Genomic DNA, 122864 nt, shown 5'->3' on the forward strand with positions numbered 1-122864 from the left:
GATGTCGTTCTCATCTGCATTCAGAAGCACAGAGACACAGTTTTATCATATTGATAGGTCAGAAGAATGTAACATGATTGTGTTTGTGGACCAGCACCCTATACAGTATATTGATAGCTGATATCCCAGCATGGTCGCTTATCCATGAAATCAAACACTGAGTTTCAGGGATGTTTCAGCTGCTCGGGCTGAGTCGGATGGTTGGAACAGAGACGTCGTGTAATCTAACCGTAACATATACATCTTCTTGTGTGCAAAGACAGCTATGATAACTAAGAGCATTTTATAGACTGTAGTGTGGACTGTTTTACATTACATAAAGGACATAAAGTACACAATCTTCTGATCTATATTGTTTGTGTTCTTTACTCTGGCACCCAGTATGTTGCAGAATTTCAGGGTACGTCGTGGCCTTTCTCTCTGCTATATGTTTGTACCATACGTGCCGGTAAGTTCTTGAACATCTACGTCAGGGGTCTCCGACAGGTAGCTCGCGGCCTGGATTTTAGTAGCTCGCCAAGAGGTTCACAGACTCTGTAAAGAAAATCCGAAGACAATAAATGCACCTTGAAAGCCTCTTCCCAATTCAATTCAATCAAATACACAGATGTCCCGCCCCCTCCTAAACAAAATAACAGGATAGGCCGATCAGCTGTCAATAAAAAATGGTGATGCTGCTGGCAACTTTGTCAACGTCTGAACCTAACCAATCACAGCAATGTTGCAGCTACCTCCATCAACCTGTCGGGTCAGTTGTGCTGTATGCTAGTTGAGCTAGTGAGGATTTCGGTGCTGTTAGATTGTTTAGACAGATTTATGATGGACAGTGAAGGTGGCCACGCAAGTGTGTGCGCCTCATCTGTGTTACCAACGTTTCAGTCGACAAAAGAATTAACAACATGGGGCGCCACCAGCAGTTACAACGATGGAAGGCAAAGAGCTCTTGATCATTTTCACTTTTTAGTAGCTCTCAGATGAAAAAAGGTTGGAGACCCCTGATCTACGTCTTTTGTGTGTTCCTAAGGGTCGTCTGAAAACTAACCCAGCTAGAAATGTTTTGTTCTCAGAACATTCTGAGAATGTTAAGTGCGATGTTCTGGTAATGTTGTGAGCAGGAAGTTTTTATTTGATTCCTAGAATGTTCCTTTTAATAGCAGGACAACGTTCTCTGAAAACACACAAAAAGTTGCAGTGAGAATGTTGAAATCACATTTCAGGAACGTTTTATAAATCACGTTCTTGATAGTTCAGGCCGCACTAACATCCTGAAAAGATCGTCAGGATGTTGCAGTAAGCATGTTCTACCTTTGTTTTTATGTAACATTGAGCAAATGTTTTATAAAAGGCGTTCTGACATCCCAGGCCTCAATAACATCCTGAAAATATCTTCACAATGTTGTAGCTAAAACGTTTTGTCTTAGTTTAAGTTTTAATGTTACAAGAACTTTATTTGAAATGAAAAACATCCTTAAAATGTTCTTTAAATATTAGATTTAATCGTTTTCTTTCAAACGTAGTTGTAGGTGATGTTAGCCAATGTTATGGGAACGTTCCCCACTAGCTGGGAAAGGTGACTAAAGAGCGTTTGCAGTCAGGACCTCGTGGATTTGGAACGATCTGCCCGAGGAAATCTGTTGGGCTGAGTCAGGAATATGATGCAAGTTCCTTCTTATATCAGACCATTATCAGAGAGCCTTTCCTCATTTTATGACTTTTAAGTGTCCTTTATTTCTTTAAAGATTATTATGTTTATAGCATGGCCAGGGATCGCTGTAAAGTGGATGTGCAGATTTCCTTTATTGTAACACGTCAAGAACTCGTCCTTTGTTCGAACACAACATGTTCATTGGGAGTATCTGTGAATGTGCTGAGTGAGCAGAACCGCCGATAACCCCCACAAGGGTAATTAAAGGGAAATTGATTTCAGTTTTGTAAGCGGCTGTGAAACTAGCAAAGCACTAAAAGGCTAACAACGAGGCTAATAAATATTAAACATGGAGGTATTGAGACGTGTGCTTAGTTGTTATTGTGGAGTAAGAAAGCACAAAGTGTTCAAGACGAGGCAGCAAAAAGAATTCAGAGATGTTGTTTGATATACAACTTTTTGTCAAGCTTTTATAACTTTCAGAAGAAGTGAAGCTGAAGGACGTTAATCAGCAGATTTCTTTTCAATTATTATTCATTGTGAAGTCATTGTAAAAAGGAATGGGATGGTTCTTTCGGTCTGCAGGGGTCAGTACCTAAAAGTGCTCCAAGGAAGGAAAAACAGTGAACCTGAAGCAGGCCCGTGTGGTCTGATCCAACAGAAGAGCTATTGTAGCTCAAATGTGCTGAAAAAGTTGATGCTGGTTCTGATAGAAAGGTGTCAGAACACACAGAGCATCTCAGTTTGTTGTGTGTGAGGCTGCGTAGCTGCGGACCGGTCAGGGTGCCCATGCTGAGCCCGGCCCACCACTGAAAGCGCCTACAATGTGCAGGTGAGCATCAGAACTGGACCACGGAGCGATGGAAGAACGTGGCCTGATGAATCATCTTTTACATCATGTGGATGGCCAGGTGCGTGTGCGTCGCTTACCTGAGGACCATGTGGATGTTACTTTGACACGTACCACCTACCTAAACATTGTTGCAGACCAAGTACACCCCTTCATGGAAACAGTATTCCCTAATGGCAGTGGCCTCTTCCAGCAGGATAATGCGCCCTGCCACACTGCAAACATGTTCAGGAATGGTTTGAGGAACACGACGAGTTCAAGGTGTTGACTTAGCCTCCAAATTCACCAGATCTCAATCCAATTGAGCATCAGTGGGATGTGCTGGACAAACAAGTCTAATCCATGGAGGTCCACCTCGCAACTTAAAGGATCTGCAGCTAACTTCTTGGTGCCACATACCTCAGCACACCTTCAGAGGTCTTGTGGAGTCCGTGCCTCGTCAGGGCTGTTTTGGCGGCAAAAGGGGGACCTACACAAGATTAGGCAGGTGGTCATAATGCTATGGCTGATTGGTGTTACTTTCATACTCGTCAGACCATTCAGTGACACTAGAGAAACCACTACCATCAAGATAGAGATGTTTCATTGTAGCATAAAGGTGGTCATTCAGAACAACTTTTTATTTAGTTGCAGAGAGCCTTCTTTTCTGAGGATCCACGATCCCCTCACTGCAGGGGTCAAGCATTTAGGCCTGTAATGTTGTCATGGTGTAAATGGTAAATGTTCACACTCTAATTTAGTGCCATACAAGGTCATTAATCAGCCAATCACTCGAGGATACTTCGGCCTGTAAACCGGAGGAGCTGGGGACTGCCGACCTTCGGATTGGAGGACGACCAACTCTACCTCTGAGCCACAGCCGCCCCTGTTCATGCCACATGTGGAGAATATGTTGAAGGATGACCCATGTGATCAAATTACTTCTTTCCACATCTCTGTAGACCTGTGAATATGTTTTTTTTTGCACCACTGTACTCTCAAAAGTGCACTCACCTGTGTAATGAGAGGTGTATGACTGCAGCCTTCTATGATACACGTCTCTATGTAAGTGCTGACGTACTGTTCTTGCTGATTACATCCTGCATCAACATTCTCACCTGTTCAGTCTTACATATATCACTAATGTAAGAGCATTACAGTCATAAATGTGACCTTTGAACCACTATTTAAAACCTTTTTACTGCTGTCTTTCTCAAAGATCTAAACGCAGATGTTTAGTTGCTAAAGAGGAAATAATAACGCTAAGTTACGAGCTGTAAAAGAAACTACAACAATAAGCTTCAGGAGATTGAAATGCTCCATAATGCTGAGGGGAACTGAAGAGTCAGGTGATCACTCTCTCTGGGTTCGTCACTAGAGGTGTCTCCAGTCACAGTATACGCAACCTCAGAACCCATTGGCTGACGATATAGTCTCTGGGAGTGACGGCCAACTTTTCAGGGCTTATTGTGTAGCCAGCGGTTAGAGAGTCTTTTATTCCTGAGCAGGGACAATGCACAAAGAAGATTATCCTTATATAAAACAAGGAAAGATGTACTGCACCGGGTTTTAGCAAATTGCTCTTTTCCGTCTGTAGTCCTTGGGCAGGTAAGTGAAATAATTAAAAAGTACTTAAGTACTTAATAAGACTTAAAAGAGTAAAAATACATCCCTCACCCCCAAACTCACACGAGACTACACACAACACAAGACATCACATGGTCATTAAACAGAGGGTTGATTTGCTGAGGGATGTCTTGCATTTTGGAATTCTGCACCCCCCCAGTGGTTGACCTTCCAGCCAAGACTTCCTTTTCCGTACGCTGCATTGTTTACAGTTTGACTTACACATTTAGAAGTGAGTTGAGAGACAACAACTTAGAACGGATTGTAAGCTGATCGGGGACAGTGCCTTCTCTGCAGCTGCTCTTGAATAGCCTCCCCTCACATGTTAGAACAGCAGAATCTTTTGACAGCTTTAAAAAATGCCTCAAGACTCACTTTTTTTTGCCTTCCCTTGCAGTTGATAAGATAAGATAAGATAGACCTTATTGATCTCCAATTATATTAGGGGAAGTGCACTTGCTACAACAGCTCAAAGTAAAGGACAGGGTAAAACAAGTGATGGCAAGTGAAAAAGACAATAAAATGCAATAATAATACTAATAAGAAATATATACACTATGTACCTCTTTCACTTATTGTGGATGGTTATGGTATCATGGTGAGATGGTTGATAAGTAAAGTGACATACATTACTGCAGAATAAATAACAATTGCACATGAGAAATAATTGCACAGACTTAATTGCACAGTATGGATGAGGTTATAAAAATGTAGAAGTATATGTACCAAAGTCTGATATTACACTAGAATAATATGTTACAGTAGATATGCATAGACAAACAGTGCGAAGTAGCTGCATGTAGTGACTGGTGGACGAGTTACAGAGTACTGGGATCAGACAGTGATGCTGATGTTATAAAGATGAATGACCTGCGGTAGCGCTCCTTGCAGGGTGGGTGTCTCAGTCTGCTGCTAAAGGAGCTGCTTAAGGCCCCCACAGTCTCATGCAGGGGGTGAGAGGGGTTGTCCATGATAGATGGCTAACATCCTTCTCTCACCCACCTCCTCTATGGAGTCCAGAGGACAGTCCAGGTCAGAACCGTCCCTCCTGACCTGAATACAAACATTTGTATTTTACCTTGTTTACCAAAAGCTTCAAGCTGTGTGTGTCTGAATGTGTCTGTGTGGTGTATTTGTTTGCGTGTCTGTAAGCATGCGTACGTAAGTGTGCACTCACATGTATTTGTCCATGTATTTCAAATATTCATGTCATGTAATAATGATGTAAATGCTCTTTTCATTTGTTTTTCATTTCTGTTGGAAAGTGCGTCTTTATGCTTGCTATAGATCACTTTGGTACAAACCCTGTTGTGCTATAAATAAATGTGACCTTGACCTTGCACTTCCATGTAGATATCTGTATCTGTAAGCTAAATGGTCTGTTACGATTGAGGACAATATTACGCAGACTGCAAACAGAAACTAGAACGCTTCTGACACCAAAAATCTTGTCCCTTGCCTCCAGATTCTGCACATAAATATAGATTACATTATACATAGTTATTGCAGCCATGGGAGGCAACTTCCCAGTACATCCCATGGTAATTTAAAGAGAAGTAGGGGTTATTAAGTCATCCAAATGTTGCACTGGAGCCAGACGTTGGTGTCAACTCTCCTGAAGGTAATGAAGCGGACCTGGCAAGTCCCTTTATATACACATATCCTAAGGATACACATTCCATGATGTATACTTGATTAGAGTTCATTTTACATGTATTGCTTTTACATTGTGGCATTCATTGTGGCACACACACCGTCTCTGTGTTCCCGTATGGAAACCTCCTGGCTGTCCTTCAGTTCTGACATGATCACAGATATTGCTGACGGTGAGTTTCACTTATAGATACCGAAGCAATGAACTAAATCAGAGTGCAACACTGAGGACAGGACAGAGGAGGAGGGACCTGAGCAGATAGGGTGACAAAACCCTTCAGTGCTGACGTAGACGTTTATTTAAGTGCTGAAGACACACGCTACTAAGCAATTCCCTGACAGCTGACGGCTGCAAAATACCATCAATGTCGTAAAGTGATCAGCTGCAAGTGAGACCAGTACCTCGTCACAGACACCACTGTAGAGAAAGTAAATAGAGAATAGAAGATTAATATTATTGATCGGCACATTCTTATCTGGGAATGGATAACATATAAAACACATATAGTGTTGATGAAAGGGGAGAGCACTACACCACAAAACAATTGCTCTTACAACGATTCAACACAAATGTGGAAAATAACGTCTGCAGGGATCATTAAAAACACCCGATACACCTCTTGGGACAAATTGTGAATTCAGCTCCTTGTAAGGATTTTTATTGACTTTAACTATAGTTTAACCAGGCACATTAATTAACCAATCATTACACCGATCAAACATACAGCAGGAATCTGCTCCTTGGATTAGTAGGTAAAAGCCTTTTGACACAAAGTACAGCAGCGACATGAGAACAAAAATCAGGGATCAGTAGCAGATACAACAGCATGGCAGGAGTGGAGACAAAGACATTAACAATCACAGAATGCAGTGTCATAACTTTTCAGAGGTGCAAACCCGGCCAGAATACCGTTCCTGTATCTGTCTGCTTAATATGTAGCTGGGACTAGCAGCTGGTTTGTTTAGCTTAACATAAAGACTGCAAACAGTAAATAAGCCAGGCTTTCTCTGCAGGTAACAAAAACCATACATGTGCACATCCATCCATCCATTAACTATACTGCTTATCCTGTTAGGGGTCTCAGGGGGGCTGCAGCCAATCCCAGCTGTCATTGAGCGAGAGGCGGGGTACATCCTCAACAGGTTGACAGTCAATCACAGGGCTGTGACACATCCAGACAGACAACCACTAATGCACACACTGTGAACATTCACACCTACGGGCAATTTAGAGTCATCAATGAACCTAACGAGGATGTCTTCGGACTGTGGGAGGAAGCCGGAGCACCTGGAGGGAGCTTGTGCATGCACGGGGAGAACATGCAAACTCCACAGCAAGGCCCATGCTGGTTGGACAGAGCCTATTTATGCCTGCCATACACTGGAAGACTTTAAAAAGTCTCTCTCATCATGGCACTCCTGAAGACGACATCCACCAGATTTTGCCAAGACTGGGTATCTTGCAGGTATTACTCTGTACAAGACTACGACTAGATACACAGCTGCCCTTTGTGTGCACTGGTTATCTTGTGTGGTTGAGGCTGCAGGGTTAGCATAATGCTCCTTCAAACTTCTCCCCGGTTCACTGGAGCCAACTTTCACTGCGCTTACACAATGGTGTGACAGCAAACTAGCGGCAACTATCGACTCACATTCAGCTAAGACACGGTGACAGCGCTACTTGTGCGTGCCGCGGCGATTCTACTTCCTGTTTGGTGCTGGAGAGAGCGTATGTGCTGGTTGTTGACAATGTTCACTTGCATTGAACTTTTTATTTGCATGAGCCAAGACTAAAGATCGCCGATAATATTAACATGTTTGATTTAAAAGGATTTAAAGACAAGAAAAAGACTAACTTAAGACAGCTCCTACTTGGTGTTATGACCACCTCATACCAGACTCTGGAGACGACAAGAGTGCGCCACAGCTCTAGGAAAGCTCTCATGATTAAACACCTTGATTAAAAAATATTCTGCAACTGTGAAATCTCTTGAAAAAATATTTTTGTGTAAGGCTGCTTTAGCTGTTTCTCTTGTGTCCAGTGTTTGTTAAGCTTTATTAAACTTAAGCTAAGATAACCAGCTCCCGATGTCAGCTACATATTAAGCATTGACAAACATTTACATAAAGTGAAACTATTCCCTTAATGCTAACATATTAGTCACCACACATGAAAAAGGGACTTGCTCTACCTTTGAATACTAAGCGCCCATTTATTTTAGCAATGTTTGTTACAGTAGATCTTGCAGCTTACCCTTGTTCCCCACTCATGTTTCATGGTCAACGCTTCTTTTACAACTTCCCATGAGTTGTGGGTGTTGGAGGAGTTCGTAGGCTGAAAAGTCTTTAGAACACTCCTGTACTAGCTGGAGGAGATTCAGTTATTGCCTTGTCTTAGATCTATGTGTCTATGCCTCTGATAGAACTTGGCGAATTTATTGAAGATGTTAGTAATGGGCAGAGCAACGATCAGCAGCCCACAGATGATGCACAGAGTTCCTATCAGCTTCCCGGCGAGTGTGACGGGAAATGTGTCCCCGTAGCCCACTGTAGTCATGCTGATGGTGGCCCACCACCAGCCCATCGGGATAGTCTGCAGCTCCGACTCTTTAGATTCTCTCTCCACAAAGTAAATGAGAACAGAAAACATGGAAATGCCCACAGACAAGAAAAGCACAAGCTGTCCTATTTCGTGGGAGCTGTGTCGCAGAGTTGCACCGAGAGAGCGAAGTCCAGCAGAGTGGCGAGCCAGTTTCAGGATGCGAAACACTCGCATCAACCTCAAGATCTGCACCACTTTACCCACATTCTCCAGGTCTGTGTTCTCACCTTCGTCCATTATATCACAAGCTAGAGTGACGTAGAAGGGCAGGATTGACATTAAGTCAATGATATTCAGAGCGCTGCACAAGAACTTCCTGGCTGATGGTGCAACAACCAAACGAAGAATAAACTCTGCAGAGAAGTACAGGACACAGAGAGTCTCAAAGAAGGTCAGAACTGGGTTTTCAACCTTCTTCTCATTCAGATCGTCGTGATTGGAGTCCGGCATGCTGTGGACGCACATGGCAACAATAGACACAAGGACAACACAAAGGGATGCTATAGCCAACACTTTTGCTGAAGTGGAGTAACCTGGATTCTCAAGTCGAATCCAAATATTCCTGCGAACGTCTGCACACCAGGAGCCTTCAAACATTTCTATGTCGTCCTCTGAGGCCGACAGCTCCTCGATAGATAACTCTGAGCTTTGGAGCTGCAGTTCATCACTCCTTTGATCCCAGCACTTATCCTCTGCAAGCTCCATCAGTTCATAGAATTTGTTGGTGCAGCAGAAGTCCAGGTGACGCTCCTTGATCCCCCAATACTCAATCTCCTGAGAAAATGAGACTATGCACAGCCCGTCCACCAGGTGCATTTTGCCTGTGAGGTAAAAGTTGAGAACGTAGCAGAAAAAACGTGGATTGCGGTCAAAGTAGTACTCCATTTCAGAGGGACTGAAGTCATCGCAGAGCTCCAGGATGGCCTCTTTGGAGCTGCAGCACAGAAGGCGACCCAGACGTGTCTGCGGGAATCGTTTCAGGACATCATGCTCCATCCGTTGTCTGAAACCACCAACATTGACGTTGATGCAGCAATCATCGGGCCTGTGCTGATGAAGGATCTGTCCATACATGATGGAGCAGCTGATAGGTGCTGTTCAGATGTCTGTGATATAAATCTCAGAGGCTTTGTTGCCTGCACACAAAGACATGGGAATTAGAACACCTCACATTTTCTTGTATGTCATCTGATCACATTGAAGTGTGTTACATCAAGGCCGTCAAGCATCGAGTTGCATCTGGGTTTCTGTGACATCCTGTAGTGGAATAGTTAAATAAGTCTGCAGTTTTTATTTACAGTCTAGAGATAACATGTTTCCAGTGGGCATTGAATATAGAAAGAATTGTATTTGCGTCATAAGGTACATGTGCTACATATGACAGTGCTCTGCAGTAAGGGAGAACAGGATGAGTCGTGGCTGTGGGTAAAGAAAACTCCTGTATCGATGTAACCATGAACTATTGCATCTTAATTAAAATAGAGACGTTTTGGACATTATAACTTGAGTTTAAAGTATGCTACAAAACAAGACTGGGTGAGGATATGGGGTAAAAAGGTGTCAGTGTTGTTGGTGCAAGTTGAGTCATGGCTCAATTGGCTGCATATGTGCAGAGTAACCAGTGTATCTATGCATAATTTTCTAATTTTCTGGAGATAACAAGGTAGCAAGGCAGAACAAAAGAAAGACCCATCGCGGCTCAGCTCCATTCTGTCTGTGGCAAAAGACAGAAGGACACTGAAGAGGTATATAAACAAAACAAGTAAAGGAGAAGTTCACAGAACTGCCAAATCTCATTACATTTTTGATGGCAACATGGGGTCTTTAAAAATGCAGAGAACCTGCATACGAGTTATAAAAGTAAGACATTTTTATTTCACTTATTTAAGAGAGCAGGTTATTTCTTTTAGCATAAGCTAATTTATGTTAAACAATCACAATTGCTCTTGCAAGATTATTATTAGTTTTCACCTAGGTTCTAATTTGTTTGAGCTCCTCTGCCATCTCCACCATCGAACATGTTGGAGCTACATCTTCAGCAAGCACTCCTGCATTCAGTAGACTGAACGTTGGAGAATTCTGAATCTTATAGTCATCTTATAGAGTAATGTTTGTTCTGTATCAGATACTAAGTCTTTCCACATATGATCTACAACATCAGCACAATGCTTGTTTCTATTTCTGTGGGACCACAAATACCTCAGGTATAAAGTAATCACTTGAGAGAAAAATACTTTTATTTTGAAGAATAAGAAACAGATGTTAAAGGTGGCTAATGTTACCCTATCCTGCTCTGCGCATTTGCATGTAAGAACCTTTTCAGTTAAATATGTAAAATTGTAACCTAAGCTATAAGACAATAACACCTGACTCATCAAATGAATAAAAGCTTTGTTTAGCGATAGCTCAGACAATAAACCTACTGCTGATTAAATTATGAGTGCACCACTGTTGTTTTAAAATAGACCTCTATGATACGAGCGTGTCAAACAATTTGCATGCACAGTGTGTCCGCAAACAGTCATCTACACCTGCTGTCGCTCTAAAACGAGCAGCACTGTCTTACTTGTATTGTGTTACGCACGGTGATATAGCGTTTCAAATTGCTGTGAAATGGCAAGCCAAGGTCAGATTTGACACGTTTTCCTGCAGCAACACAAAGTGTTTCAGACTCTTAAAAAGAATCGATTTGGAGATGTAAGAAGTTGGAGACTAAAGTTGGATAAAGCAGACTTTGTGTGACAATTACAAGGACATTAGGAGCTGCATCAATTCTTGCGAAAATGGTGCAGAAGATCTAACTTTGCGAAATAATGTCAACGGTTGCAACAAGAAGATAACACTTCCTGTTAAAGCATGCGTAAACTTGCAAACATGAGGAAACGGTCAAAGCAGCGTACCTGTGCATGGCGCAGAGGTCCTGTAGCTGGCTCACTTTCTCAGTGTGAAGTCTGGCTGTACATTGCAGTGTTGTGAGCGCAGCGCGGGGCGGAACGCAGCTCCTAACAGGACAATGGATCACCTGCTGGCCCATCATCCCCCACTAACAGGCTGTTATATAGAACTAATTTAAACTTTGGTGTGTAATGTGTTGTCAGTGTGCGGGGTGCGCGCTGCTCATTTAAGGTGTTCCTAATTTATCTCTGTTAATATTTAATGTTTCTCGAGGCTGAGTGCTCACATTATTCTTTTAGGGCAGCTTCCTGTTTCTCATTAGTTTTCATCGTGTTGTGGGTGTGTTCTGTGACATGTGCTGGGCTGATTAATCTCAGATAATAAACTTTTATGTGAAGAATCAGCAAAACTATAAGACTAAAGCCGTGGCATAAAGCATTTACCTACTAAATAAGGAATTAGTTTTAAAGAAAGATAAGATGAGCCTGGAGTAACTTAAAGTGAAGCAACCTCTGCAAATGCATCATTAGCAAACACTGTTTGATATTATGCACTTGTTATTTTAATGCAGAATTTGACGCCTTGCAGCAGAGGGAAGAGAAAAAGTGTGCAGGACAGTTGAAGATTTAGTATCACAACATTGCCACCACGGTCAAACTGGTACGTTTACAAATGCAGCATTGCTGTTTTGCACGCCTTGTTGAGACAGCAACAAATCAAGAGGATTATCCTGTACAGGCAGACAAGGCTGAGTTAAAAGGCACATTAATGTTCATAAACCCAGAAGTTGTTCGGGTAATTGATATTTTTCTTAATTTTTTATTTATTTTCAGCATATATTGGCACTTTTTTTTATGTGCCAACATCCAGTATAATTTGCATAATTCATTTGAAAGCCTTAAAAGAGAATAAGGACAAAATATACACAGTCTGCAAAGAGCACAATGTGAGTTAATTACTCAGATGGATTGAAGATCCTCAGTGTGATGGAGTGATACTGAAATTCCTGCTGATGAAACAGTAACTCCTTATTCAATTGTCATTTAAAAGTCGTCATTGCCTGGCCAACTTTAGGAATCATTATTCATTGTAAGTAATTATTAAGACAAATCGGGCTGTGGTAGTTAATATGCTGAAGCCAAACATAGTGAGACAAATTGGAAAATAGCTTTTATACTATGACTACATAATGATTAGGCTGCTGTAGTCAAAATACTAATACTATTTACTGACAGTAGGTGGCAGGAGAAGACTGTATCTGAGCAACTTCAGCAGAGACCACATTAGGATTAGGTTATATATTCAATGCTAATTTCCCGCAATCATGTGTATTGTGTGAATTTTTTACCATACAAACAATGTTGATGGCCAACTTCTTAAAAAACAATATCCATCCATAAATGATCTGTACTGCTTATCCTGTTCAGGGGTGCAGGAGGGTGGCTGGAGCCTATCCCAGCTGTCATTGGGCGAGAGGCAGGGTTACACCCTGGGCTGATCACCAGTCAATCACAGGGCAATATATTTCAGGCAAACATTTGCTGGTACTCGGGGGAAGTTTTCTTTATAAGGCCATGCTGCATGAACTGCTTTTTATTCATGTTCCCCACTGACTCGTGAAACTTTCAGAAGCTGCGACCTTCAGTCACGCACACACATTATGGATGACGACCTTCAAACCTGTTCCATCTTTGGTAAAAGTCTATTTAAAGTTGATGATCCTTTAACTTGGTGTGAGTTGCCTTAAAGTTGTTTGTCTTTTTTTGAAACTTTTTTAATGCTGCAGCCTTTTCTTGTAAATCCCACTAAAATAAAGGTTTAAAAAAATGTCCTGACTCAGCAACTTAAACACAGCAACATTTGCACCCTGGCAAAATCCCACAACAATAGAAGCAGTCTTGCTGAAATCTGATTGGGGGTTCAGTTGTTAGGACCATCGCCTCACAGCTAGAAGGTTCCTGTTTTGAATCCTGGTTCAGATGTAGAAGGCCTTTCTGTGTTTCTGAGTTTGCATGTTCTCCCAGTGTATGCGTCGGTCCTCTCTGGGTACTCCAGCTTCCTCGCACAGTCCAAAGACATGCTCATTAGGTTCATTGGTGACTCTAAATTGCCCGCGGTGTGGGTCTGAGCGTGAAAGGTGGTCTGCTTCCATGTGTCAGCCCTGTGATTGACTGGTGATCAGTCCAGGGTGGACCCTGCCTCTCGCGCAATGACAGCTGGGATTGGCTCCAGCCCCCGCCACCCTGAACAGGATATTCTAATTAAACAGTACTAATGGTGATTAATAGTTTTCAAATGAGGCAGTCAAAATAAAAGCACTCCGCAACCCACTGAAATCATCTTCGCGACCCACTTTTGTGTCCCGACCCACCAGTTGAGAACCATAGTTCTACATCATGTTCAGTGGTTGAGAATGCAGCATGATCCAATGAAAAATCCAATCAAAATACATTAAAATTGTTGTATAAATGTCACTATTTATTTAATGTTTACTTCCATATGAAAATAGGTAACAAAGCATTACATCAATTCGAGTACTTTACAACATTTAAAATAGAAGAAATGCATTTACACAAACTATTAAAGTTATAAATTGGAGCTAACTGAAAATATATTTTGTTTGTTTTGCAAGCTGCCAACACATTTTACTGTTTCAATGTAGGTGTTTGTCCTGCAAGAGTATTTGTTACAAGAACTTTAAACGTTAAACTTAAACCAAGTGCAGATATTTCCACAAATAAGCAATTTCAGTTCATGTGTTTTTGAAGACTTTTGAAGGAGAAACATTCATATGAAAGCAGATGTACATTACAATGCTAACAATTGTGGTCTCCTCTCCAAATAACATGTTATCTTATTCGTTTGAGCGTCATGCTACCTGAGTGTGACACAGCGGGCAGCAGTTGTATTTGCTGATCTCCTGCTCTATAGCGCAGTGTTTACACACACTGCACATCCAGAACTGGTACTCCTGGATCGGCACACCTGTCACGATGCATGTGGGGAGTTTTCCTTCCGACCTAAAAGGGGGGAAAAACGTATTAAGTTTGAAACGTGATGAAAACATACTTCTCGTGTCCCTGGTCCCTATCTCTACAACTCTATATTCATTGTTCATTAGCCAAAATACTGCTATTAATAACATATCCGTAATATTTTTTAAAACAATTACTGTTGATCCTGCCAACTAACATGTCGATAACATGTTTATGTGTCTTATCTGTGAATCTGAGCTAAGCTAACCACACTGTCCAACACTTTTAAATACCATAATAATGTGAAACTGGTTCCCTCACCCCTCTGATGACCTGTCCTGCTCCAGCGTGCGGGTGTCCTTTGGGCTGTGCTTGGTGAAGATCTCCAGAGCCAGATCCTCATAAAGCTGCCGCTGTTCAGGGTCCAGACTCTCTAAGGACTCCAGTTTGATGAAGGCCTGTGAGCATGTGCCGAAGGCTCGGTTGGTGGCGGAGCAAATGGCGAGCAGAGAGTAGATCTCCACAGCCGGGATGATGTCCTCATACTCACGCAGGTGAAGGGCTTAAAAAAGGACACAAGCAGAGAAAAGTTAGATTTTCACTCAGGTTGTATATATTATAGGAAAATACAGAGCCATATTCCCAAGTCAAAGAAAAAACAATTAATTTCAACTTCCAAACAGTAAAATGTAGTGTAAACCATGACCTGTGTCACATGCAAGATGAGCACAGTTTTGCATAGTTGATGTTTTGCATGGGTTTGAAGAAATACACTCATTATAAACACATCCACGATCAATCAAAACACTATTATGTAGTGTACACTACAATGTAGATTATAACCAGTTACCAAGCTCAGTTCCATGTCAAGCTTTCTAAAGATCAACACAAGCGATCAGGAACATGAAAGGTGGTGATTTTAGATTACATTTTATTACCTATTTGCTGTTTTTGAGCCACTTTGAGCAACGTCAAAAGATCTCCAAAGATACTTGGCAACAAAGAAATTCTTAAATTATTATTAAAAAATTAGACACCATAAATAGACAATATCAACACAAGAAGTCATTTTCATATAATATGATGTTGCGCTTTAAAAGCTCAGTCTGTTAAATCATAGCTTTGTGGGACAGTAAGGAGACTTTGTTCAGATGACCAGAAACTGGGGGATGTCTTGTTTCTTTGCCCCTGCTCCCAATCCAAGTTATTTAATATTTAGTATCTGCACATACCAGGGACCAACCAGATGCTTTCTTGGCTATCCCAGCTGCATGGGCAATCCAATATATGTTGCTTGACATTTAAAAAGCTTTGCAATGCATTAAGACAAAATGTCTGCATCCAAGCTTTTCCATGATGTGATGTTCTCAGGAAAATTTTCCTCATTTCAAAAGTATCCTCCCATATTTGTTGCCTATCTGAAGCCTGAGTTACCTAAATGAATTACATTGTGTCACGTATATATTTTTATTTACGGTGCATCTTTTGCACAGATTACATTAATAGTTACTTTTATTAGTTATTTGCTGTTGGGATTGTGGTTATTGTCTGCTCTGCACTCCTGTCTGTCTCTCCTTGTGGTGAAAAATCAGACCATACCCACCAAAAACATTAGGAAGAAAATGTAGCTTTATAAAGTGAAGCGATGTTCTCTGCATGTACAGTTTTGTCTTAGAATCTAAAATTAAACAGGAGTCGGTGTGATGAAGCTTTTACTAAGATGACTTAACTTATTTCTCAGGTTTGTCCCGATGGTCTCGCTACTGTATAGATTGAAACGATACTGCATACAATTCTACTTACTTACACAAATTATACTAATGTATCTATTACAATTTGATAATGCTATAATATCAAAATAATGTCCACTTAATGTCTGGAAATACAACCTGTATAATACTAGGAATTTATGATGTTTTGTTAATCATATGAAGGATATAATAATAGAAAAGTCTAAACAGTCTAAAAAGAGAGAGTGCGCTATTAAAGCTAAATATATAGTGCATGAACACAACTACAAATTTGAGTAGTGTAAGTGTGTGAAACACTTTAATAATTAATTATCACATTATATTCTGAAGCTTCCTGCGTGATTTAGTACCTGTGCGTATGGCCTTCTCCATGTAGCCTTCATACAGTTGCCTCTGAGCGAGCAGAAAGAAATGATATGCCTCGGCTCCACGCCAGGCGTTGTCCACGATACGGTTGTCTGAAGAGGATGCGTCTTCCTCGAGGAGACCAGCGAGTGCAAATGTTGCCTTATTTAAAAAAAAAAGAAGGACAAATACAGGATGCAGTGAAGTGTATGATGCCTATCAATATATTTATAAACACAATCGTGACTTTGTCTAGCTCTAGAATAGACCATAAATTAAAAACTTTTATTTAAGAATACTAGAAAGATATAATCCTGGTATTTATAAAGTACACTGTGATCCATTACCTCAGATTTCTTCCCTTTTGCTTTGCTCTGCTGTGACGTCTTCACTTGATCGTGGTAATCTTCAACGAGACGGGCTGCCAGCACATAGAGCTTCTTCACCCGCAGAGGTCGGGTCCTTTTCTCCGCCTCTGCATCTGCTATCTGTAACAGCAGACACAAGTTTAATGTTATGAGCCCAGCAATTAAATAACCACATATTAGATGTTATATATAACAAAAACAATTGCCTGCAATGAGATCCTACTTGTGATTCACCTTTATTTACATGATTAACCCTGTTAAAAATCCTGCCATAAGAGACCGTTGGAAGTAAAAAATATACCAGTTAATTTTCAGTTTAGCTGAAACTCTAGTTTTATTATTTTGGAACAGACCTCTTCATCTGAACGAAGAAGCCATAAAAACACAACAGTTAAACACTTTTTCATGCAGCTACTCAAAAGTAATGGTAAATGGAATTTACTTATATAGCACTTTTCTAGTCTTGCGACCACTAAAAGCTGCTTTTACACTACATGTAGACATTCACACACTGATGGCAAAGGCCTAAGTGCCAATCTCCAATCAGATCTATGCATTCACTCCTGTATTTTACCTGGTCTGTTTTACCCTTGTTGGTGTTTTTACTCTTGTTTGTGTTTTTTTGTACAGCGACCTTGAGTATCCTGAAAGGCGCTTATAAATAAAATGTTTTATTATTATTATTATTATTATTGTTCATACCCCAGGAGCAATTTGGGGTTCAGTGTCTTGCCCAAGGACACTCCCACATGTGACTGTAGCAGTCAGGGATTGAACCCCAAACCTTCCGATTAAAAGATGACCGACTCTACCACTGAGCCACAGCCGCCCCAAAGTAATGAGCATGAAAACATTAACATACCTTAAACATGAGTTTGGCTGCATCAAGAAAGTGATGTGCTTTGCGATACAGTTCCACTGCCTCTAAAGTTTTATTCTTCTCAAGAAGATGTGAAGCATATTTGGAAAGAAGAGATTTAATCTCCTTCATGTTGTGTGTCCTGGCGAGTTCAACCGCTTTGTTCCACTGGAAGAAAATGACAATATTTATTCAAAAACAAGAACACATTACTTTTCCAAGAAGGTTTTAAAATGAAATTTGTCAAATAAATCAAAAAAATATATAGGACATATCAGTGCTATGGGCAAAGTTTACTTAATTCAAATTGTCAGATGAAATCTCTATTTATGGGTAACTACATTTTTGACTGTGTGTTTTGGAATTGCTTCAGTATATAGCTTAAGTTGACATTCGCAAACAGGCTTTTTCTACAAGGTAAAATTTATGTTTTTATCAATGGAGTCTGGTGGCTTTGAAGGGGGTGGTGCAGCCGCTGTAATCTATCTCTGTAGGCATTGTTTCCGCAATGTTTTCATACGCTACAAATAACAACTCGAACCTGTCTCTGAAGAAAACTTGTGTTTTTATTGGATGTACTTTGATCAGGCACATTTTCCCAAAGGAATTATGTTGCAACCATTACAGCCTGTTTTACGGATGCCAGCTGAAGCAATCTACTGGAGCATTAGTAATTTTTTTGTTCCCATTAGACAAACAAAAGAATAACAGCACAAGTTTAAATGAATAGAATTCAGCCTGAACTGAAATCACTTTCAAACTGTCCTTTAAAGCACAGTTGGATAACGTGAGAATACTCTGTAATTTTCAAACATTCTGGGGACGAGCAACAAGAAGGATAAGAGGAAACAGTTAGCGAAAGCCTGTTCTTTTCATTGTTGAAAGCACAGCATTAACACAGCGGGAGAAACTGCAGAGAAGGGAGGAGGTTTTGACTGTAAACAGCTACTTCTTTTGGATGAACACAGGCTCACAGCACAATGTAAGTGAACTTCCTTTAAAGTTCCCACCTGTGGCGACACAGTTTTCACTCAGTACAACAGCTGCAGCTTACATAAGATAAATAAAGAGCCTAAACCTGAGCAAAATAAAAGGGAGCAACCATTTTTTCTTCAGCCCAAAGGTAACATTTACATTGGTCTGAGAGAAACATTCACACTCTATGGCTAAAAATCACTCAGGAAGAGGATGGGAGTGGGAGGACAGCAGGTGCCACAGTGACTGCTGCGGTCCATAGCTGTCAGAATGTGTCTTTAATCCAAAGGCGCCACAGGTTCTCTGTCTGTCTCTCACCTGGTTCAGATGGACACAGGTGTCAACTGCAGCTTTGGGCTGGTTGCACTTCAGGTAGGCGTTCACAGCCTGCTCACACATGCCGACAGTGGCAAACATCTGTCCAATCTCCTGCAGCACAGAGGTGGAAAATGTCAACGCAGAGTCATTAATGTCTGAAACTGAAACATTAAGCCTAAAGAGGGAGATTCTTTTCATCAAAGCTGATGATGAGGCTCACCGGTAGAAGTTTATGATTCTCTGGCAGCACAGTGGTCAGCTTTTCAAGGCCGTAGTAGTCCTCTAACATGTAGTAACACTCTGCCAGCCTCTCCTGGTTACGACCCTGGTGGTAGTACTGCACTGCATTCACCCTTCAAACAGAAAAGATTTATATTCAAAGTTATAATCTCGAAGATTTCAGTTTCGTTCTCTTTGGCAGCACCTATTGCAGTAAATGGTCTTTTTTTTTTTCTTTGGATTTCACTTATTTTTGAAGTTGTATCTGTAGTCATCGACCTTTCCTTTGTTTGTTCAGCCATAGTAGATTACTGTTTACTCGCAACACTTGCAGAGACCAGAAAAGCAGTAGCTCAGTCCGTAGGGACTTGGCTTGGGAACCAGAGGGTGGCCGGTTAAAGTCTCGGTACGGACCAATGTGGAAATTGGGACTGGTAGCTGTCGAGGTGTCCTTGAGCAAGGCACCGAATCCATGCGCATGTGTGTATTGCGTGTGTAGCATGTTTGTAATAATAACAGAGTGAAAACATTGAATTTCCCCTCAGGGATTAATAAAGTACACCTTCTGCCCTCTCTGGCAGACCAACCACTGCTGGGTGATGGAAAACGCATCACTAACTGGGTGCTACTTGTGATTTTTTCTGTGAGAGTTGCACCGGACGCCCAGTCCATAATACTGCAAATGCAAAGTCAGTGGGCCATAGACTCAATCACCATTGTGTTACCTCATTTGGCGATATATAGTGACTTAACAGACATTTATTTAAATGAAAATCTCAAGATCACTTTAAAACCTTGGAAGGAAGTGTTTCCTTTGACCTTAAAAGATAGATCACATTTTTCTAGTAATTAGCTCTTTGCTACTCAAATTATGCAGCATTTTCAAAGCCCAGGATGTGTAGATTAATACACTTAACGACAGTAGAAAGACAATGCAAAGTAAACATGTCCATACCATTTCTGTCTGTCAGCAAAGTAGTCTCCAATTGCATTGTACGCCTGTTCCAGCAGAGCATCATCACAGTCCCCAGAGCCACTTTTGAGCAGCTGCAGCACCCTGAACCAGTCTCCCAGCTTGATCCTGAGGCTGATAGCAAGGTCCCTACAAAAAAAAAACACCCACTGATGGCATAAGGTAATGAGGACATGAAAAATTTAACAAAAGTAATCAAGAACTGAAGGAATTACTTAAAGACCTGATTTCACCATCAAATATGGCTACCTGCGATCCATATCCAGATACATCCGCTCTGCTTCCTCAAAGCTGCTGAAATAAGCTGCCACCTCCGCCTGCTTCATGGGCTCGCTCTGCAGGTTTCCCAGTCGCTTGACAAACTCGATGCCCTGGTAGTCTTTGCAGCGGACAAACGCCTGCTCAGCCGTCTTCAGATCTAGTTTCTGGAGGGCTGCCTCAGCCAGCAGACGCCTGATGGGTTCATAACGGGGAAAGAGGTCAGTTAGCTACTATCAACAGTAAGGCTAAATTAAATAAATCTTTATATCCACTCTAATATGATAATTTTTATTTAACCAGGATTGGAGCAATTAAGCTGTATAAAATTGCTCATAAATCCATGATTGAGGCTGCTATGTAACTGTGAATCAATGTGTGAGTGGTCTTTACAAAATAAATGTCTGTTAGCAATCCATAGTTGTCTAACTCAAGGATTCTTCAACTTTATATCTGTATGAGATGAGTGGAAATATAATCCTGCCTTCAGAGTACAACTGACTCCTAGAATAGAAAGGGCTATTTTCTGTGTTGCCAGATTTTGAGGGACGCTGCAAGAATTGACACACCAGCCAGAGAACACACACGAGCAACGGTGATCACACTGCTGCTTCAAAAGATCATAAATCTGTGGTACTTGCTAACATCCTCCCACACCAGCAGTGCTCACTTAAAAAAGATTACCACAGTTCAGTCCTCCTGTGTGTCACACCCATTCTTGTTTTATTACTGAGAATCATTATGTAGCAATGTATGTAGCATTTTTCTTTTTTAGGTTACTCTTAACTAGTTAACTACAAAACAAACCACCTGCTTCTGGCTTCATATTCTAGGTGCTGTGCATTCATACCTTGGTGCTCTTCACTATACAGAAAACAATGATTTCTTGAACAGGCTTAAAGTTTTCGTCATTATATATCAATTACTTTTGTGGTGCTTGCAGGCTGCACGGTGGTGCAGCTGCACGGTGGTGCAGTGGTTAGCCTCACAGCTAGAAGGTTCCTAGTTCGAACCCCGTTTGCATGTTCTCCCCGTGCATGCGTGAGTTTCCCCCAGCTACTCTGGCTTCCTCCCACAGTCCAAAGACTCGTTAGATTCATTGCCGACTCTAAAGCGCCCATAGGTGTAAATGTGAGCGTGAAAGGTTGTCTGCCTCTATGTGTCAGCCCTGTGATTGACTGGTGATCAGTCCAGGGTGTATACGGCCTCTGGTCCAATGAGGGGCTCCAGCCACCCGCGACCCTGAACAGGATAATCGGTATAGAAAATGGATGGATGGAATTTGTGCTTGCACAACAAAGCCATCTAAAGGGGAGGAGCTCATGAACACTTGAGCTCTGCATGAACAGAACAATTTTGCTAAATTTCAGCCTTTAAACCAACCCTACAACTATCCAAATTGCATCCTAAACTTCAAAGCTGCACAAAAACTTTTTTTCCTTCTCCTTATTATCGAAACAACAACTAACGTTTGCACAGATGACGACCAAAAACAAGCCTATGCAGGGAGCAAAAACCTCGGACACCCCTGTGGGGGAACCACCTAAGGATGCATCAGCTCTGACTGTTGATCGTATAATGGATCAGTTGGTCATGATAAAAAAAGTAAGGTAAAGATCACAATTTTGTTCTAACCAGAGTCTTGGGTGTGGATTGTCTTCGATGAACTGTGAGGCATCTTCAATCCCCACTTTTTCAATCAAAGCACGACTGTCTCTCAGGGAGCGGATTTCAAAGTTGATGAGGTTGTCTTTATTCGGCCTCTCTGGATCCTAAAGCAAGAGAAAGATAATGGAATAATTAATTAAATCACTGTATAAAAACTACACCTCATAGCACGTTCAAGGTTTAACAAAGTTCAACTTATTGTAAAGTCTCTCTTGATGCCTGTTAATAGTGGGATGAAATACAATCATTTTGTAATCAACTGGTCCAATATTAGCAAACAAATATTTTAACTAATATAAAAACAACTCCTTTAGAATCTTTAAAGGTATAATAAGTAGTATTTTCCTAGAAAAATTAAATGTAGACTTTTACAAATGTAGACTTTTACAAATATAATATAATATAAATCATCACTTATGGGCCTCTGTACATGTGTGTTGGTGAGTGTGTGTGAGACCCTTCACTCTGCATCTATTCTGTTGTTTTGCTTTGTACGGGATGTTTTCAGGAGGAGCGCTGTTGTGGTTCACTGAGCCAATCACAGCGTACAGGTGAGTGTGGGAGTAGTTTAAATTAGCAGCTGGGCCCCATTCAGACCGGCGAACATGGCGAAAGAGCGATGTAGAGTTGGCCTTCTTTCTGTTGGACAGGTCAGTGCCTCAAGCCGGGTAGGACAAGCTAACCGGCAAGTAGCATGCTACCGCAAAGGTAACAGGCAGCTAGCATGCTAGCACGAAGGTAACCGGTGGTTAGCATGCTAGCGCAAAGGTAACTGGCGTGTTAGCATGCTAGTGCAAAGCTAACCGGCGCTTAGCATGCTAGTGCAACGGTAACCATGGGTTAGCATTCTAGCGCAAAGGTAACCATAATGCTGTCGGTGTTAGCTCGGTGGGGAGGGCGTGTTATCGCACAAGAGAGTGAGAGTGAGCTTCTGGTGACGAAGAGCCCAGGAGGAGGGTGTGTTGTTGACAAAATGCAAGGACAAATCCTACTTATTATACCTTTACAAAGAATTAATACCATGATAAAATATGCTTCTTGATATTAGCATAAGTGGTTACGTTACAACATGAGCATGAGCAAGGACTACTTTTGACCAAATGTTTACCTTCATGATTTCATCAAGCAGAACAGATTTGATTTCCAGGTCTTCAAAGTTGCAAATGTATCCGGAGGTTTGAATTGGTTCCTGTTTTAGAAAGATGCAACACATTATTGGCACAAAAGGGCAAAGAAGCTGACCATCACACAAACACCTGAGCACTCACTTCTGGGTCCAGGTTCCTGAAAACATACATCCTTGTCTTCTCCATCATGGCGAACAGATCAGGATTGTCATTCGCCCACTTCATGTCCCAAACATCCTTGCGCTCAAACTTGGATGGATCTCCTGCAGACGCCTGACTACCCGTGCTGTCATCTGTGGAGGCACGAACCTCAAGGTCCAACAAAGTCAGTACGCCTGCGATGTCGATTATGGCCAGACGACTGCGGGACATAAAAATTACATGTTGTGCGACAGCTCTGCAAACTTGAGCTTCGATTCAATCTGAACCATGTTTGAGTTGTTTACAAAAGATATCTATATAGCAACAAGTTTAATCTGCATTAGACCATGTAATGCTTACCTGGAGTTGCAGTTCAAGGACAGGTAGTAGGCTCTGTTGTTCAAAGTGTATTTATTGATGAGAACCACATTTGGGAGGCTGTATCTATGGATGGTTCCGGACTCTCTGCCCTTAAGCACACATACACCCAAACAAGCATTGTTTTACTTAAATTTCATTTTTTTAACAGCGACAAATTACATAATTAAAACACTGATGAACATACCACAATCAGGGTCTTATCTGTTGCTGTAATACAACAAATGGGATCTCGAGTCGCCTGAAAAAGATCAGAAACATGCAAACCATTAGAATTTATATAATATATCTGTAGTAAATAATGACCTTATTGTTACTGAATGTATTTCCTTTGTTCACTAGTTTTCCTAAATTAAACAGACAATCTCTTAGAATTCCGTTTTGTTCTCTTGAGCTCCCCCTAATGGCGATATACAGTAATTGGAGGACACTTCCCACTTTAACGAGATGTCTACAGCTGGCTCCCTTTGTTACGGTTGTCACTCTTGATTTTCCTCGCTGACGGTCACTTTCCTTTTTAGACTGTTTGCTTCATCTGAGCGTCAAATTTGTTTCTTTTTCTTTGGATTTTCACGTATTTTTGAAGTTGTATCTGTAGTCATCCATCTTTTCTTTGTTTGTTCAGCCATAGTAGATTACCATTTACATGTTTACAGAAACCGGAAAAGCAGCTGCTTAGCACCACTGCTGATCTTGTCACTAACTTGGCGCCGCTTGTGATTTTTTCTGCGAATCTCGACACCCAGTCCGTAATTCTACTATATACTGCAAATGCAAAGACTTTCATCATTCAGCGATACACTTAACAGACATTTATTTAAATGAAAATCTTCGAGATTATTACCTTAAACTATAACTAGAAGGAGTTTATGCACATACATTTGACACTAAATTTTAAACCACAAGTAAAGCAATCAAAGTCATCAGCAAACCTACAACGTGACGTCAAGAAAGACGAAAGCTTTCCACTGCAAAAAGAATGCTCTAATTTTTATGGTTCTTATAATAATAACAATCTAAAAGTTGGGTTTTTAAATTAACCTGCTTTAAAAATCAAATAAGACAAAATGGTTCTCAAATCCAGAAAAAGAAGAGATTCAATTCTAAAGAAATTCTAAAAAAGGTTCTGAGGTTTCTTTGGAGAGTTAATTTTGTGCGACAACCTCACTCTTACAAAACCAGTGTAACTTGAGAGGTATAAAATGTCTCTTACTGTCAAGGCTTTTGCAAAGTCTGGACCACTGTCATTGGCTCCAGATGGATTGCTGTCGATGTGATAGACCCTAGACAGGAAGCGAGAATAAATGAGAGACAGCCAGTGAGACAAACAGTTGCCCTTTCCCCTGAGGTGAACTGTTGTCCAGGTGCGAGGGTAGTCCTGGCAGGACATTCGGCCATGCCCAGCCTGTCTGGAACCTCAATGGCATTTGATTCAGATGAATGAATCCTTTTCATGGCTGTGGCAGCCCCAACACTACTACAGTGAAACAGTGTGCCAGTAAACCCAAGGTTTCATCTACTGACTCACTGAATGCAGCCTTGCGTGTATCTTGCCTCCATGTAACTTTCCATGAGCTGCTTCATGTGTACTGTAAGTTCTGACGTGGGTGTTCTACTTTGTCCCTTTCCACTACTGAGCTTTGTTTAATTCACTCCTTATGACATACTTTTGAGATGCAGCTTCAGCTGTAAAATAACTCACCTCTCTCTTCCCTCCTTCTTCGTCCTGGTCACTTGGTTGATCTCCAGGGCAGTTAATTTCTTTGCCACTCTGTACTGCCACAGGTAGAAAGCCTCTTTGGATGCAGCGATCACATGTGTCTTGGTCATGGTGACAAACAGTGGGTCTGAACAAGTAGACAAGCATCAAACTTAATAACAAAATGAAGATAAGTGTTGTGTTTAAAGTATTGTTTGTCATTTGGTACCACCCTAACACTAACCCTTCCATTAAATTTAATCTGCAGAAGACTGTGTAACAACATGAGGAAGTTGTAAGTGTTTTTGTCTGTTCTTGTTGATTTCAAACCATACAGTGTCGGCACATGCACCACAGACTATAACAATTGGAAGAAGACAACAGGTATGAAAACCGAAGCCAATGTGGAAGTTCCTTAAACCTACATTCTTTATTTTGGCCAGCAGGGAGGGTGCAAAAAGAGCTCCTATGAAAGCAGATGAGAAAATTACATTATTCTTACTGGATTTATACCATAGAAAACCTTTCCCTAACATGTTTACATCTCAATTAAAAGTCTCAAGTCTTCTTCAACACAGAATGGTGTTCATTTGTAAATTAATAATATGGAGTGTATGTTTGGCTTCCTTGTGACTGACGAGTCGCTACCACTGAAAATTTTGCTGTTCATTAAGCTGTAAGTAACCTACACACAACCTGTTTTCTTTCAATAGCCAGGTTAGCATTCCAACTGATATCGCAGTAACAGTGACTTCAAGATTAATCTTGGTAACCAAGCTATCACTAAAATTTGCTGATAACTTCGTGTGAGCTAACCCTTTGCTCTCCAGCTCCACCCTCGCCTCCAAATATGGTCACTTCTGTCTACTAAAAACCAAGGTGGAGTTGGTCTTTATGCTGTACTTAGGGATTTAAAACGGTAGGTCACAGACAAATAGGTGACATCACAATGGCTACATCCAACTTATAGACAGTGAGAAACGTACAATAGTAGTTAAGTTTTATTTTGGTAGATAAAGTGTCACAACAGCATCTATTTTGCAATCTACAAGGGCTGCGACTACAGAAAAGATAAGTCTCAAAGTTAGCCAATGGTAGTTGTGATTCGTGGCCATAAATAGGGGAGGCAGTGACGCCAAAAAGTGTGCAGTCTGCCGGAAACAGTAGAAGAAGACAACTTTGCAACCAACTTGTAGACTTATTTCTTAATTGTGCATAAATTGTGTATTTATGTTTGATGTAGAAGTCAAATGTGAATGAATTAATAGGAATGGTATACCCAGATGTTGAGGAAATGTACATCTTCATTGGTCTTTCAAATTGCTTGCCTGCTCATCGAACATATCAATAACTTCAATTGGAAACTGAAATCAAAGTTGGCCAAAATGAAGAGATCACATCGTTTAACATGTATTCCTTGGTTGTGGGCATGTATTTATATAGCAGTCAGTACACTTGACTGACACGCAGCAGCGGGGAAAAATAGACTGGACGCATAAATCGAACAGAGCAGCAGAAAATTACTTGTGTATTACGCCCCCGTCTCCCGTGCAGCATACGCGTCTGGTGGAGATTGCAGCATTGAATAACACTGGAGCAGCTCTGTCCCAGCACACGCCTGTCAAAAATATGCTTCAAATACAATGCCTGTGTAGATTCCCTGTTAGAGTTAACTTGTGCCAAACTACAGTAAAACTTCCCTGAAAACAGAATGTTCTCAAACAGATAAACTAGTCTGGAGAAAAGCCACCATGAGACCACTGGACACTCACTTCACCTCTCTCTTATTATTTACCTAGCAGAGGTAGCTGAAACACATTCAGACCACCAAGGCTTTCAAACCTGCAGACTTTGAACTGTCCTGACCTGAGCTTTGCTTCCCGGCAAACATTTGACCATGTGAAGCAGAGACAGAACTCTGAATATCTGTGAGATATGAAGACACCCAGTGCTCACTGTCTGTTTGCTAATGGGTGCTGTGGGTTCATGAATGATGTAACTGTGGGCGCAGGTGGCAGAACGCCAGCCACCATTTCTCTATGCAGGGTGTGATGTCCCATGTAAGCTTGAAGTAATACACCAACCTTCTGGCAACTTAGAACTTTGATCCACCCACAGCTGTGCAACAAGAACAATATTGCCAAGTTCACCCTAACCCTGTATGCACGCTTGCAGGCAAGCGCGGCTTGTTTAAAAGATGACAAAATATACGAAAATTTACTCATAGGGTGTGTTGACAAGAAAACGCTAATAAGTTGGAATCACAAGAATATTTCTTTCTTTAAACTGTATGAACTCACCAATGTCGATGTATTTTGAGTCCAGTGGAGTCCCGATGGAGTTGCACAGAATCAAGACGTACTGAAAAACACACAATAGAGCAAAATTATTCTACAGGTCTATTTTCGTTTCTTTATTAAAACCAATACTCCTCATTATTCGTGGCTCCCCTTACCCTTGCATGACTCGCAGACTCTAACTCAGCATCCTCCTGTGTGGCAGTCAATGAGACAAATGTTCAAAGATGTGAAAAGAAATGTTAGTGATCCTAAACATTACAGCTCATTATGTATCTTATACTTTATTAACACTGTAAAGCAAAGAATAATGTTAAATAGCATATCAAGTCAACTTCAATCTTTGGTAGATAATTAATTTTTTTCCCTCTGCCATGTTAGGACATATAATCCAGATGTGTTTGTACCTGTGGCTGGGTGTCATCCGCCTTGCTGGCTAGGATGCAGAAATCCCCAGACGTAGTGATGGACATCAAGCTCTTGACATATTTGACAAACTTCTCGTTGTTTTTGGTGTCCCAGAATACCACACAGTACTCCTGCCGCTCTGGCTTAGTGTAGGCATACACTACAGTGCTGCAACAGTAGCCCCACTGTAAAAAGAGAGAAAAAAGAGCTGGTTAGAGTCATATTTTGTATGACAAAAGTATGATAAAATCACAGACATGTTCCTTCAAGTAACCCTTTGTCAGAAGTTGAAGTGAAGTTGAAGAGAAGTAGATATTTCCCCAAGTAGTTGGGTTATTGTAAGTACATGTGCACTGCTTTATAAACATTTGGAACATTTGAAATCTTCAATTTCACAGCAAACAGTGAGGAGGAGGATGACGTATGCATATTAACAACGTGACTGACTGCCATAACGGTTACTATATGAAACAAGGTTTTAATTTTAATCTGTTTAATTCATCCTGCCATGATGAATACTCTTAGTTTGCATCTGACAGGCATCTTAAGTATAGGCTTTCTCGTTGGACAATTGTCTTTAGAATATACCTGTAAATATATATTTTTTTACCATAAACCTTCATCAAAGCAAGTAACAAGTGTTGGAAATCACCTTGTAGTCTGGTCTTATGTTGGCAAAGTAGATGTAAGAGTCTACAGCCAGGCCAATACGCAGCCCTCCTCCTTCCCAGCCAACTCCTGTCATCTGCTTCCCAGGTACTTTCAGAGTTCTCAGATGCTGTTTAAACACCAAAAGTGCAAAATTATCAATCAATTCATTTTCACCCAGCCAACAATGTTGCATGGCTCAACAGCAAAATCTCCACCCTCACCTCTCCAAATGGTGTGTAGAACTGCACAACATTAAATTCTTTGTCCAGATTTGAAGCTCGGAGAGAACCGGCCACCGCCAGAACACTGCCACAATGATTCCACTGGATACTGACCACATTCATCAGAGTGTCAATACACACTGGGTCTGTAGAAAAGGGCAGCCATTGGTAAACATTTAATTGAAGTGTAACCTGGAGAATATACTGCAGTCTTTGTAGTTTAAACGCTTACTTTCATCATTCTCGTAGCGCATGATCTGGCATCTTCCATTGTCAAAACAGATGGCGAGACACGGACAGTCTGGTTCAACGTAGCCCCCACTTCCTGCGTACCAGTGGATGCCCGCGATACTGACAGCTCCAGTCGCATTGGTGAGACAGCTGATGGACATTTTCATCTGAAACATAAGAATGGTTATAATGCATATGATGTGCTTGAAATAAAGGGAGAAGCACTAATCACTAAGCAGCTCTCTCTCACTTTATAAATATTGCAAAGGTCTGGCCCTTCTTACCTCAACAAGATACCCAAAAGCTTGCTCATGCATTTATGTCAAGTAGACATAACTTCTTTTATGATCTTTTCACTGGTCTTACAAAACAATTAATTCATAAACTACAATTAATTCTGAACTCCGCTACCAAACTTAGAGCTAGAACAAGACATTATTTCAGCCCCCTTTTTAGAAGACATACTTTTATTAATCCCCAAGGGGAAATTCAATGTTTTCACTCTGTTATACACAAATGCACAAACAGGTCATGGACATGCATTGCACAAGCTCCTGTGAGTAACTTTTGGTTTGTGTTGAGTTTGGCACCCCCTGTGGACAAAGCCGTACCTCTTATCTCTTTGCTCATTTTGTCCTGTACATGCTTACGTGGTGTATTTTAACAAAAATCTCAACCTGGTTTCTTTAACAGTCATATGTATCACTCACACTTTAAATTTCTGCCCTGGAAAATGTAAACAAAGGCAGCGTGCAGTTAATTGCTACTTCTGACACCTACCCCCCACCAGCGCTTTCAGGCATTAAAAATAACTATATAAAAATATTCAATCTTGTCGATGATGGTCTGGTTTGCTTTTATAGGTCATACAGAGCAATCAGAATTAATTTCAGTCTGTTTCAAAACCTGCGAAAAACTCCTCACAGGAGCTTTAATGTAGAGATGTCAGAGTGAGTGCACATGGACATGCACCCCGAGCAGTTGGGGATTCTGTGCCTTGCCCAAGGGCACCTCGACAGTACCCAGGAAAGAAACTGGTACCTCTGCAGTTATAAACCCCAATTCCATACTTGATCCATACTGGTCACCCTCCGGTTCCCAAGCCAAGTCCCTACAGACTGAGCTGCTGTCTACTGTAGATTACCTGTACTGGCTCCCACTGTCTCCTAGGTTTGATTTTAAAGTTCTGCCACTTGTTTCTTGTAAGTCTCTTGAAAGCCTCTTAATTATTTGGGACCACCCTACATTATTTTATATTACCTGACGGCCTGTTAGATCCTCTGCAGTGGGTTTTTGTAATTCCAAGTGTCACAGAAATAAGAAAATTGGGGGCTCAGCCTTGAAATATGCACCAAAACTTACCATGAGACTCCCTACCCAAAGCAGAGATTAACTGGCTGTCAGTCCTCCTTTTTTTATTTGTATCTTTTATATATTCTATTTTTCATGGCATATACCTCTTCTTGTCAAATGGGGCCTGTATGATTTATTCTCCAGCTTCTTCACTTTTTTGTAAAGGAAATTTAGCTTCTTCTGTTGTATAAAAATAAAAAGTATTATTGTTATTATATTGTCTTTTTATTGTTGAGGAGCCCCTTAAAAGCAGGATTGGTTGTCTCTTATTCCTAAATCCCTAACAAACTTTCAGCATATGAAGACACGACTCTCTTACTCTCTGTCTCTTACAGGACAGTCATCTTTTAGAGTAAATCAAAGTATTGTTTTTTATATTTCATGTGCATGAACAATGGTATGTACAGCTTGAAGCAAGCAATGCGGTTGGTAGTGCTGTGCATTGCATTTTCTACTTTCTACTACTCTGTCTTTTTTCGATTTCACTAGAAGTGAATAGAGAAAAGTCAAGAGCTTACTTTCCCAAATCCACTGTTATTTTTGGATCAGTTACAAGATAATCTCCAAGAAAAGCTTTACAGAGATGTTTTTCCCACAATCTGCCCTCTGACAATCTTCAATAAAAACTTCTTCCAAAACCTGCTGCTTTCATGTGCACTGAAAGCCTGCATCTGGAACTATCTACCGTGCATTAAACCTACATTTTGTATTTGCACAACAAGCATCCTATGGGTCAGAAAGCCACGTGGTTCTGTATGTGCACTCACTATGAAGTTTCCTTGATTGTCATAGATTTGGACCTCCCCGTTGGCCATGCCGAAGAGGAGGATCTTGCTGTCTGGCGACCACGCCACATGAGCGAGTTGATTTCCCTTTAGCTCCTTTCCCCAAATCCGGTTTCCTGCAAAAACAGGATATTGTATATAACAGTTGTATATATAAAATAAAATATTTTGAATAATCGCCATGCATTTAATCTGTAAAAATGGCACTATAAATCTTCTTTTACCGTCAACAGATCCAACAATGACCGCTCCATCCTCATACACTATGCAGATCTTCTGACCGTCAGCATTCCAACTCATGCTCCTCACCACAGACTTGTTCCGGTTGTTGATCATCTCCTCGTACCATGCACCTTCAGAGGCGGCATAGAATAACAACTGTAAAATGCTGAATATACTACAAGGCAACTTCTATTTTAGGTTTGACAGCAGTTATCACCTTTGTAGAGCATCCATACAATGATGAGTCCGTTCTGGTCACTAGTTGTCAGCTTTTCATACTGTTCATTCCATGTGACCACTTGTACTGCTCCTGCATGTGTGTCGCAAAATGAAGTGTGAGATATTTTCCTGTGTTTTTATTTTAGTAAGCTGGCTGTTACTAGCAGAGTATAATGATAAAAGGTTTTAAAACTTACCACTGTGTCCCTCTAGAGTCTGGTTCATCGACAGATTACTGGGTGCAGCAAGGCCTTTAAGTTTGGCATCGTCTGATGACAAACCAGTAAAAGAGTAAGAGATCATTTTCATAACTCCAACAATGAGAGTAAATACATTCTTGCTGTTGAGGCAATTGATAAAAAAAAAGACTAGTGTGGAAGTAGTGTGTAGGTTAATAACAGCACACACTTTTTTTTTTATCATTTTCCGTCTTCCATCTTTGTTTAACAACTTAATGTAATGTAACACAATGTAAGAGGCGTCAATTTAAAAATCCTAAAGCCTGGACACATGGACATTACATAACCGCTTTAACTCTGACAGACTGACTTCAACAAAAAGCTGGAAAGTATGGAACATTATAACAGTATTAAATACATGTTGGATAAACAAGGAACAAGGACATACAGTTTCACTGTAATTTAAGTGTTCATATTATGCCATCAATTCTTTATAGTCTTACAAACTTTACTCTTACAACCCAAGAAGTGTTACAGATTTAGGCTATTGCAGAAAATGAAATTACATGCCAAATAAACTGTAAATGTGGTCTGTGCAAGTCACAAAAATTGTGTCAACTGCCACCATGGCAGAAGGGTTATTCTCATATTGATAAAGAGTATTTCAATAAAGAAATTCTTCAATTACAAGAAAGAAGGAGCTTTAGGTTATTCCATATTTCTTCTGTCAGGTGCCAGTGAGTCAGTGTTTACAGTTCAAAAGTGTTTTACATAGATTTGAAAAATGGCAGACGTAAAACAAAGAGTGCCGAATAGAAACATTTTGTGACCTTCCACATTTGAGGTAAAAATTGTGTTTCATGCCCTTGTCTTGTGACATGATTGACATTTTCGGAAGGATATGGGTTATGTTTGATATAATGTATATATAGTATACTTCTATTAGGTACCAGTAGCTCAGTGTTTACAGTTCAAGAGTACTACATAGATTTTAGAGGTGGCTGAAAACATAGCGTGAGAATCTGGTAAAAACATTAAAAACGTAAATTCTGGCCCTGGTTTAGTGACAAGATCGATGATATTTTAGAAGGGATATGGGTTGTTTTTTAAGTAACATGGGGTTAAATCAAGTTTCAATATACATGCAAAAAGCTTGTCACTTGTGTCGTCACCATCTAAAGCTCCTTGAGATAGGGGTAGCTAGAAATAGTGGGGAAACAGGGTGTTTCCACGGACAGTGCAGGCTGTTCGCTCAATCCCCTGAACTCACCTGTCTGAGTTTCAAGCTTGAGAACCCTGAGAAGGCCATCGTCTCCTCCACAGGCAATGAAGCCTTGATCTTTGTTCCAGGAGACACATTTTAGATGGATATTGTTTGGGATAGCAATCTATAAAACACGGGAAATCAACTGTTAACGATCCCTTTTTGTCTTAACCGACATATTGATATATGGTTAAATAGGTGGCAGAGCACCAGAGGGTGTCAGACACTCACCTTCTTGCTTAGGTAGATAAACATGGTGATAACGGTACAGACCTTTCTATTTCAAACGAACAGCTTACGGCGTAGTCATACTAGTTTACATAACAGGAAACTAACATAACGTGAGTTTACTTTTTTTGTTGCTAGGTTAGCTAACGTTTATACATCCATGGCCTCGTAATGGTGAATGTTAGCTTCTACCGTTAGCTTAGCTAGTTACCTATCTAACGCGACACGGATACCGAGTGACAAGGACGGTTAACTTTTAGTGTAACCACATACAATAACATTCCGACTGTGATTATGTTTAATAATGTGAACAAACTTATCAGAAAAGCTGTTCAAATGTGACGCCTATGGTAGACTACAGAACTCATAAACTGTAGCTTCCCTTGGTCTCCAATGGTAACCGTAAAGCGGAAGTGGTGGGTTTGGGGGTTTCTGGTAATTGTAGTCCTTTTCCCCGCTGTTGGTTTGATTAAATTTGAGTTGTACCAATGTGAAAGTTTTCAAAGGAAACTATTTATCCAACTGTCTAGGGTTGTCTTTTACTTACTTAAGCCTTTCCCTCTACTCCCAAAACAATTCTATTTGATAAAAAATGTAGTCCCATTACAGTATTTTGTACTAGGCTAAAAAAAAAAAAAAAACAGCATACACTGCATAAGATGTATTTTGATAAAATGTTGCATTTAATTATATTGGAAAACAATATACAAAAGTAAGTACAGTTACATTGATTAGTTCTGAGATGGGAACATTTCATCAATTTTAAAGGCGGCTTGTAAACCACTTTTAAAAAGGCACCTAAGTATAAAAATACACAATACAAGATACACGATACAAGATATGTAAAGGATCAATTGTTACAGAATAATTATGATATGTTATACTATATGCAACTATGAAAATATATAGACAGACAACTTTTTTTCCTAAATACGTATTTCAGTTGGTTTTACGTGGTTCTGTGGCTAGAAAAAGTAGATTATACATGAACAATTCTTTTAGCTGGTCACAAAAACTGAGTGGATCTTAACTCACAATCTCATGGTTTCATAATTGCAATGAAAAATCCTTAAATGGCCTCAACTGAGCTAAACTGTTTTCCCTCTCCCCCCAAAACAATTGTACCAGTCTGTTACAATACAAACAATAATTGCTCTGCGATAAAGTTATTGAAATATTTCAGATATCAAAGAAAAGGATTACAGTAATTCATTGTGATGTAACACCGCTGTGGGCCAAGTTGATCAGGCTTGTTGTTTTTGGTCTTTTGTCAGTGTAATAGAGCTGAAATAAGAAGGGTAACAACAATGGTCCTGTTGTTGTGAGAGATTAGTATTTGTGCTACAATCATGGATGAAGGCTTTTTGTTCTACCAAGCAGAAACACTGACCAGGAAATGCTCTCAGAGCGGTGGATACACACCAAGAATGAGGTACAACACATTCTCCCCAAAACACATTCATTATGAAAATTAACTTTTAACATGTTTTTTAAAAAAGTGTTTACCTCTATTCTGTGACTTCCCTAATTATCTTACACTTTAGGTCTTAACTTAATTGATTTACACATTAAGATGTAATTTAGCCTTTATTACAAATATACAGATATATGTAAACATTTACACCAGTTATAGCTGACTTTACTATAAAAAGTCATCTAATTACTGGCAATATTGTCATTTTAAATGCAAAATGCAAATTTATAATACAAACCAGTATAATATCAGTATACTGCATAAGAAAGCAACAGCCTGCCATACAGACCAAATCTTAGAAATGTAACACTTTCAGATGGTTTACAGAAGACTTCAGCTGATCAAAATGTCCTCAACTTGTCTTCTGACATCTTCATCGCTGTTCTTAATACTGCTGTTGGCCCTCGATGAATTTCACTCTATCTGAAAGTTCATCAAGTGAACAGACAGTCAAGGAAATAAAGTTGTGAAAATATGTAGTTGTTATGCACTGCACAGTCATGAAAATACACAACTACAAATTAACAGACTCACACTTTGTATTCAGATTCAACTTACTGTCTTAAAGAGTACAAATAAGGCAAACAGTATAACAGATGCCAAATCTCATGCAAAAACTATTTTAAAGGTTTAAAATAGTAAAATAATTATCACAATTTCAAACTAAGGATTCCTCTCAGCCTTCCAAAGAAAAAGGATATGTTTTCTGCTCAGCTCCTGAAGGGCTGACTGTACTTTTTTCTGGAACACAATCTGAGCTTCACACATGCAGGCATCTTCAGTTATTTCACTCCTCATTTCCTCTGGAAGAATAAAAATGGAGAGAAAATCAAAGCATTTGAGTGATATTTCACTATATTTAGTATACCGGTAGAAAAAAGTAACACAGCCAATCTTCTGTTTCTCTTTTTGGATTGATGGCCAAGACATTTTGAGACCCCCAGGACTTGATGTCGGTGTTCAGTATGAGAACCTTTTGGAGTTGATAAAATCAGATAAAAGGTGTTTTGAATGAGTACATGGGGAAAATGGTTACTGATTGAACAATATAGTGAAATGATTTACTTCTCATTTTCTTTTGCGATTGTGTTTAGACATTGGGTTAAAAATGTTTCAAACACTTAAACCTAGTTGATCACAACCTAGGGGTGCTTAGTTACGGAGGTCAATTATAGATAGCTTATTATCTGAACAATATACTCACTTATGCAGTAAATATCAACTACCTGAAAGAGATACAATCATAACAGATAACAGGCATATCAAATACAACAATTTTTTGCTCATAGGACCAAAGTTCTAGTCTGGCTGACACCAAAACTGCCATTGCTTAGCAGTCTTTCATTCTTCAAACCAGAAGTGAGCACATGTTTAAGTCCTTTATAGTTTGCCGTAAATAGTTGGATCAGTAGAGGTATTGCTTATCATTGGACATAGTAGCTGTGGTTGCAATCCATTGCAGACTTTTCCACAACTAAGGAATGCAAAACGAAAGATGTAAATGGTATAACTATAAAAAATCATGTTTAAGCATTGTAACCCTAACTTTATAAACATAGGCCCCTATCTGTGCCATGGGCTTAACCAAACTTCCACCTGGAGCAGGGACAGGACTGCAGACCTGTGCTCATAGGGTTGGGTTGACAATTCTTGAACTTCATTCTATTTTGTAAAAGCTACACCTTCAAGGTGAATTGTAGTTAGCAATTGAGATTTTTCTCTACTAGCTGGCTTTCTTGTTATATAACGACTCGTACACTCAGTGCAAACACGTAAGGCTGTAGCAAAATTTTAGGCAATATGGTTTATTAATTTGACCGCCTTTAGAATAACCTGAATTCCTTGTGCCTGGTATTGCCATTTGAGCCAGAATATCAACTAAGCATATATTGTGTCCAAATGTGTCTCTTTCGCATGGATGATTTACCACCATTGCCATAACATTCTGCACAGTCCATTTTACCACTAGTGGCAAGTTGGATGTCAAAGTAGATGTAGAAGAAAGGGTGCTACCACGAGACCATGAGAGGTTCAAACGGTTAACCGGATCCTTAATTGGCAGACCAAACCGGTACGATTCAGCAAAGGAAAATGGCCAGACCTATACACCCTTTAAGAGGGCAAAACCTGGGCAAATGATATAGGTAACCTTTTTTGGATTGTGAATAATTAGAGGGTCGAAACAGCTATCATTTTTAAAATAGCCATCTCACCTTAAATCATCTTGAATACTTTGGAATGGTTTGAGAATGTTTCTTGTCAAGTCATGCGCTCGGTCCAACCCATCTTTGATAAGTATTTTTAGGAGCCACTGAAAGGCTGTTGGAACCTAGTGCTCATATTTCCTTTGAGAACTCATAAAAATCATGCCCATGTATGCCACATTTTTGGGTAGATTAGTGCCAGTCTGAGCTCAACAATTGTTGTTCAAGACAGCTCACATGGCCATGATTGTTGAGGATTGGATGACAAATTCCTTTGTTTAGAACTCTCAAACTATTGACATCTCTTGAAAGGTTTCAATAAAAACGACACTTTTTTAATGAAAGAAATCCAGATCCTTACGTGAGCATGTTTTCTGGTCAGCATTCAACACATATCCCATTCGACACTTGCAGTTGTAGGAATCGCCATTGTTGATACAAACATGCTGGCAGTCATGTCCCTGGGCACACGCATCTGAACCTGGAAAGAGACACTCACACATATAATTGACTTGCTGTAACTAATTCAAGTTCAAGAAGCCTGTGGTTATCATTACCTTGATGTTCATGGAATGCCACGTTCCAATTTATGACTCTATGTACATGTTCAGGACAATAAAAGTGCCTTGGTGCCTTGTTGCAGGTCTGTTTTCATTGGAATGTCTTAAGTAAGCATGTTCTCAGATCTGTGTTCAACAAGTATCCCACACGACACTTGCAGAGTCAACCATAAAGTCCTACAACACAGTCTGGAAAACTACATTAATCTATCAGGAATGGGTTTTATGGTTCATCACAAACAATACAATGAGATGAGTAGTTTCTCTTCATGAACAAACCTGCCAGTTCCAACAAACATTACCTAGGGGTCCCTCAGGGTTCTATTCTAGGTCCAATCATATTTACATTCTATGTGATATCACTTGGTGTTTATTTAAAGGAAGAAATTTCTTACGTGAGCATGTTTTCCGATCCATGTTCAACGCGTATCCCACTCGACACTTGCAGATGTAAGAGTTCCCATTGTTGACACAAATGTGCTGGCAGTCATGTCCCTGGGCACATGCATCCGAACCTGAACCTGAAAGGAAGGCTCACATTTTAATAACCGAGTCTTTTGGTCGCAGTTCCCTTTATGAGAAGCACATGTCCAAGCCTTTTTACCAAACATTCCCTGTCTTTATATCTCCTGCTCATTCATGCTAACCTTAAAATACAAAACAAGTCTTATGGTGCCTCGCCATCTCTTACTGGCCAGTTGGAGCTTTTGGTGCTTTGAGGAACCTTCCTTTGATACTCCAAATGAGGTGCTTTGTGGAATATCTTGCTGGATCACACCATGGACACCAAATATGCATATTGAAACAAATCAAGTGCTTACGTGAGCATGATTTCTGGTCTGCATTCAATGCATATCCCTCAAGACACTTGCAGATATAAGACCCATCACTGTTGACACAAATGTGCTGGCAGTCATGTCCCTGGACACATGCATCCGATTCTGAAAAGAAACACTTCCACATCTGACTTAACATCACACCTTCAGTCAACAAGCCCATGACTCTGCCCATGATTGAGAATACCCTAGTGGCCACATTTCCTTTTGTCAGTTCGTGTAACATGGGGTTATGACCTCCATATCTCTGTGCACTGGATTTTCTATTTCATTTTTACAGGTTCACAGGAGAAAATAAGAAAATTAGATTCTTTTGAATTTACTGTACCAAAGAAGAGACATCACATCTTTTAGAAAGGTCCTGGTTCTTACGTGAGCATGTTTTCTGGTCTGTATTCAACATATATCCCTCTCGACATATGCAGACAAACGAGTCATCAGTGCTGACACAAATATGTTGGCAGCCATGCCCCTGGGCACATGTATCTGAACCTGAAAATAAAAACACTTCGACATTGATTGGCTCAATTTACACCAATCAGAGAGCCTTTTGTGAAGTGATAATTATAATGGGTTCTGAAGCCCACCTGAGACACTAAAAAAATGTCCACTTTCTTACGTGAGCATGTTTTCTTGTCTGGGTTCAAAATATATCCCACTCGACACCTGCAGATGTATGAGTCATCACTGTTTATACACATGTGCTGGCAATCATGTCCAAGGGCACATGGATCAGAACCTGAAAACAGACATTGTCCAAATGTGTTATGACATCTCTTGCAAAGCTAGAAGTTTAGGAAGAGAGAACGGGTAAATACATTGGTTCAACACCTTTGGGGCTTTTCAGTCAGGTTTAACAGCCCACCACAGCACAGAGAGTGCTCTGGATAAAGTGAACAACTGTCGAATAAGATTTCAGCCCTCGTTGTCTGAGTTTTTAGTGCAGCCTTTGATTCGTCAACCATGAAAACCTACAATCTAAACGTGGACACTGTGTTGGTGTTTTATGAATTTGTTTTAGAAGTCATTACAAAACAATTCAGTGATATAGGTTGGCCGGAAAATCAACAATCCTATCCAGCCCCCATCCTTATAGAAAACAAACATTACCTTGGAGTCCCTCATGGTTCTATTCTAGGTCCTAATCCAATTTTGACCAAAATCGGGTTTCATAGCTATGCTGATGACACCCAACTACACATTTCTGTATCCTTGGAGGATTTTAGCCTAATTTAAAGGGTAGTGCAAAGTTAATGTGACATAAATGTATGGTTGTAACACAACTTACAACTGAATCAAGACAGAGATCATTATATTTGGGGGAAAAAGCGACAAAAGCAACTAGACTTGCTTAAAGTCAACCAAGTCCAGTTGCTTTTGAATTAACCCTTCGAATTATCATGACCTGGATGACTGAGGACCTTCACAGACAACATGCATATCAAATGTATAGAGTTAAAAGTTCTTACTTGTGCATGTTTTTTGGTCTTCATTCAACACATATCCCTCATGACACATGCAGACGTGAGAGTTGCCATTTTTGACACAAATTTGCTGGCAGTCATGTCCCTGGGTACATACATCCAAACCTGGAAAAAGGACTTCCACAGCTAACATCCACTGAACTTAAACAATCAATTAATGAATTATCAGGGCTTTTGTGGACCTTGTGACTGGTCAACAGTGAAAAAAAACAACTCTATGGGTATTATCCCGAATATGCACAGCATTAAAATATGCAATAAGGTCCAGATTTCTACATGAGCTTTGTTTCTTGTATGTAATCAACTCATTCCACTTTACCTTTTCATTTACAGGTGTATGAAAGAGCTGCTAAGGTCAAACTATCTTCTATGTGCATGAGCCAGAGTATCCCAAATTGCTCATTTGAAATAAACTCATTATAACTTTGCATCACAGTACATCAGCTTTTTCTGTAGAAATTTCTATGCATATTTTGTACAGCAGAACTGGACCCTACAACATTTCACAACACACTTTGCACCCTAAACTTGCTTTCATAGCATTTTATCCAGTACCTCCAATATTGGAATATGATGGGACACTTTGTACAAGAACATATCACAATACAATAAAAAGTCGGGTTCTTACGTGAGCATGTTTTCTGGTCTGCATTCAACACATATCCCTCATGACACATGCAGAGGTGAGAATTGCCATTTTTGACGCAAATATGTTGGCAGTCGTGTCCCTCTGCACAAACATCTGAACCTGAAAACAGACACTGTCATAGCTAACATCAAGATTTAACTTCCTTGGTGAATGATTGGCCAAAATTGTAAAAAATTAAATGCCTCTTTCTGTATTCTATGAAGCGTATACAACTACAGATAACAATAGAGATAGTAAATAACTAAGACATGCACACAAACACCAAATGATTGAGCCCCAGTCCTTACGTGAACAAGTTTTCTGGTCTGCATTCAATACATATCCCACTTGACATTTGCAGATGTAGGAGTCATCATTGTTGACACAAATATGTTGGCAATCATGTCCCTGGGCACATGAGTCTGAACCTGAAAAGACACACTCACACTTGTAAATGAACTAAAAGATTGATAGCCATCCAGCTGTGGACCTTTTGAAACCCATATACAATACCTATTAAATCTTTCCACGTATTTAGCTGAGTGAGCGATAGCAATTGCAATATGCTAAACAGTATATTTATGCATATTGCAGGGATAATACTCTTTGTTAGAATGACCTTCAAAACTTCGTGGCCTCACACTTTATACTCTTGCTCTGCCCCTCTTATGAGCTTTTATAAAGTCTCAGCCAGGACTCCTGAAACTTCTGAAATCACAACTTCTTAGATCTACAGCACATTCTGCATATATAAAAAGAACAGAGCATAGATATCAGATATGAGGGCCCTATTGTTCCTCCCTGTCGGCAGAGAAGGCCTGTATTGCAATTAAGACAGTGAAGCCTTGTGGATGTTGTATACAAAGCATTGGAGGAAGTCAGATGATGTAGGATAAAGAGCAAGGAATTCTGTGCCAGGAGGTGGCAGGCCTTTTACCCACATCCATTTAATGGCCTGATCACATCCGCAGGAGTGCTTCACCAACTTTGCAAATTAAATCCCTGAGCACCAAACAGCAAAACTTCAATGCTCCAGAGAATATCTTCTCTAACGTTATTCAGGCTTTGCAGGAAATCAAGACGCTGCACTCTGACGTGCACATAAAATGTATAGATAAAAAGTTTCTTACGTGAGCATGTTTTCTGGTCTCCATTCAACACATATCCCTCGAGACACTTGCATATGTATGAATTGCCATTTATAGCACAGATATGCTGACAGCCATGTCCCTGGTCACAATTATCCAAACCTGAAAAGAGACACTTCCACAGCTGATATTTACACCATCAGGATTAACTTAAAAATTAAAATCAGATGGTTCAAGCTCTTACTTGAACACGTTTTCTGGTCTGCATTTAACTTGTATCCCACTCCACACTTGCACATGTACGAGTCATCATTGTTTTCACAAATCTGCTGGCAATCATGTCCACTGGCACACAGATCAGAACCTGAAAATAGACATGTGTGCATGTAACTGATGACATCAATAAATGAGAGTCTGAACTGTTGGAGCCTCTGTCTGACCATTATTCCTTTTTTTCAGCCCTACACATCGGCCTCATAAGGACAGTCCTTGTAGAACATTGCCCACAAAAGCGCACATTGACCTGATGCGGTCAGCCACATACTAGGTTTTGACCTAGTCTTGTTACTAGTTATGTTAAGTTGCTTTTTTCAAGCTTTTTGTTTTGTTTTAATCTGAAAAAATAATTCATAAGTCAGCATAACAATGTGCCCGGCAAACAGCAAGACCTGTTGGTTTCTAAATACATTCCAGCACTACACAAGTAAGATCGTGTATCCAAACACACGGCTCTGAAGCAGTGATTCCCTAACTGTAATGCGTTACCGGTTGTGGGCGTCCGGTGTAGCCAGATCCAGTGGATATCTGTATATCAGATATCTGGAGGCTTCCTCCTATGTAGTTTTTGTTTATAGTCCAATGAGCAATTTGATTTGTTATCTGAATTCTTAAGCAGGTATTTGTTATAGAGATGAACAAAAATCGTAATAGTCACAACATATAGCCAATGAGGTCTGGCGTTGCTTTTCAGTCAATGCATCGCGCCTTTTATGCTCGCAACACAACCTTTTACCTTGCATACAACCAAAGCCCACTCAAACGTGATTGGTCAGTACTTGAATTACAAATGGAAACCAGATTGCCTCCAGCACCAAAACTCTGGTCCATTGCCTACAAATTCAGCATTCGTATGGAAATATGTGTTAACAGAAATATCACTTACAAAGCAAACCTGGCAAACTGCACAAAGAAATGGACATGGAAATCCAATTGTAAGGTTTCTAACATGAGCATGATTACTTTTCTGCATTCAACACATAGCCCTCGTACCAAACGCAGGTATGAATCGCCATGTTTCACACAACAACGCTGGTAGTCATTAGCTTAGACAAAATCTCAGTTTTACATGGAACTGACCATTGATGCGCTCTACAACCAGTTGTGGTTACCCACAAAACAATATCATCAGCTGCACGAGGCCTTAACCTGTTCAAATGCAACATGAACTGAGCATTCACTTCCACTTTTCAGAATAATCCAATTCCAAGTAGCAAACACACGCAGTCTTTTAATGGCTGCTATGGCTCACAGAACAGGTTCAGAATACCTAAAGACTGGGACTCAAAAGTCAATGTATTTCAAAATGAATCAAAAGACGTGGTGTACCTGAAAAGTCCAGGTTCTTTTGCAAGCATGTTTTCTGGTCTGCATTCAAAACATATCCAATTCGACATTTGCAGATGTACGACTCATCAGTGCTGACACAAATGTGCTGGCAGTCATGTCCCAGAGAACATGAATCCAAACCTGAAAGCAAAACTGCAACATGCGACATGAAGTCCTTAATGGGGAACTTAGTGTCTCACCAGCTGTTGTTGTGTACAGAATATGAAGGATACTTAGAAATTCTGCAAACACATAGGAACTGTTCAAAAGACAAAAAACTAATGAATTAATTAAATATATTCCAGGTCTTACTTGAGCACGTTTTCTGGTCTGCATTCAACACATATCCCTGTTGACATTTGCAGATGTACGAGTCATGAGTGCTGACACAAATTTGTTGGCAGTCATGTCCTTGGGTACATGAATCTGAACCTGAAAAGAGACACTTTCACATCTAACCAACTCAGTCTGACTAATAATTCAAGAAAACCGGAGTCCGGTCTTTTTCATACATTCATCACAGATGAAAATGGCTTTCACTTTGGTTTGACTATTGAACTTTGGAGATATGTGATGAGCCTTAAGGTGGTTGTCCTTGTAAGTCTTCAATGAACACTCCACAAGTCAGAACCGGGGGCTGTGGAACGGATATGGAGTTGATAACTATTTAGCCATGTTAGCACTTAATTCAGAGCACGCTTTGCTGGATAATTTAACTGACAGCTCCATTTATGTCTAACTAAAGCATTTTTTTCTGCAGGAGTTTGTATAAAAATAAGTAATAATTTAAGTGCACATCGGACAAAATGTAAGCCCATCCCAATATATACTGATATAACTGTGAAAGGCTAACATCAGCTGGTAATAAACATTGTGCATCCCTACAATAAAGTGACACAAAAAGACAACAAATGGGATGCAAAACAATAAAAAATAGGACTAAAAAAAAAACCTTTTTGAATTTCTTTGTAGTCATTTGTGTCTCTGTGTAGTCCACTGTGTCATTTTGTGGTCATATTGCAATTCCATACAGTTGTTTTGCATTACTTTGTGGTCAATCTTTGTTTCTCTTTGTGGTTGTTTTGCATACATTTTTGGCTGTTTTGCATTACTCTATAGTTTTTTGTCGTGTTTTTGTTGTTGTATTGCCTTTCTTTGCGGCCGTTTTGCATCACTTTTTGCATCTCTAAGAGCCATGGTTCTCAACTGGTGGGTCGGGACCCAAAAGTGGGTCGTGGAGGTGTGCTTGAAAAAAAGAAAGCAAAAAGCCTATACTGTGCTTTTATTTTGAAGGACATGGGTTTCCTATGATGTGCATGCAGTAGAAATGTAGTTTATTCACACTCCGTGTATCCACTGATTTTTTAATCCCATCTACATTTACATTCTTGAAACTTGATGAGCCCCTGTAGTTTATTTCTGTTGCTAATTAAATGAATTGTAAAGGGACTACTTTCCTCACACTGCTACCTGCTGTTCAGGTAGCCGTACTCAGGTCCAAAATGCGCCATTTTTTAATGGGGTGCGATTTGTCATTAAGGAGGTAGTGGTGGCTCCCGAGACTAGACAGTTGAGAACCACTGTCTTACAGTAATTTTATGTCTCTTTTTTTGTTGTTAAACTTTTTAGTGTGTGTTTTAATGTGTTTTTGGTTTGTTGATAAAACTAAAATTACTTAGGAATTTGAGTTTGATGCAAATTACGACAATTTAGGATTTTAGGACCCTGAGCTTCCCCTATAATCTGTCTGTCAAAGCCACCGATGCTGCTTCAACACCCCACAGTGTCGGTAAGACTGAGAATTTACAACAAGTATCCTGCTGCTTTTAGGAAATTAGCACCTGTCAACTCTCCCTCTACGACCCTGGATGAACTCCTCTCCCCTCGCAGGGGCCATCATTGTTTTTTGAATTTGTGTCGCGCAGTTCAGGCCGTCACCTCGTCCTGCTCATTTAATTTGTGCTGAATAGTTTCTGCTCTAATCTATTTAGGGAAACCCCAAACGTTGTGTAACAAGAGAAGGTATGCAGCGTGTCCACAGCACAGAATTCCTAACTAACTGATGCTCAAAGGGAGCTTCACGAGTTCTTACAGTTAATATTTAAAAGTTTATATCTTATATAAGGCTTTGCCCATCCAATCTTAAATCAATATTATATATAAAATATAACTTTAAGCCATGTTCAGCCTTTTACTGTAGCCATTTTCCAACAGTGAATCATGCAAAAACACTGAGACACAAGACAAAAACATTAAGACAAAGATAAAGATTCTTACGTGAGCATGTTTTCTTGTCTGGGTTTAGAACGTATCCTGCGCGACACTTGCAGTCGTAGGAGTTTCCGTTGATGACACAAATGTGCTGGCAGGTGTGTCCCTGAGCACATGCATCCAAACCTGCAAAGAAACACTTGGCTGTCTGATTGGCTTAAGTTAAATCAATAAATTTGTGTTATACTTTAGTTTTAGTAAGTGGTTAGTATTGATTAATTGAGCAATTGTGCAATCAAAAATCATCGTGCAGATTAGTTAGCTTGATCTCTGTGCTTCCATACAAATTTATGTTGTAAATCTTGTGTTATTTGTGAAGCAAAGAGACATAGCATTTGGTCACTTTCAATGTAACACTTGATTCTTAATTTACATAATGTGAATTATCCATCTCAATTATACCATGCTGTTCAGATCATGCAAACACAAAATCTGCTTAAAGAGAACACTCTCATTGCATGTCTTTGGCAGTGACGTCACTGCTGTAAATGGACAGAAGTTGGACTCAGTGAAACACAGAGGTTGGTTGAACTCCACAGATTTAAGCTTCAAAAAGAAGCTTTTGAATTAGCATGAGTGTCACAAGTTCAACACCAGGGACAAACTAGCATGAATAGCATGGCCTTGCTAGTTTGGATCATGGATACCAAAAATTAAAACAGACAATAAAGATAAACATTTTAAATATTTTTGTTAACTTGTGGATAGTTATATGAAAGCATTATCAAAAGGTGAGTTAAATACCCTTTTGTTAAGTCGCAATAAGTTTTTCAATCCCTGCAGTAGCTTTTGTTAACACAGGTGATTTGTGTCCTTTCATAATAACTTTTGCATTACGTCTCAGCTGCTTTTACTTTCCCCTTGATGACTTCAGCTGCATGAAAGCAAACACGAGCATTTCCTAAAATGTCAAACTATTCTTTAAAACAAGTCTGTTGTCTTTTTATTACAAAAAGAATCTTTAGTAAGAATCACTCATGGTTATGCAAAGTTTTGAGCATTTTAAGCAAGTTTACGTTTGTATTTTTCTGTCGAAAATATCACTCAAATATATTTTATTCAAATTTAGAGCAGTCTAGTTTTTGCTGTGCAGAATAAGTGGCCGTTAATGTCAGAGAGCGCAAAAGCCCAAATTGTGGAGACTAAGCGTGGCACGCGGCATGAGGCACAAGCTGCAGCGCAGAGTGCAGAGAGCAGCACGCTAACTGTGGACAGTAAAGGCAGCATCATATCAGGTTTCAACCATTTTAAAGAGCTCAGGGTTGGAGAATTTCCTCTGAATTGGCAGATCAATCAGTGATCAGCAGGTTTATCTTCTTTTGGCTTGTTAGTTCATGACTTTCATAACCCTTTAATGTTGATTGCACTATTATTATCACCATCTGCAGACAATAGTTAGTGAACATCTTTGTAAATTGAAACACAACAAGAGGTAGATGATCATTTGTTATCTTGCCCTTGTTGGCAAAACCAAAGAAGAGTACCAGTGTCTTTAAAATGAAGATTCCCTCTATGGTGCTGCCCTTACGACCACAGGAGCAATTTAAAGAACAGATGTGACGTACCCTTGTTTCCTTTATCGTCATTTTCATTATTTATTCCATTACCGTCTTTTCTGCGGTCTAGGCCTAGTCCATAATCACGATTCCCACCATCTAACGGAATATCCGCACTCCCGATATCATCATCCTTACCACACAAGGTTTCCCTAAATTTGGACGTGAGCTTCTCAATGACCCCATACGTCTCCACATAGAAGACGTGGTCGTCATGGGGTTGGCTGGCCATGAGGCGGAGGGACGCCATATCAGCTCTGTCCACTCCCACTGCGTAGATCTCAATCCCGGAAGTCCGAGCTGCTGCAGAGACTTCCTCCACCTTGTCCTGGGGCCTCCCATCCGTCACTATGATGGCTACTTTGGCGATGTTCCTGGTGCTGGCTCGGGCGCCTGCCTCCGCAGTGAAAGCTTTCTCCATGGCGGTCTTGATGGCCATGCCTGTCATGGTGCCTGAAGCGAGGGGCTCGACTCGGGCCAGCGCCTGCTTCAGGGCCGACTTATGAAAGTAAGTCTTTAGTAGAAACTCAATCTGCACTGTGCTGGCATAGTTAACCAGGCCGACTCGTGTGGCGTCCGAGCCGATCTCCAGGCTGTCCACCATGTCCTGCAGGAACTCTTTGGCCTTTTCAAACTCAGCAGGGCGGACACTGCGGGAGCTGTCGATGATGAATACCAAGTCTATGGGGCGGTTTCTGCAGTTGGCCCTTGTTGCTGTAAGAAAAAAAGGATGTTTTGACTGAATATAAAGTGTGGTTCCAATGTTTTTCAATTACAGATACTGTACTACTAGATACAGTTACTCTCCCAACTTGGCTACCTGCAGTAGTCTGATAGAAACCAGATCACTTTGGCATGTAAACATCTTATCCAGGTTTCTGATCATTCTGTGTTTTGTTACAGAAAATAGTGAGCGCATCCAAGTGTGCACTAGAAACCTGTTTATGATCCTTCCATCCTTCATAATATATACCGCTTATCCTGTTCAGGGTCACGGGAGAGCTGGAGCCTATCCCAGCTGTCATCGAGCAAGAGGCAGGGTACACTCTTGATTGAACACCAGCCAATCACAGGCCTGACACAAACCGACAGACAACCTTTCATACTAACACTCACACCTATGGCAATTTAGAGTCACCAGTGAACCTAACAAGCATGTCTTTTGACTGTGGGAGGACACAGGAGTACCCAGAGGGAACCCATGCAGACACAGGGAGAACATGCAAACACCACACAACCTTCTTGGTGAGACAAATATGTTTGGGGGCTATTGTGACTTTTGAAATATTTATGACACATTTGACTTTGGCAGAGAAGACTTGAACATGTTGGTCTTGGCTAACGTTAAGTACCTGCACTGGTTCTGATGGATGCCGCAGAGCCACTCGAGTCTCGAGCAGACTCCCATGATGCACTGGGAGCAGCTCTGTGTTGCAGCTGTGCAAGCGGCTGGCCTCTCTTTGGCGGCGGCTGGAGGGAGGGCTGATGAAACCTGGAATTAGTGCTACCAGCTTTGCCATGAGAGGCAAAGAAAGCAGAGGGAGACATTAAAGACGTGTTACTGTGGTTTAAATCAAGATTAGATGCAAGGCTAAATAACCCTTTTTGAGAGTGAATGTCACAAGAGGGGAAAAAGACTATGCACTACATGTATTTAGTACTTTTATTTCGCCTCTCTTGTATTAGCATTGAATCAAATCAGCTATCTTTGAAAAACACAGTTTACGCTTTATTTTATTTGAACGTTTATTTGTAAAGGACAAATATGAGGCATGTAAACTGATGCCACGCACTAAAGCACATATAGCCTGACCCAATTTGCAATTCCCGTCCACAGATGAGCCTTTAAAGTACATAAAACAAAACAAAACAAAACATCAACAACAAATACTATCCGGACAGTTAAGAAATATTATAGATTTCTCCAGAAACCGCTTGTGTTTCTAACCTTCAGTATGAAACATATTCAATATCTCACCTCTTCTCCCAAATATGAACAGAAATTGTGGCTGGAAATGACATACTGTATCTACATCATGAAGCCAATGTAACATTAGCTCTTCTTTTAGTGTATATTATGTTTCTCTCCATTATTTTATATCTAAGATATTGACATAATTTGTTTGTTTCATGTGTTTTTCATACTACAGTAATACAGCATACTAACTGACAGCAAAGCATAAATATTTCTTGTGTCTTACAAAAAAAGGACGAGGGCACAATGTCATGAAAAGAGTTGTTTGTTTTCTAAAGGAAAAAGTAGTATGTTTAGATTTGACTCTTACATTCGACAAATAACCTTTAGAAGAAGCAAAAAGTGATGTTAAAAAATGTTATGCTTTTTTATGAGTTGCTCTTTGACTGGAGTGAAAATAAAGAACAAGGTTCCCTGGTATTTTAAATTATAATAGATTTTGATAACACAGTTTTGAGTAATGCTTCAATAATCAATGACTCATGATGATTTAATGCAGGATGTAAATTGTTGATTATGTCACTATGACCTTACATTATCCGCTATTAAATGTTTATTCACAGTTACTTCAGATATTATAATGATATGCATCAAGCTGGATTTCAGTAATACACATTTATATTTATGTAACTGTATTTATGCATTTATGTCCATATAAATGTTTGCATCTGAATTAACCAGTTTGATCAAATAAAAGCTTCATATTTCCCTGAGACCGGTGCTGCTCTGCTCTCAGGGTGGCTGATAAAATACATGTGTCTGAAATATATTGTCACTGGAATCCTGCTGATTTATCCCTCGTCATTTAATTTATGAAATAATTGTTAATTTTTTAACTGGTGATCTGTCACCTGACGTTAAAGTCATAGTAGCCGGATCATTTGACAATGTTGAGCAACAGGACTTCACGTAACACCCTGCATTAATTCAAACATTAAATCGAGTGATGAATTTATCATCACTAAAGTAGGCTATATGTTGCCTAGATTTCATTTAAACATGTACACTACTAATAACAATAAGAAGAACATTAATCATAATAGTAGATGTACTTTAGATTTTTCTATATAAGTTAATAATTTTGCGAGAAATTTCTCCAATCCGAACCAACTGTGACACAAAGTACAAACTGCCATTAAACAGAATAACACGCATCCAAACAGCAGGTGTACATTGTCAAGAAAACCCACCTCCAGTGTCCGCTCTGCGTCTCTCCTGCTTCAGGTAGCTGTGGTCACCTGGACGCACGCCCTGCTGCTCCTGAAAGCCTGGCGCTGTGAGATCAGCTAGCTGGACCTCTTGGAAAGTTTCAGCACTTGGCTCTTCATCAGAGGTTTGTTCAATAGATTTGATGTCTTGAAAGCGCTGATGGACCCTCGGAGGGACCTGGGGGGACGCTCGTGGGATTGAAGGACTAATGGAGTGAATCTTCCGGCTGTGAGACCCAAACTGAGAGTGAGTTCCCGATGCCAGGATGCTAATAAAACCCAGCAGTCCCCACAGTGATGAAGTCATGATGCCGTCCTGTCCTTCGGTCCACTTTACAGCTGACTGACGCTTTTATATGATCCGGTCCACGGCCCACAATGCGTGGGGAACACGAGACCCAACCCAGAGTCATTGGAAGAGGAGAGGAGAGCTTTGCACGTGAGAGCTGTGAACTCCGAGGGGTTCAGTATGGAAGCATAAGAGGGTCAAAACGAAGAGTTATTCTATAAAAGCAATTAATGTGGAAATATATTTTAAAAAAGAATAAAAAAGAAAACATAAATGCATCATTAAGATGTGGAATTAAAAAAATTAAACAAGGAAATATACATTTGGAAAAACAAAGACATACATAAAAAAAAATTACATTAGGACAGATAGCAAAATAAAAAATAAATTTCAAGCATTTTCAATAGTTTTTCATTTGTTTCTATATTTACATTCTTTTTAAACACATTTCATTTTTGTATATTTTAAGATTCTTTTTTAATGATTTTTATTATTTAAAAGCCTTGGAAGGAAGACCCGCCTACAGGCAGTTGATTGACAGCTTAGCCCTTCAAGGGAGAGCCAGCAATAGGAAGAATACCAGGATAAATAGAGGGATAAAAAATAAACAAATGACAGTGTATGATAAAAGTAAATAACAGAATTTAAAAAAAACCCTTAGAAAAAATAGACTTATTTGTATGTATAAAATGAATATGTATATGTTAAGAAAAAAAATAAGTGTACCATATTTTCTTTATATTTCTACATGTATTTATTCTTTTTTTATTATTTGAATTTTCTATGGTACTTCTATAAACATAAACATTCATAGTGGGCCAGAAACTTACAAGATACTCAGTAAGCTTTGTCTTTTTGTAGCATGCTGCCCTCTCATGGACTGCCGAGCAAACTGCCACATTGTGGGAGTTTAAATACAGAAGGAGATTAAAAAGACTGATAATCGATTTTATCTATATGTGCATAAATCCTTCTCTTTGAGTAATTCTATCCACCTTGTTGTTCTCGTCCCAACTGAGGTTTTTAAAGATGTGTTATGTGTTTGAGAATGTATATTTTTCTCGTCATAATTATGTAAATGTTTCTAGTTTTCTTTAAGTAGGCTACATTTCACCAAATCCCCATGCATTCACTTCTATTAAAAAGCACACACAATTCACCCATATTACAATAAAAATAAACACTAAAGTAAACTTTTTATTTTTCGCAAAATCGAACGGCAATCAATCATTTTATTAAAGACATTTTTATTTTGGGACATTATCAGTGAAGGACTTTTCCCTATTCACATAAAAATAACATCAGAAAAACAACACAACACCATCCCCCTGTAGTGTGTAAGCATGGCCTCACTGAAATCAATTTACATGATTCCACAACACCTGTGGAGACGTCAGCTTCCCCGTCAGTGCAACGCTCCAGCTGCTGAAGCTCAGAGCTGTTTGGTACCTGCAAACTTTCAACCTGCTACCTGAACCTAAAACAAGGCAGTGATTGGTGAAAGGCATTCAGAAGTATCAATAGCTGCTGAAAGGATTGTTGCAGTCACCTTGTTTTGTCGCTAATGTACTTCATACTTTCTTTATCTGCCTCACAAACCTAACTGCAATAACTAGGCACAGTTAAACTGAGAAAAATGGCTTTAAAGTGTTGTAACTGGCTATAGACTGTATACACAGATGGACAACATGACAGCTCTTCAAAAGTGAAACCAAAACATCTCGATTGTCTCTGATTATGATGGTAACAGAAATCTGTAAATAGCCTCTGTTTGTTTTCTTCTACAAATATTGAATGAAAAGTTGCCAGATCTCATCAAATAAGTTCCCCTGTTCACTTCTGACAAATTAAATCCTCTCCACCTCACAAGTCTTGACAAGATCATCAAGCCGCTTTCAAGTGGTATTGTGTCAGATTCTGAGAAGAGTCTCTAATCCGAAGGTATCTGAAGAAGTGCAGCAGACTCTGGAGACAAGAGAATTGCCCCAGGGTTATATGGGAAACAGTCTTCTATTTCTAGTAGCAATCCAGACACCAACATTTACAGCCGAATATAAGCAACTGAAATTGGATGAAGGTAACTCTCACTCTGTTTGTGGATCTCTTTTTATTCTGTGAAGTTGTTTTGGAGTCCAGTCTCATAAGTGAAATGGGAGACCTTGTATAGGTAGAGCAAATAACACTGACTATCTTTTTAGTTTGAAGTCTGTAAATAATGGGGAGAGGAGGGGTCTGTTGTTAAGAGCTTCAGATCAAAATACAAAATACAGGCTAATTATTTCAGAATACTGTTAATACTAGTGTTCTGGATATATAATTTAGTTATGAATGTATAACTAGGTGTAATCAGTATATAAATATATATGAATATGCCTTATTATTACCAAAATCTCATACATGTACCCCTAATTTAGTAACAGCAAACTCAACATCTAGAACAAAGTTAATTTGTTTTCTTTATGAACAGAAATGTTTCAAAAATGTTTTTGTTTTGTAAAATCTATAAGTCAGGATTTAATTGTTTGATCATTTACAATTAAGGTTCAAACCTCAAGTCAAAGTGTTTTTAAATAAGATAATTTTAGCATGATGAATCAGTTCCTTTAGCAGACACTAGATGGTGCACATCCTGTGACTAACTTTTTGCAGACCATTTTGTGTTTATAAAGGTGCGTCAATATATATATATGCACATTTGTTCCACATTCCCAAAACACACAACACCCATAATTCGGCTCTGCACCTAATGTTTTATTTATTAAAAAAATACAAAACTTCAAAAAGTTTCCATAGGAAAGCGTTATGACTTTGCAATCCCGTCTCTTTCGTATCCATTTCAAATGTATAGTTAAACACTGCTTCTTATTAATATCATGAACAGACTTCTTGCCTTCTACAAGTTACAAAAAATAAAGATAAAATAAAATAAGGAGAAGAGGAGAGGTGCAGTCTGCTTCTTGAGTCCCTGTGTTTGAAGTGTTAATCTTAAAGATATTGTTTTTGTGATAATATGCGTCTTTATTGCTGTCTGACAAGTAGGCTCGATGCTGCAACTATATTAGCAAAGAGATGTACTATGCGTTTTGACATGCAGAATGTGGTGCATGCATTTCCTGTGAGTGTCTATGTAAGTGTTGCATGGGTTGTGACCATAACCAGTAGACAAAAAAACTGAGTAAATAGTTATTTTACAAACATAAGCAAAAAGAATAAATATGGTGTTTCTTGATAACATCTTGAGGATCAACACTTGAGGGGTTCTGTACTGAAGTGGAGATCGTGGAAAATATAAATACAAACATAGCAGCCATTTATTTGAGGAATCAAATCACCCCTTTAACCACCTCTCTGTAGTTACCGACTTCTTCTGCTGTTAATGGGGCTCTAAAGGGTCAGGAGTTTAACAATAAACCAACCCCCGGCCCCCAGTAGGAATTTGTTTACTGTTCTTTTTAATAGTATTAAATGATTAGCATCAGTAACCCTTCACCACCTGGACTATTGCTACAGTTTCAAGTGTTGTGAGTCTTATGGTGATAGGAAGCCTTCAGCGAAGTAGTGGTGTGTCTTTGTAAAGAAACAGTTTCTCTGCCAACACTGTTCCAGTTAAGAATATTGGTTCTTCATGAACTACAGTACTCTAGCACTTACAGTCAGTCTCCCAAAAAGAGACAGCAGGAAGTTCAAGTACAGAGTCGCCCTGAAACACTCTGCCTGGAACATACAAAGACACTCAGGAGTGTGATTCAACCTCATTTCATTGAGGGTTGATCCCCAGCTTCAGTACAGAACAAGTAATTTGTGCAACAACATGCCCCTCTCATTCTCCTGTCAAGTAACTGGCCTTGAAATGTCACGTTTACATTTGAGAAGAAAAAAAAAAAAAACACAACAGAAACAGAAACTTCTCCGTAATGAACAAAAGGATGCGAGATGGGAAGAACATTGCCGTGATGTACAGTATTCATTTAAACCACATGGGCCTGGTAGGGCTTTGTGGGCATCTCCAAGCTGCTCTCTCTGCCGCAGCAAGCTGGCACTTCAAACAGGCTAGACTCCTCCGCAGGAGCTGGCATGCCCTGGGAACAGATCTGCTGCACTTGTTGCCTGAAGATGACAAAATAAAAACGTTAGATTGTGTATGAAATGTCAAAATCATCTCCAGAGATCAATCCAATATTACAGCTAGGGTAGGCAAGTTATTTTAGAAGCATTGTTATATTAGACGAATTTCTCTAAACATCTCAACAGCAATCAATAAATAACAATAACAATAACAATAATAATAATAATAATAATAATAATACTAATACTAATATCTGAATAACGGAATGGATATGAGGAGGTAGTGCATCTTTATGTATTTTTTACAGTTTGATACGAAATCTAGCCTTTCATTGCTACTTTCTCTTAAGTTGCCTACCCCATCTTTAACCATTTCTTTAGGCCTCTGCGATATCTACTTACCAGGCAGTGCGAGACATGACGTAGTGAATGTCGGGTCTTTGGAAGCCATTGAAGGTGGAGGAGGCGGCCACAGTGTAAGCACCCATGTTCTCAAAGACCAGCCAGTCACCCACCTGCAGGTCAGGCAGGCTGCACTGTTCAACGATGCGGTCAAGGCCGTCGCATGTTGGGCCCCAGATACTGCAGGGGTACATGACCTCATCCGGCTTTGGCTTCTATTAGGATTAAGACAGATGTGAGAGATGTTAGCCACTGCTACTTTTGTATTTGAGCCATTTGTATGATGAAATTATATTTCCATTTAAATCCTTGTGTGTCACTTACCTTATGTAGTGTTGGCAAACAGTGAGCATGGTCATAGAGAATACAGTTGAAGGATCCGTACACTCCATCGTTAACATAGTACATCAGAGTCCTGTCATTGGTCCCTTCGTCTTCCTCTGAAGAAGCAGGAATTATTGTTAAAATGTTTTTACAAGAAATGCTCTCAGAATAATCCACATTTCTAAATTGTAGTAATTTTCAAAATGGAGACTTACCGTCAGATGATGACTCATCATCCATGATGACCTTCTTGGCAATAACGTTAACAACCAGTGTGTACGCTGAGGCCACATAAAAGCGCCCTGGCTCAGCAATGATCCTAATACCAGTGTCAGCAGGGAAATACTTGTCCAGGGCTGGGTTGATCACTGCTGTGATCTAACAAGGATAAAATAAAAAGTAAGCAGACAAATAAAAATCAAAAAACAAGACTCTGACAATGTGCTCTCTTGTATTTAAGAAGTCAAATCATTACTCTTTGGAACATTTATCGAAATGCAAGATACCTCTTCAAATTTAAGTTCAGTGTCGTCTGAACCAGGGAAACCACCTCCAATGTCCAGCAGGTCCATGTTGAAGCCCAGCTCATCCTAGGTCACAAAATTTAAAGATTGGTTTACTTTTCTGTAAAGAACCCACATAGAAATACACTACCAGTCAAAAGTTTGGACACATTTTCTCATACAAGTGAATGGGAAAGTGTGTCCAAACTTTTGACTGGTAGGATATATAAAACTGTTTTTTATGAATGTCACAACTCACCCCCATATCGAAAACACAGCGGGCATCAGCGATAGCCTGGGTGTAGGTCTCGGGATCAGTACAGCCGCTGCCAACATGAAAGCTGACGCCAATCACATCCAGCCCCAGTTCTTTAGCCCGTTCCAGAAGACCTCGACAAGCTTTGAGTGGGGCCCCAAACTTCACACTCAGTCGACAAACTGCCTTGGAGTCATCTGTGGCAATGCGCAGGACCAGTCTGAGCAGAAAACACAAACAGGAGTTAATGAAAAGGACAACCATTTAGAGAGAAAAAAGCAAATTATAAACTCATCACTGTAAATGAGGGCAACCTCTGTGAATCTTCGAGTTTAAATATAGGTTATAAAAATAATAATAATAAGTATAAAAAAACAAAAAAAAAACACACAAAGCATCAAAATATTAGAAGTCTCACTTGGCATTTTCATGACAACGTGCCACTTTCATCAGTTCCACCTCGCTATCAAAGGTCATCATCTGAACGCCGTGGGCAGACGCATACTTGATCTGAGAAACTTGCTTGCAGGGGTTGGCATAGATGATTCTGCTTGGATCGACTCCCAGAGACTGAACCAGCTGAATCTCCGTCTAGAAAAGAACAAAGGCAACAAGTCAGCAAAAAAAGTGCCAATTTAAAAACACAAGCTGCCAATGCAATTTCAGCTTATCATCAGGAGAGCTTTGTATTGTGTTATTCTGAGAACAGTTAGTGCTATGAACTGTTTCCAACACACACCTTGCTTGCACAGTCAAAGCCAGTTCCCAGGGATGCCAGTGTCATGACTACAGCCCGGCTGTCGTTACATTTGACAGCATAGAAAGGAGTGACACGAGGCAGGGCTCTCACCCAGCGCAGTTGTTTCTTTAGCACATCTCCCAGGTCACAGATGTAGAAGGCATCTCTGTCATCCTGCAATGAACGGAAGGAAAAAGGGAAATGTGTATTTAACAAAAGCAGTCCTGTTACAAAATAACTAGTATCAGTTTATCTAAGATCTTAAGAGCCAAGTAAAGGGAACACAAATCAGACAATGCAATAGCAGAAACTTGAGCAGGAGTGTAGGATTTCAGTTACACAGCTTACTTTTAGTTGCATCAACAACAAATGGGGCCATCTGTGTATCCCTGAAACAATGACAGCAATGGACATTTACCGTCATGGATGACTCATTGATCTTCTGCTCAACGATATCCCTGGCAGAGAAACCCTCCTCCAGGAAAGAGAATTCAAACTCAGTGGGAGTGGCCGTGTTCATGGTCACAAGAAGTCCTTTTGCTTGGTCACTAAAAAACTGGAAAAGGGGGAGGGGGCATATTGAGACTGTATTCAGTTGTGAGAACAAAATGCCCTTTGTGTCCTTGATTACCAAAGTCTATTTTATTCTGTGCTCATGGGAAAGTCTTAAAACGTGCAAGTGTGATTAAATCCAGAAGCATGGTACTTTTCTGAATGATATTTGAAACAGTAATATTAAAAAGATGACAAAGCAGCAATAAATCATACTACAACAGACAGAAAGAAACTTACTTGGATATGAAAGAGATGGAATTAATGTTGCTGTATCTCAGGTGCAGAGAAGCCAAGGTGGCTCACCAGTGAAGTTAAATCCCTTCAAATAAGACTCGAGGCCAGGGCCTGCAGAGTAGCCAGTGTGTGCTTTCCTAGAGTGATGATTCTGTAAACAAGAGTAGTATTTCAAACTTACAAGCTGCCACTTTCTAAAAGGGAGAGCTGGTTCAGGTAAGAATTCACACAACTAAACATCAATGACTCAGTTTTGGTGGGTTTAGGATTACAAAACGCAACCTACAACATAAATATATTCAGAATTTTACGTTTATAAATTTATGCAAAAAGCTAAGTTAAACTATGAGGAGCATTTATTAACATATTAACTGAAAACAGTCTTGATTCATGCGGAAGACATGCGCATCCAGTCTGCAGTCTTTTATGGCGCTCCATTTTATTACTATGGTATGACAACTCGACACCATCTGCACAGGAAAAGCCATTAAAAGAACCATGTGTTTAAGCCCCGCCCAGTCCAGGATTTTATCCAATTGCGAGGACGTTCCGGCTTCAAGTTGAAAGAATGGAACGAAAATTAACCAATCAGTGACTAACGGATGACGCACACCCCAATATGCCGGTTCCGCTCTTAATGCCATGAGGCAACATAGCATTTGAAGTAACCGTTAACATGTCTAGCCTACTCTACCTCGACAAAAAAACGTATTTAGAGTTAATTAATAACACCGGGGCATGTGGCTCTAAACAGTTTACGAAACGGACAATGGTTTAAAGCAGAAACTCAGCAAGTGCAAGATAATAACTGCTACCTAGCCGGCCAAATAAGCTAACCAGCCATGTAAAACGCCAGCCACGTAAGAACCGTTAACGTTTGGTAACACTCCAGAGATATTCAGATTAGAAATGATATTGACGACAAAGTAACGGCTAAACAGAAAGGAAGAAATATAGAAGGTCTTCCAAAATAAGACCCATTTGCATCGTCCTTTTAAACCGCCAGGATTTGCCAGCTAGCTCACGTTTGCTAACGTCAGTAGTTCATAGGAGTTGAGGCTAAGCAGTGACATTCTTGCTAATACGACTTTTAAAAGTCCATTCTTACCTTAAAAAGCATTTACAAAGAGTTTGTCCATTAGACCCGTATGCTGGGGTGAAAAAATAAAGCAGCTCCCCTTACGATGAAGTCCGCTGCTGGAGGTGGCTGTCTCTCTGCCAAGACTGAAACTAGAGTGGAAGCCGGTAAAGGATTCCGAGAGTATTTATAGAGAGCACGTTACTACGGCAACGCAGCCAGCTGAAACCGGCCTCCTTTCCACGTATGAACCGGTTTAGCCTTGTCACCTCATCCACATGGTGGAAAAGACAGACAGGGACCGCTAGACAACCACACAAAAGCTTACAAAAGGTAACACAACCAGTTCAAACCGGCCTCCTAGCCTCTCTAAAAAACTTCAGGCTTTTCATCACATTGTGGACAATCAAAGCAGACAGAGCCCAACAGTTTGTCAGCTCCATCGGGCTATCCAGCCCCAGTTTGTGTTAGTTTTATTTTAAAACTCTACCTGTATAACTCGAACAGAACATTTTAACCTTTGAAACCTTTGTTATATATATATTTTCCTTTTTGAAGTATGTGCAGGCCTTTTAATGAAAGCTGGAAACACATGAAAAAAACTTGCCAGACATTGCAGGGATTATTAAATTGGGCTTCTCAATAAATAGTATTTTTATTGTCATCAATGTCATCGCAATGAAAGAACAATAAAAAAAAAAAGCATACTGTACATTCCTGTATAAAATATACAGCTCTTTCCGTACCAAATACATTGCACATATTTTATATAAAACTCTTTAATATTTATATTTTCACTCTTCAACTTTTGTACATCTAAACCTACTTTGAAATAAACCCTGATTCCAATTCTGAAAACCCACTTTATGTAAAGAGAAGTCCATTCATACTCATCTTGCAAAAATGTTACCCATCTGATAGAGCTCAGTCCGCATTACATGGACCATGCATGACATGTTACCAACAGAAATACTGTGTAAAGCATGCCAAACTGAAGAAAGACATGGGAAATGTGTTGCTAATGTGCACACTTTAATGTGTGTAGATATATATATATATATATATATATATATATATATGTATATTTATCTAAAAAAGAATTTTTCATGCAGGGTTAGGGTTAGGGTTGTTTAGATAAAACAAGCACTGAGAAATTTTAATGGTCAGTTTTACTTTCTGTTTAAATAAATTCACAGATTAAAAAATTGATTGAAGATTGAAAAAACAATCTTAAACCAGGCTCTTCAAAAGCATATATTTTCCTTGAATCTACCTAACCTCATGATGATGACGATAATCAATACAGGTTTACCATGGCCAGCTGGTATGGAAAACGCATGCAGTGCTTTTGTGTTAATCTCAGTGATGCTCCCTCACGCTGTCAGACTGCCACAGTCTGCTGTCTGAATGAGTGACCTAGCTCGACAGCCGCTCAGTTCATGACCTTGATGAGATTAAAGGAAATCACAAGATGTCTCAGATAGCAAGGTGTCAACACACACGTACCAGTTTGTTACAACAGCCCTCTTCTATAGATGAAGATGTACAAGTAGTGCAGTCGTGATTATCACTAGAGAAAGTTGTGCACTTATATCCTCTTCCTTTTAGGTTAAATAAATGTTTACCATTTCTAAAAATACAGCAAACCACTGAAAATGGTGTGCAGGATTTTAAAAAGTCTCTTATAGTACATCTAAACAATCAGATGCCTTTTCACCCAGACTCCTCAAATTCCAGCTCCCCTCACAACAGTCTAATCAGTCCAAAGGTTGCTTTCATAGACAGTTGGTTTGCAAGCAGACATTACCAAATGGAGGAAAATGAAGAATTTGGTCAGTGTGACCTAACAGTACATGTGGAAATGTTGCACAGGCATTGGTTCAAGGACACTAACAGGAAACTTTAGGGCTTCATGAGGACCACATATCTGTGGGCTTCATTTTAATATCTTTTCCAGGTCTTGAGGCCACGACCAAGATAGCTCCTTTTCTTTGCAGAACAGGGTTTCCATGCAATTTTTTTTCTGTAGAATTGGCGAATAAAGTCATTTTTTCCAAGCAGTTTAATTACCTAAAAGTAAAAAGCACAGCCCTTTCTGAAATGGTCAAAAAGTTAAAAGGAGGTAAAGGAGCGACCTTGGATGATGACATAATCTCTAATCATTTTCATACATTGCAGTTTTCCTTTAAGTCTTGCATTCATTGTAAACTATTTGTACGGTAGCAGGCCTCACTTCATCAGCAGACTCATGTCTGTCAGGCAGGAAGTGGGCCATCACTTGAGGATAATTAATTTTCAACAAATGTTTATCAGATTGTTCAAAATCACAAGATTACAAAACACTATACATGTCTAACAAAGCTAACCCAAATTAGATTGTTTCTCTTTGTAACAGTCATTTCCTTTAGTCTGACCAAATTTAGTGTTGTCACCCTCTCCTTCACCCCTTTCCTTCTCCTCTTGTAATGTCTGTCTCTTGCTCTGTGTGGACTTTCTGTTATCATTACTGTGGACCATTGTGGCTTAACCCCCACATTTACAAGGCCTCAAATAAGACAAGGATGATTATTGTTACAGGCCACCCACAAGATACAGTGTACGGGCCTTGCTGACTGCATCTGGCTTTGTATTTCTCTACACTTCTTTGTTAGCTCGTACTCTCACAATGAAATGCCACAGACACTTTCGCTGTTTCATCACAGTTTCAAAACAGTAATGAAACAGTCCAGTTTAGTGTGTGTAAGCATACACAATAACTTTCCCTGACCTTTCTCAAGAGAATAAACCGTACTCTCCCTCTTTTGTACAAAGATAAAGAAAGCTAATGCTTGGCATATATAATAACCACTTAAGCGAGAACTTTAGAACAGTAGATTTATATTCCCTTTTTGCACATAAAAAAATGCTGATATCTTTGTTCGTGTCTGGTCCGTAGCACCGTTTTAAAATAGCCAGAACATGTGTTAAGGAAAAGAAAAATGTGAATATTGTAAATTCTGTTCCAAACTGAATTCAAAAATGTATTCACATGGTCAACATTTTCCTCTTTATTAACCCTACAGTTGGGAGCGATGACTGTATATAAAAATGGACGCTTCTCCATCTACTCCCACTGTACTTATTTGAAGCCTGAGGTGGGCACTGCCAATGAACATCACCCCTTTTTAAATAAGACTTTAAACTAATGAGTAAGACAAGAAACAGATTAAGAAATGTTTGCTTTGGTCATAAATTGAATCCTTTTTTCCTCTGCTTCAATAAAAACGTATTTTTGTAACCAGAGGAGTCGCCCCCTGCTGGCTATTACAAAGAATGCAGGTTAAAGTTTCACTTTACAGATCTGAGGCTACGTCCACTTCTGATACAGTCTAAAGTAAAACCTGTGTTAACAAAACATATTATGTATGTTATGCATGCATGCATCATTTTTTTTGCAAAACAACAGCTATCCCTTCACAGCATGCATTTATTTGAACTGGTAGCAGATGACATATAAAATTTGCAGATATTTTATATGAGAAAGTCACACATTAGTCCTCTTAAATTCAATGTTTTGGTCAAACATCATGTTTTAATTGTTTTTATTTAATGAGCTCTGAGCAGTGTTCTGAAGGCATCTATTAATTATCACGTGACAGCAGTTACTGCCGATAAAGATGCACAATACTGTTTGTGGTTTCACATAGTTAATCTGCGTAAACTTGTTGCCAACAGCAGCAACTGAGTCTTTTAATCTTTTAAACCGGCTCTTTCCAACACTAAAGCTACGTGACTGTGCGATCAGAGGTGAAGGATTAGAGGTGGTTAACAGGTAAAATCCATGAAGGCTTGACCTCAATATACAAGAACATTTTTGGCTTGGCCCAGACAGCTACTAATGGGACCGGAAATCCTGCAGGTGGTGTCGGTTTATTCTTTTGACTCTGGTCCAGTAGTCATTTCAGATTACACAGGGATTTTAATACGACAAGCCCCTCACAGCATGTGACTCACAGATAGCTTAACCAACTTTAAGCTCTGATGACAGACTTCACCCAGACAGGTAGAGCGAAAATCTTCCTGTTGCTGCACGATGACTAGTCAGCCACAAGAAAGAAGGGGTGCATTGATGTAAATTGAATTGCAATCCCAGAATTTAGATACTAACCTGATGTCGGTTTTGTAACGTCAGTAGAGACTTGCTTAAAAAGGAGTAGGAGATGCAACACGTCAAACTTAAATGAGACATTACTGTGACAAAGACATTCCATGGAAAGAGTGGAGGTAAATGTCAAAAGCTGTATTTTTATAAAATACACAGACAATGGGTGGCTTGTAATTTAGGTCATGCCGCAAAACTTTCAAAGAGTAAATTAAAGGTTTGGTTTTGTGGGTCTTTGCTGACTGAGCTCAGCCGGTTCGTTCACAAGGCAGATGGCACAAAACTTATGTCTTCATGACTTCTTGTCTTGTTTCACAGTGCCGAAATGTATACATTTTTCACCACCCCCAACAGAGGATACACTCCTCTTTTTGTTCTGTCTTATAAACGAAAGCTTAAGTATCCTTTGTTGAGGAGCAGCCACAACGCAGGAAAGTCCTGTATCCTGTGTTAAACCAAATGTCAACGATGACTCACTATCTGAACCCAAACCATGACCTTTTTACTACACCCAACCAAGTAAGTTTCCACCCTAAACTTAACTAGGTGAAATGACACAGTTTGCTTAGTTAAAGGTGAAGTTTAAGTACAAGACAAGCACAGCACAGGAGAGTGGATTAGGTGAAAGTCTTAAAAAATGGTTTGTCTGCAACTTGGACAATTATAAATAACAATAATAAATGTTCCTGCACACTGTCTAACTTGCAAAAAATACATACATTTAGTTAGCTGCTGTTAGCGACTTAATTACCTAAAGGTACACAGCAATACCAAGCTAAAGTTTACATTGTCCACAGGCTTTAGCACAAAGAACACGAGGAGAGTGAGAGTATTGAGTTTAACTAGGCCCTGTAGTCTTGCATTAATTAATTAATTGGCTTAATTTCTCTGAGGGGAAATGCATTTTTACTTTACTTATTTTTCCCATTGGTGGTTCTAGTCTATATAAACCACAGAGGCCACTTCAGTTACCTCAGGGGAGAGGTTCAGAAACCAAATCAGGCAGGTCAACTCAAGAAATAAGAAGGACATTTTTCTCACACTGGTGCTCTGTGCAGGCCCTCATACAGCCTCTGCCTGAAACGACTCAGTCAGCGCTGTCCCTTTAAGAAACCCCGCCCCTACAAGCCTGCTTTCTTCTGATTGGCCAGCTCGCCACAGCCTGCTGAAAAAAACAGTGTGAATCCAGGCGTTCACAGCTGCCTGCAGACTGAGCTGAGAAGCCTGGGGATTACTCCAACAAACTTTTACCTGCAGATTTGAAACTTCACCCATGTTTAGTCTGGAGATCCAACATTGTAAAAAATGTATGTCTTAAAATGTGAAACAGCGTAATACCCCCTCTTTAAACACAACATTCAATGAGTAAAGTCTTTGAAAACCGATTTGTCTTCATATGAAAGAAACAACGCACATATTATAAAGCATTTGCAAATATAAAAAGTACTCCAAACTCATGAAAACTGGCAAACAGACACACCCTGATATAGGATGATATTAGTACTAAAACTACATAGACTGAAAACTAATTAGATTTAAAGGTTTGTGTCCACATAAAAAAAATAAAAAATCAATTTTGGCATCAAATAAATGATCAAAGACGCCGACAGAGGATGAAGCTTATTGATGATGATCCCCTGAGTTTCTCCTATTGAAAGAACGAAGAACCAATGACCCATGTGCATGTTCATCCCTTCACCATGTCACATGGTATTTGAGACATTAAGGCCACTGCAAGCCTTAGCGCTCAATTCTGTTATTTTTACAATGTGGCCACTGCAGATATCAGATTGCAGTGTGAACTGGTCATGTTCCTGAACTGAGCCCAGTGTGCAAAAGAACAATAACAAAGACCACATGCAGCACGCTGTCGTACGTAAACAAACACGAGTGCCAAACACGAACCCAGCGTTTCATGTATAAATTGATGAGCCGTGGAAGCCAGGTAATTCACAGATGATAACGAGGACGAGGAGAAAGAGAGACAAATTATAATAATTATGGCTTTTTGTGGCGCAATGGCTGCTACTTCAGTATGGAGGTGTGTGTGGGACAGTGAGGTTAAGTGAATTCCGATATGACAGTTCAGACACAGGTCACACTACAAAAAATCAGACCTGTATCTGATTTAGGACCACGTATGAAAGTGGTGATTTGTGCTTTTCACACTGTCTTGAAAAAAACTGTAGTAGTAACTCCATGTTCAACCATTTATTAATATAAAACACCAAACCGTGTAGTCCACATTATATGCATGACACACTCCTAGACCCGGAACTCATTGACCACATATTACTCCGCCCACATCAGTCTTTTAACATTCTTATCAGTATAAGTGCACGGCACTATATACTACAAAAACAAACCTCAAGTCACATATGAGCAAAAAACAAAATCAGATTTGGGCCACATTTGCCTGCAGTGTGAACGTAGCCTAAGTGAGTGAGGAGGAATCTTTTGGGTGCAACATTGGACGATCAAACTTCTTTTCTCCCGCAGAGTGCAGAACCTGAACAAATTTTTGGGACTTCTTTCTGCATTAACCTGCATTTTAATGAGGACTTATTTTTCTGGCATTACTCAAACTACATGGGTGATTTTAGTAAACAAGTAGTAGTAGTAAGTAGTAGTTTAATCACATTTTGCAATAACTTCATAGTGGCTAAACTACATTCACATTTCATGGTGATTCAAGAAGTTAAATTACCTTTTGCTGTTTTTTTTTAAGTTAACTACTGAAACTAAAAACTATTTCAGGCCATAAATGGAAAGGATTTTTTATTTTTAGTTCACCACTGCTTCTCCAGTGTAATCTAACCCCCTTTGACTAGCCCCGCCCACTTTTTCTTTCATCCTCGCAGCTGTGAATGCCCATGAAACAGGATGCATCAGTCATAAATTCTGATTACTGGCGTTCGTTAACACATATTCAAAGGAATTGTTGAACCCTGTGTTAGTGGTTACCTGGACAGGTGCCTGACTGATGGACATGGTATACAATTTTATGTTCTCCTAAATAGTGATCTTTTTCTGTATGACATCGGAGCAGGTTTTCAAATCAACTCTATTGAGTGGTGTTTTTTTGACTGTACTTTGTGACTGTAATGTTTTAGTTAAAAAAAATTTCTTAGCAGCTTTAGTTTAAAAAATGTAATTCTCCTCTCAGGTAGCTTTAATATAGTTCAACTTCTTCTAGTGGTGCTTTCAACTGTATAATTTGGTGTCTCTAAATCTGAAGGTCAGAATGACTCTAACATCCTTACAATGTGGAAGGTTGATTCAGGCCCTTGTATTTATCAAACTGCTTGATGATAAAAAACAAAACTTATTTTCACTGTGCAAACATCAGGGAAAATAACATGTTCTCTCCGTTCTGAACTTGCATCCTCTGTTTGTTTTGTATTTTTACAGGAGGAGCTCTGCTGCTGACACATCTGGGTCACATCTTCAACATCACCGTGAAATGGACCACAATTTATGTTGTGTCTTTGTAGATATTCCGGCTGTGAAGACGAACAAAAGAAGAGATATTAAGAACTAATTATAATGAAGAGTCAGTGTTGATAAAGATCTGTCTGGATGATCAGTGTTCCCCAAGTTTAAGTCAGGAGTAATTTGCAATCAATGCACTCAGATAGTATAGGACAGATATTATAAGGGGTATAAAAATAACGATACATTTGGGTTATGTTTTGTGTATCAATTCTGAAAAACACTGTCGACTTTTAATCATTGGTGTACTGGCAAAGATGCATTCTTTTTTACTGGTGTAGGCAAATGTTTATTCCTTTGGTCAGACTGCCCCAGAAGTAGTGCTACAATGTCGAGTGTTACAGGGTTACAGTTGCCTTTTGGATTAAGCTTAGAAGACAGGGACTGTTTGCAGATCCCACTTTTATAATTGCATACATTTTTTTTACTTTCATTTGAACTCACACATATGGAGTTGTAACTTTATACTATGATAGTTTTCTTAAAACTGTCCATCCATCCATTATCTATACCGCTTATCCTGTTCAGGGCTGCGTGGGGGCTTTAGCCTATCCCAGCTGTCATTGGACGATATCGCCAGTCAATCACAGGGCTGACACACAGAGGCGCTCACACTCACACCTATCAATTTTAGAGTCAGCAATGAACCTAACGAGCATGTCTTTGGACTGTGGGAGGAAGCCGGAGTACCCGGAGGGAATCCACGCATGCACGGGGAGAACATGCAAACTCCAAACAGAAAGGCCCGCCTCATCCAAACCGGGACTTGAACCAGGGACCTTCTGAGTTTTCAAAAAAATTGCAATATGGCCTTCTTTACATTATTGCAATACACCACAATATATTGAATTGTGACATGAAATGTATCGTTTCGGAAGTCAAGTCAGTAATGTTGTAATATATTATTAGTTGGGTAACTTATTATCTGAATACTTCATGAAAATTGAAATGAACACAAAAGAAACCATTGAAATCTAGTCAATAGTTACAGTCTTAAGAATAGTATAAGTTTGCTATAAAGAAATTAGCCTTTGAACAAACACTTTGTCACTTGTCAGCTCTGTCCCTGGACAGATGAGAGGAGACCTGTTTAATCTGGCTCCCTGCTGACTCATCATTTCTTCTTCTTTCAAGGTTGAGTAGCCCAGAGTTGTCGATGGACGCGGCATTGTGGAGACAGAGACAAAAAAAAAAGTGATCTTATTTTCACTGGAACATCTTTTGTGCTTTCCTGGACTGGCCTGAAGCTTGCTGAACGGCCTGTGTCAGCACATTTTGCTCCTTTGATCCTTTTGGGGGGAAAAAAGTCACAGACGGTAGAGAGGGTGTCATGGTTGGACCACTAACACATTTATAGTTGCTCTATGATATTCAGAGTAGGGGAGAATATCTTTGACCACAGACAGAGGCCTACAAAGTTACAGAAAGTAGGTATTCATTTTCTGATTATATATTTTTTAAAGTTGCTTCAGTGTAACCATCAGGGATCTGTGGAGAGGTTTTGTTTCAGAGCTGACTAGCTCTACATTTGATGCTGCAAAACCGTCTTCTAAAACATACCATGAGGAGTGTTTAATAAGAAGATTTGTTGCTTTTTATAGTTCAGTCTATTCTTCTTCTGGCCTGTTAGCGCTGAAATCAGTGTCTGATGGAGTAATACAAGTAGTTGTTTCTGTGTGTCTTTAGTTTTTTAACTCTCACATCCGAAAAAGGCTCTGAATCTCTGTTTGCACCGACCGTGAAAGTTACGATAGCGAATCACCTGGCGTCAACTGTTAAGAAGATCCCATATTTGTCTGTGAAACGCCTTCAGCTGCTGTTGTATATTTCTCAATAAAAGTTACTTTAGTGCGAGTGCTGACGTCTTCATGCTTACAGTGTTATCTTTGGGTTGGCATCAGTTACCTTGGCAGAGTTTTGTAAATGAGCATGCAAGCTCTTTCTTTCTTAAGCGTTGTCGTAGTATTATGAAGGCAAAGATTATGTTAACTGCAGCGTCATCATCAAATTTAATCTTTTATAGATTAAACAAATCTGTTAGATGGACGTTAAACAAGGTGTGCAAGCATGACTGAAACAAAGAGTACTTAGTTTCACAGCAGTTATATTAAAATAATTACTCTTACATAGCCAGATTTAGATATATAACCTCATCATTAGCTTTTTAGTTTTAGTTTTTTTAAAGAAAAGCAAAAGCAATAGTGTTAAAAAAAGAAGTTGCTTATTTCTTTTACTTCGTTCCAAAGCAAATGCACATGCTAGCCAGATCAAGATCTTTACAGCATCAGTCATACCGCTTTTGTCCACAGGGGCCGCCAAAATCAATGATATTTGAAAGCCCCTCACTGCTACATTCCTGCATCTCCTTCTATCCCACTTTGCGGCCCATCCAGTCGAGGCAGATGTCTGTTCAACATGAGTCTGGTTCTGCTCGAGGTTTCTGCCAGTTAAAGGAAGTTTTTCCTTGCCAATGTGCCGAATGTTGCGAAGTGCTACTCATGGTGATTCATGTTGGGCCTCTCTTTAAATAACAAAGAGCATGGTCTGGACCTGCTCTGTTTGTGAAGTGTCAAAGAGATAACTTTGGTTATGATTTGGCGCTACACAAATAAATTGATTGATTGATTGATTGCTTCTTCAACCGAGGATGATGGTTAAGGGTTACTGCAGAGTGGCTGAAGCCTGGATACTCGTATAATGATCTAATATGAGGACAGAAGAGCGGAGTTCATGGCTAATTGCAGTACCATATTTCTATTAAGAGCCATGAGTCATTTTCCTTCAGCTAGAGAATCTCTGATGGTATTAACAAGACAGTTCACTCACTGTAAAGATCCCAAATAAAACAGATGTTTTACCACCATGGCATTACCATCACCACTCCTCTGAACTCCATTTCTATTTCTAGATCTGGCCTTTATTAATTAAAGTTGACAGTAAAAAGACAGGAGGCATGCGGAGAGACAGGGGACGATATGCAACAGTAGTCCTTCGATGGAACTGAACAGGGATGTTGTGTTTTCAGGGCACACATCTTGGATCTTTAGCTCATGATGATGCCCCCGAACTGCATCAGCATACATATTTTCTTTTGCTACCCCAATGCTACCATGCTAGCAGCTATATGAGCCTGTATTAAGGCAACGCTGTGCTAAGAAGCTAATTCCTATTGTCAGCTAACTAGTATATCTAATATAATTTTAATTAGCACTAACCATAAACTGTAGGCATAAATAAGAAGTAGCAATTTGTGGTTTGAAGTAGGGATGCTAGATATCAATGCCACGTTATCGGTATCTGCAGATATGTCATATTTCTGCCGATTTTTTCTGCCGATAAAACAACGCTTTAATTTTGCCTAAATCCTTGATGATTGCCTAAAAAAGCTTAATGTAATGTTACGACATTAACTTGGCACGAGTGTGCGCGCGCGCACTGTCTGCACCACGCCTCTTCCGTCAAGCGTGAGGAAGGATGCAAGATGTCTGGCAGTTTTTCAAAGTTTCCCAAACGGACAGCAAGGTTGATTTTATTTTATGTATTTGTTGTGTGCAATATAAGGCCGCTATCTTTGCATGTCACGCACTGATAGAACTGTTTACCTTCCGCTGGTACGCAGCTACCTGCCAAGAAGTAAGAGAGAAACAGAAACAGTGCTGCGGGGACTTTCTTTTTTTGTGGCGACCAAGGAAAAAGGGAAATGCAGTTTCCCCCCCCAATAACAGATTACTTGAATTGCAGAACAAAGTATTACGTTACTCGTTTCAACAAAAAAAAGTTTAAAAAAGTAATCCGACCACTGGTAGCCGTTCCCTGCTTTATTGTCTAATTTACTCTTAATGGGAGCATAATTTACATGAATGAATCATGCTATATTTTAAAATAGTTGAAAATAGTGATAAAGACTTGTGGAGCCCCCTGCTGGCCTTCAGAAAGAATGCAGGTTTAGGGCGATTTTGCATTGGCTTTAGGCACCAAGAGGCTACAGCCAATTCTTGTATACAGTCTAATATGGGACAGCTTTAGGTATTAAGTCATAAACCAGAACCGACAGACAGAAACCGTCTATCTAAGTATTTTCCAGAAACAACGTACTGGTTACTCCGCACAGACTACAGACCGTGAACAGGTTTCAGTGGCACTAATTTCTAAATTGCTTCTTTGAAACTTTTGGACAGTCGGCCTATCATTAGTGGATTATCCAGCGTAATGAACCCTTGATCAGATGTTTAATTTAAGTTGCATTTAAAATCACATCCCTGGTTCTTGCTTGAAACACTCCCAGATTTGCTGTTGCATCTGATATTCCCCTGCGATCGAGCTCGGATTTACATTAATTACAAGTGAAAACAGGACTTTATGTATTCCATGAGACAAGTATCTTCTTCAGAAATCTAAAACCGCAAGAACATCGGTTTGCTTACGAGGAACAGTATATCACATAGCACCACCTTGCCTCTGTGGAAATTCCTTATTCTTTTGTGCCCGCTCTGGTTGACCCACTTCCTGTGGCCTGATTGCCAGTTGTCATGGTGAAGCCACAGCATTGTGAAAGGAAAAAGGGGGGCGATTTGCCTGGAACCCAGATTATAGCACTATACAGGATGACGCTTTGCTAAATGATGTTTATTTGTTCTGCAGTGGGACAGTGTCACTGGCGTCCCAGCACAAAGGAGTGAAGTAGACTGGAGCTCTGTTGTCTGGCCTTAGTAACCTACTCTCTACTGATGGTAATCTCTGAACACTCTGACACCTCAATGAAAAGCTTCCTGTTCACCCTTTAAAAGTACATTTTAGTTTCTAAGCATTTAAAACCTGACCCTTTTCTATTGAGCAGTATAAAATGTGAATGAAATTTAAAGGTCATTTTATTCCAGCTTCATGTTTTTATGGTGCATAAGCAGCTTGAGCCAGCAACCGTTTAGGTCACCTCAGCATATAGACTGTAAACACAGATGCCCCTTAAGGTTTCTGATGTGCTCATGTGAAGATGATTCAGCAGAGGAACTTTAGAAAATAGCTTGAATGCGATAAGGGGTCTAAAATTGTGGCTGAAAGTGATGCATAGGTGAAAGAAGCGAGGGCACAGCTCACACACAGCATCCAGTCTCTACAGAATGAAGGTGTTGAACAATATTTTCTGTTAGAAATGTAAAATGAACTTCACCACACTGCATATAGGAGTGTAGTTTGGTCAGAAATTTGAAGTACTTGGTTTGGTTAAAAAGGTATGTCCCAAACTGGTGCTAAAATCCAAACATGCGTGGACGTTTTAATATAAATATTTGTGTATTTGTTAATATGTCTCTTAATTGGTTTGTTTATCGTCACTGGATTTATAAACCGAAATCTGCCCTATAATCTATGTACGCCATGAACCAAGCCTTTACCAACTAACACCGCTAATATCTCTTTGGTTAATCTGTATAAAAAAAAAGTGTAAAAGCGACAGGCATCCGCCGAGATTCGAGGAAATTACAGATCTCTTGCCAAGAAATTGTCCAGCACACAACCCCCCTCCCCTCCGTGACATTGGGCATTGTCGTTCTTTCCACTTCTTGCTTTTGTAGGCAGATGGGTCATGGTGAAAATTCACGGTGACATCAAATGAGTTCAAATGAGCCCTGGGGGCCAGTGTTGGCATGCTGAGAGCTTTGACACACCTCCCTTACATTTGAAACGGACCAATGCTGGAGCAGAGGGGGTTCACACCATCAGCACTTTGGGGGATGGGGAGGACACCCAGGCAGTCCTTGTATTTCCAAGAACTGCAGTTGTTGGCGGGGAAAAGGGGAAAAAAACGTCTCCTCCCCTCCGCTTACTTCTGACGTATAGAGGTACTTAACTGCTGCAGAGGAAGCATGCTCCAGTGGAGTGTGGCACCCAATGGTAGGCTGGATTTTAAGCAATAAAAACTAAGTAGGCAAGGAAGTGTTGTACCAAATATAATACAAAGTACAAGTATTGTTAAGCAAATTACAGTTACAACAAAGAGCATTAAAAAATACTACATTTTACACACATAACACATCTTCTTCCGTTCATTTACTGTGATAGCAGCCTCCTCAAGAACTATTATACAGCCAGGGTACTTTTTAATGCCCATAGCATTATATAGATAGAAGTAATCCTTTTTTAATATGCTCTGAATTTGCAGAGAGCAGCTGAACACATGGTCGAGACCACCCAGGAGCAGGAGCAGGTACAGGCCTGTCTGTCCGTCACTGTCAGTCTAACACCTGTGCACGTTGTCTCCAGCATGTCTGTGCAGCTTAAAAACATATTCTTTTTAAGGCATCTGCCACAGTTCATGAAGACACTACAGAACTTAGACATCCTCAGTACCGGCCTCTCCCTCTCCCTCTCCCTCCCCCTCTCTCTCCCCCTCCCCCTCTTCCCCTTCCTCCTCCTCTCCCCCTGCCGCCGCCCCAGCCCCTCCCCCGGCCGCTGCTCAGGTGTCCGGCCGAGCGCCTCAGCTGCTTCCTCTCCTCGTGGTGCTCCCACTCCGCCTGCTGCTGCTTCTTCTGCTGCTCCGACTGAAAAGGAAGACGGAATAATGTTAATAACGTCACTCTGTCTTTCCATAGTCTGTACATTCATGCAGAAAAGTCATTATACATTTATACTTAGGAGGGAAATGCAAGAAGTATTTGACCATTGCTCACTTTCAGGAGCAGGGGTGAGAGAATAGTTTGAGTGCATTCAGGTAAATAAACAATAACACACCCAAACAAAACCAAAAATTATAAATTCAAATTATACCATTTTTATTTTGTGCATTGGGTCATTGACTGATTACGTTTGTGTTTTCAGGGGATCACTTCTCTGCTTTTTTAGTTTTCAAAGCTTTTCTTAAACATTTGATTTTAAAAAATAAATCTATTCTGAATATTTAAGTAGAATTAACATATTTGGGGCGTCTGTTTAGCTCAGTGGTTAAATCAGTGGTCCACATACACAGGCTCTGTCCTCTATGCAGCAGCCCCTACTTCGACTGCCACCCTCAGCCCTTTGCCGCAGGTCATCCCCCGTTCTCTCTTCCCCTGTTTCAGACGCTATCCGCTGCCCTCCGTCTCTCTCAATAAAGGCATAAAAGGCCAATAAAAAAAAAAAAAATTAACACATTTACTTGCATTACGTTTTTCTTTATCACCTTTAACCCTTCGAAAAGTTCCACCAGTGCCTACATTGTGATGGAGTTTCTTTAAGTGAAAGTTTTTTAAAGCTTCCTATCCTGAGAATCTGTAAAAAATGAACTAAAAATGTATGCAAGTCAATAAACCATTATAATTGATGTTTGTAAGTACAAAAATCTTGTCACAAAATAAAATATCCAAAAAATCTCACGTTTTTACATCAAATTATGCTAAATAAACATTTCTACATTATTTCTATGCAAATCTTGATATACTTCATATCCCATGTGACCCATTCACAAGACTTTTCACTAAAGGATTGTGCGGCTTTTGCGGCCGCTAAACCTGTGCAAATGGCGTAAGAAGACCTCATTCTCCAAGCACATGCCCAAGGTGCGCTGCAGAGCAAACAGCGTCTGTGCTCTGGTGCTGTTTGCGTGTATGAGTCATTATGCAGACATTCAGGGCAAATTTGGCCCCTTTCTAAGTAAATGAGCCTCGTGGCAAAAAGCACCTAATTCACAAACGCCAGCGCTAACAGCACCGCGCAGTTAGAGCGAAAATATTACTGCCTGCAGAGAGCTGGTGGGAACTACGGCACAGTATTATAAAGGCTGTCACTCTCTGAGATTCCACTGATCATGACGACAATGCCACCTTTGGTTTCTCTCCACAATCAGACACACAACAAGAGCAAACTGCACGGATCTGCACAACTTTATGGGCGTGTTTGGACCTTGAGACGGAGCAGATAGCGGGGGCAAATGATGCGTCCAAAGTGCGTCTTGAAATGGGGAAAAGGGGTCTTAGCAACGCTGCTCTTATGGCTGGGAGTCTGCTGCAGGAGGATTTGGGTCGGGGAAGCTGATCTCTTTAAATCTTTTTTAAAGTAGAATGAAGGCGTTGGATGCATCAGGTTGTAGATGCTTTGTATCATGACTTAGTGACCCAGGATATGTTGACTTGTGTGACACTCTTGTAAAAGAGATTTTTAATCTCCATGAGGCTTTCCCTGGTTAAATAACATTTAAATAAATAAATAAAAATCCCTTAAATCTGTGAAACCCTTAAGGTTGTGGAAGTTTTTTAAGTTACGCTCCAGCTTTTGTGGATTTTATCTTAAAACAATTTTAACAGGATTATGAATAAAACCATCTCCTGCACCCAGATCACAACAGCCCCCTGCATGTTTTACCCAATTTTACACAGCACAAATGAAAACATAATGTACAAGAGTAAGTTACAGGAGAGACGGAGGCTGATGCATCACATGGTCAGTTTACCTTCTTCAGAGTGAAGGTCATCTGTTTGCTGCCCACTGCAGTGTCGGCCATGTTGCTGGTTCCAGAGTTCTCCTCCAGCTTCAGACGTTCCTCCAAAGAAGCCCTGAAAGAAATCACACATTCCTCAGACTAAGTATAGCAATGAGAAACATAGAGAGCAGTCAGAGTTAGTGATGTTTTTACTACTTAATTCAGCTAATATTCTTACTGCTGCTGGGCGACACGGCCTAAAAATAGAATCTCAGATTTACATAGCAGCCAATTTACGGTTTGAATCGATTTTATGCTGCCAATTGTACGTGTCTTTATGCAGCTGTTTTCCACTCGCTGCTGTCTTGTGCAACACAGTTTATTAGTCTTTTGGGAACAACTTCTTTTTATTAATGAAGTACTAGAGCATGCTGCAGTGTTGACCCTTTTCCTGTGTCTAAAGAAAGCTCTTGGTTTCTATGAACTGTGGGAGCTGAGGGAAGCGCTGGCAGCTTTGTTCCGTTACCAGAGTTTTTAAACATCGTCTTTATCCATTCATTTATAATGTATTACTAAAATAGATTTATCACCCAGCAAGTTTCTAAATCCATCCACTTAGGAAAAGCATGCACTAAAACATTTTTGCTCTGTCATTAACAACTTCAAACCTTGGGGCCATGTGGATCTGTTACAGAGAGCGGCCCGGACAATGAGCCAGCTCTCCTCTAACAGTTCTGATTGATACATTTCCAAAGACGTACTTCTGCAGCTTCTGCTTGCGGGCCATGTCGTTAAAACTTCTGAACTCCTCCCCGGCTTTGATCTGATAAAACTTCGGCTGACTCGTCTTCTTGCTCTCGGCCATGTTTGAGTTTTTATCACTTCTGTTGTGATCTCCCTCCAGCAGGACAGTGTTGCGGTCCGCTTCCTTCCTCTCCTGCCGTCGGCGGTCTCGGCCCTCCTCCCGCAGCAACCTGCGCTGCTCCCTCACCTCCTCCACCCAGCTCTTATCATCGTCCGAGCTCTCCTCCTCGGAGCTGGCTCGCCCCTCGGGCTCCTCCTCGTCTTCAGCCGCCTGGAGAGACATAGTTATGATGTGATGATCTTTTACTACATCCCTCATCCTAAACCATCCTTATTAAAGAGACTTTGTGGAAATATAACATGCCTGCAGAGATCTGCATCAAGAGAGTAACAGATGACTGTGTCTGGAAGGATTATGGAGCGTGCAAGCGTCACGCTTAACAAAATATTTCAAAAACAAGAACTAAATCTGGAAAGCCACTAATTTATCTAATTCTGCTCGCTTTTGGCTCAAACAAATAAAAAACACCTCCGGTTTCTTCTCCTACTCACGTGGAAGCAGCTTGGCAGCTTATGTCTGATCACATACTAGCTTTGTTAAACGCTTGCACAGGTTTCCATATTTCTGCAGGTCATGTAGCTAACGGCTAACTTCAGAGTTACCTGTTCGGAAGCAGCAGCCTGCTTAGCCAGCAGTCGCAGCTTCTTCTTCCTCTTCTGTCCGACCTTGGAGACGATGGGGTTGAGGAGGCGGAAGTCCTCGCTCTGCTCGTCTACCTGGTAGTCGGGGTTTTCGAACATCACCTTGAAGCGATCGTCTCCGAGGATGCTGGGGAGAGCCTGCAGTTTGGAAAAAGTGTGATGGTGGGGAGGTGATTATGTTTGATTTACAAGTACAACATATTTATCCCTCCTTTTCTCCAGCCTCCAGGTGCTGTGGTGAGAAAGACGTCCAGCTCAAGACGTCCGTTCTAACTTTACTGTGCTTTAAATAAAGTTTAACTGATTTTTATTTAATGAAACTGAAAGTTCCCAAACTTATGAGGGTGCCAAGAAGAACAGAGTCAAAGATTAACCAAAAAGTCAAGACAGAGCTGATGACAAAGACACTTCACAGTGGAAAAACAAAGAAACCCGTTGAGCACAAAAGGAGGTGTGACCATGTACCTTGCCCTTCTTTTTCCTAGCAGCCAGCTCTGCTTCTTCATCACCCTCCTCCATCAGCTTGAGTGCCAGCTCCTTGTTGACCTTGGGCAGCTTCTGTCTCAGTAAGAACAACGTGCACATTTGATTAGACACAAAAGGAAACGGTCAGGACGCATCCATATTTACACTGACAGCATGAGGAGTCACATTTATCAGTGTCTGACGGGGAATATATTTGTATATTGAAAATACTTGATGGAATAGACTTCCCTAAAAACAAAACACCAGGATATGTAGGCCTACATTAAACAGGAGAAGTCACACCACAATAATAACAGGAGGGACATAATACAGCGGAACCTCGATCTCTTTGACCTCTGCCTTGGCAGCAGAACAAACAGCTACACAGGGGGCACTGAGGGGAAAGTTTCCACTAATTGATCACAGATTGTTCTGTTATCTAGGACGAATTTGAAAAAAGTAAAAATAAACCAGTTGTAATTAAACGCCCTGTAGGCAGTGCTGAGAAATCGTGTTCACTAGAGTGGGCAAGAGGTCACAGGTGACCTTGACCATGTTAAATAAAACCTAGTCAGTTCATTCTTAACGATAGGGGACATTTGTGCCATGTCTAAAGAAATTCCCTCCAGGCTTTAAGAATGGGACAAGGATAATGCCTGAAAAAAGGGTTGTCTCTAAGACATTGTGATGTCACAGTGAAGTTCAGCTCAACTTCATAATTTTATCCTTTTAGACATTTGTGTTAAATAGCGTCATAATTAGCTCATACATATTTTAGTAATGGCTTAAATGATTTTGAGAGGCAGGGACACCGTGACCTTCCACCACAGATTTTAACCAGTTCATCCGGAGTCCAAGTGGCCGTTAACTCCAGGCGTTCCAGAGATATCGCGTTCACGGAGGCATTAGAATTACAAGGTTTACAAATTGCAAGAGGTTCTTTTTTAAATTTTGGATACGAGTGTGACTCAAAGTTTAGAAGAATTTTACTCCAGTGGGCGGCTGTGGCTCAGTGGTCAAGTCCGTCGTCTCTCAAACGGAAGGTTGGTGGTTCGATCCCTGACTAATCTAATTGTTTAGATTGGGCCTCACTTAGGCCTCTGCCATCAGTGTGTGAGTATGACATGTAGTGTAAAAGTGCTTTATAAGTACAGTTCATGTACCATGGAGTGCTTCGTGGAATGTATCCTGACAAAGTGAGATGCTGTGTACACGTGCAAGAATGGAGATGGGAAGTATTTTAATATTGGTCAAGAAACTTTGGAATTTGCATGATTTTCTCCCTAATTTCTAACATAAGAAACAGAAATGATAACCTGTCAGAAACAGATTTTAACAGCTTCTCTCTGCAAACCGGCTGAATCTGTAACCACAAGCCGAAAAACAAGACATTTTGTCAGGACATCTCACCTTAACCTGCACTCTCTGCGTCCTGGACTCCTCGATCTTCTGGCGGATCTTATCCTTTCGATACTCCTCGTATGCAAAAGGATTTGCCATGCTTTTGACCTGTGGATGAACCAACGAGCAACAATTCAAGATTCAAGTCTTTAATGTCATTGTGCAAAACAATGAAGCATCTCCCTGAGCTGTGTAGTGCTGAATAAGATAAGATAAAAATAGATCAAAGATAAAAAATAGAATAAAACAAGAGTATATAGATATAAAAATAGTCGGTAGATAAATAGTCAGCTACCTGTTTACACATGGTGTAAAGTAAACAATGTAAAATTTGAGAACAGAAACACTTTTACAGCTTATTTATATATAACTGTTACGTAAATCTGAATTTAACAATTCGGCTAAATAATTAAGAGACGCAGTGAGACACCTTACCTTGTGGTAAAGCCTGATGTCCATGAAGTAGCCGTGCATGTAGGCTCTCAGGAGAGATGATCCCACCAGGTGAGACAAGCCTGAAACAAGACACACACAAAACAAACCATGAATTTTCTTAATAAATTCAATTTAAAAAAGTAAAACTAAACCATGTTATCATTGTGGCTACACTAATGGAAGTGTAAATCTGAAATATATTAACAAATACTACTTAAATAATTAAAGTGATAATCTCAAAGATTTTCATGTAAATAAATGCCTATAAAGTCTCTATCCATCGCTGAATGAGGTAACACAATGGTGATTGAGCCTATGGCCCACTGATGAAAGCCTTTGCGTTTGCAAAATTTCAGACTGGGTGTCTGTGGCGACTTTCAAGGAAAAAAATCTCAAAGCCCAGTTAGTGACGCGTTTTCCATCAGCCAGCAGTGGTTGGTCTGCCAGAGAGGGTAGGCGGAGCTAAGCGGCTGCTTTTCCAGTCTCAGCAAGTGTTGCGAGTAAACAGTAATCTACTATGGCTGAACAAACAAAGAGAAGATGGATGACTACAGATACAACTTCAAAAATAAGTGAAAATCCAATGAAAGGGAAACAAATTTGACGCTCAGGTGAAGGCAAACAGTCTCAAAAGGAAAGCGACCGTCAGCATGTTTGACTTTTTGTCTCTTCTGCTCTGATCTAAGATAAGTGTTTCCTTTATTCGTCCCACAACAGGGAAATGTACAGTATTACAGCAGCAAAGTGGATAGTGCAACATTACAATAATGGCCATATAAAGATAAGTAAGTAAATAAGTGTATCCTAAAACAGAACTAATAAGACGCCGTCTCTCCAGCAGGACGGTGTTGCGGTCCGCTTCCTCCCTCTCCTGCAAAAAGTAGTTGTATGGAAGAAGCCTCGATCAGTTTAAAGTATAGCTCATTTATAGTAGTAGAGGTCAATTTAGGGCGGGAAGTTTTTGTCACTACTGCAAGCTCTAAATATCAGAGAGATTAGAGTTAAAGACTACTTATCACAAAAACCATATTAAACTGCCTCACTGCTGAGCTGTGTGCAGCTGTGGTTACGCACATGGGAGCTACTTACCTAAGCAGTCAAGCAACAGCCTGAATCTGTGGCATATTAGGTTATTTTTACTATATGTAATGTCTTGTAAAGTGCAGAACGTCATGGCTTCAAATCTGATTGCTTAGATCTACATTTGGACTTTTAAAAGCTGTTAAACTTGCTTGAAATGATCTGAGAAAACCTGGAGCGGTATTTAAAAATGGAAACATAGAATAAGGGATGTAGCCTCAGTCGTGTTGCTTTTCAGGATTTACCTGACAATAAATGTATCTACAGAAAAACTATATTGAGAGATTTAAGCCTGAAATGTCAAAGAAAAAAAACAGTAAAAACATGTGATTAATGTTGGCGAATCTCCACCCTGAGATTATTCAGTGCCGGGTGTGAAGGGGAGCAGCAGCTTGCACAAGTTGAGTTGATTGCAGCTTTGACGCAACTAATACTTTTATTTGAACAAAGAATGTGGAGTGGCTGCTCTTCCCAGGATCTCCTATCAGCGTGTTCTGCCTCAGCGTTACATAACCGGGCCACATTACGTGGCTTCTGTAAATCAACACCGCTGTTCCCCTGCGTGCCCCCCTCCTCTCCTTTTATTCCACAGCAGCCAACCGCCTTCCTGCTTCTTGTCATTTGATCTCTTTACTGCTGAGCCTGCATTCCAATGTTCATTCAACCCTTCCAGTGTCCACCCCCCTTCCCGACCCTTCTCCGTCTCTCCCCGACACTCTACACTTTCCCTACCTAAAGCCTCTCAATCGTTGCCCAGGCCTCTAGTTATGCAGTCTAGCCATCTGTGCAAACCCCCAGGCGACAAATGGCTCACACTGATTGATAGTTTTGGGTGTAACTTTCTAGGATGGGCTTAAAATCTCATTTATCACAGTGATCTCTTTAATCCTTTTTGCTTTCGAACAAAAAGAGTAAACGCAACAGTTGCGTGCTTGGTTTCGGGGAAATCATTGTTGCGTAACTCTGATATCTTTCCACGTGAGGTCAGGTTTGGTGGGAAAAGCATGGTCTCACCCAGATTTTCCAGGTCTTTGCGGGTGACAAACTTGTAGTCGTCGTACACGGTGCTCTCGGGGCTCTCCTCCAGCTCCTCTGTCAGGTTGTCGAGGAAGGAGCACCATCGAGGCGCAGGGCCCAGAGCCTGCATGATCAAACAAACACACACAGACACACACACGTAATTCAGTGTGAAAGGTGTGATGTATTTGTTGAAACAAAAATAGACACTCTCAGGTTATGTTTCCATTACAGGTAAAAATCCCTGTGCGTTTCATTTATCCAACGAACCGATAAATTGTGCAATCAAACGTGATGCAGCAAGCTTCTGCACAGCAAACATCCACTGCTCCTCATTTTATTACAGTGTGCATTTTGACACTGCCCCTGCTGACTGACTGTACTAATGAATCAACTCAGTTTGCTGCTTTTCTTTGTTTAATGTGAGAGAAAACTGAATATCTGAGTTTGGATCACACAAGCACTTTGTTTCTGGGAAATCTTAACGGCAACGTTGCGCTGTTTTTCTCTTATGACTAAACGACTTATGAATTCATCAAGAAAAGTGAACTGGTCATGATAATTACTGTATAAAAAGGTTGACAACCTGACAGCTCCCTAAAAGTGAAGCCAAACCCTCTCTATCGCCCCCTGCTGACTGGCTGCAGTATAGCTCATAAAGCCCGCCTCCTCCATGTTAACAGATGGGACATGAGTCAAACTATAAAATCAAAATACACGTTAAATAATTTCTCAAACATGGTTTCTGTCATTATAGTTAGTTCTTATCATGATGATTTATGTCCAAGTGTTCATTTTTCTCACAAGTTTACTTTTAATTAGTTATTTGATGCTGTAAAAAGGGGGTGTGACCTCATGATTGACAGCTCTGTTTACAAATCGGGCTCCTGCAGCGTTCTGTTTCCGAGTAGAAGAGGAACGGGTAGAGGAGGTGTAACTAACACTAACACTACAGTCATTGAACTTTCCATAACCGTGAATATCTGCTTCAGATCAACACAAGAAGCTGCTCTGCTGTTAAATACGCCGACATGAGGGATCCTTGCTGGTTATATTTCAGTAAGTTAAATGTGTGTTTTGATTAGCAGAAGGGGTGGGACATCTTTACTGTGGCTCCTCCCGTCGATCTCTACTGCGCAGTCTCTTGCTCCAAAAGATGAAAGTAAAATAAGTACAATTAGAGGTGGTGGAGACGCGTCGTCCATCTTAAAATACAGTCATTGGTTAGAACTCTAAAGCCAATACTTTTTTAGGATCCCTTGGAGCAGAAACTTCAGAGATAAAGATACAGTCACAGAGCTAAAACTGGCACCTTCATTCAGTTTTGTAAGCACACTCCTTTACAATCCGTCTACGAATGTGAAACTAGTTCGATTGTGGACAAGATTCTTTGTCAGATTCTTTGTCAGCACGACAGTTTTTGAGCATCCTTGTGATATCTGTCCCACCTATGCCGGAGTTTCAGCAGAAGGACTGATAAAGTTACGAAACCTCTCTAGACCTAATCCAGCTTTGGTATGCTAATTATCTTTTAAAAAACTGTAAAACTGGAGTCTTTTTTTGTGTTGACTTGGCAAAAACTGCTTAATGATAGGGCTGCACCAGGTTTTGCTGATACAAGAAAACTGGGTTACACTTTGGTTTGAGTGCCACATATACTCACCAGAGCTTGTCTGGCTATTGAAGATAAAAAGAGAGTCTGGAGAATACAGACATTCAAATTTTCAATGTGTTCATTTGTTACTTAGGACGCCGTCATCGCCCCTCGTCTTCATACCGGCTTGAAGTGACTGCTCTGTAAGAGGTGGAGGATGTTTTCTGTGCAATCTAAAATTCATACTTAATCTATAATGTTTCAGTTATCTGAGTCAGCTGAACGGAGGTTATCTGCATCCTGGCAGCTGTTTGTACGTTATTGATCAAGAGTTTTGTTCCTGCATGTGACTGCCGGGAAGTATTTGACGTCTCACAGAGGAAACACTGCAGTGAGGGAAAAAAAACATAAATGGGCGGCTGTTGCTCAGTGGTAGAGTCGGTCGTCTTTCAATCCGAAGGTCGGAGGTTCAATCCCCAGCTCCCTCAGGCTACATGTCCAAGTGTCCTTGGGCAAGACACTGAACCCCAAATTGCTCCCGGTGGCACAGCCGACGGGTATGAATGTGATATCTGATTGACAGTTGGGCACTTTACGTAGCAGCCTCTGCCATCGGTGTGTGAATGCGTGTGTGAATGGGTGAATGTGACATGTAGTGCAAAAGCAGCTTTGAGTGGTCGCAAAGAATAGAGGAGCGCTAAATAAGTGCAGTCCATTTACCGTTTACCATTTTGTCTCCATCACTTACAACAGAGTGTCTATATGAAGGGCTCACTTCATGGTTAGCATGGTATAGGGATGTGCATTTAGAATTTTATTTTGACCGGTTAACTGACACTCTTAACAGTGAATAACCGGTTAACTGACACAATTAAAATGTACTTTTTGGATTGGATAAAAGTCTGGGACTAGTGATGATAATTTAGAATTTTTTTTCTGACTGATAACCGACCCCCGTTAACGGTCATTAATCGTTAAGATAAGAATTAAAGATCATTTTTAGAAAGCCGGGGACCGACAACAAGCTCTTCCTCATGCGCGCTCATTCGGATGCTCTTTAATACTCACAGAAACACACACACACACACACACGCAACTGAGAGGTACATTTATTATTATCCTCAAAAATAACTACCTTTAGTACCGACAATCGTGCCCACAGATATTTATACACTGTCCAGTGTCCATTAGGCACGCACTGGAGAATACAGCCGTGTGATCCAGCAGCTACAATAAGTAAATAAACATTTACAGCCGACCTTTCTTTGAAGGTCAGCACACAGAACTTTAATATACATACGATCCTGTCCATCTGGAGATTTAAATAATAATAATAAAAGTTAATGCGTGTAAATATTACCTTTCGTTAAGTCAATATGTTAACAAAAGGCTGCGGAAACTTAAAATAAAAAGGCAAGGCCTACACCAGTCCTTATGTAGGAGACAGTTTGTTTGGTTTTGGTGAAGAAATAGCAACATGTCGACACACTGTGGGGTTAGTCTGGTGCACACACTGTTGACTGTGAGACCCGCCGCAGAGCATACCGGCTCAGACGGTACCGTGATGTCCCAGGAGCAGAGAGATGCAACAAAGCTTTGTTTTTTCAATGTTCAACGGTTAAACTGCTCGTTTCATTTTGCTCTCTTCTCAGGCTCAGCTCAGTTAACAACAACAAAACATGTGTTTCCCAAATATATACTGTATGTAATGTATACTTAAAAAAAGAACTGGTTTAACTGGTGGTATTAACCGGTTAATGGTTGGCAAAATAAGTTGCAAAATTACCACAAAACTAACTGTGATGGAAGTGGAGAAGAGTGACAGGAACAGAGGGAAGCATGGACGCCCTGTGCTCTGGTGATGACTGTCTGAACCCGGCTGTATGTTACAACCTGCTCTGCTGAGGTCTGCAGTGCTTTGGTGCACTTGGATGTACTGGAAGTTAGGCATGAAAACATGAGTGAGGTAACACTTAAGACCCACCTAGACTGCTGTATGAGTTTAGTTTGGTGCTGAACTGATTAAAAAAGGAACAATAATAAGGCGCCGATTAGTGTGAAGGGGCTTTTAAATGATGATGTTTGGATGGAAGAGGGTTCTGATGATGATAACTGTCAGCCATCAATCAGCTCAACATGTCGCAGAGGCTGCTATTTCATGAACAAAGGTTAAAGGTGTTATATGTAAATCAAGCTTTAGTTGGTATTTCTGTCTTTGTGCCTCGTGAAAGTCATGACATCTGTATTTTCTTTTTGTCACTATCTAAAGCCATTTCCCAATCAAAGTCTTTGCCTTTCCCTAAAATAGCAGAGCAGATCAAAGATCCACTCATGCTGTGACATCTCACTGAGGAGGAATCAATAGATTAGGGGGGCAATAGGTTAAACTGTTTCAGTGGAATCTGCTCAGTCCATGTAGACAATGACGTCACAGGGAGTCACACGCCAAGGTCAAAGTCGACCCTCCTCACTCTTTAGTTTCATCACTGCTGAGTTAACGTCTGATAAAGCTTCAGGTTGTCCTGCAGAGATAATGTGGAGGAGTGTGTGGAACGGAGGAATGAGAGCAGGTTTCGGAGGGGAAGACGTATAAATGGCAGGTTGCTCAAACAAGTCTGAATGCTGAATATTCCTAAAAGTCTGCTTCCTGAAGCCATAAACAACCACGTTAAATGTCTCCTTCAGGACAGGAAGTTTCAAAGTCCAAATGTGCCGCTAAGCAGCTGCTTTTCAAGCCTCTGCAAGTTTTGCGAGTAAACAGTAACTTACTATGGCTGAACAAACTAAGAAAAAATGGATGACTACAGATACAACTTCAAAAATAAGAGAAAATCCAAAGTCAGCGAGAGGAAAATCAAGAGTTACAACCGGAGCCAACCGTGGATGAAACTGAAATCTTCAAGATAACATCTTTAACTCAGGCTTGTAAAAAAAATCAAATCTTAACTTTTATGTAACAATTAAAAGATTTAAGCCTATATTTAATGGCATTAGATCATCTGAACAGTCAACAGTTCGAGTCTCCTTAGCGTAAATAAAGCATCATTGACGACTGTAACTGCATTGACTATAGCAACTCCCTGCTGGCAGGCCTTCCTGCATGCACATTTAAACCTCTGCAGATGATCCAGAACGCAGCAGCGCGACTGGCCTTCAATCAACCCAAAACAGCACATGTCACTCCACTGCTCATACCCCTCCACTGGCTCCCAGTCGACGCTCGCATCAAATTCAAAATCCTGTTGCAAAAACGGCTCCTGCCTACCTGAACGCCCTCATCTAGGTCTACACTCCGTAAGGCCCACTTAAAAAAAGAAAAAGTTGCTTCTATACCCCCTGTGTATTGCCTCTGTGCACTGCCTGTCAGCACCTGTGTCCGACACACTTGAAGCTGTTTGTTGGCACTTAATGACTTTGTTCTCTCCTGTCTTGATCGTTGCTTGTGCTGTATTAACTCTCAGATGTACGTCGCTTTGGACAAATGTTTGCAAAATGAAATTGTGACAACATCTTACTGCTTTGTCGTGATGTAATCCTGTAACTATTCTATCAAGTGCATGACAGACGAGTCAAAGTTCAGCACGTCTATGTGGATCATGTGTGGAATTTACACAAGTCTCATTTACTGTACACACACAAAAACCATCTCTAGAATAGCACATGCTCTCAGATCATATCTGAGTCACAGGACAGAGTGTTGATGAAAAACGAAGCCTTAACAAGCTTTACTCGTTATGCAGCGGCCTTGTGAGAAGCCGATTAATGCACACATGTCCTTCAACATGTCATCTGAATCAGTGAGTCTGAGACACAAAACCGACATCAAAGGACAAGCTGCGTCAAAGACCGACTGTTGAACACATAGGAAAGTCTTCAGGCGGCTACCAACTAGCATCGACGTTCTGCATCTGCGTGAGAGGAAATAACTCAGCAGCAGGTGGCTGTAGTTATTCATCCAGCAGAAACCAGCAGATTTATGGCTTTGGATATAATAAGCCCCATGGAAGTGGGAGCATGGTAGCCTAACCTAAAACATTAAACATTAACAACATTAAATACGGGGCGGTCACATGAAGCTGACTTCGGTGTTATAATGCATCAGAGCCATGTGGGTCAGAGGTGAGGCAAAGTACTCGTCTCTGCATGCCTCATGATGCAAAAGCTATCAAAAAGATCTGAGTCATCTAATCAATCGTTTTTGCCTTCACAGGCAGGAACGTGACCCCAGGTCCAACAGTGTACCCAAGTCTCCCTATGGATCCACATAGTATAAAATACCGTTATGATAAAGCAGCTTTTGCCTACGTTTAAAACTCTGTTTCATTTTTTAGCTTCTTCTAATGGAGAACATGTCTGATTAAAGTGTGCAAATAGCAGAGCTGTCCGCTCTTGGTGTTCAGCTTGTAGGAAAAGGACTGGTTGATTGCTTGCTCTCTTACGTCATTTTCTCTCCTTTTGCACCGATTTGTTTTGATGTCTGCCACCAAGGGGCTCTACCTCTGATTCAAAATGCTCAATCTTGGGCCACAGGCGCTCAGTGATGGCCCCATTTTGAATTAAACACACAAGAGTGTGAAAAAATAGAGAGAGAGATTGTCTTGGGGCGCTGGTTTAGCTCAGCTGGTAGAGCAGACGCCCCATGTAAAGAGGCTGCAGTCCTTGACGCACTGATCGCAGTGTGCCGATCATTTGGTGCATGTCATCCCCCACTCTGTACTCCCCATCTTAAGCTGTCCTGTCAATAAAGGCAAAAAGCCCAAAAAATAATCTTAAAAAAAAAAGAGAGAGAGATTGTCCTGTGGCTGACTCTTGGACTGATGTGTTCGGGCCCTAACAGTTCATGTAACATCTCCTTTATTGCTCTAAGTAAACTATTTGTCTCAAATACTGTTTGTGCCACCAGCACCTGTTAAGCAGGATGTGAGCTCGACCTTTCTGCTGCATCCTGGCTGTAAAGTCTCTCATGAGTAATAAAAAAGCCTCTGAACTCACCGGAATGTAGAACGTGCTCATCTTTGGGTCTTCATTGGCAGTGAAGAGCATACCTGTGAGAGACACAGGATGCAGAAACAACAATGTGAGGACGGAAACAGGGCAGATATTAATAGAGCTCATCTGCTATGGAAAAATATATTTTATTTCCAGTAATGTATATTTAAAGGTTTCATTTGTGTTTAAACATTAAATAAGTGTCTGGTTATCGTTTGAATTAGAATAATCCCAAGGGATGAATTCATTTCTGCCCAAACAGCGAGAGGGAAATTAGTAAACTGTTTTTAGAGAGCTGAAAAGTTTAAAAGGAAAAAGAGCGGCATTATAAAGAGAAATTAAATTTGACTATTTCAAAACTAAAACATTGTTTTAATGATCACTTCAACGTTAAAGTTCACCTCCAGTTCTTCTGTGGGTGAAAACTGAGAGGCATGCACAGACAGACTGGACAAAACTGCAAAGGCAAACAGTTCTATTGTAAGATGGCGCCACCCGGAGGTGAATGAATGTTAAACGCTGTGGCAGGAAGAGTTAAAGTATAAAACTTTTAAACTACTTTTTAAATAATGTTTTGACAGTTAGCAACATTAAAACACTGTGATTTCCCTACACATATTCAGTCAGATTAAGCTGCTGAGACTGCGGACACAAAACATTACCCGACTTCATTCCTCTTGATTTCTCCTCACTTCATTTGTTTCTCCAAAGTTTGTCCAAATACACTTTCTCTTTTTTTTTTTAAGATTATTTTTGGGCCTTTTTATGGCTTTATTGAGAAGAGAGGATGATGGATAATGTCGGAAACAGGGGAAGAAAGAGGGCCAAGGGGGTTTATAACTCAGGTCTGCCGCATCGAGGACTGAGCCTCTGTACATGGGATGCATGATTTAACTGCTGAGTTAAACCTGCGCCCGAGTCAAAATACACTTTCAAGTAACAGTTTTCATTTGTGTCTGTGGTTTTTTTATAGTTCATTTTTATATAGTAGATCTTCATTGTGTATTTAGTTCTCTAGTTCTTTAAAGAATCACAATCTTGCAGGAGAAGTTGTTCTCACCTGAGTTGGGGTAGATGCAAACATCATTGATGTTGGTCTGTGGCTGTATGGAGGAGAACACCTTGCCCTGTGTGTGAACAGATAGAATACATGAGACAAAAATGGCAACTTAAAGAGTAAAGACATATCGGTTAGCGCATCCTTTCGACATATATTTTGGGGTAAAAAGGTTTGGAACTGCTCCTGGTCGCTTCAGTTGGCAGCCATGAAAGGGGCTGTAATGGATCCAATATTTAAGAGCAATAGGCCTGACCGAAGTTCGTTCACACTTTTTCTATGTATTTGTCACTTAGACCTAAAAACAAGTAAAATAAGGCCCAGATCCAAACATACTGGGATGCCCCTTTAAGCTACATTTCTTTAGATTAACACAATTATTTTAAATGGACAACAAATAACCATTATCATTCACATGCAGCACAAGGCTTACAGTGTCTTTGTTCCAGATTTTGATAATCTTGGAGTCGGATGACACGACCAGGTCCAGTTGGTCGTGGAAGTTGAGAGACTTGATTGGCAGGTTGTAGAAGTGGTCTTTAACCAGCAGCGGCTGGTTGGAGCGCAGGTCATAGATCAGAACCTTGAAGACAAAGCGAAGGGTTAAACCACTGTTGAGAACATTTTAAAATCTATTTGAAGACGTTGGCGTCCAAATTCGAATTTTCCAAAAATAGTTGTTTTTAAGATGATTTTATTATCGCTCACTGAAATTTACATCTAAACCAACGGCAAAGAGCTAAGTTAAGTCAAATAGGCACCGGCTGCACCTGACCATCTCATTCAAAACTGTGTTGTTTTTCAGAAGAGTGAATCTCCCTAGAGCACACAGCATCACATCAGCACCTTCTTTGTGAGTCCACTAAACCTGCATATCATGATGGCAGATGATACCTTACCATAATAAACAGAGCAGATGCGGAAAAAGAGCTGTAGATCTGTGTTATACAGCATATACAGTCGCCCTAAGCCATTACAGGAGGCCACACAGGGTTTCCTGATCTAAGCATGAGTGCTTTCACACAAAAGGGTGGAGTTTGGAGCATATGATCAACCAAAAACATGGACAAATCTACTGGAATCAAATAAATAACTGATCTTTGTTATCTTAAACATAGCCTGCTGTGGAGCAGCTTAGGTGTGCAGCATAAGTTAGCATGGCTGGGGTGTCCTTGTAGGAGGTGAATCCTCTTTTAGCTCTTAAAACCTAGAGTTAACCTTGAAGTTACCTTGCTCACTAATAATCCTGCTTGGTTGTACAGGCCTCTGGTTTGATGTCCAGCTGCTGCAGAAAGCTTTCATGTAAAGAAGTCAAACTTCTTTTAGTAACTAGCAAAACCACAGCTGAATGTTTTTGGCTCACCTGTCCTGTGCTGGTACCCACTGCCAAGGTGAGGGAGCCGTTAAACTTCAGGGCACTGATTGAGGGCAAACTTTGAACTCTGTCAGAAAAGACACAATGAGAATAACATTATGTCATACTAAGGGGACAAAATATGCATCAAATAGAAACGTCTTCGTTACAAGGACAATAATTAACTGTGAATGAGATGACTGCCGTACCACAATGATGCACAGCCTGCAGCTTGTTTTTCATGCAGCGAGATGTAGGCCAAGGCTGTGTGGATAAATATCTAACCAGAACTATATTATTCTCAGTGAACAGCTTGGTACTTACTCTGTTCCTTCAGTGAGGCTGCTCAGGGCGCAGTCCAGCGTGCCCACTCTGCTGCGGACACGAGGGTCCCAGCATTCGACCCGTCCCTGGTAATCACACAGGGAAGATGTCAAACAGTCCGAGAAATGCATCAAAATGGGAGATTTGGGAGAGTTTTTGTAGCCTCCTGAGACCCAAGCCTTTGTTTGGTATGCATTTTTAATTTCTCCTACCTTTTGGGGATTAATAGGACCTAATAAGTATAAAACCTAAGAATTGTCTTTGTGTTACATTGAAAAATTCCCAATGTCCTCATGTGAGTACTTTGTGTGGAACGGTGTTGTAGCTTGTTGTTATCGATAAAATTAGTCTGCCATATCAAGCTACAACTGTTAATACGCATTAAATAAACAAGTTTAAATCATAAAATCTGAAGAGGGTTTGTACCTGGTTGAGTTTTCTGTAGAGACCGACTGTAACACATTTTGGTCGGGATCACGGCCATCTTGAATGTACACCTATCAGTGTAATTTGCTTTTGTGACCACAGGGTGATGGACAAAGTGTCCATGAATGAGACCAGCAGGTCTAAGTTTCGCAGAATTAAATATTATGGTGCTGTGAAGCCAAAATGCAATGTCCCCGTATGAGGACGCAGGCTCTCAGGAGGTTAAAATGATTAGGACTTTTTAAGGTAAATAAAAAGCTCAAGTTCTCACGTTGGCAACTTAAAAACTTGGACTTTATACTCAGAAATCATGTAGCTCACTTATTTTTATCAGCCCAGCTAGTGTGTGGTGCTTTTACCAAACAATAACAAAGAAACTCTTCTCTCAGTACTCTTTCGTAATCCGAAAGTTAATCAAGCTAATTTCTGCATCATCTTACATAAAATATATTTAAAAACACCTTTTACAAAAAGGCAAAATCAACTACATTAAACACCATGAAAGTGAAAGTCTGTGGTTGTATAACTGGACTATGAGACTATTCATAGAAAGCAGTCAAAAGAATACATTTAAATTAATCAAAAAGAATAAAACAAAAAGTACCATTTACAGGGAGAACAGACAAGTTAAAAACATAAAATAACAAACTCTACCTAAATGCTGTCTGAACACAAGATTTTCAGCTTCTTTTCCAAAGACTCCACAGACACACCTTAAATTATTGGGAGACTTATCTTAAGTTTAAAAGAGTTCAACACAAGATCTCCCCAAGTTTTAAAACATGCTGGAGGTAAACTGGGAAACCCATGGGTGTGTGCAGAAAGTCCATAATGTACTGTGGGGCCTGGCTCTGTAGGTATTAATTCTGAAATCAACAAGACAGTGCGGAGAGACTAAAATGGGTGTTAAATCCGACCTTTTGGACGGTGTAACAGACAAGCAGCAGTATTTTGGCAGATTGGCAAAATGGTGAATGGCAGGTAAAGAAAGTTACAGTAATCTAAACTAGAGATGTTGAGATTCCATTTTTCTCTTCTAGATAACGATTGGTACCTGAACTGTATAAAAAGATGGACGACATGACAGCTCCCCAAAAGTGAAGCCAAACCCCCCTGCTGACTGGCTGCAGTATAGGTCATAAAGTCCGCCTCCTCTATGTTAACAGATGGGACATGAGTTTCTCAAACATGGTTTCTGTCATTATAGCTAGTTCTTATAATGTTGATTTATGTCCAAGTGTTCAAAGTGTGATGAAGCTTTGTACATTTTTGGATTCTTCGGTGAAAGAAATCGCGCAAGTTTCCTAATGCGAGCGTGAAAAATCCCACCAAGATTACGCAGATTATAACAAGAAGATGAAGAACTTTCAGCACATGTACCTCAAAGAAACCCGATACTGCACGGTCCAAAAAGACGTGATCTGAAGTTTTTCACAAAATCCTTTTTTAAGCTTTATTTTTGGGCGGGTTCACACCAGTCTTGTTTAGTCCGATTGAACCGGGCCCTGGAGCGTTGGCCCCCTCAGTGCGGTTTGTTTAGGTCAGTGTGAATGCCGGAATGAAACTCTGGTGCGGACCAAAAGACGGGTTTTGGTCCGTTTCCAAACGAACCATGGTCCGGTTTGATTCTGGTGAGAACGTAAACGGACTTAAAGTAGGACCAAATACAGGAAACAAACCATAAAACATTTGCAGAGACACACAGCGAGATGAGTAGAGGACAGACGCGGGGGAGCGACGAGGAAATGGTAACATGGGCTGACCAAACAATTTCATAAATGCTTGTGGAAACGCACAAGAACACAGAGGTGTTCAAACTGTTCAGTGAAAAACTAAAGGAGAGTGGAACTGATCGATCTGTGGAAGGGTGTCGGTTACAAGTAAAAAAACAAAAAAAAACAACATCAAAACACTGATCATGTTGAGTGTGATTGATCAGTGTGCTCTCTTGCTTTGTATACTTCAGGGAGTTTTCCCACATGGAAATTCTGACCAATCAGAGAGCAGTTTCCCCACGCATCAAAACTTTTGGAAAAGCTGCCGTGTGAACACAAACCAAACTCAAGGCAAAATGCAACATTGTAACACTTTAGTCTTTGATTCGGGCCAAACAAACCTACTTTAGATGTGAATGCGCCCTTAAAATCAAACAAAAAGACGCTGCATGGCATTGGCAAAGTCTTTGTTTCCTTACTATCTATATTGTCCTAAAGGGCTTTTACATCCATGACTGTGAATCATGCAAAGCCAGAGTATTTTCAGGAAAGGAGGGGCCTTCCACTTATATATAAACTTAAGTGATAATCTTGGAAATCGGCTGATCACTCTCACCACATCCACCCAGTCAGAAGAAACATCCAACCAAAAATATAGAAAATTACTAACAGAAATATCACCACACCTTCTTACACTGACCATGTTCGGCTTTGTTGCTCTATGACTCCAAATTTTTGCTAAATAATTTTGAGGGAATTTTATTTAGTATTAAGTAGTATCGTAAAAGTATTTGCATATTTCAAAATGCCCCACATACACACACAGTCACTGTTTCACTTGTGTGAGCTAAATACTGCAGCCTCATTTCACACCCATCCTGCTATGGCACTTACCTCAGAGCTTCCTGTGGCAAGCAAATGATGGACAGGGTTAATGTCACAAACATTGTTCTCCCTGGGTGAGAAGTCGAGAAAAAGAAGCATCATAAATATCAGCTGTGAGAAATGACAACAAAGAGCTTATCAATTAATGACATATTGCAGCATACACCTCCCGCCTAGCTCAATGTAGAAGTAGAAATCACTATTATTGGATTAAACAGGTATTACTGCTCACTTGTTTTTACTTACGCAGCATCAGTCTGAAGTGAGTTGAGGAAACGCCCTTGTTCCAGATTCAGTCTGAAAACCTCTGAGCTAAAATGAGAAACACAATTAACAGTGTCGCACAACATGCTACGACAAGGAGAAATCTACAAAAGTGTCCCAACATTTATCCTTTTACCGTACACTCACCTTGTCCCAACCAAAAAGAGGTCACAGGAGGGGTAGTGGTAAGAAAAGTCACGTCCAAACTTTGGGATACGAGTCTTGTAGTAATGTCCGTGCTGCGAGTGGAACTCTACATAGCGGTCACTGTGCAAAAACACCAACTGCACAGAAACAGAAAAACCAAAGTGAAAATTTAAAAATGCCAAAAAACAATCCTGGAAACTTTACGGATTTTTATTTCTGACAAAAGTGGAAATTTAAGTGTGTTACCATAATGTGAATAATGAGTAGATTAAAACCGTAACATTTTCTGCTATTATTTAGATACTACAAAGATTAGAGCACGACTGATATGGACTTTTGAGACTGACATCGATTTTAGATGGGGCAAATATGACAGACGATATTGCACATTTCTGAGCTGTAATGAAGATAAGACTTTTCGTTGTTGATTGGGCATTCATTTCATTAAATTACTTTATAAAATAACATGCAACATTATTACCGGTATACAATGTCAACAATGCCTTTAATCTGTATTATTTCTGATGGCCAGCAGGGGGCGACTCCGCTAGTTGCAAAAGAATCCAGATTGTATAAAATTCTATGAGGAATTTTGCCCATTTCTCTGTTGATCACTAAACATTTTCTTAATGGGGTTGTGGTCTCAACCTCTAGTTCAAGTATTCTTCTATAAGGAATGATATTTAAGGCACCAAAACGGTAGTCCACAAACCAACGGATGAGGTCATGGAGGTTACATCGACTTCTAATATACAGTCTATGGTGATGGTAGGAAGATACTATGAATTCACAGACCACAAACATATCAAACCGTGTGTATACATAACACCAAAAATCTTCGAAAAAACTAACAGTTCTAAAAGCATTGGTAAAGTGTCGGGGCAAGAGGAGCCTCGTTACCTTTGAGTAGTCGTCAGACAGGATGTCAAAAGCCACAACTGCGAGAGAGCAAAAGGAAATCTGTCAAAGTTTTACATAATGACATGGATGACATACAACAAGATGGTGTGTCTGCTGACTTACTATCTGAATCCAGACAGCGCTCAAACTTCAGAGACAACTGGTAGGTGTCATAGCAGCGGATCCTAGGTTTGTAAGTCCCTGAAAAGAATGGAAAATAAAAGCTTGAATGAAAAAATGAACATACCGTTTTGACTGACTAATTGTATCCCTCTTATTCTTAAAGAATGTAAGAACAATCACTTCAAACGAGTTGTCTTACCTGCTGCCAGGACGAACTGACCATCCCTCGACACTTTGATAGAGGTGCACACTGTGGGCATCTCAAAGTCCTGGATGAGCTCAATCCTACGCTGGATGTCTGTAGAAAAAAATAATAATAAAGTCAGACATTCCGAAATATAATTCAAAGACAATTAAAGGTCTGTGATGCTGAGACTGTAGCAGCCAACTCACCAACATCTTTCTTCTGTAGCTGTCTCTTTTTCCGATCAGACAGCCACTACATTGGAGAGGCAGAAGTGATTCGGATTTGGCATGAAAAGAAACAGTCAAGCAGCGCATTGTTACAGCAATATTTTTAAATACTATTTCTATGTTTTATACAGCTCACTTCAATCCTTGGTGTGTTTCAATTAAACGCGACTAAAATTACGTGAGCATAATAAGATCAGAGGGCTGGCTTAGGCGTCTCAAATGTTATGTTGTTCTGCTTTAAAGCTTGGTCTGTCCATTATTTTTATGAAATGTAACATTAAGGGGCTGTTTTAGTGAAAAGTAAAAATTGACGGGACTTGTTACTCTGATGTTACTCTTCACACGGCTAGCTGTGTTAGCTAGCTAGGCTCAAAGTAAAAGTTGCCTTTTAAAGCTTCTGAAATCTAACTAAACGAAGAGAGAAAGCTGTGCGTCTTACCTCCGGAAGAGACTTTCCATGACTTAAATTATAAATCTTCACATCATTCACACTGGATATCTGCATTGTAGAAAGTGAACGAGAGTCTGGTCACACATAACACTGGTACTACACACCGGTGGACTGCACGTTGTTGCTTCGGAGCAAAAACAGGAAGTGGAGGTGAGTTTTCAGAAATATGTCCGAGTAGAAACCACACTGCCTCATGACGGTTCCCTTCCTCTCCAAAGTTATTCTGTGGTTAAACAATTTAAGAAAAGGTATTATTTATAGAATTGGTAAATTTAGTATTAATCTCATGCACTTTCATTAGAAAAAGCTAGAAGTTTTACAGTTCAATACAGTTGGCAGTAGCAAGCTACCACTAAACATAAGCTAGCTAATTGACAGTTAATTACTCTTGAACGTTACGCTAACGTTAGCGTTTTTTGACTCTCTGCCGCCGTTTTAAAAGAGCATTTTCTTAATTCTCCTTGCTTTTACTTGTTATTTTAATTACCGGACGTTTTGTAATTATTGTCATTATTATTATTCTGTTTTCTGTATGACTTTCTTGCCTATATATATTTTCTTTATATATCTTTGAAATAAATTTAATCCAATCCAAATTATTATTATTACTTGTTCTTATTACCTGTGGGTTATATTACTTGTTGTTCTTTTTACCTGTGGGTTTTATTACTTGTTTTATGCTCATGTTTTTATCCTGTGGAACTTTGAGATTTGCAATATATCGCTAGCACCCAATACCGAGTACCAATATGAGTACTTAATATCATTAGTTCTCATAATGACTTTGAAAGCATGTTTTATTCTCATCAGACCTTCCTCATTTACTGTAATAAAGTAAATAGACACAATGATGCAACTGCAACTGTTGCTGACATTTTAACAGTCCACTTTGTTTCACTTTACAAACAAACATGACACTGCTACACATTTGTCTTTCGTGTAGCCAACAACACATTCAGTGGATTTCAGTATAACACAAAATACCACATATACTAGCCATATATTAGTACCGTCTGTGAGGACTAAGCCTTTTTCTGAAAAGTGAAATTGCTTCCTTCTCCGCCTACCCGCTAACTAACAGGAGGCTAACGTCAAGCTGTAAAGTGGTATTGGGTGCGCTTGTTTCTGTGTAGTGTTACGAGTACGAGTATCCGCCCCATATCCGATACCGGTATCGGTATCGGTGCATCCCTACTTTAAATGTAAAATGCGTTATTAATAATATGTATTGTTATTATTATTATTACTACATTTCAAACTAAATGTCAATGCATTCTTTTGGAACGAATTGATTATAATGAGTTTAACTCAGTCATAAGGACACGATTATCTTACAAAAAAGCAAGAAATGAGGATATCGGAAATTCAAACTATGCTAATCCAAACTGGCATAAGGCAGTAATGTTACACATATGAGAAACTGCTCCATGTTTAATTGAGGCTACAGGTTGAGGTTTTAAAAAAAAATGTGACCATGTGTTAAAGCGTAGGCTTCCGTCTAAATGTAAATTATGTAAATTGTAAAATAATTTTGTTAAATTACGAAGTGACAGTTAAAGTTTCAAATTGAAAGTCAACCATTTTCTGTAACGTAACTTGTTTCTCTTTTTCTAGTAAAAAAATACAATCTATATCCAACTTGAATCTGCACATTGTTTCAGGTGTTTCATTTGACATGGGTTTATTCTGTGTAATATCCTAGTAACCTAACTTGTTATACTTGCTGAAATCACCTGGAGTGATGTAATAGCTGCCTGTGATCCTAGAGGACAGAGAGCTGTCAGTCCGTCTCAGGTGGAGCTGCTGCTCCGACTCACAGAGGGACTGAAACAGAAGGTCATGAGGATAACGTGAAGGTAAGAATGCCTGCTTTGTTATGGTGTTCTTTTCATTTCGTGGTTTCTTTTATTTTGCTAAATGTAGCGAGAACAGAAGAAAAATGTTAATATGATTGTATGACACTCTGACTTTGTGCAAACAAAATAGATGAAACTTAATTCCTCTCGATCTTAATGTAAAAATGAAAAAGTCAGCCTTAAATATAAGTCTGTGTTCTCTTTTATATCATGTTATTGATGATAGAGTTCATCTTACTGTTTGTTTGCTTTGGGTAACAGTCTAACTGGTGCAAAAGCCTGTTCTCATGGGGAGGATTTTGACTGGATGTCTCCATGTGAAGCACTGGGAATCATGACTGACTTGTGGTTAATATCTGTCCCTTTGGACAAGACCAGTTTAACCAGTGTGGATAAACTGAAGCGCACCTTAGCCAAAACCAACCTCGCCTCCTGCCACAGGTTCACCATTCCAGAGCTTAAGGTAAGATTGTGCATCAACTGTCTTTATAAAGAAGAGCCTGAGGGAAAGCAGAGTAAACAAAGTAAATGTTTACATAAGGACCAGATAAGAATGGTTTTCACATCGAAACAAAGAAGAAGAAGAGTTGTAAGTGTATGTTAGTTCTGTGTTTGTACAGTATAGTGCAGCTGAGGAGGCTGATGGTGTTTGGTGTCCTTCTCTGGTGAAGGTATACGGGCTCAGGTTGCTCTCTACAGTTTGAGGCAAAATTTCCATCTGACCCATTTCACTCAACGTGATCCATGCTCACCTGCTCACAGTTTAACTGCGGTTTTTCCATTCTTTCGTTTTCTAAACATAAAGACCCTTAAATGGGGCACTGAATGTGATATGTTGGCTTCTCCAGGCTTCCCTTTAAAAGCCAGTTCATGCAGAAGTGTTGCTTGTGTGATCTGAGCACTCTGTGATGTCAAATCGATGATACAGTAACACTAACTGTGCTGTCTATGCTGTGACCTCAGGTGGGAATACTGGACAGTCTGCTCAGCGTGTCAGATGATCTCTCCAAGCTTGACACACTGACTGAGAGGTAACAAAAAAGTCTGAGAATGATGAACCAAATTGAATATGTTGCTCATGCTCTGCTGATGCACATGAAACTTGTTTGTCTCAATAGTAAGCGCTTGTTTGTAGCTTAACATCCAGCCTTGTCCTTAAATAAGACTTGTAACTGTGAGCTTGTGCGCGGTCTGTGGCATGATTAATTGATGGTCAGGGGCCGCTGACGGTTAGTTTTCCCTTCTGATTTTAAATTCATTGTTGGTGTACCTGAGCTGGAGTGCTGTAAGGGGGATGTAAAAGCTTGTTTGCAACATCAGAATTGGACGAACCAGGCAAAGGTCACCTTGTAATTCAGTTAATCCTTGTTTGTATTATCCATCTCTTTTCCACTAGAGGCTTTTTCTTGGATAAAATAAATCCTTTTGTTCCACATTGATAGTTGTTGGCCTCACTGTCAACATTGAATTTGCAGAAAATACATTAATAGGATAGAAGTCTGCAGAAATTATAACTTAATACATAATATGTAAAATATATGAAAGTGATGATAATTTATTTCCTGTTGCCTGGTCAGCGTGATTAAAAAAACGCATCAGTGTATGAGGGAGGTGATGGAGCAGTCTGATGACAAAGTGCTGGAAAACGCCTTAGCCAATGGAGGTGAGTCACACACATATACACACACACACACACACACCTACACACACACACACACACACACACACACCCATACATACTTGCTGAGGGTGTTAATTACAACGTATAGAAACTCATTCAGTAAGTGCATGGAAGCCTCGGCTACACAGTCATTGCATAGAGACTAAGCGCTACTTAAAGATAGCTCCATATGCACGTGTGAACCCAAACATCCACTCCCACACACACATTCAGAGAAACACTTTACTTTGCATTAAGGATAGTTACATAGTTCACAAACCAGGCTAACCATCTTCTCTAATAACTTTTTCCCCATCAGACCACGGCACGACTCAGAGAGCCGTCCTGTCGCCCCTGAAAGCGTACCTCAAGTCTCTGAGGGGTATTTTATCTGCTGGCAGTTTGCTCTTTGAGCTGGAGTGCGATGCTGTGTATCATAGTCATAGGGTGTGCATTTGTTACATGCATGTGCTTGCCAGTGCTGCACCATTAATCTGAATATTAACGAATACTGAGGAATGGCAAAGTACAATATCGCGGAAGCTCTTCTTTTTGACCATGAAGGTGACATTTGTAAAAACTATGTGGTCTAATACGGTGCCGTACAAGTGAAGAGATGTCCGAGCCAACAAAATGTTTTCAGGATGTAAGAAACCATGTTTGTTTTATCAGGTTGTCATGATTTTCCCATAAAAAATACAAATATTGATGCAAAAAGATAATCCTGACCACTAATCCTGAAGCACATCGCAATTGCAATTTATGTCAAAATAAATGCAATATGATTTTTTGCCTGTGTTGTGCATCGCTGGTTTCTGCCCCAGTGTTTTTTGAGCAACACTAATCTAGTGTGTGTTTGTGTGTGTTTGCAATTGTGCAATTTAGCTGTGTATAGTAAGTTTATGACTTCCTGTCTGTGTTTGTTTCTCAGTGGATCTGATGAGCTACGTGACCAGGTTTCAGTGGGACAAAGCCAAGTATCCCACAGCTCTGCCTCTGTCCAGCCTGACAGACATCATCAGCAAGGTACAAACATGCAAATATGAGTTTTCATATTCAGATATATTGATGCAGCGGCTATTAGAGCCCAACACACGCAATTTATAAAAACACATGCAAATAGACAAAACCCAAGCCCAGGTGGAGATAACCCGATGACATCATTAGGGGTGCTTTTTATATTATGGAAAACTATTTCAGAGTGCATTGAACATTTGTTTACATGGCCTGAGTGGTACTCAGGCAGAGGCAGATACCATAGAAGAAGAACTCTGCATGGCTATAAAGATGAACAACGGACTTGGCGGAGGGTTATAATGTTGTCGGCAATGTTGTGGTGACATGATTCCACTGCACGTCACCTAGTATAGCAACGTTGCAGTTGCAAAAAGCTGCCCGTGGTAATTCAGCATAAAGTGGAGTGGATCGAGGGCGGGCAGTGAAATTTAGGCACAACTATAAAAATAACTGATCTCACCTACGACCCATCGTCCACACCAAAGAGCCGTTCAAAAGAATCGGATCGTTCACGACAACACAACAGTAGCAGTTTGGGGATTCCGTGCCTTGCTCAAGGACGCTTCGACAGTGCTCGAGAAAGGAACTGGCACCTCTCCAGTTACAAGCCCCAATTCCATGGTTGGTCCATACCGGGGGTTGAATCGGCCTCCGGTTCCCATTCAAGTCCCTACAGACCGAGCTACCGTCTACTCAATGAGTAGTAAACTAACTTTGATGCATAAAATCACTTGAATGTCCCTTTAAAATCCAACTGTCTTCACTACTAACAAAATGAAATTATACATTTTTTGGACAAGTCAAGATTAGGTGTTTTTCTTAGTGTCTGCATGCAAGGAGTATAGATATAGAGTTATTACACGTATTGAGATTTTTTGCATGTACTTCTGATACTTACATGTCCTTTTAATCCCTGCATGTGTGCCAGGAAGTTTCCCAGATGGAGACGGAATTAAAATCCCGAGCTCTGGCGTACAACAGTGTGAAAATGAGCTTGCAAAGCCTCGAGCACAAAATACAGTGAGTGACCATATGATCCGTCATGTGTGAGTAACAAGTTAACTATTTAATGTCCAACAACAAGTCATGTCTGTCTTCTCAGTGGGACTTTACAAACTCGCAGTCTGAATGGCATAGTGAGGAAGGAAGACCTGGTGGTGTCAGAATACCTCACAACTCTGCTGGTGTTGGTCAGCAGGTCAGTGACGCATGTACACTCACAACTATTCTAACTTCTATGATTGTATAAGTGTTATATTAATCTGTAGATGTTTTTCTGTTGATGCTTTTGGCCACAGAGGGAGCTATCTGCAGTGGGAGAGGACGTATGAATCATTCTCACAGTTCGTGGTTCCTCGCTCTAGCAGGTGAGCTCTCTTTATGCACTGTTGGCTGTGGCTGCTCCACCTGATCCAGGTGCGAGTGCAAAGCTCAGAGTACCTGTTCTCAGCAGCTAAAAGGTCAGGCTCGGTAACAACAGGTGTTTCATTACTGGCAGAAAGTAAGAGTCCATGTAGCCTGGATTTACGGCACAGAAGACGAAGGAAAAAATGAACTTAATCATTATTCTTTAAATCTGGTATGAGGAGTTCCCTCGTGGAAACATCCTCAGATTTTTGAATAGGTGAGGTGTCATTTCCTGCTTTGGCACTTCAGCCTGTCGCACATCCTCTGGTGCCATTAGGTCAGCTGCGGGGTCACTGATGCCATCCAGTCGAGGCAGATGTCTGTTCAAGTCGAGTCTGGTTCTGCTCGAGGTTTTTCTGCCAATGTGCCGAATGTTGCTAAGTGCTGCTCATGGTGATTCACGTTGGGTCTCTCTCTAAATAACAAAGAGCTCTTCTCTTTCTGCCTCTTCTCCGAGCTCCTTCACTACATTACTCAGGTCTGACCCCGTCATGCCAGCACCACGTAGCAACTGTACAACTGCACTGCTGACAAAGCCCCAACATCCAACCTCCACTGGGTAAACCTTGGTTTTCCAGGCAGCCTCTTGGCACTCTGCTGCCAGTTCAAAGTATTTTAGGTGTTTCCTTTCATGGTCTGCTGTCAGGCCCTCTTCCCAGGGGATAGTAAGCTCAAGTCTCCACAGCAGACCACATGATAATGCCTGGCTGGGGGTGGCTGAATAGTTGTCGCGATCTCCCTTGGAAAGACCAGCTGCTTTTTGAGGTTACAAAATTAATTCTGTGAACCAATCATAGTCACAAGGCAGCTTTAAGGCTATCTACACCCAGTGTGAGCATCTATGGCAACTGAATATTGACCACTGCATTTGTTTGGCTTAAACTGCAAGTCTTAATATTAGTGTCATGTTAAGTGACTTAGGGGCTGGATGAGAGTTCATGTCAAGTGGGGGGTGGGGTTGGTGTCTGGTTGATGAGGCTGGCAGCAGAGGGGAAGAAACTGTTCCTGAGTCGGGAGGTTTTGGTCCTGATGGAGCGCAGCCTCTTCCAAGAGGGTAGGGTCTCAAAGAGACTGTGTCCGGGGTGAGAGGGGTCAGCCACAATCTTACCTGCTCACCTCAGGGTCCTGGAGGTATACAGGTCATGGAGAGATGGCAGATTGCAGCCCTCTCTCTGCAGAGAGGATGATACACTGCAGCTTGCCCTTGTCCTTGGCAGTAGCAGCAGCGTACCAGATGGTGATGGAGCAGGTGAGGATGGACTCAGTGATGGCGGTGTAGAAGTGCACCATCATTGTCAGGTTGAACTTCTTCAGCTGCGGCAGGAAGTACATCCTCTGCTGTCCCCTTTGGATGAGCTAGCCGATGCTCAGCTCCCACTTGAGGTCCTGGGTGATGATGGTCTCCAGGAAGCGGAAAGACTCCACAGTGGAAACAGTGGAGTCATAATTTATGGTTGTAGGTCTTGAGCATCAGCAGAGGAAGTTTAGTTCCATAATAATACAGCACAAGCTAACACTATGGAGCCATTATTTTGCATTGCACGAATAGCTTTGAGAACAAATAGGGGCGTAAATAGCTATTGCTAAATGTGTATGCTAAATGGCAACAATGATAACTCAGGGCAAGTTAAAGTGGGGCTTCCTCCTCTGATTCAAACATCTTTGACATAAAGGGCTAATTCTTGTATTTCCGCTTGATTTGTTGCCACATGTTGCAATGTGTCACTCTAACGTCCTCTCGTTGTCTTTTTTGACCGTCAGGAAGCTACACGAGGACGGAGAGGGAGGAATTTTCTCTGTTACACTTTTCAAAAGAGCCGTGTGTGAATTCAAAGCCAAAGCCCAGGAGAGCAAGTAAGCAGGATGGACTGACAGAAAGTATTCCATCAAGTCCAAGCTGTGTTATCTGTGTCAATTACCAAAGTGTAGCCTCTGATCCACACAGGTTCACCGTGCGCGAGTACAGCTTTGATGTGGAGGAGAAAAAGCAGCAGGAGATGAAGCAGCTCAGTGTTCACAGGAAGGAACAATATGTGAGTCAAACATTTTTTAATCACACGTCCACTTTGACCTTCCAGTCGTAAGTAAAGAATTCATACTTGTGACTTGTGCTTTCACACAAATGCTGAAAGAAAAATGATGCACATAACACCTTTCATTAAATTGTTTTTGTGTCTAAATCGTCTCGATTCCGGTTTGAAATGGTGTGTTTGTGTTGAAGCATGTTATTAACGCACACGCCTCCTCCACAGGGAATCTTTGTGCGGTGGCTGAAGGTGAATTTCAGTGAGGCGTTTGTTTCCTGGATTCATTTGAAAGCACTCAGGGTGTTTGTGGAATCAGTCCTCAGGTCAGTGCCGAGTGATTTTCTCTCAACACTGAAGAAAAATTGTTTTGTGATTAATTTCCCTGTGCTCTCTACGTGCGACTACAACAAATGATGATGTCTTCTGACAGGTACGGATTGCCGGTGAACTATCAGGCTCTTCTGCTGCAGACGGACAGGAAGCGGTCGAAGAAACTGAGAGAAGAGCTCTCGTCACTGTTCATGCATCTGGACCCAACAGCCACTGCCAGCAAGACAGAGGTAAGAAACCAAATCCACAAAAAATATTAACTCAGAGTCACTGAGAGAGTCATTTTTTGCACACATGTGAACACTTCAAAAGATTACTGAAATAAAACGTACTCAGACCTCTAAAGGGAGGAGGTTTGCTTCGAGTCTGTGTTGCATTGTGAATACAAAACGCTCTGGATTGCATTTATTTTTTTTAACTCAGTTTAGACAAAACCACTCCCACCTCCACATGACAAAAGCCTCTTTGGCTTCATTTCTATGGAAACTTTTCCTGCACAGTTCCTTGGATCTACAACAGCTTTGAGAATAGCTATGTGAGGCACTGGATTTAGTGAATGTTAAATTAATAACAGCACAAATGAGGCAAGTTGTTAAGGTGGTTATACACGTATCAACTTTTATATCAACGTCAACAGACAACGTAAACATCAACAAGCAACATGGTGAGACACAGGGCAAAAGGCCTATGGGCAACAAGGCTCTCTTTACTTCTCTCTTCCAGTCACAACTATGGCGTTTCCCATAGACTGTATAAAAAGATGGACGACATGACAGCTCCCTTAAAATGAAGCCAAAACATTTCGTGCTGACTGGCTGGCTCCTCCATTTTAACAGGTGGGACATGGGTCAAATTAAAAAATCAAAATACACGCCCGATAAATTTTTCTCAAACATGGTTTCTGTCATTATAGCTAGTTCTTATAATGCTGATTTATGTCCAAGTGTTCATTTTTCTGACAATCCATCCATCCATCCATTATCTTCCGCTTATCCCGGGTCGCGGTGGCAGCCTACTCAGCAAGGTGACCCAAGCGTCCCTTTCCCCAGCAACATTTTCCAGTTCCTCCTGGGGGATTCCGAGGCGTTCCCAGGCCAGACAGGATATAAAATCCCTCCAGCGAGCTCTGGGTCTGCTCCGGGGTCTCCTCCCAGTTGGACGTGCCCGGAAAACCTCCAAAGGGAGGCGCCCAGGAGGCATCCTAACCAGATGCCCGAACCACCTCAACTGGCTCCTTTCGACGCGAAGGAAAAGTGGCTCTACTCGGCCCTCCCCCCTGATCTCCGAGCTCCTGACCCTATCTCTAAGCCTGAGCGCAGACACCCTCCGAAGGAAACTCATTACGGCTGCTTGTATCCGCGATCTCATTCTTTCGGTCACTACCCAAAGCTCGTGACCATAGGTGAGGGTTGGAACGTAGATCGACTGGTAAATCGAAAGCTTTGCCTTCAGGCTCAGCTCCCTCTTCACCACCACAGTCCGGTACACCTGCATTACTGCTGATGCTGCACCGATCCGCCTGTCAATCTCACGATCCATTTTACCCTCACTCGTGAACAAGACCCCGAGAAAGACTCACTCCCCACCCGGAGGGGGCAAGCCACCGGTTTCCGGCAGAGAACCATGGCCTCAGACTTGGAGGTGCTGACTCTCATCCCAACCGTGTCACACTCGGCTGCAAACCGCCCCAATGCCTGCTGGAGGTCCCAGCTTGATGAAGCCAACAGGACAACATCATCTGCAAAAAGCAGAGATGAAATCCTGAGGTCCCCAAACTGGAAACCCTCCTCCCCCAGGCTGCACCTTGAGATCCTGTCCATGAAAATCACAAACAGCATCGGTGACAAGGGACAGCCCTGGCGGAGGCCAACACGCACTGGGAACGTGTTTGACTTTGTGCCGAGGATGCGGACACAGCTCTCACTTTGGTTATACAGTGACCGGATGGCTCGTATCAACGGCCCCGGTACCCCATACTCCCGCAGTACCCCCCACAGGACCACCCTGGGGGACACGATCATAAGCCTTCTCCAAGTCCAGAAAGCACATATAGACTGGATGAGCAAACTCCCATGCCCCCCTAAGCAGACCTGCCAGGGTAAAGAGCTGATCCACTGTTCCACGGCCAGGTCGGAATCTGCATTGTTTCTCCTGTATCCGAGGTTCCACAATCAGCCGGAACCTCCTTTCCAGCACCCTGGAATTAACTTTACCCGGGAGGCTGAGTAGTGTTATACCCCGATAGTTGGGACACACCCTCCGGTCCCCCTTTTTAATAATGGGAACCACCACCCCGGTCTGCCATTCCACAGATACTGTCCCAGACATCCACGTGACATTAAAGAGACAAGTTAATTTTTATTCTTATTTGATGCTGTCAAAATGATGATTGACAGCTCTGTTGACAAATTCGGCTCCTACAGCCAATCAGTTCCAGATGAGCAGAGCGGAGGACCCGCGAGTGGAAATGTAACTAAAACAATCACTACAGTCATTGAAGTTTCCATACCTGTGAACGTTATCCTCAGACCAACACAGAGAAGCTGTTCAGCTGTTAAACACGCCAGTTGAGGGATCCTTAATGTTTTTTCGGTAAGTTAAGTGTGTGTTTGGGTTAGCGGAAGTGGCTACGGTCGCTTCACTTGCCGATCTCTACTGCGCAGACTCTGGCTCCATATGAGGTCTCCATCGCAAGATGGCAGCGCCTATCACAGGGCCTATTTTGGCATCAATTTCTTACAATGGGAGCAGATGGAGACGCGTTGTCCATCTATATATACAGTCATTGGGCGTTACCATAGCAACTCCAAGTACGATCTGCAATTTAAGCTAGCTCAAACGATCTAATACAAAACTGCTCACGTCAATAAACCATCTCAAATGTGTTTTGAGTTTGTATTCAATTATTTTCACCTGACAGATGTTCTCCGCACCACACAGAGAAATGTTTTAATAATACAAGTTCCTTCTCCTTGGTCCACCATTGTTCAGAACATTTTTTAGGCCAGATAGATCACATGACCCAATTCTGCATGTTGACCACAAGAGGTCGCTGCTGATCTGACATTTCCAGATCAGAGGAGGTTGACCTTTGTTGACGTTGTCTGTTGATATTGATGTAAATGTACATCAATACCAACAGACAACGTCAATGTTCAATGTTGACTGTACACTTTTAGACTGACAAAGGTCAACCTCCTCTGATCTAGAAATGTCAGATCAGCAGCGAATTACATCAGAAATGTTCAAATCTCTCTGGCCTGAAAAATGTTCTGAACAATGGCGGCCATCCAAGCGTAGTGGACCGAGGAGAAGGAACGTAAACATTACTCTGGCAGGCTAAGTGAATGTGTGGAGAACATCTGTCAGGTGAAAATAATAAGAAATAAACTAAAAACACATTTGAGATGGTTTATTGTCGTAAAATTTGTCAGTGAGCAGATTTGTATTAAATTACGACGGAGTATTAGGGCCACATAAAAAAAAAGAGAATAAAAAAAAAAATTAAGATTGCGAGAATAAAGTTGCAATATTACGAGAATAATGTCGTAATAATGGAGCTGCTGTCTGGATGTCTGGGAAGTGTGCTCCTGCAATTACGTTAATCGCCATAGGTGCCGCCAAAGAGAACGAAACTGACATCTTTGAGATTATAACTTTAAGAGTATTTGACAAAGCTTCCCAAACAGCGTCCATGAAAGTCAGCGAGTGTTTATCCAGTCAGATTACATGTTCATGTCTGAGTGACAGAGAGCAGTAGCAACCATCTGCTGTCCAGCGTTCTTAAAAATAACATCCGTCTCATGCAAATGTATCCATGGCCTCACCAGACCATAGTGAGAAATGTGAAACTGCTATACCTCATGCAAATTAACTGCACTCAAATATGACCAAAATAACTCTGGTGCTTGTGAAAATAGTTTCATTTGAATGGTGTGCAGACAGTCTAGTAGTACAGAGTGTTTTCATTGCTTTTCACGCTGCTGTCTGTGTGTTTCTATCTCCCTCTGCCAAGCAGGTGAGCTTCGACATCCCAGGACTCTGTCAGCAGGAGTACTCCTCCTACATCTGCTTCCACATCAACACCAACCTGCTGGAGATCAGCTAGCAGTCAGCAGAGAGAGGACCCACAAAAAGACCAAAACAACGAGGGCCCCGTCGCGCATGCTGTGGACAGTTAAAAAGCAGTCAGGGCGGGGAACAGAAAGACCCTCAACCCAAAAATAAAACACATCTAGTGAAAAATATATCCATGAATATCTCGGTTTTCAACATTCATCATGAACTGGAAAAAACTGTCAAGCTTCCCTCGGACTGCAAATAACCTGTGAAGAGCGGATGGATGTTTTCTCCACCACAATAAGAGCAGCTCATGGACTTTTGAGATGTGCTGCACATGGAGCTGTTAAACCACTTAAGAGCTGTACTGTAAATGTTTATTTTAGTGTACAGCTGTTCTTCTCAGAAATCCTGAAGTGATCCTAGAGTAATGAAGTGGATTTCTTCTTGCACAGTTCAACAAAGTCATTCTGGTGCAATTACTTTGTGTAGGGAAAGAATATCATGACTCTATTTTTGTCTTTTTTCTTTTAACTCATATTTGATCAGGTTGCTTTTAAATGTAAAGCTATCGTTGTTGGAAGGAGAACTTAGATCCTTTATTTAATTAAAATTACTGGGACCACAGTGTAAATACACCCTATATCCACGTTTCCACTGCAGTAACTTTCCCCAGGGACTTAAATAAAGTCCTCAAGGTCCCTGCTCTGGGGAAGTACTTTCCCAGCAGGAACTTTTGGGGGGGACTTGTAGAGCTGAACATTTCTGATTGATGGAGTACATGTGTGGCGTTTTCACACATCAGCAGGTCATTTTCCAATTCTCACAAGAGTGAGCTGGAGGAACCTAAAAGCAGTGGTGGATGAAGTACCCGAAAGCTATACTTGAGTAAAAGTGCAGATATCAGACCAGAAAATGACTCAGCTATTCTAATATTACTTGAGTAAAAGCCCTTAAGTATCTGATATTTACTGAACTTAAGAAAAGTAATTTTCTCATAATAATCGTACTTAAGTATTGAAAGTAAAAGTACAAGAAAATGATGTTAATAAAAAAAGAAGTGGTCTGAATTTAGAGAATTATGAACTTTATTGTTTAGCTGTAAACCCCTTTAAAACATGGAGAAGAAGAAAAACAAGGTCTTCATAACTTAAAGGGGTGTTCTTCTTCATCACTAGAAGAACAACACCGTCACCACCTCCACCTTTCTCCGGAGTAGCTGGTGCAGACGCCGTTGCTGTCTCTGCCTCATTCATGCATCCAGTATCACCATCGAGTGGTATTCTACTCACGTAGTTGCTACTCGCGTCCGTCTGACTTAATTTAAAAATAAAACCACAGCTTTAAAATTCCTTGTTGCACGCTTGCACTTGATTTACCTTCTTCTTCTTCTTCAAGGTTTTCTGGCAGCCATGATGTTGCATCACTGCCACCTAAATCATCTTAAATCATTAGACCTCCAAATTTCTCCTGATTTAATTTTGAGTAAAGATTATTTGTGGAAATGTATCGTAAAAAAGTGGAGGGTGACAGAAATTTAAAAACCCAAGTAAAGTACAGATACTCCCAAAAAATACTTAAGTAATGTAACAAAATGCTGTTACTTTGTTACATTACACGGCGGGTTTACAGATGAAGGGGTGACATCATGGTGGCTGCTTCCACTTCTTTGATACAGTCTATGATTGAAGTACAGAAGTATTATAAATAAGGTGTGATAAAGTTTCAAAGTAAAATAACTGTTCCTGCATAAAAAATGCTCCTGTGACTGTTAATATTACATAAATTGTTGATTTGAATGCATCATTGTGTAAGTAGTATGTTGTAACTGTCTGAGGTAGAGCTTATTTTAAACAATTTTGCACATCAAAGTACTACTATATGAAGAAAAAGGTGTATTAACCCCTTTTGGGCTGCAGGGGGAGCTGTGTGAAGTCCACAAATGTCCTCACTTGATTCAGCATCAGTTGGGGCCGAAGAAATAAGTGATGTGAAGTTAGAAAGATGTGAGCTTACCAGACCTTTGTAGCTCGCTCCTCATGCAGAGCGCATGAGGCTGAAGACTTGAGTGGTCACAAGCCTAAAAGAGTAGAGTGCAAAATCTTAATCTTAAGAGCATTGGGGATCGGGCAAAAGGGGAAAAATTACAGGAAGAAGACTTTTTTTTATTTTGTATTTTGGGAATAAAGTCAAAATGATAACATAGTAAAATGTAACCTTCAGTACCGGCTCCAGGTGCAGCAAATATCCTCACAGTATAACTCTGCTTTCATAACTGATATTTTTTCAATGAGTCAATAAGCCTGACGTTGTAAACATTGTAAATTACAGTAATTAACTTTTATAATGTGGTATTTGATTTCTTAATTTAAATGCACAAAAGAGCGTTAAGCGTTGTGGGAAAATAGTTTCTTTGTGTCCTATGGTCAGTGCTGATAAATGGTGCTCTTTCAATTATTGACTGGAATGTCTTTACAACCAAACGAGCTACATATTGAATTCCCAGGCACGAGAAAAAAGACGTGTGTGTGTGTGTGTGTGTGTGTGTGTGTGTGTGTGTGTTTGAGAGAGAGAGAGAGAGAGAGAGAGAGAGAGAGAGGTGAGGAAAGGCTGGCCGCTCAAGCTGTGCCATTCAGTGCGTCAAACAGTCTTGAGAGGAACATTTACGCGCGGAAATGTTGGACAGTAAATCCGTTTAATACACTTTAGTTTTATATCATAGGACACATATTTATTCAAACAATTTGTAAGAAACAATGTGGACAGTTCCGAAGCCAAGCTATAACACTGATCCGTGCACAGAGGGGGAGATTGCTGTGAACATTGGCGGAGTCCGAGTGGTGCTCTTCGGGGACGTTTTGAACCGCTACCCGGAGAGCAGACTGGCTGAGTTGTTGGACTGTTCGACTCAGAATCATGAAGTTATCTCGTCGCTTTGCGATGACTTCGATCCGGGGAGAAAAGAGTTTTACTTTGACCGAGATCCTGATGCGTTCAAGTGCATCATCGACGTTTACTACTTTGATGAGATCCACATCAAACGCGGGATCTGCCCTATCTGTTTTATCAAGGAGATGGAGTTCTGGAAAATAGACCCAAGTGTGTTAGACGAATGCTGTAAAAGTTACTTAAGTGAGAAGGAGGAGGAGCTGAAGGAGATCGCAAACAAAGTGAAAGTCATCCTGGAGGATCTTGAGGTGGATCAGTGCATAACGCGCACCCAGCGGTGCCAGAGGTTCCTGTGGAGGTTGATGGAGAAGCCGGGTTCCTCCCTGCCGGCGCGCGTCATCGCCATCGCTTCCTTCCTCTCTGTCCTGGTGTCAGCGGTGGTGATGTGCGTAGGGACCATTCCGGAGCTCCAGGTGATGGACACAGAGGGGAAACAGGTGGAGCATCCGATCCTAGAGGCGATCGAGACCGCGTGCATGTCCTGGTTCACAGCGGAGTACCTGCTGCGTCTCGCCTCCTCTCCCAACAAGCTGCACTTTGCGCTCTCCATCATGAACATCATTGACTTTATGGCCATCATTCCTTTTTATGTGGTCCTATCACTCACCTACCTCGGCACCTCATCCATGATGGAGCTGGGTAATGTCCAGCAGGCTGTGCAGGCGCTCCGCATCATGCGTATCGCGCGTATTTTTAAGCTGGCGCGCCACTCCTCCGGGCTGCAGACTCTCACCTACGCTTTAAAGAGGAGCCTAAAAGAGCTTGGACTGCTCCTCATGTACATGGGCGTGGGGATCTTTGTGTTCTCAGCACTGGCATACACCATGGAGCAAAGCCACCCAGAGACCCTCTTCAGAAGCATCCCGCAGTCCTTCTGGTGGGCCATCATCACCATGACCACGGTGGGCTACGGGGACATCTACCCCAAAACCACGCTCGGCAAATGCAACGCAGCCGTGAGCTTTCTGTGCGGGGTGATAGCCATCGCCTTGCCCATCCACCCCATCATAAATAACTTTGTCGTATTCTACAACAAACAGAAAGTGTTGGAGACAGCGGCGAAGCACGAGGTGGAGCTGATGGAGCTGAAGTCTGGCGGGGACGCGCGCAGGAAAAGCAGGGATTAAGGTGAAGATGGGAACAGTTTCATTCTTAAATGTTAAAGACACTCTTCCAAAACTAATGCACCGAAAGAAACTGTCAAGAGTTTGACATTATGACTTCGAGACTTTTACAGACCTGCAGACACGCTGGGCAGCTCCACAGCGACACCTGTACTGCCATTAGAGTCTCTAATGTGTTGTGTTGTTTCTGTTGCTGCTTTGATGCTGCTTATTCCACGCTGAAGTTACCTCATCTATAGCTGTTGATGTTGTAAAGGCTGCTGTTATAGAACTAAAATGTGCGCATAGAGGATTATTAAAGCGTCTTTTTTGACAAGTAGAAACTTGAGTGCAAATTTTGCAGACTTGTATGTTAATGATAATCATTTAAAAAAACATCCATTTCTATTGTAGGAGAGTACAAATCAGGTTGTCAACATGTATTTATAATCAGGTGTCATTGTGTTGGGACCAAACGTATCAGATTGGGGCTAAACAGGACCAGGTGGATTTTATGTCCTGCTGACCACCAACAATTGTTCTTGTTTATTATTGTCTTTAGTCCAGAAAGTTGAACCACAGCTGCCTGCTGCACAGCTGCTTAGAATACCTCCCATCTACAGAGGGTGGAACAAATATTTAAATTAGCAACATTTTGTGTGTCTTAAAACCAAACTGTCTTATTCAAACACAAAGGCGGAAAAGTAAAACCAGCACAGACAAGCTGAAAATTTGCAGTTCCTCAAGCGTCCACTAGAGGCTGGATCCAAAAGGAACTGGATCCCCTTCATGCCCCATATTCAAATGTCCAACTTTACAGCAGAAATAAACGTGTTTACAGCCTGGTACAAAAACAGTTTTGGTCTCTGTAGCTCATTTCTCTATTCAGAGCCCCTTTCACACATGCACTGTGCTCCTAAAAGTTCCCAACATGGTCCAGGTGGGGAAGTGGTTAGCACACAGCTAGAAGTTCCTAGTTCGAATCCCAATTCAGACATAGGGCTCCTTTCTGTGTGGAGTTTGCATGTTCTGCATGCGTGGGTTCTCTTCCCCCCGCAGTCCAAAGACATGCTCGTTAGGTTCATTGGTGACTCTAAATTGCTTGTAGGTAGGAATGTGAGCGTGAAAGGTTGTCTGTCTCTTATGTGTCAGCCCTGTGGTTGACTGGTGATCAGTCCAGGGTGTAACCCCGCCTCTCGACCAGTGACAGCTGGGACAGGCTCTGGCCCCCTGCAACCCTGAACAGGATCAGCGGTATAGATAATAGATGGATGGATTATCCGGATGGACGGCATGAATTTTTCACCCTGAATTTACCTGCCAGCCTCCTAGTAAAATGTCCGCAAGAAGTCAGGGTGAACCGATGTGTGAACGCAGCAGGTAATACTCAGGAACATTCGACGTAAACCAGTGGGTGGTGTGGCGATGTTTATATCATGCGACTGGTACGGAACCAGAAGAGGGACACATAACAGGATGATTAAAAACATCTGAGGGTGAAGAAGAAGACGACAGCAGAGATGTCTGCAAACTGGAGAGACACACACACCCACACTTGAAATTTGCAGGAGTAAATATTTTAAAAGGGCTCATGAAAACTTTAAGGGGGTGAATTGTCTGTGTTGTTGGAGCCTTTTGGGGATTTCTTCATTTAAATGTCGGACAAATGTACTTACAGACCGTCTGCAGTCTGTGCTCCAGCTTTGTCTGTGAAAGAAAAATCTAGAATAATATTATTGATATGTTAGGTTTTCACGTATGTTCTTTACTTGGTTAATTATTTTTCTGAACTATTTGTCATCTTTTACGTTCAACATTTTCACAAAGTTATCCTTTCTATTCCTTACATTTTAAAACAGGCTCATTACTTTAGCTTGAATTCATTTGTGGGAATTATTAATAAAATTTGCATCGTTGCACTCAAACAATTTCAACCTAAATTGAAGGGACAGTAAGCTAACACGTACATATACAATTCCTTTGAGTTTTTCTTGGACATAACATGACAGAAACAATGAAAAAGATTTATCAAGATGTATCAGACAGGAGAAAGAAACTCATCCAGAAAGAAGAGGCGTTTAGTCAAACATGGAGCCACGTGGATGAAAGTGAAGCAGCAAACATGGCCGATGTTGTTGGAGCACATTCAGAGAAGCAAGAAATTCCTCATCCAATGATTTACACATTGGAAGAAAGTTTATGATTATTATTTTTAGTACAGGTTTTTTTTTTTTAAAGGTATAATAAGTAGGAGTTTCCTAGAAAAATAAAATATTGACCCTTCCCTCTGCATCTGTTCAGTTGTTTTGCTTTGCAATGGACGTTTTCAGGAGGGGCGCTGTTGTGGTTCCCTGAGCCAATCAAAACCTACAGGTGAGTGTGGGAGTGGTTCAAATTACTAGCTGGGCCCCATTCAGACTGGCGATCATGTCGTAAGAGTTGGCCTTCTTTGTTGGACAGGTCGGTGCCTCAAACCAGGTAGGACAGGCTAACCGGCGGTTAGCATGCCAGCGCGAAGCTAACCAGCAGTTAGCATGCTAGCGCAAAGGTAACCAAGATGCTGTCGGTGTTAGCTCGGCGAGGTAGGCGTGTTCTCGCACAAGAGAATGAGAGTGTGCTTCTGGTGATGAAGAGCCCAGGAGGAGGGGCCCAGTTTGAATGTGTTGTTGACAAAATGCAAGAAAAAATCCGACTTATTAAACCTTTAAGTATATTTCAAGTTAGAATGATTTAAGTTTTATGATCTCCTACACATAACATGAAGTTCAGTTAGCTCCGCACTGAAAGCTAACTTCTAACTTCTTTTAACCCGAGAATCTGTGCTGCTTCTAAAGAATGTGTGTTTGTCTTCATCTACATGTTGCCGTATAAGTTTCTGTGTTTATCCATGCTTGTGCAGCGGCCTGTGAGAAACAGTCGTCCTCAGCAGGAAAACACTTCAAAGTACGGCTACACACCCACACACTAAACACTCAAAAGCGTCAGCCCCCTCCTCCTTCTTTCCTCCCCCACCACCCGCTGTTTCTCTCCGTCTCCTTCTCACTCCTTCGTCTTGCCTCCACCTCCTCATCCTCCGTCTCAGATTAGGATCTGTCACTTCACATGCTGAGCGGAGCGATCAAACGACTGATATGCAGATTTGAAGTTGTGAAAACCTTTGAGCTTCAGTTTGAAAAGAGTTTATTGCTGTCTGAAGGTAAAAAATGAGTAAATGATTGTTCATCAATACTCAAAGATGAAAGATGATGTGAGAGACGTTAACTGACAGGGACTTAGACCAAATATAGCACTTCATCTGTTATGCATCAGCAAGCATCACAGGTGACGCAGTGTGACACAGTCAGGATGAAATTATAAGGTGCTGACCTCAGTGTGTAATAACCCCTTAGAGCAGAACAGACAAACTTGAAGTGTGCAGCTATAATGTGAACCTCCATCATTCTAATGTACAGTGTATTTCTCTCTGGCGCTCTCCCACCATGTGTGACCTGTAAACAAACGCATCAAAGGCGTAAGCAGCTCTGTGTCGATACCTGACTCCCCTCTGTGTGCTTTGATGCTTCACAGGAGGATCTCCCACGATCCTCACAGTCCCAGAGATCTCTGGAGGAGGATTTAATGGTAAATAGCTTTTGATTGAACAATGGTTTAACTGGTAATTAGTCCCTTTTTTAATTAGTTCCCACTGGTCGTATTGTAGGTGAGGGTAAAGGTCATTTTTTGACAGCGAAGGATATACGTCATTATGCTGACTTTGCTTTGTACACTCAACCTACAAATCTGGCATATTACTGCTCAGTGTGTGATTTTAGACAGCATGCAGGCATTTAGCAAGTAAGGGGCTCGAGTTAGGCCAGCTGTTGGTGTCGCCTGCAATTTATTAATTCCCTCATTAACTCTTACAAAAGTGCAAAAGCCTAGATTTAAGAATAAAAAATGGATACACATTTTGAAGCACAGATGCCACTTTGATAGATAAACAGGATAGAGTGCCCTCTGCAGTGGCCAAATGTCAAAGAAAACCTGATGAAGTGCTCTTGAAGTGGCACCTTTACACACCATGTTCAGACAACAAACAGCGAGCCCTCATGGATGTACGGTGGCCGACGAAGGCAATCGCACTGCACCGGCCCAAATGGTTTCCATTAGAAGAAACAGGATGCAAATTCAGAAATGATGCAAATTAAAAAACACATGCAAAAGTCCAAAACAAATGGACCGAGTGTCTCTGGTCCATGTGCCAGTGACTGCTGTGCAATAACATGAACAAAGAAAACACACATCTCTGGGATGTTAGGATCCAAACCTGGCCAGAAAACGACTGAACTGTTGGTGTCTGGGACTGTCGTGTGTTTTTGCACAGCAGTCAGTGGTACGTATCCAACAGAGACACTCTGCTCCAGCAGCATCTAACGTTACAAAGTCTGATAAGTATTACATTTAATGTCTCGTCTCCCTCTCCCTCCCATCAATAGTAAACCTGTCACACTGAGCGCCCCCTACAGGCCTGGAGCACTTCTTTTGTGATGACTGTATTTGCGGCAGGGTTTTTTTTTTGCATGTTTTCTGGATTTGTGTGTTTCTGACTTTGCTTGTTTCTGTATTTGCAGCGTTTGATATTAATGCATTTGTTTTACATTTTTGCAGCACGTCTTTTTCCATTTGCATCACATTTCCATCGTTGCATTTGTTTTTGAATTTGCATAATTTCTGATTTCATCTGCTTCATCTAATGGACTACGTTAGGGCGGTTGCAGCACGATCGCCCTTGACAGCCACCATATGGATGCCCTATGGCAGAAGAACAATAATGCAATAATGTTCCCTTTCAATATGAACAAATGCCTGATATGGTATCAGATCGAGTTGTTGGAGGCCAGAATCAGAACTTTTCGTCTGTGTCAATAGAAAATGCTTCTATGTCTTGTCAGACAGTGTCCATGTTTTTCTGGGTTTGATTTTATTAAGTTATTATAAGGTAGGTTCAGGAAGGCTCAATAATTTCATCACCTGTGTCTCGTTAGCTCTCACACCTGTGCCTCCCTAATGCAATTACCTGTGTGTACATATATACGCCTGCCTAACCCCTTCTCCCCTTTCTTGTCTCAGTTCTCAAATCCCTCGCCCCCAGAGCCCATTCCCCTCCTCTCTCCTATCTCAACACAGGAACCACTGGGGGAGACTGAATCAAAAAGCGCGTCGAGCTGTGCCCCCACCCTGAGTGTAGACCCCCGGGTTCCTTTTTGCTCGAACTAACTCAACCACATTTGACCCCCTCCAATCGCACACAACTTCAACCCTCCAGCATAGTCCACATAAACTAGTTTAAAACAATGGCGTGTGCTTGTTAGTGAACTGACTTTTGAAAGCACAGGAACACCACATTGCTTTGGCAGCCGACCATCCCAGATGTCAGACCCTAGAATATGCAATATCTCTGCCTGCAGAGTGTCTGCCATGTTATGTGGTTTAAACATGAATCCTTCAGGTGGGAGTGCAGGCAGAATATCCCTTTAAGTGAAACATCTGTCTGTCAAAATCATTGCACTCGACACATTATTGAACCATATGTTCGTATTTGATGTCATGCATGCCATTTTGGCAACATACCGCCCTCTCTTTTAAAAAAAGCACATAAAGTCGCTCACCAGCAGCCGTCCTCTGTTGTCATGGCTCCAGTCTTTAAATAACAGTGAGGCTCTCATTATTCTGCCTCAACGAAGGCTTTTGCTTTTAGTCTGGACTCCCACATTGAACACACTCAGTGCTTCAGTTATACATTTAATAGAGCAACAAAAGTGTTTTTTTCAAATCCCATGCACGTCAGAAGAATGAGTCATTACAGATGTTTGCTGAGTTGGAATTAAAATTAGGAATATTGAGTTACCTACCTAAATAAGATTGCACTCGGGATGGACAACAAAATAAAGTAGAACACCTTTATTAGGCTTGAATTTAAATTCTCATTAGTAATTATAATTATGGATTCAGTGCAATGAGTGATCACAGAACATGGTAGGGTGGCAGGTGGTAAAGGATGTCTTCACTGCTTTGCATGTCAACATTGACTGCCACATTTACAGGCTTGAAGACTCAGTCCATGTTTAGTCGTAGTCATCTCATTTTTTTTGAAAGACATCATACAGCAGAGAGAGCTCCTGCAAAACAAAACAAAATGCAGGGTTCTCCAACATTTTCTATTTCCCTGCATTTTCCTCAGGCGTTGCTTCTTTTCTGTGTGCATATGTGCATATTAATCCTTTTGCGTGTGCAAACATCAAAACGTTGCTCAGTAGGACTACTACAGATCAAGACCACAAAGTTCGGACCTAAAAGCAGAATAACTTTACTTAGATTCAGCAGGTACAGGAAAAACAGTTAATAAAACAGTTCAGTTCAGAATAAGACTACTGCCGTCAGAGTCGGGCTCGGTGAGCCAAACTGGAAGAAGGTGAATGTGGTAAGGAGGTGTCAAACGCTCACTCACAAAAGTTCATACAGGGCAACAGCACCAAGAAGGAGCAGGCAGGAGACGTGGTCCACGGAGCAGCAGGTCCAAAACCAGGTTAGCAGTCAAGAAGAAGGCAAGTATGGGCCAGGTGGAGATTCGAGAAGCCAACAGGTGAGAGTTCAAAGGGCTCAGACATAGTGACAGGTGTGGAGACATGGTGAGAGTCACAGGGGACTACAGCTAAGTTGACATAAAAACATCCCACTCTTGTCATTGATTGCATCCAATGGACCACAAGCTTATAATTATGAGCCATTGAGTTGCAGTGCAACGAGAACCAGTGGAGAACTGGGCAGGGGGCGTGATGAGTGACCGGCGTTAGCTAGTGATCTCTAACGCTGTGCTCACATCACAACTCTATAAAGTTTATTACATATCAAAGGTTGTGACAAAACATGAGTAGCAAGTGGGAGCATTAATACTTACCCATTACAGTTACTAATGTGCGAGTGTCAGCTTGTATCAGTTGTATTTCGTATTGCCTTCTATAACGGTATACGGTGCCACAGCGGGCGATGACAGATACTGATACTCCGTCTCTTCACCTGCACAAAATGCACCCAGGCACGAAAGCTAGCTCTTCTTGTGTCACGAACCGGGGATCAAGAGGAAGGACTCAATTGCAATCACACAGACGGGTGATCCAAATTCAGAAACGATTTAATGACAGGCAGGGTTCGGTACACAGATGAGCAGTCGGATCAGGCAGAGGTATCCAAAAACGTGAGGCAGAAAAAGGCAAGGTCAGAAGGCAAAACAGGGTCAGATCAGTAGTCAAAAAATGAGAGCCAGGAAACAGAATGCTGGAACGCGACACAGAGGTACAAACGAACTGGCAACGACAGGGGAAGACAGAGGGCAAAATGCATGGGGTAATGGGGCTGATGAGACACAGCTGGGGAGAGCACGATCAGGAGCTGGTGAGCACACGACGGGGGAGGGGCAGGACACAGACCTAACAGGCGGCGAGACAAACGGTGGGCTCGATGTCCTGTCAAGCTAGAATTTGTGCAACATGCACAAACGCAAAAATGAATATACAATATGACCGCTCAGACTCACTACCACATACTGCACATTGAGCTAAAGCAGAGTCGGACACCGCGAGTCCCTCTTGTTATACAAGACTAAGTCAAAACCTAGTATGTAGCTGACCGCATCAGGTCAATGTGGGCTTTTGTGGGCAATGTGTTACAAGGACTGTCCTTACGAGGCCGACGACAACGTATTTGAAAGCAGGTGCGCGCTGCAGACATAGGTGAGGAGAGCAGAAGAGCAGCCCCGCCTACTCCTCGAACAAAGTATCCAGAGCCGTATGGACAGAGAGTCGCGTCAGTGGAGGTCCAATATACTCCATGATCTGCCATTGCAATGTCGCAACTCTTTCCACGGCTGTGAAAGTACAGTCCGTCACTCACTCACTCAGTGTAGGGCCCCGCGGTCAGCCAAAAAAAGCCATTTTTAGCAGCTTTACCTGCTCCTCTAAATTTGTGCCCTTATGTCATGTAAATAATATGAAATCAAGGGTTTCTTTTTTCATTAATGTTGCAAAAAAAATGTAATCTGCAAGTTGCTCTTTGCGTTCAAGGGTTAATACTTATTAAGAAATCTTAAAAAACTGCCAAATTATATTCCCAGAAAGTTAAACTTTACATTTTTTTAAGGTCTGTTGTTTCTGATGTTTCTCTTTCAATCTCTATCTGTATCTGGTTCTAAAAACAGCAGGTGCAACCAGAAGTGACAGCTAGATGTGATTTCGGGAGTCAGAGAGAGATTTACTGATGATGGATCACTCGAGGAATGACTCAAACTGTTGATTTTTTTTTTTCTGTTTCTTTCTGGTGACACAGATAGTCTAAATATTTTTACCTTTGTGCTTTTAAATTTAGTTTTTGTTAAATGCTTAATTTTAATTGTCAGAAAAATGTATCAGCTACTGTATGAACTGTGATGTAGCTGATTTCTTTACCTGTGAGATCTTTTCCTTTCCTTTTGATGTGTCTGCCCTCTCAGCCTCCTCAGTCTGTATTGAGAATCACAGCACGTCACAGGGGTGAACTTCACGTCCCTGTGGTGCAGATATGCATCAGTTTAGGTCTCAACTTATCTGTGAAGTGGGAAATGAAAACACTTTATGAATGGCGTGAGAAACACTTGAGTGTCCTTACTTTAGATTTAACAGTCCTTCAGACAGCTAAATTATTGATCTCGAGAATTACTCTGTAAAAGCAGCGGGATGCTGACCTTTCAGACGTCCGTTTCTTTCAGTCTGCCCGTCTGCTGCGGAGCGAGCACTCAGCCTTGCCCACTCATTGATTGCTTTGCACTCCTCTTCAGCCCCGGCTCGCTCACAGCCGGTCACTCCGTCTCGTTTTAGGGCAGCTCGCCTCCTTCAACATTTTCAAACATCGACACTGGAGACCCTTTATATCTCACTTATTTACTTTCTTTATGTTCCACCTGTAAAGGTCACTGCTGGCATGGGGTGAAGAGATGGTCCTGCAGGTGTGTTGTCTGATCACTGACCTATGAGGAGGATCTAGTTTATGACCGCACAACAGAAGGTGAGGCAGACTTTAGGCTGTAGCTGTGTCTGAAAACGTGGGCTGCATCCTTCGAAGGAGGTGGTCTACGGAGGATGAGTCATTCAAAGCCGAGTAGACGCTAAGGCCAAACTGAAATGAGACGGTCTGGTCTACGGAGGATTTCCTGTTTGCGTCACCAGCTGTTCCCACCCTTAACCTTGCGTCACTAAGCGCAGCTCCAGTCGCCTAGCATCGGGTAGCTAGCTGGCTAGCTAGCTAACATAACTAACATTTTTAACATTCGTATCGCAGCTATTCGATTGAGTTGAAACGAAAAACTTTTACATTTAAAGTGTATTCCTCGGCCGTTTTAGAGTCCACCATCTTGTCTGAATTCACGCACAATAACGATAACGATAAGTTATGTTGATCCGCGAAGGATGCACCCACTGGATCCTTTGAGACTTCTGACCAGACGACTCAGGAGATTTAACTGTCGAGGGCAATTTTACACAAAATAAAATCATGAGAGTTTTGCTGGAGTCATCTTAATCTCCTTCGAGAACAATGGCCAACTTGTCTGTATTTCCGGTTTAGTCAGCGTTTAAAGATAAACAACTTCCAGCCCAGACTTCCTTTTCCGTGCATTGCATTGTTTACAGTCCAGTTAGCAGCTTGAGAAGCGACCGTACATCCCCCAGAGGAGCGCCCGTTCATCTGTTTGTGCTGAGTCTCAGCGTCACTGTAAATAGTAAGTTACACAGAGGCTGCACTCTGGCTTACTTCAGCGGTGTGAACCCGGAAAGGAAACCGTTTTCTTGTGATTGACTTGAATTAATGGGTCTTACCTTTGCCGAAATATCAACATCATGATGCAGATTAGTAACAAGTAAAAATGAAGCTTTGTCAGGTCTGTTCTCAAGAGGAGAAGAAAACTACTTTTAGTAGAACCAGAAACTAGAACAATTCTCATCCCAAAGTCCGTACCTACACGTACAGATACTTGATTTAATGTAACATCTGTAATTACAGATGTGACAGGATATATTGCTTTTAGGACTGAGCTAGCGTTGCAGGAAACTCTGTAGAATGGTTAACAGAAGTAAGGAAGGAAATGCCTTGCTGGTGGCTAACTAGCTTGTACTGCTAACCCAGCTAACAGCCTCAATCACTGCAGATAACACAAACCACTGCACACACTGGGTCTCATTCATGAAACGTGAGCAGAACGAATTTGTGTGTAAACTGTTCGCAGACGAATATTTACGTGCATCTCCGCATTGATCAATATTTTAGTAGCTCCGATCTTTTCGTAGCTACTAACAAAATCTACACATGCTGCTGACCACGCGTAGTGCTTGTGTAAATTTAAGAATGCACATAAATAATGTTGGTCACGATTGGAAATTACACTTATTGCACTCTGTTATGTACACAATACGCAGATGCCTTTGAAACACGTGATAAAGCCTAAACATGACAAACGATTAAAATATAACACATTTAGTTAAACATGAAACGACATTGATTGTTTCAGCTACATCAGCTCATTTTAATGTCATGCTCTTGAAAATATATACAAATAGGCTATATTTAATTATCAGAATCAAAGAGAGCAGCTTGATTATCTTGTTTCAAGTGTTTTCCCAGGATAACCACAGACATCACACAATACTGACAAGATAACACTTGAAAAGTGCCTCGCAGATTCCCTTCAAGTTGGTGTTTATTTCTTGGAGGGATGTGTTAATTTGGTTAACTGCTGTAAGTAAAGCCTCTTGATTCCTCAGGACCTCATCCGTAAGGACAGCCGGATCACCTCTTCGGCCGCGGTACCTGGGTGCAGCAGGAGCAGCAGAAGCAGCAGCAGGAGCAGCAGGGGCAGAAGGTGGTGGAGCCACATCATGGGAGGAGCACTCGCCAGCTAGGAAATTATTTGAGACGACACGTTTTTTTTTTTTTTGGTTGTTTTTTTTGTGTGGCTCTTTGATCATTTGAAAGAAACCTTTAATAAATCTGATTTGAAAAATGTTTCATTTACGTTGGCTGCAGACTGACTTATTTGGAGCTGTATAAAACAGAGCTTTAGGCTATTAAGATTCAAATCATTTGAAGACGATGCATACAAAACTGCTGTGGGCTATAAGTTAACCGT

The 122864-nt window shown here is 40.9% G+C and overlaps 7 protein-coding genes across 7 annotated transcripts; 2 read left to right on the forward strand and 5 right to left on the reverse strand.

The window, feature by feature from the left end:
• Positions 1 to 2168: 2168 nt before the first annotated feature.
• On the reverse strand, positions 2169 to 9429 carry LOC138590753 (potassium voltage-gated channel subfamily S member 3-like). Its single transcript, XM_069661113.1, has 2 exons — positions 8139 to 9429; positions 2169 to 2236 (listed from the first exon to the last, which is right to left on the reverse strand). Exons 1-2 carry the CDS (start codon positions 9427 to 9429, stop codon positions 2169 to 2171), a joined length of 1359 nt encoding a protein of 452 aa, XP_069517214.1.
• Positions 9430 to 13750: 4321 nt separating this feature from the next.
• Positions 13751 to 33450, reverse strand: wdr35 (WD repeat domain 35). Its single transcript, XM_069662013.1, has 28 exons — positions 33366 to 33450; positions 33141 to 33258; positions 31889 to 31960; positions 31690 to 31782; positions 31475 to 31603; positions 31233 to 31366; positions 29114 to 29279; positions 28882 to 29027; positions 28662 to 28787; positions 28009 to 28194; positions 27760 to 27795; positions 27605 to 27665; positions 25308 to 25452; positions 24819 to 24888; positions 23793 to 23846; positions 23588 to 23697; positions 23228 to 23447; positions 23068 to 23148; positions 21927 to 22063; positions 20283 to 20486; positions 20016 to 20162; positions 19062 to 19194; positions 18842 to 18952; positions 17552 to 17716; positions 16669 to 16809; positions 16327 to 16483; positions 14547 to 14787; positions 13751 to 14270 (listed from the first exon to the last, which is right to left on the reverse strand). The coding sequence occupies exons 1-28, from the start codon at positions 33387 to 33389 to the stop codon at positions 14120 to 14122; spliced, it is 3558 nt and encodes a 1185-aa protein (XP_069518114.1). The 5' UTR covers positions 33390 to 33450; the 3' UTR covers positions 13751 to 14119.
• Positions 33451 to 35042: 1592 nt separating this feature from the next.
• Positions 35043 to 50558, reverse strand: LOC138590754 (matrilin-2-like). The gene is made up of 18 exons (XM_069661114.1): positions 50234 to 50558; positions 48421 to 48579; positions 47078 to 47782; positions 45519 to 45638; positions 43554 to 43673; positions 43242 to 43394; positions 41881 to 42000; positions 41679 to 41798; positions 40857 to 40976; positions 40549 to 40668; positions 39906 to 40025; positions 39056 to 39175; positions 38809 to 38928; positions 38422 to 38541; positions 37996 to 38121; positions 37402 to 37521; positions 35538 to 35639; positions 35043 to 35274 (listed from the first exon to the last, which is right to left on the reverse strand). The coding sequence occupies exons 1-18, from the start codon at positions 50556 to 50558 to the stop codon at positions 35222 to 35224; spliced, it is 2943 nt and encodes a 980-aa protein (XP_069517215.1). The 3' UTR covers positions 35043 to 35221.
• Positions 50559 to 53270: 2712 nt separating this feature from the next.
• Positions 53271 to 58835, reverse strand: odc1 (ornithine decarboxylase 1). The gene is made up of 11 exons (XM_069661445.1): positions 58727 to 58835; positions 57622 to 57769; positions 57248 to 57385; positions 56830 to 57003; positions 56509 to 56681; positions 56094 to 56310; positions 55838 to 55921; positions 55547 to 55709; positions 55332 to 55447; positions 55008 to 55222; positions 53271 to 54647 (listed from the first exon to the last, which is right to left on the reverse strand). Exons 3-11 carry the CDS (start codon positions 57347 to 57349, stop codon positions 54509 to 54511), a joined length of 1383 nt encoding a protein of 460 aa, XP_069517546.1. The 5' UTR covers positions 57350 to 57385; positions 57622 to 57769; positions 58727 to 58835; the 3' UTR covers positions 53271 to 54508.
• Positions 58836 to 72667: 13832 nt separating this feature from the next.
• On the reverse strand, positions 72668 to 95341 carry nol10 (nucleolar protein 10). The gene is made up of 21 exons (XM_069661115.1): positions 95254 to 95341; positions 94794 to 94839; positions 94600 to 94698; positions 94401 to 94478; positions 94278 to 94315; positions 93378 to 93514; positions 93213 to 93278; positions 92976 to 93036; positions 89941 to 90026; positions 89626 to 89704; positions 88696 to 88845; positions 88266 to 88332; positions 87209 to 87261; positions 80620 to 80746; positions 78526 to 78605; positions 78100 to 78198; positions 76690 to 76782; positions 76186 to 76362; positions 75480 to 75793; positions 74749 to 74851; positions 72668 to 72865 (listed from the first exon to the last, which is right to left on the reverse strand). The coding sequence occupies exons 1-21, from the start codon at positions 95317 to 95319 to the stop codon at positions 72668 to 72670; spliced, it is 2217 nt and encodes a 738-aa protein (XP_069517216.1). The 5' UTR covers positions 95320 to 95341.
• A 2087-nt stretch (positions 95342 to 97428) lies between these two features.
• On the forward strand, positions 97429 to 107670 carry atp6v1c2 (ATPase H+ transporting V1 subunit C2). Its single transcript, XM_069662226.1, has 12 exons — positions 97429 to 97584; positions 98085 to 98152; positions 98699 to 98784; positions 99713 to 99807; positions 100727 to 100818; positions 100901 to 100996; positions 101097 to 101165; positions 102967 to 103059; positions 103151 to 103238; positions 103458 to 103555; positions 103663 to 103792; positions 107581 to 107670. The coding sequence occupies exons 1-12, from the start codon at positions 97429 to 97431 to the stop codon at positions 107668 to 107670; spliced, it is 1161 nt and encodes a 386-aa protein (XP_069518327.1).
• Positions 107671 to 110377: 2707 nt separating this feature from the next.
• kcnf1b (potassium voltage-gated channel, subfamily F, member 1b) lies at positions 110378 to 111697 on the forward strand. Its single transcript, XM_069662210.1, has one exon. The coding sequence runs from the start codon at positions 110378 to 110380 to the stop codon at positions 111695 to 111697; it is 1320 nt and encodes a 439-aa protein (XP_069518311.1).
• The last annotated feature ends 11167 nt before the right edge of the window (positions 111698 to 122864 follow it).

Source organism: Semicossyphus pulcher, unplaced genomic scaffold, assembly GCF_022749685.1.
Source record: "Semicossyphus pulcher isolate SPU_LCO1_2020_fin unplaced genomic scaffold, fSemPul1.0.p SCAF_14, whole genome shotgun sequence".
Taxonomy (NCBI): Eukaryota; Metazoa; Chordata; class Actinopteri; order Labriformes; family Labridae; genus Semicossyphus; species Semicossyphus pulcher.

Excerpts from the sequence above, each read along its gene's own strand:
- LOC138590753 (XM_069661113.1), bottom strand. The coding sequence starts at position 9,429 with ATGTATGGACAGATCCTTCATCAGCACAGGCCCGATGATTGCTGCATC. Across the intron at positions 2,237-8,138 it reads CATAGATCTAAGACAAGGCA|TGACCCCTGCAGACCGAAAG; the intron begins ATAACTGAATCT and ends ACTTTTAGGTAC.
- wdr35 (XM_069662013.1), bottom strand. The coding sequence starts at position 33,389 with ATGTTTATCTACCTAAGCAAGAAG. Across the intron at positions 29,280-31,232 it reads ACAATCAAGGAAACTTCATA|ATGAAAATGTCCATCAGCTG; the intron begins GTGAGTGCACAT and ends CTTATGTTTCAG. Across the intron at positions 17,717-18,841 it reads CCTGTGTCCATCTGAACCAG|TGGAACAAAGCGGTTGAACT; the intron begins GTGAGAGACAGA and ends ATTTTCTTCCAG.
- LOC138590754 (XM_069661114.1), bottom strand. The coding sequence starts at position 50,558 with ATGACTTCATCACTGTGGGGACTGCTGGGTTTTATTAGCATCCTGGCA. Across the intron at positions 43,674-45,518 it reads AGACAAGAAAACATGCTCAC|GTTCAGATTCATGTACCCAA; the intron begins GTAAGAATCTTT and ends GTCTCTTTTCAG. Across the intron at positions 38,542-38,808 it reads AGACCAGAAAACATGCTCAC|AATCGGATGCATGTGTCCAG; the intron begins GTAAGAACCAGG and ends GTTTCTTTTCAG.
- odc1 (XM_069661445.1), bottom strand. The coding sequence starts at position 57,349 with ATGAACACGGCCACTCCCACTGAGTTTGAATTCTCTTTCCTGGAGGAG. Across the intron at positions 57,004-57,247 it reads TCAATGAGTCATCCATGACG|GATGACAGAGATGCCTTCTA; the intron begins GTAAATGTCCAT and ends CGTTCATTGCAG. Across the intron at positions 56,682-56,829 it reads GCTTTGACTGTGCAAGCAAG|ACGGAGATTCAGCTGGTTCA; the intron begins GTGTGTGTTGGA and ends GTTCTTTTCTAG.
- nol10 (XM_069661115.1), bottom strand. The coding sequence starts at position 95,319 with ATGCAGATATCCAGTGTGAATGATGTGAAGATTTATAATTTAAGTCAT. Across the intron at positions 94,840-95,253 it reads ATGGAAAGTCTCTTCCGGAG|TGGCTGTCTGATCGGAAAAA; the intron begins GTAAGACGCACA and ends TCTCCAATGTAG. Across the intron at positions 78,199-78,525 it reads ACATCAGGCTTTACCACAAG|GTCAAAAGCATGGCAAATCC; the intron begins GTAAGGTGTCTC and ends GTTCATCCACAG.
- atp6v1c2 (XM_069662226.1), top strand. The coding sequence starts at position 97,429 with ATGTCTCCATGTGAAGCACTGGGAATCATGACTGACTTGTGGTTAATA. Across the intron at positions 98,785-99,712 it reads AAACGCCTTAGCCAATGGAG|TGGATCTGATGAGCTACGTG; the intron begins GTGAGTCACACA and ends TTTGTTTCTCAG. Across the intron at positions 100,997-101,096 it reads CTGCTGGTGTTGGTCAGCAG|AGGGAGCTATCTGCAGTGGG; the intron begins GTCAGTGACGCA and ends TTTTGGCCACAG.
- kcnf1b (XM_069662210.1), top strand. The coding sequence starts at position 110,378 with ATGTGGACAGTTCCGAAGCCAAGCTATAACACTGATCCGTGCACAGAG.